The sequence below is a fragment of the Myotis nattereri genome, assembly GCF_964212035.1.
Source record: "Myotis nattereri genome assembly, chromosome: 15".
Classification (NCBI taxonomy): Eukaryota; Metazoa; Chordata; class Mammalia; order Chiroptera; family Vespertilionidae; genus Myotis; species Myotis nattereri.
In genome coordinates, this window is record NC_138090.1 from 24,229,161 (window position 1) to 24,373,339 (window position 144,179).

General features: G+C 41.0%; 2 protein-coding genes across 2 annotated transcripts; one reads left to right on the forward strand and one right to left on the reverse strand.

Moving 5' to 3' along the window:
• Window positions 1-245: 245 nt before the first annotated feature.
• On the forward strand, window positions 246-61,253 carry HSD17B2 (hydroxysteroid 17-beta dehydrogenase 2; the record flags this gene model as incomplete). The annotated part of the gene is made up of 5 exons (XM_081107992.1): window positions 246-612; window positions 36,353-36,561; window positions 43,049-43,234; window positions 51,890-52,027; window positions 60,892-61,253. Exons 1-5 carry the CDS (start codon window positions 344-346, stop codon window positions 61,251-61,253), a joined length of 1,164 nt encoding a protein of 387 aa, XP_080964118.1. The 5' UTR covers window positions 246-343.
• A 28,394-nt stretch (window positions 61,254-89,647) lies between these two features.
• On the reverse strand, window positions 89,648-113,774 carry MPHOSPH6 (M-phase phosphoprotein 6). Its single transcript, XM_081106857.1, has 5 exons — window positions 113,674-113,774; window positions 108,492-108,604; window positions 97,570-97,660; window positions 91,000-91,094; window positions 89,648-90,356 (listed from the first exon to the last, which is right to left on the reverse strand). The coding sequence occupies exons 1-5, from the start codon at window positions 113,722-113,724 to the stop codon at window positions 90,224-90,226; spliced, it is 483 nt and encodes a 160-aa protein (XP_080962983.1). The 5' UTR covers window positions 113,725-113,774; the 3' UTR covers window positions 89,648-90,223.
• Between the last annotated feature and the right edge of the window lie 30,405 nt (window positions 113,775-144,179).

A 144,179-nucleotide genomic window follows, 5' to 3' on the forward strand; every position in this document is an offset into this window, starting at 1 on the left:
GTCAATAATTATCCAACTAGCTCTCTCTCCAGAGATCATTAAAAAAACGAATGCGTGTTTGTTGTGGGTGTGAACGTGTAGATGTCATGCACGCAGTGGGTGTAGGGGGAGCAATCAAATAGCTAGTGCTCTGGCATTTTTATCCAACTGTATGCTGGTTTAAATTACCCACGAGGAAATATGTGTCTGTATGAGTATGATTAATCCAGGCTCATTCAAAATGTGTCAGGGCTTTCCCTCTCCCCCTCCCTTCTTGGCTCTCCGTTCATATAACCCAGGCTGCCTCCAGCCAGCCTTTCTCCACTTGTCCTGAGCGCAAAAAGGTGCAGCAGAGTCTCTAAGAATGAGCACTTTCTCCTCTGAGACCGTGTGGCTCTGCCTGGCTGTCACGGCAGCCCTGGGGGGACTAGTTCTTTGCAAACTCAAGAGTCCAGGACAGGTGGGGGGAAAGGGGGTCTGCCTGGCGGGCCTCTGGGGAGGGGCTTGCCTGTTAAGCCTGTCCCTCTTCTGGAGTTTGATCCTGTTCTCCCTGTCATGCTTCCTCCTGTATATTCATTTCTCTGGCCAAGAATTGTTACCTGTGGACCAAAAGGCTGTGCTAATCACAGGTAAGTGGGTGACACTGCGATTCTCACTCAGGGCAGAATCTGGTACTTGCTTTGCCTTAGAGAGACATTTTCAGATTCGGTTTAAAGATAAAATGCTTGGTGTGGAGTAAATAAAATACATCTCCAAGTGGTTTTTGCTACACTGTTTTTGTTTGCTTTCTTCAGGAGTTATACTTCATAGAGGGTCGGGGAAGGGGAAGTGCATCTAAGCCATGATTTTGTTAATTTCCCAGGATAAATATTAATCAGCAAACCTATGGTATTTCATGTTTCATTGTATCCAGCAAAGTCCCCTAGGTTTCTTTAGGCTTAAACAGAATTTTGCTCTGAGATTAATGTTTGGCTGTGCTCTAGACTTTGGCTTTTATTCCTTAGCTTTGCTGTGTCGTTTTGTTCTTTGTTTATTTTCTTTTGAATACAGGGGTGGGCAAAAGTAAGTTTCCAGTTGCATTGTGACATTCCTTTGAGTTAATAATATTGTAATAATCATAATCTGCCTGTTTTTTTTCCATACAAACAACGGTAAACCTACTTTTGCCCACCCCTGTATAGAATGGACTTACCAAGGCTTGCAACTTTGCAGTTAGATGGGCTGCTGTCAAGAACCTTGTCTCATCTAAACGTTTGTTTTCATACTTGTCATTAGACTGCTAACGTTTCTCAATTGGATTAAGCTGGCAGTGTGTCCAGAAGGCAGTTGCTTGTTAGCTGGGCTGCCAGCTTTTTTCTTCTTTTGTCTTTTCTTTTGCGGCTGCAAGTGTGAGTCCGAATTAAATCCCTGTGGTTTGTAAAACTGGTTTGTTTGGTTGTGAAGTTTGAGTTTGGATAGGGCTTTAAGTGGGATGACCCAGCATTATCCTAACCCAGAAAAAACCCTGCCAAGAATGAACATTAGCTACAGAATCATTTGCTGGGATGTCATCGCCCCACACCCTGTGGCTACACCAGCTGGGGGTGAAGGCAAACACGGGGTGTGGATGGAAGCAAACAGAGCAGCGGTTCTCAACCTGTGGGTTGCGACCCCTTTGGCGGTCGAACGACCCTTTCACAGGGGTCGCCTAAGACCATCCTGCATATCAGATATTTACATTACGATTCATCACAGTAGCAACATTACTGTTATGAAGTAGCAACGAAAATAATTTTATGGTTGGGTCACAACATGAGGAACTGTATTTAAAGGGCCAGAAGGTTGAGAACCACTGAAATAGAGGTTTTTCCCAATTCACAGAGAAATAGACTCTAAAGTGGCTTGTCCATATTGTCTTTTACTTTAATCCAATGAGGAAATTCTCCCTGAACATGAAACGCAAGTTGGCACTTGTTGGAGTTTTGAAGTGTGGCAGAAAACAAGTTTCTTCAAAAACAAAACAAAACAAAAACCCCAGATGATTCAAAGGTAGAAAACTCAGCGGATCAACGGGATGTTTACCTACACAAATGTCCGGTATCACCTGGAATCATGCATCTAGAAGGCTGGCTGCGTTTTCTACATTTTCACTAGCAATCCCTGGATGGGCTGTCCTTCCATTCTGTGCGCAGTAGCAAGTACCCAGGGTCTTCAGAATAATTCCAGGTCGAATTTGTTTGTTGTACTTTTCCACCTGTGTGAACGAAGACAGTAATTAAGCATGTTAAAAAAGTAATAGCAATGCTGTGGCTGACACTAATGGGACGTGACCTCCTGGAGGTCCAGATATTCTGGGGAGATCAGTTTCAGGGAACAGCACTTCTGAGGCGAATAAATAAGAACTCTAAACCTTAGGATACCCTCAGGCAAACTTCAAGGTAACAGAGAAAACAGGAATTCTCTCTGCTTCATTATCTTGTCAGTGTTCTTTACCCTCTACTTTTGCAGATGTAGGCAAGCACAAATGCTCACAAAATGCACAATGAAACGTCCTGACTTGTGTTTAGTGGTTTGGAAAATGACTGATTCAATTAGGCAGCTCAGGCCCAATGACTAATCCCTCAATGAAATGCTTAACAATTAGAAAACGGAGAATTAATAAAGTACATACATTTTAGGGCAGGGGTGGGGAACATTTTTCCTGCCAAGGGCTGTTTGGATATTTATAACATCATTTGTGGGCCATACAAAATTCTCAACTTAAAAATCAGCCTGCTGTATTTCATCAAACATTTAATTAATCATCTCTAATGCCTTGGCAGGGCCAGACCAAATGATTTCTTGGGCTTTATATTGCCCGTGAGCCACCACATTCCCCACCCCTGTTTTAGGGGGATTGAAACATCCCTTTGAAGTGTTTTTGTCATGAGGAGTACCATAGGTTTAATATAATTCTCAAAGTTTCAAGATCTTTATACTAAGTGGAGAAATTTAAAATGAATTCGTTTAGCTAGCTCCAAACTTATTAAAAAATAAGCCATCATAACTTGGAGTACACTTTATTTCAGGATGGCTTACAAATTGGTAAATATTTTAGTGACTGGGAAAAATGTGTCAATGCACATAAATATTGTTTCTTTATTTGATAATTTAAGATTTGGAAATTTCTTTTACAGGGATAATCTGAAATACATAAAAAGGGTAAATGCCAAACTGTCAGATTCACAAAGTTGTCCAGCACAGTCTTATTTGCAACAGAGAAATAGCAAAAGCAATACAAATGGTGACAAATTATAGTATATCCTCTAGATAGAAAAATGGGTACTATTTAAAAATGACAACCACAGGACTGTGTTATACCATGGAAAACTGGGCTGAAGAAAAACATGCAGGAGATCCAGGTGTTTGAGCAAGATTGCAACCATGTCATATGAATTAAAACACACACACACACAACAACCAAACACTGGAAGGAAATAATTTGTAATGGTTGGATTAAGGTACCTGGATGCTTTTTCCCCTAGATATTTTCCCTAAAATTTCTCTAATGTAGTTTAGTACTTAAATAATAATATATATTTTTTTCTTTTAAACAATTTTATTGAATGTATTGGGGTGACATTGGTTAATAAAATTATATAGGTTTCAGGTGTACAATTCTCTAATGCACAACTGTATATTATTTGGTGTTTTCATCACCCCAAGTCAAGAATTCTTCCTCACCATTTATCCCCCCCTTTACTTCTTCTACCTCCCCCCACCTCCCTTTCCCTCTGGTAATCACCATACTATTGTTTGAGTCTATAAGGCAGCAGTTCTCAACCTGTGGGTCGCGACCCCTTTGGGGGTCGAATGACCCTTTCACAGGGGTCGCCTAAGACCATCAGAAAACACATATATAATTATATATTGTTTTTGTGATTAATCACTATGCTTTAATTATGTTCAATTTGTAACAATGAAATTGGGGGTCACCACAACATGAGGAACTATATTAAAGGGTCGCGGCATTAGGAAGGTTGAGAACCACTGCGTATAAGGTGTTTTGGGTTTATTTTTTGCTTAGTCCCTTCATCTTTTTCACCCAGCCCCCCAACCTGCCTCCCCTCTGACGGCTGTCAGTGTATTCTCTGAGTCCGTTTGTATTTTTTTGTTTGTTTATTTTGCTCATTAGATTCCATATATAAGTAAAATCATATGGTATTTGTCTCTCTCTCTGACTAGCTAATTATTTTAAAAGGAATCACATTAAAAAGATAAAGTCCATTTATCTATGGACCCAGTTGTAGGATGATTACGACAAGTTAAAAAAAACCTTTCTTTTCTTTGAGTTCCTTATTTCATTTTTCTAAGATATTCAAAGGTCTTTTGTCTCAGAAACATGTAATTATAGTATAAAGAAGAAATAAGCAAGCACAGCGTGTTTGAACACATATTTGTCTTCAAGATACCTGAAGCTATAGGGGCCATTTAATTTTTAAAATGACTCTAAAATTGGCCGACCAGTGTGGACCAGTAGTTGAGCATTAACCTAGGAACCAGGAGGTCACGGTTTGATTCCTGGTCAGGCCATAAGCCCAGGATGTGAGCTCAATCCCTAGTGTGGGGACTGCAGGAGGCAGCCGATCAGGGATTCTCTCTCATCATGTTTCTCTCTCTCTCCCTCTCCCCTCCACTCTGAAATCAATAAAAATATATTTTAAAGTGAAATAAAATGACTCTAAAATTAATGATGAGCAGGCCCACATGATTGCAATAGCATCTCAGGCACAATACAGTGGAAAAAACTTTGAAGTCTGACAGGCTTGCCTTAGGCTGGGTTCTTCAGGGGCAGCGTTCAAGATGAGGATTTGTGCCGAAACTGGTTTGGCTCAGTGGATGGAGCGTTGGCCTGCGGACTGAAGGGTCCCGGGTTCGATACCAGTCAGGGGCATGTACCTGGGTTGCGGGCATATCCCCAGTGGGAGATGTGCAGGAGGCAGCTGATCGATGTTTCTCTCTCATCGATGTTTCTAGCTCTCCATCTCTCTCCCTTCCTCTCTGTAAAAAATCAATAAAATATATTAAAAAAAAAAAAGATGAGGATTTGTGTTGTGGGGAAGAAACCCCCCTCTACCGCTCATTGTTCTTTTGGCTGGCCTAATGATCAACTCTACAGGAGACAGATTTACAAGAGAAAGTAACCAAATTTACATTGTACATATGGGAACCCCACATACATGGGAGGCTCAGGGACAGAAGCCTAAAATAAAGTATATATGACATTTTGAGCTAAGGATCAGGTAGGGTGCCTTGGAGGCTTCCGAGGGGAGGAGGGTCATTCCAGGACGATAAGTATAGTGGATGTTCAGTAATTAGTAATTTCCCTGTTCTGTGGATAGGACATAAAACATTATTTTTGGTGGCAATTCTTATTATGGGCAAGGCCCCTAATGAAAATTCTTTAAGGGAGAAGTAACAGTTTCTTGTGAGCCTGCGGAATCTTGATTGCCTTCAGCTCAAAATAATTCACGTGCTAAAGTGGGGAAGCATTTTGGGGAAGCCTGTTCTGGCCCCGTATAGCATGAAAGGGGTTTATTGGGAAAGTTTCCAAGAATTATTGGTCCTGGAGTAGGGAAGATGAGCAGGAAGAGGAGGAGGCCACGTGAGGTGCAGCATCAAGGGAAGTCCCCCGAGGGTCACGTGGCTTTATCATTGGGGCAGATCTGGAGGCAGTGGGGTCACTTGGTAGGAGATGCAAAAGACAATTTTGACTTGCCACCCTCAGCCCTTTCGTCCTGGTCCCTTCATTCTTTCTCATCCACGAGTATTAACTTCTGATTTGGCATCTACTGTGAACAGGGCACACACCTGGAGGGCATCGTAGTCCAAGGGGAGAGATTTGGCCATAGCCGAGCCATGGGGTACAGAGGGCACCTCCAGGAGCATTCCCAAAGTGTGGTGAAGCACAAGGGTGGGCACTGCTCCTGTGTGGGGGCTGGGGAAAGCTTGACAAAGGAGGGACCGCCTTAGGAATTAACAAGGGAAAATACGGTCTTTCGGGATAATTGCTCAAGCAACTCCTACGCACACAGCTAGTGCTCATTAAAACTTGTTGAGTTGGATAATTTTTAATTGAAATTTTCAAAACTGGGTGCAATGATGGAGGTTCTTTTTTAAAAAATTAAGTCTTTATTGTTAAAATTATTACATGTCCCCCTTTGTCCCTATTGACCCCTTCTAGCTCACCACCACCCCTCGCCCCAGGCCTTCACCACCCTATTGTCTGTTGTGGGTTATGCATACATGCATACAAATTCTTTGGTTGATCTCTTCCCACCCACACTCCCTCACCTTCCCTCTGAGATTCTGCAATCTGTTCTATGCTTTTATGTCTCTGGATCTATTTTGTTCATCAGTTTATGTTATTCAGTAGATTCCACATGAAGGTCCTTTTTTTCATGTTGCAAACAAAGGGTCCTAGGTGGATGGTGACCTCTGCTGAAACTTATTAGTCTAAATAAGGTTCTTAAATTTAATACTGTTGTCATCAGCTTGGAATTTGGTGTCCTTTGGATTTATTTATGTATTTATTTTGAGAGAGACAGAGACAGAGACAGAGAGAGAGGAAAGGAGGGGGAGAAAACAGAGAGAAACATCGATGTGAGAGAGACACATGGATTAGTTGCTTCCGGCACGCACCCCAAGCCTGCAACTGCAGTATGTGCCCTTGACCGGAATCAAACCTGGCACCTTTCATTCCGAGGGGCTGACACTCTATCCACTGAGCCAAACAGGCTAGGGCTGGTGTACTTTGAATTTTACGTTAGATTATTGAAATGGACGAACATTTACAGTGGGCTATGGGATAAGAGAAATAACATCTCTGTTACATACATTTTATATTTGACTCTCACAACCCTAAGAAGTTGCATACTTGTGAATGAAGAAACTATGTGTCTGCCCAATCAACGTGGCTCAGTGGTTGAGCATCGACCTATAAACCAGGAAGGAGGTCATGGTTCAATTCCTGGTCAGGGCACACACCCAGGTTGCGGGCTCCATCCCCAGTAGGGGGCATGCAGGAGGGCCAATCAATGATTCTCTCTCGTCATTGATGTTTCTCTTTCTCCCCTTTCCTTCCTCTCTTAAATCAATACATATATACTTTTTTTAAAAAAGAAACTATGTGTCTAAAGTCACTGAACTAGTAAGTAGCAGAGATGGAACTAAACCCAGATCAGACCCCTCTGCCACCCAAAGGCATGCTCTTAACCCCTGTAATTATTAGTGTCATAGCCATGGTTACTAGTAGCCTATATAGGTGTCCAGGATATAAAATGTGTCCGTGCAATGGGCAAGTACATGTTGAGCATAGACAGAGTGGAGCAAAAGTAGGTTTACAGTTGTGAGTATGCAACAAAATACAATTTATTCTTTTTTTTTTTAAATAAATCTTTACTGTTCGGATTATTACAGTTGTTCCTCTTCTTCCCACCCCCCCACCACCCCGCATAGCTCCCCTCCACCCGCTTCCCACTCCACCCTCTGCCCTTACCACCCCCCCCACTGTCCTCATCCATAGGAGCACGATTTTTGTCCAGTCTCTTTCTGCACCCCCCACACCCCTTTCCCCGAGAATAGTCAGTCCATTCCCTTTCTATGCCCCTGATTCTATTACATTCACTAGTTTATTCTGTTCATCAGATTATTTATTGACTTGATTTTTAGATTCACTTGTTGATAGATGTGTATTTGTTGTTCATAATTTGTATCTTTACCTTTTTCTTCTTCTTCCTCTTCTTAAAGGATACCTTTCAGCATTTCATATAATACTGGTTTGGCGGTGATGAACTCCTTTAGCTTTTTCTTATCAGTGAAGGTCTTTATCTGACCTTCAATTCTGAATGATAGCTTTGCTGGGCAAAGTAATCTTGGTTGTAGGTTCTTACTATTTATCACTTTGAATATTTCTTGCCACTCCCTTCTGGCCTGCATAGTTTCTGTTGAGAAATCAGCTGACAGTCGTATGAGTACTCCCTTGTAGGTAACTGACTGTTTTTCTCTTGCTGCTTTTAAGATTCTCTTTGTCTTTTGCTCTTGGCATTTTAATTATGATGTGTCTTGGTGTGGTCCTCTTTGGATTCCTTTTGTTTGGGGTTCTCTGCGCTTCCTGGACTTGTAAGACTATTTCTTTCACCAGGTAGGGGAAGTTTTGTCATTATTTCGTCAAATAGGTTTTCAATATCTTGCTCTCTCTCTTCTTCTGGCACCCCCATAATTCGGATGTTGGTATGCTTGAAGCTGTCCCAGAGGCTCCTTACACTATCTTCATATTTTTGGGTTCTTTTTTCTTTTTGTTTTTCCGGTTGGGTATTTTTTGCTTCTTCGTATTTCAAATCTTTGACTTGATTCTTGCGATCCTCTAGTCTGCTGTTGTATCTCTGTATAATATTCTTTATTTCAGTCAGTGTATGCTTAATTTCTAGTTGGTCCTTTTTCATAACCTCGAGGGTCTCGCTAGATTTCTTGAGGGTCTCACTAAATTTATCAGCAGTTTTTAGAAAATTCTTGAAAAACCTTATAACTGTGGTTTTGAACTCTATATCCAGTAGTTTGCTCTCCTCCATTTCTGTCATTTGTGACCTGTTTCTTTGTCTCCACATTTTTTATGCTTCCCTGTGTTGATAGAGTGGCTTTCTGTGCTAGGTGTCCTATAGGGCCCAAAGGCTCAGCCTCCCCAATTACCTGAGGTAGACACTCTTGGTGCACCCCTTTGTGGGCTTTGTGCACAGTCTTGTTGTAGTTAAGCCTTGATTGTTGTAGGTATCACTGGGAGGAATTGACCTTGAGGCCAACTGGCTGTGAGAATCAGCTGTGTCTGCTGTGTCTTCTGTGCTGGAGACACCCTTCTGGGGCAAGACTTGCTTCAGTGGGGCTTTGGTGCTCACTGAGTCTGCCCCCTGAGTGTGTCCCTTATGGATCTAAGGAGTTGTAATCTGGATGGTCCCACTCTGACCACTGGGTACACTGGCTCTTGGATCTCTAAGGAGGTGCTAATTTAGCCTCTGCCTGAAGCTATCCAGCAGGAGCTATGGAGAGATCTTCAGATTCCTCTTCTTTGTTTGGGGTTTAGAGGTGCCCAGATGAGGCCCAGCTGTGAAGCGATGCAAGCTGCTGTGGGGACTTGGGCCTTCTTTTGGAAGTTCTGGGTCTCTCTGACCCAGCTGCAATTTGTTAGGTAATTTTCAGATTGCAAAGGGCCAGGCCTTTCATATGCAAAAGCCTCTGCACTCAGCTTGGGTGGAGCGGGGTCTCAGGGGATCAACAGGGCGGAGCAAGCATCTATGGCTGCTCCTCAGTCCTACCCTAAGAGGCCCCGTGTCTCAGTGTCCCAGTAATTGCTTTCTCTCTCTGAGAGAAAGCTGCCCTCGAGTTCCGACCAATGCCAGACAGTCCAGTTTCTCCCCGTATGAGTCTGGGTCCCCAGAGACTCGCCCGGAACTGGAGTTCAGAGCAGTTGGGAGCTTGAGACTCCCTCCCGATTGAAAAAGACAACCAAGTCCTCAGTTGTCAGCCCTTTCCACGTGCGCCTCCGTACCTCTGCACTTTACTTCCGCACCTCCTCTGAGTTTCAATGTGCTTTTCTCTTTCCTTCTAGTTGTAGATTTTCCACTCAGCGAGCCTTCCTGTGGTTCTGGATGATGTCCGTTTTGTCTTTTAGTTGTATTTTTGAAGTGGTTGTGCGAGGCAGCAATTTCTGGTGTTTACCTATGCTGCCATCTTGGTTTCTCCTACAATTTTTTCTTGAATTATTATGTATTATTACATTATTTTCCATGTAAACAACTGTAGACCTACTTTTGCCCTACCCTGTATTATGTGCATAGATTTTGCTGATACAGAACTTGGCAATTGAATGAGATGCTGGTGAGAGGAGATAAAATGGAAGTGCTGTGGACAGGGGCAGGTAGGGATGACGATCTGAGATATGCCATATGGTGAGTTTCACTTCAGGTTTGATTTTGAGGGCAGTAAGGGGGCAGTGCTGGTGGAAAGTCATGGGCAGGTGGAAATAAAGAAGAAGACATTGGTTAATTTGGAGAAAAAGACTGGAGAAACACAAGCAGCAAAGTGATGGTTAATGTTACAAGGGAAGAGGTTCTTGAAGTATATAATAAATAATCAATACAGTCCATAATAAGCCTATAATCCAGTCCGTCTATCAGAATTTTTTTAAATGAGTACATATCCTCTTTTTTTTTCATTCAGTTTAAGCTTTACCTTAGCTCTTCGCAGAGAATCATAAAAAGGTAATTTTGTTAACCCGGGTAATTTTGTAAAAGTTTGAATGGTGATTTTATCAGGCATTTTAGATGGGGTATTTTTTAAAATTAAATTTATTGGGGTGATATTGGTTATATAGGTTTCAAGTATACATTTCTATGATACATGATCTGTATATCGCATTGTGTGCCTACCACCCAAAGTCAAATCATCTTCCATCACCATATATGTGGTCCCGTTTACCTTTTACTACCCCTCTTCCCACCTTCCTTCTGGTAACTGCCATATTGTTGTCTGTGTCTGTGAGTTTCAGTTTTTTGGTTGGGAAAATTTTCATGGAATGAAGGACGCCCCCTATATATTGTAAACTATTTGAAGGCAGGGACCAGGTCTTTTTTATGACCATGACCTCCTTCATAGGCTCTGAGCACAGTAGTCCCAAAACAGTGTTAACGAATGCGTGAGCCCTGAGTAAATGAACCAAGCCAGTGACGTGTTCTCCCCCATTTTTGGTCACTGGCTGGACAAAACTCGGTCATTGTTCCAATCTGCCCACTTCCTTAGGTACTTATTTCTGCAGGTTCTTTTTGCTAAGGCCACCTATGTAGAAAGGGCAGAGTGACTTGGCTGAGTTGTCCAGGCCCATTGTTCTGCCGTGACTAAATTGTTGGCTTGCTCTGCACAGGGCTTTGTGATGACTTGGTTCTAAGTGTGCTTCTGCTTACCCAGGATGTGGCACAAACAGAACATCCTCTGCTCCCAGCAGGCTGCTGCAACTGCTCTCCCAGGAGTCACTGCACCCTCCTAGCCACCAGAGTGTGACTGCCACCTTGGCACTGCTGACCATATTTTCCTTCCTGACATGGCCTCCTTTACCTTTCAGGAGATTGCATTTCCAAGTGTTTCTCCCACTTCTTTGTCTCTTGATTATCCAGGTTCTTCTTCCTACCCATCCCCAAGGTGGCTCTGTCCTTAGCCCCCTTATCTTGCCACATTCTCTACCATTTAAATCCCTCTGCTCCTGAGGTATCTGCATGAGGACCAGCAGATCTGAAGTTTTGTATACCTGACACTCTTTTGACCACTGACTCATATTTCTGGGATTTCAGGATGAAACTTTAAACTTGGAATTTCTAAGACAAGGTTATCCTTCCTCCTAATCCTTTTTCTTTTCTTAACTTTCCTGGTTCTCACCTGTCCCCCCAATTCTGTCTATTCTATTTCTTTCTCATCCCTCCTTCCACTTCTTTACGCCAGCCACTTGCTACAGGTTCTTTTTATCCCTTACTAATGATTTCTTCATTGGTTGATCTTCTGCTGTCTACCCTCCTGATGCCAGTATTCCCTATCTCTCCCCCCACTCTGGCCCAATTCTCTGTGTTTTCCTTTAGGATATGTTTACATTTCTCACACTCTTGTGCAGCACTCTTGTTTCCAGGTATGGCATCTCCTGCCTCCTGTGTTCAGGTGATGATCAATTTCTAATGCCTCGCCCAGACTTGTTGCCTGCACTCTGGACCACCTACCCACTGCTTCCTGGATGTCCCAGGGTCCACATGTCCCAGACTGCACTCTCTAACTTTCCCTTAAATTCTGCCATCGGCCAGTGCTCTCTACTTTGTTGATGACACTAACACCGTCCACCCCATCTGCCCAAGTCAGAGATGCCACAGCCATCTTTGAATCCTCCTCTCAGTTAGCCCAGATCACAAGCTTGAGAGCACTTGACTCTCTTCTTTCATTGCCTCATCCAACCAGTCATTTATTCATAACTCAGTGACCTTTCCCTACCTTTGAATCTCTCCCCTCCTTCTCCTTTTTTTTTGTTAATCCTCACCCACCCGAGAATATTTTTCCTCACTGATTTTTAGGAAGAGGGGAAGGAGGAAGGGAGGGAGGGAGGGAGGGAGGGAGGGAGGGAGGGAGGGAGAGAGAGAGAGAGAGAGAGAGAGAGAGAGAGAGAGAGAGAGAGAGAGAAACATCAATGTGAGAGAGAAACATCCATTGGTTGCCTCCTGCACCTGTCCCAACCAGGGCAGCGATCGAACCTGCAACCCAGGTACATGTCCTTGACTGCAAATTGAACCACAGACCCTTCTGTGCGTGGGCTGACACTCTAACCACAGAGCAACACCAGCCAGGATTCTCTCCTCCTTTTTATTACCGAAGCTACTCCCTTTGTTCAGAGCTTCCTTATTTCTCATTTGGACTATTATAATAGGGTCTTGGTTGTTACCCTTGACTCTAATTTCTTCATCCTCATTTGGTAGCCAGACAAGTACTTTTCTAAAATATAAAGCTAACCAATCCCACTCCCCTATATGTAAATCCCTACTATAGTTACTCACCCAAATAAAGTCCAAATTTCTTGTGTGCAAAGGTCCTTGACACACAAGAGGTTGTGTTATATACTTCCCTTATATCCCTCAAGTTTCCAGGAAAGTTCTGACACATATTAACTATTCAAAGTTGTACGCTATTCAGGCACTGTACTAAGATATATCACTACCTTTAAGACAGATCATGACCTGCTGAGAAGGTAAAACTTGAGATTTTCAGAAGGGTCCCTGGTACAAGCAAGTTCTAATCTCAAAAACTGATCAAAGATTATCCTGTCTACACCCTCATGGCCGAAGCTTCCATGTCCATTTGTTCATATCAGTATCTAAACCCCATTGAGTTTTTAATCCCCTGTTCATGCTCCTAAGGATGAACCCTTCCTAGATACTGCTCCTTCACCCCATCCCCTGCCTTCCCAATTTTGGGGTTCAATGCTGGACCCTCAGAGTTTGGGATCAGATTAGATCATAGGATGTCAATATATGTATATGTGGTAGGACATGGCATAGGCAGTGGTTTTAAGCAAGGCCACAGACATCAGGCTAATAGATAGATGGTTCAGTTGTACTGAACCAAATGGAGATAAGCTGATGCCTGGGAAGGAGAGTAAACCCAGGTGCCAAAGAGGACAAGATGGGGGCAAGCTAAGCAGGAAGCACGAGGAAGTCTAGTGCAGCGATAGAGTGGAATGGGGAACATCTCTGGCTTGGATGACCCAGGGACCTTTGGGACTTCCATCCCACCCACCATCATCGCAACGTGGCATCTCCTCTTTAACCTAGGAATCACTCTATGCAACACTGGTGCCCCTGGCCCCCTTGCACACTGCCCCACATCATGAGATCCTTCCTCTGTGTTCAGAATTGCCAGCTCCCATGGACCTAGTGCCATAAACAGGGCATTGAGAAGAGATGTATCCACTGAAAAACAATCCTAAAACTCAAGAACAGAAGCCATTAGGAACATTGCGTCGAGTGCCCTTTATGTACAGAGGACTCAAGGTCCAGGGACTGGGCCAGATTCATTTTAATTTGAGGCAGTGCCCAACACTGTCTTAGATCAAACAGAACCCAAATTCCACTTTTCTGGGTCAACTGAAACACTGAAAAGGGATCTGGGTTTCAATTAAACCTATTTCTAAAGATTCATGTCTACTGAGGTGTCGTGGCCTTCAGAGTTAAACCAAACCTGGGCATCAAGAAGGGGATTAGAAACAAAACCAAAACTGTGTTCCTCTCTGGAAACAAAGTTATAACATATGTGCATCTAAGTGCAGGTCTGGCTTCTGTCGTTCAGGGTGGGAAGGAAGGTGCAGGGGTTAAGACCACACAGTAAGGACAATGACTAATCAGGCTACCAGCTCCTGCCTTGCCACTTACTAGCTTTCTAACCTAGGGCAAGTTAATTAACCTGTCGGAGCCTCAGGTTCCTTCTCTGTAAAATGGACATAATCATCATATAGAGCTCACTGGGATCGTTGCCAGGATGGAATGAAATAACACACATAAAGGGCCATCTTAGATGGTACCTTCCATTCCTAGCCAAACAGAGCAGCATGGGGGTGGCAGCCAGAGAGTAAAAAAATGAGGTTGCTTCCAAAGCCCTCAACTCTGGAAAGAGGATATTGAGCATAATTATAATAAATCCTGGAATATGGAGGGGATTACTTCCTCAGAATTCTCCCACCCAACACCCACACCTTTTTCCACTTAAAGTTTGAGAGGAGCTTTGATGATGGGCCTTAAGAAGTTTGTGTTCACACAGAAATAACCAGAAAGTCATCTTAGGGGAACATCGCTGGGACAATGGTGCAGGGGTTGGGGTTTCACTTCATCCTGTTCCTCAGGCAGGGCCTAGCCTCATACAACGGATCTCCCCTGGCCCACTCCACTTGTTACAGGTCAGTTGTGATATTGGGGGGAAAAGTGGTGAGGGGGAAAGAACATCTCCTTCTGCCACTTTGGGGTCTACATAGTCATTGATGAACTTTATTTCAACCCAATGCCTGAATACCCTTTTCAGGATTATCCATTTTATCTAGTGGGTTTTTAAAAATAACACCAATGATGCAAAGCCCACTACCTCTTCAGGGAAATCATTCCACTTTTATACAATGTTAATAGTTATAAATATCTTCCTTATATTGGGCCCAAATAGGCCTCCCTGACAATTATCGATGCATTAATTCTGCCCTTGGAAGTCACCTAACATAAAGAAAGCACTCTTTTGTAAGATGGCCCTTGAAAAATGAAAAGACTGCATCATATAAATTTGCTTTGAACTAAATATTCTCATCCCTCCCATGACCTGGTTTCCAGAATTTTTATCATTCTGCTCAGTGTCCTCTGGATCATTTTTAGTTATGTGACATTCCTTTGAGATGTTGATTCAGATTTAACATTGTGTGCCATCTTGGTCTGAGCAGTACAAACCAGACTGCAATGAATGAGGTGAAATTAAATCTGAAGGCATTGTCAGTACCAAAAGTATGTGGTAACTGATGAAGTAAGAGGCTATTGTCCAAGGGATAAAGAAAAAGTAGAAGCCATGCGTGGCTCAGCTTTCGTTCTAGTTATTTTACAAGCCTAATATGCAAAGCTACTGATTAAAAAGGCAATTTACTTATATAGCAAATCTTCAATGGTTTGGGGTGCCAGTTATGGTTATAGGGGTAGTTATGAGGATAAAATGAAATAAGGCATGCCAAATGCTTAACACTATGCCTGGCTGAATAGTACACAATTGGTGAATGCTGCTGTAAGATATTGGAGAAGACAAAAGACATTACAGTAATCAGAGAGAGTATCATGATGGAAATAATACCAGCTATTTTCTGGGCTGGAACAGGCAGTCCCCATTATGAGCTCTTATTTCTTTGTTCCTGCCAAGTTAAATTAGATCTCTCTTTTTTTACGCTTCTTTCATCACCTTTATCATCCTTTATGAGTATTTGTTTAATGTCTCCTTCCTCTTAAAGCAGTGGTTCATGACTGGGAGCAATTTTGCCTCCCAGGGGACATTTTAGCAATGCCTAAAGATACGTATATACACACACACAGAGGGAGAGAGAGAGAGAGAGAAATATCCATGTGAGAAACATCAATCAGTTGTCTCCCGCATGTACCCTCGGCTGGGAATCAAACCCGCCACCTGGGTATGTGTCCTGACTAGGAACTGAACCAGCCACCCCTCAGTGCACAGGACGATGCTCCAACCAACTGAGCCACACCAGCCAGATATTTTTGGTTGTCCTAACTGGGGCCATAGAAACAGGCTGCTAGCATCTCGTGCACAGAAGCCATGGATGCTGCTAAGCACCCTACAGTGCACAGGATAGCCCCTCAATTAATTACCTCATCTCAAATGTCGTAGTGCTGAGGTTGAGACACCCTGCCCTAGAGTTTGAGCTCCCTACCTCAGGGGCCATATCATTCTCATTGATCATAATATGCCCAAGTGCCAGTTACATGATGGGAGCCCAATAATAATAAAAGGAAGTAGGAATTGAGCTGGATCTTAAAGAATATACAGGTCTGAATGTATTTTTCTTCCACTTTGAGTACACAGAGGCAGAAGATGCTGGGAGTTGTTTGGAAACAAAATTCACAAAGGAGATCGCAAATATTCTATCCCTAAAGGGATGGAAGAGACAGAAGCCCTGGGACTTCCCCAGGAGACTGATATTGTGATAAACAAGTGAGTTTCAGAACAAAAGGTCTGGAACTGCAGGTAATATAAGAACACCCAAGACTAGGAGCAGCTCATTGTTTTGACAGACAGAATTCAGCCAACCCCTGAAAAAGCAGAGACAGAATGTTAAATGAAGAGGAGAGTGCCTTTGGTAATGCACAAAGGTGAGGCTTCTCAGCCCACCATGGGTCGCCATGCACACAGAGGTCCCTACCTTGGGGCAGCACCTGGAGTCTGGTGGCTGTCCATCATCACTGCGCATTAGAATCACCTGAGCGCCTTTCAAAACATATTGATGCTCAGGCGTCCACTCCCAGATCTCAAGTTCACCTGATCTAAGACATGTGACTTGGGTGTTGGTGTTTCGCAGTGGTTCTCAACCTTGGCTGCACATTAGAATCACCTGGGAATCTTTTTAAAATCCTGATTTCTGGGCCTCATCCTCCAGAAATTCTGTTTCTTTGTTACTAATGTTGTGGCCCCACCCCATAACAAAGAAACAGAATTTCCGGAGGATGCGGCCCAGAAATCAGGATTTTAAAAAGATTCCCAGGTGATTCTAACGTGCAGCCAAGGTTGAGAACCACTGCCTTAGCACATGCTGTTCCTTTTACCTGGAATGCTTAAAGAGGGGTGGAGCCCCTTAACAGGACTGGTTTCTCCTTCACCTTCATATCTTAGTCTAAACCAGCGTTTCTCAGTATTGACACCATTAACATTTCAGACCAAAATATTCTTTGTTGTTGGGGCTGTTCTGTGCATTGTCAGGTGTTTAGGAGCAAACAGGGCCTCTACTCACTAAATGCTGACAGCAACCCCCCACCCCCCAGGTGTGATAACCCAGAAATGTCCGACATTGTCAAATGTGCTGTGGCGGCAACATTACGGGACAGTTGAAATACTACTAGTTGAAATACTACCTTCTTGAGCAGATGTTCCCTGGTTTCCAGGCTTTATATCTTCAGCTATTATTGTCAATCTCCTTATCTCATTTGTTACTTTCATAGCATGTTTCTCACCTTGAAATTAAATATACATTTATTTATCTGATAAGTATCTGCGGCCCCTTCCACTCTAGACTACTTGGACTATTTCACTCAGTTCTGACACAGCTGCTGGCATGCAGGATATACTCAATGAACACGTATTGAACAAATACATGCATGCATGGAACTAGGGACTGTGGGGCGTGCAGTACTGTCCTCCAGGGTGAGAAGTGATCTAGCACAGCAGAAAGGGCATGGCCTTTGAAGTCAGTGAGTTCTGGCTTTCTAGCTTTCTGTGGCCTGGGGCAGCTTAATTAACTTCTCAGAGCCTAATTTAGTCACCTGCAACATGGGGGTACTATTCTTGAGTGTGTGATTAGCTGTGTAATCCTCCCTGCTCTCTTCTGTAGCCGTGCCCTTGACACCTGGTGCAGGTCTCCATCAGAGCTCACCCTCACCAAGGACAGGAATCAAAACTGTACCCACAGTGCCTTACTTGGTGCCAATCAGATGCTCAGCCAATGACCTCTGTGCAATGTGACCAGGGGCCAAATTGCCCCTGTCTGGTCAGCTGACCTTGGCTGGTCAGCTGAGATGATTCTTGTGGGGCAGTCCCTGGGAGATAAATGACCAATCCAGGTCCCTCCTTGGTGCATTATGGGACTGGGGAAGCTGTGCTCACCCCTCCCCTTCGCTTGTGGTGAGCCTACGTTCAGGTGGGAATTCTGGCTTCTTGCAGAAAACAGGAAGTGTGCCACAGTCCTCTTACCTCTGTTTCCTCCTCCTTCTCTGGACTTGGCAAATAATAAATTTGATGATGATATTGTCCCAATGTCCCTTAGCCCCAGGGAACCGAGTGTGAGCAAAAATGCTCCCTGCTTCCTCCTTCACCAGAAAAGGGAATCTTCATGACTTCAAAATCGTTCTAACAAAGAGTACTCTACTCCCAGCACCCAGCCCAGGATGGGGCAGAGAGAAGCTGAGTGAGTTAATGAGTGAGGTACTTTGGTTGGAGCTGGTTTCTAAAGATGTTCTAATTCAACTCTGACACTGGGCACAGAGAAAAGGACCTGATGTGCTGTTGCCTCCGGAGAGGAAGCCTCACCTCAGGTTGCTGCTGGGGAACCAACACCAGGCTAGACATGGAGAATGCCTGATGGGCAGGGTATCCCCTTTGGACTATGCAAGGGAGGTTCTAACCCAGACCTCATAATCAGATAGAAGTTCACATTTTGATTTTAATTAATCAGTTGTTCCTGATAATCAAAATGATTCAGATAACAGAGAAGAGTCACCCTGCCCCATTAGGTCAAGATACCATATGCTTGAGTCCCTGTTATATGCCCTGTAAGAGCTCTATCTATGCCCTACCCATGTTTGTCAGTTCCCAAGCTCCTCTTTCTCCAGGTCTGATTTCTAGTGAAGGTGAACTCTTGTCCACCTACTTTTAGTCAAAACAGATAAGAGCCCTCCCCCCACCCTTCTTCTTAGTTACTCACCCTCAACCTTCCCCTCGCCTCTACAAGCTATGCATATAGATCAGCTGAAAGCAGTAAGTTTTCCGGAAAATATTCAGGGTTCTATTATAGCAGAAGCTGTAGATTTTAGACTGCCCTATTCACCTTTGTGTGTTACTTTTCATTGAAATATACTTCTCGTACCGTGAAATTTACCCTTTAAAGCTTACAATTCAGTGGTTTTTAGTAAATTCATAAGGTTATGCAACTGTCACTTTTATCTAATTCCAAATTTTGATCACCCCAAAAAGAAACCTGTAACCATTAGTAGACTGCCCTATTCTGAAAATATCCGTCATTTCTGCCAACTTGACTTCCCAAGTCCAGACATGTTGCTTTTCATCCCCCGCAACCCCATGCCACTTCATCTCTTTGGGGTGTTACCCCTTCTCCTTCCCCATTAGTGTTTTTAGCAGGAGGGAATAGTAAACAGCAGTGTTGTCCAACATCTAATGCGAGCCACATACTAGTAAATAATTTAAATTTTGCTGGTAGTCACTTTAAAAAGTAAAAACAAAACAGGTAAAATTAATTTGACTAATTAATTTAATGCAATATGTCCAAAATGTCATTATTTTGACATATAATCAGTATAAAAGTTATTAGTGAGGCATTTTTCATTGTACTAATTTTTAAAAAAAATATGTTTTTATTGATTTTAGGAAGAAAGAAAGGGAGAGGGAGAGATAGAAATGTCGATGAGAGAGAAACATCAACATTGATCAGCTGCCTCCTACAGGTTCCCCACTGGGAATTGAGCCAGCAACCCAGCATGTGCTGGGACTGGGAATCGAACCCAGCGTCTTGGTGCATGGCTCGACGCTCAGCCATTGAGCTACACCAGCTGGGCTGTATTACCTTTTTGATGATTTGTCCATGATTTGATTTCTCAAGGAAGTCCCTCCCTTCCACCTCAATTTTTTTATCAGAGCACTCATTTTAGTTCCTTACCATAATCCATAATTTTCTATTTATATCACGCATGCACTATCTGTGTCACATACTAGCCTATAAATTTTGTGAGGACAGTGCTATGGACTAAATTGTGCTCCCTCTAGATCAGTGATGGCGAACCTATGACACGCGTGTCAGAGGTGACACGCGAACTCATTTTTTTGGTTGATTTTTCTTTGTTAAACGGCATTTAAATATATAAAATAAATCTCAAAATATAAATCTTTGTTTTACTATGGTTGCAAATATCAAAAAATTTCTATATGTGACACGGCACCAGGGTTAAGTTAGGGTTTTTCAAAATGCTAACATGCCGAGCTCAAAAGGTTCGCCATCACTGCTCTAGGTTAATAGGTTGAAGCCCTAACCCCAAATGTGATGGCATTTGAGACAGGGCTTTTGTGAGATGATTAGGTTTAGATAAGGTCACAGGTGGGGCCTCAGGATGGGATCAATGTCCTTATATGAAGAGATACCAGAGAGCTGTCTCCCTCCCTCTCTCTGCCATGTGAGGACATCATGTAAAGGCCTGCAGTGAGTTCTCCAGCCCTGGCCAGTGATTCTCAATGGCGAGAGTGTTGGCCCATGTACCGAAGGGTTGTGGGTTCAATTCCTGGTCAAGAGCATGTACCTGGGTTTTGGGTTCACTCCCACCCCTTGGCCATGGTGCATGTGGGAGGCAATCAGTCGATGTGTCTCTCTCACATCAATGTTTCTCTCTCTCTCTGCTCCTTCCCTTCCCTCCCTTCTACTCTCTCTGAAAAGCAATGGAAAAAAATATCCTCTGGTGAGCATTAACAACAACAAAAAGATAGCTCTCACCAGAACCCAATAATGCTGGCACCCTGACCTCTGATTTCTGGCCTCCACAACTGTGGGAGAATGGATTTCTGTAATTTAAGCCACTCAGTTTGTAGAATTTTGTTATAGCAGCCTGAACTGAGTCAGATGGGGATCACATCTATCTTCCTCACCAGTGTATCTCAAGTACCTAACACAGTGCCTAACACATAATATGAGCTCAGTAAAACCCCGATGAGTGAATGAATGAGTGAATAATGAATGAATACATAAATACAGATGTCAAAAATTAGCAAAGAGTAGCAATAGCTACTTATATAACTCACCTAGAATATTATACACTGGGAACTGTCCTTTCTGAGGACTGTCATCAAACTGGGACATTGTCCTCCTGGGAATGGCCACAAAATACAGATTTGCTCATAACTATGTCAGGGAACAAATAATGAAACTCAGTCCTCTGGTCTGTGAAATGGGGATAACCATATTGACCCTAGGACCCATTTATTTATTCAACAAATACAGAGTACCTAGTGTACACCAGACAGCGTCCTAGATGCTAGAGATTCAACAGGAAACAAAGCAATGTTTTTGCTCTCATTGAGTTTACATCCTAGTGAGGGAGACAAATATTTAGAAATTAATAGACCAACATGTAATACAATGTTAGGTGGTGGTAGGAACAACGAAGAAAAATACCAAGATATCTTAGGTAAGGTGTATGGTACAATGTCTCTACTATAACATGTGCTCAATAAATGGTAGCCTTTTATATCACTCTCATCCAACTTATGAGTTACCACACAGTATCTAAAGTGATTCTTTTAAAATCTAAGTCAGGCCCTAGCCGGTATGTCTTAGTGGATAGAGTGTCAGCCTGCGGACTGAAGGGTCCCAGGTTCGATTCTTGGCCAGAGCACATGCCCGGGTTGCAGGCTCAATCTCCAGTAGGGGGTGTGCAGGAGGCAGCCAATCCATGATTCTCTCTCATCATAGATGTTCTATCTCTCTCTCCCTCTCCCTTCCTCTCTGAAATCAATAAAAAAATATTTTAAAATAATCTAAGTTCATATCACTGTGTTCAAAATTTCTCTCTCTCCCTCTTGCTCTCTCTCTATATATACTAGTATATATTGATTTTGAGAGGAAGGGAGAGGGAGAGATGAAAACATCAATGATGAGAATCATTGATCAGATGCCTCCTGCCCACCCACTACTGGGGATCAACCCTGCATCGTGGGCATGTGCCCTGACCGGAATCAAACCATGACCTCCTGGTTCATAGGTCAATGCTCAATCACTGAGCCACACCAGCTGGGCTGTGTTCAAACTTTCTTTCTTTTTTTAAAAAAGAAATCTTTATTGTTGAAAGTATTACATATGTCCCCCCTTTGCCCCCATGGACCCCCTTAGACTTTCTAATGATATCTCATTATGCTTAGAATAAAAGGCACAGTCTTCGCTATGGTTTCAAGCAGGGTTTCTCAACCTTGGCACTGTTGACATTGGGACGGAATAGTTCCTTGTTGTGGGGCTGTTCTGTGCATTGTAGGATGTTAAGCAGCAATTTTAGACGCTACACACTAGATGCCAGTAGCACCATGCAACTTGTGACAACCAAAAGTATCTCTATATCTTGTTAGAGGTCTCCTGGGGGACAAAATTTCCCCAGTTGAAAACCACTGGCTTAAAGGCCTCGCATGAACTAACCTTGAATTACTGCTCTGATTTGCCTCCTATTATTCTCTTCCTCACTTACTCTGCTCTGGTCAAAAATGGCCTCCTGGTTCTTCCTCTAACAATTATCTGTCTGAGAGCCTTTGCACCTGCTCTTCTCTTTGCCTGGTGCAAACTTCCCTGGGATAGCTATTCAGCTGCTCCCTGCTCAGGGTTGCCATTCCTGACCTCCATAAAGGATATGGAATCCTCCTCCCCACCATTATTCCATCTCATCACCACTTGACACTATATGCATTTGTTTGTTCTTTGAATGTATCTAATCTCCCTCTATAATGTAAACTCCATGGACAGAGACTTGGATGGTTCTATGTACTGCTATATCACCATGATCTAGAGGAGTGCATAGTATATAGTAGTTCAGTGATGGCGAACCTTTTGAGCTCGGAGTGTCAGCATTTTGAAAAACCCTAACTTAACTCTGGTGCCGTGTCACATATAGAAATTTTTTGATATTTGCAACCATAGTAAAACAAAGACTTATATTTTTGATATTTATTTTATGTATTTAAATGCCATTTAACAAAGAAAAATCAACCAAAAAAATGAGTTCGCGTGTCATAGGTTTGCCATCACTGTAGTAGTTGGTTAATAGATAGCTGTTGAAAGAATGAAAGAATGGATAAATATATGATTATTAGAAGAACGGGCAGGAAGACACAGGAGGCAGGACATGTGTGAGATAAGGAAGAAACCAGCCTGACTGGAATGAAAAGCAGATCCTGAAGTTGGGCGTGGCTGGGTGTGAACAAATTATAGAGGCTGTTGAAACCCAGATAGGGCACTTCATCCATTACCTACCAGACAGGTGAGAGCCAGAGTAGGCTCATGAGTGGGGGAATGACAGTGTAGGGGAGGAGGAGAAATGAGAAGCCTGCGTCTAACTAGAAAACAATGCAGTGGAAACCTGGATCCAATCAGAAAATAACAATGTTTTGTGGTTGAGTGGGATGGTTTCCTCCCTTGTGCCATCTCTTTTTCGTTAGAAGTGTTGGGGCAGGTAGCTTCTAAGGGAGAGAATGCTGTGACTGAACAATGTTCACGATGACATCAGAAGTGTGTGGTGACAGGAGTGTCCAGTGTTTGCCATCACTGTTCAAAGGAGCTAGATCAGATTAACCATCACTAGGCAGTGATTATTCATGAAACAGAAAACAGAGCACTTCTGTAAGTCAGCGCTCTCTTGGATTTCTGGGCAGTACTTTAGTCAAATTTGACAGGTAGCGTCTTGCACCATTGTATGTTAGAAGCAACCGAGTGTTTGGCTATGTGTTGGCAAGAATGACATCCTGTCAGTCAGGAACCACCTTTCCTGTGGAAAAGACTCACGGAGGCATTATTAAGGCACCCTTTTTGTAGATGAAACTACAGATAATAATAGGGAGGAAGAACTAAGCCAAGCCACTTTAGGATAAGGAGACAATTTACATTTCTGGGAGGTTTCCCTGTCTTTGTGTTATGTTAATCTTAAGTAAATTTACTTTTTACATAGCAGTGCCGGTTGTTTTGTGTGTTTTTTTGTAGTTGCTGAACATGTTTTTACAAGTGTTACTTTGCTTGTAAACCTTCCTGTAAAATATATGGTTTAAACTTTAAAAAAAAAATGTCCACTAACAAAACACATGAAAACATGAGTGATCAAAAGAATCCAGCCTCAAAAAAGCACAACTGTATGATTTTATTTATTTAAAGTAAAAATCAGGCACAACTGACCCATCTGTTAGAAGTCAGGCTGGCGATAACCTGTGGATGGGGGTGATTGGAAGGAGGCACAAGGGAGATTTCTGCTGAGCTGATGTTTCTTGGTCTGAGTGCTGGCTGCATGAGTGGATTTACTCTGTGGTGTATACTATAATAAATAAAAAATAATGAAGTTTTCTAGAATGTACATAGCAGACTGATAGTCTCAAAACTATTATTGCCTTAAATAACCATCAGACGAAATATACATTAGTTGTTGATTTACAAAGATTGACTATATTTAGATAGAACTTGGGGAATAGGAAAAAAACACACACCCAAATGTGTCCTTTAGAATCTTATGATTCTAATTACACTTCTCTTGTTCATTGAGTGACAGTGGAAATTTTATATTCTTTGAAACTTTATATTCTTTCACTTGCAAAATGAAAATAAAAAGGTGTACTTGCTTTTATAGGAGCCAACTGAAAGAGCTCCAAATGGCCACAGCTGAAACAATTCGAGCAATAAAATAAAGTAGTATTGGATTATAACCCAAAATATAAAATTAATATTCATGAGTCCATAATGATATAAGCCAATGATTGAATAAATGAATAAACAAGGGAGAAGAGACTGAGTTCCCATGCAGAGGAATTCCAAATAATTTACGTAGATACTCCATTCTAAAGGAGGAGGAGATAACTCCTCACTCAAGTGTGAGCTATGCAGAGATTTCCTTCCAAGGAGTACGGTATGGCAGGGGGAGGGGAGGAGAAGACCTTTACCGCGGAGAAACCTGACAGCATCACTTCATCCAGGTGAAGGGCAACGTCAACAGTCATTAATCATGTTGACAGGATGTAGGACTCTTAATATGTACTCTTAATACAATGTGATGGAAATGACATTTACCTCACCTCTGTGATTTCCTCCCCCAAACACATAGCCCCAGTCTACCTGTCTAATAGTAAGAAAAACATCTGACAAATCCCAACAAAGGGGCGTCCTACAGTATACCTGAACAGTACTCTTTTACCATCAAAGATATCAAAAAAACAAGGAAAATTCCGAGAAACTGTCACAGCTAAGAGAAGCCCAAGGAGACATGATTACCAAATGTAATGTGGTATAGTAACGTGCTTAACAGAAAAAGCATGTTAAGTAGAAAATAAGGAAGACTGAATCAAATATGGAATTTGGTTAATAACTATGTAGCAATCTTGGTTCATTGCTTGTAAGAAATGTAGCATACTAATGTAAAATGTTAATAATGGAAAACTGTATGTGGGCATATGGAAACTATAATTTTTCTGAGAATCTAAAACTATTCTAGAAAATTAAGAATCTATTTTTTTTTTTAAAAAAAGACTCACTTTACCTTGAGACCACTAGCATGAAGTGAAGTATCACATATAATAAGCACCACGCTCTTAAACTTTTGGGACCTACTTCCCTTATATAAGGCAAAGTTTGTTAGCACATACCTACTCCACCCATTTCCACATCAGCTCTGTGTTGACTGTCATGTGCCCTAAGGGAAATGCACATTTTCATGGGAACCAGATCTCAATAGAATGCTGAATGAAATAGTCTTCTGTGTACTCTAGTTTCATAAAGTTTGAGAAACCTTTAATAAGTTAGGTGCATGTAAAAAATGGACAAATGTGATCATTAAAAAAGGATCTGAATTTTATCTGTTTGTGGCCTATCAGTGCAACATTGCCTATATTTTGAGAATTTTAATTTATTTAAAAATTTTATTGAATACCTGTTATAAGTCAAGCATTATGACAGCATAGAAAATATAAGAACAAAACAGTGTTATGCATAAACCATTATATTCAACTAGAAAAATAAGTAAAAAGCAATTTGATCAACAAATACAATACTTTTGGGGTTGAAGAAACAACCAAAAGGCTGAGATAAAGAATAATTAGGTATGAGATTTGGGATGGGGAATGTTGCAGGTTGTGTCCGGCGGGAAACAGATTCTGAGTCAGAGTTGAGCATTCAAGGTGCTTATTAAGGAGTGCCTCGGGGTATGCACCTGTGGAAGGGAGGAAAGGGAACAGGATGGTCAATCCCGTGCGAGCTCTAGGACTGGAATGACCCTTCTGATTTCTTCCCAAGCTGGGCTGGAACAGTCAGACCTTTGTGCTCCTGCATTGATCAATTATTGGATGTGGGCCACATCTGGGGGCGGTGGCTCTCTAAAGCTGAGACAATCCCTGAAGGAGCTGACTTCTGAAAGATGTCTGCTGACAGCACTCCTGGCATATGGGGCAAATCCTTCCTTGAAAAGTGTCTGGGTGGTACATCACAGCAATGGCCACCACGGGAAACCGGGACTTCTACTTTAAATACAATAGTCAGGAAGGTCTCTCTGAGGTGGTGACATGAGAATGAGCTGGGAAGGCAAAGAAAAGATGAAGTATTTATATGTGCAAAGGTCCTGAGGGAGGAACGAATTTAGTACCGATACCTCGGATGTGAACCATGTGGCACATTCTAGGCGCCAAATTAGTTTTCTTTTTCCTTCCTGAGGTCTGTCTTTTCTAGGTTCCTGATAACTGCATGTTTCCTCAAACTGCTGTATGTTTCCAGTGGTGTGCTGGAGTTGTGTTGTACAGGCTCTACAGAGTGAATTGTTGAATATGCAGGAATTTTTGAAGCTGATTATTAAACCACTGAAACCGTAAAAGTTGTCTTAGCTCAAAGTGCTATAAGCTGAACAGCTTCTAAATAGTAAATGTCCACTTCTGGTGAGAGCCCTTCCAGGTTGCTTAATGCCAATTTCTCCTTGTATCCTCAGGACAGAAAGAGAGAAGACCTCTATGGCCACTGAAGGCCACTAATCCCATTTATGAGGCCCCACCCTCATGATCCAATCACCTCCTGAAGGTCCCAGTTCCTAATGCGATCACCTCAGGATTAGGGTTTCAACTTAAGAATTTTGGGCATTTGCACTGCTTCTAGGCCTTTTCAGGGGACAGAGCTAGGGAATATGTGATGTTTAGGAGGAAAATAAGTCATGAGTTCATATTGATACCTTGAATTCAAATTCAAGATGACAGGACTTTTACTTCTTCAACTTTAGACTTGTACCTCTTTTCCTTTAGGCTGAAAAATCTTGGTCCCCAATGTTGTTAACATATGCTTTATTCTCGATATACATATGACAGTTCAAAATAATATTTACAACAATAATATTTTTTGTTGTTGTTAATCCTTACCCGAGGATATTTTTTCCATTGATTTTTAGTGAGAGTAGAAGGGATGGGGAGAGACAGAGAGAGAAACATTGATGTAAGAGAGACACATTGATTGGTTCTCTCCCACACATGTCCTGTCTGAGTTATGTGTCCTTGACCAGAATCAACCCCACGACCCTTCAGTCCTCGGACCAAAGCTCTAACCACTGAGCAAAGCAGGCGAGGGCTACAACAACAATAGTATTACTAATAAGGCTAATGAATGCAGTTTAAATTTTGTCACTCTTCACAATTTTAGCTAATAAATGCAGGATAAATTGTAGAAGTATAAAAATTATTATTTTTGAATCTTGAATGAAATATGAATGGAGGCAACAATCATGTCATTAATGTAGGTTAAATCTCGTGTGAAACATTGATGGAGCACGTTATATTTAATAGCTGATCGATTGACATCACTAAAGTGGAACATGACTCAGCCTTATATCTCCTGGCATCGTGCAACAGGAGGCACCCAGCGCTGCCTACCAGGTTTCCTTGAGATAAAGAGAGAACCTAAATCTAACTAAGCCTCTAGATCCAACTTTACTGGCAATAAAGAGGACAGAGGAGCAAGTTGGCAGCCCAAGGAAGCCATTTGCCAAATTCAGGATGTGGGATAATCTGAAGGACAAATGCCTTAGCATCTTCAACCAATAAGTGGCATAAAAAGGGAGAGGATAGACTTTTATGCAATAAATGAGTCTTAAGAGACATGGAAACCAAATGTGAGGTATAAAACTTGTTTATACCTTGAGTCAAACTAACTGTAAGAAGACATTTCTGAAATAAATTGGGAAATTTGAATGCCTCCTCGGTATTAAATGACATTAAAGAAGAATTATTCATCTTGTCAGGTTTATAATGACAATATAGTTGGCTTAAAAAGTCCTTATTTCTTATTGGTGTATACTGGCATATTTACAGATTTATAAATAACATACAGTTAACTGTGGGATTTGCTTTAAAATAAAAAGAAAAAGAAAAAGTGTGTGTGGAGGAAATAGAAGAAAAAAATGTTGATAATTCTTGTAGATGGAAGATGGGTACATATAAAGTCCTCTGTTCTTTTGTGGAAAATTGTTTTTAAAATATTAAAATGGCCCTGGCTGGTGAGGAGTGGTTAGAGCAGTGGTTCTCAACCTTCCTAATGCCGCGACCCTTTAATACAGTTCCTCATGTTGTGGTGACCCCCAACCATAAAATTATTTTCGTTGCTACTTCATAACTGTAATTTTGGTAGTTATGAATTGTAATGTAAATATCTGATATGCAGGATATATTTTCTTTTTTTAAAAAAATATATTTTATTGATTTTTTACAGAGAGGAAGGGAGAGAGATAGAGAGTTAGAAACATCAATGAGAGAGAAACATCGATCAGCTGCCTCCTGCACATCTCCTACTGGGGATATGCCCGCAACCCAGGTACATGCCCTTGACCGGAATCGAACCTGGGAACCTTTCAGTCCGCAGGCCGACGCTCTATCCACTGAGCCAAACCGGTTTCGGCATGGATATATTTTCATTGTTACAAATTGAACATAATTAAAGCATAGTGATTAATCACAAAAACAATATGTAATTATATATGTGTTTTCCTATGGTCTGAGGTGACCCCTGTGAAAGGGTCATTCGACCCCCAAAGGGGTCTCGACCCACAGGTTGAGAACCACTCGGTTAGAGTATCAGCCTGCATATTGACGGATCAAAGGCATGGATTCCCAGTCAAAGGCACGTATCTGGATTGGCGGTTTGAACCTCAGCACCAAAGTGCATTCAAGAGGCAACCTTATCGACGTGTTTCTCACACATCAATGTTTCTCTCTTTCTCTCCTTCTCCCCCTTCCCTTCCACTCTCTCTAAAAAAAATCAATGGACAAAATATGCTTGGATGAGGACTAACAACAACAACAAAAAGTTACAATGGTGAGGAATGGCAAAAGGAATATGAGAGAGCATTCTAGGTAGAAAATTTGAGTGCCCAAAGATGTGGGTAAGGAAGCATGAAAGAAACTTCAGGTATTGTGATGAGTGGCCTTCAGGAGACAAGCAGTAGGACAGTGGGAGATACATCTGGCAATGGAGATTAGAATCTGATCATGCAGCCTTTGATACCAGACTTCAGAACTTGAAGTTTCATCTATGGTCAATGAAAAGCTCTGAGGCTGTGGAACAGAGAAAAAGTAGACTTTGAAAGACCCTTGAGATGCAGAATGAGGCATCGTGGACCAGGTAGATGGCAGGGTAGGGCCAGCAGCTCAGGGAAGGGGAACAGTGAGTCCAGGAGATCAGTGTAGTGCAAGGTGATGAGAAACATGGTGGTGCCTGGACTATGAGACTTTCATTTAATCAGCTGAACAATTTGTCATTGGACAAGAATTTACTGAGCAACTACCCAGAACTGTTTTAGGCACAGGGGATAGACATTAAGCTAGACAACCCAATAAAGTCCATGCCCTGTTGGAAATGACCTAGTTCCTACTCTTTCCTGCTCATATTCTTCTCCATGGAGTGTTCACTAAAGGATGGAATTTGAGTGCTCTGTAAAGAAATGATGGCCCTTAGTTCTTAGAATTTTTCTATTTATAACATTCTTCACTATTATGATGTTTTTAAAATATCTGTTTTTCCCATAGACCAGGGTTCCTCAACCTCAGCACTATTGCCATTTGGAATGGGATGATTTTTTGTGGTGGGGGCTCCCCTGTACACTGTAGGGCAGGGGTCCTCAAACTACGGCCCGCGGGCCACATGCAAATACAAATATTGTATTTGTTCCCGTTTTGTTTTTTACTTCAAAATAAGATATGTGCGATGTGCATAGGAATTTGTTCATAGTTTTTTTTTAAACTATAAGATATGTGCGATGTGCATAGGAATTTGTTCATAGTTTTTTTTTAAACTATAGTCCAGCCCTCCAATGGTCTGAGGGACAGTGAACTGGCCCCCTGTTTAAAAATTTTGAGGACCCCTGCTGTAGGGTGTTTGGCAACGTCCCTGTTATCTACACTTTAGATGCCAATAACACTCTCAGAGTTGTGACAACCAAAAATATCTCCAAACATTGCCAAATATCCTGTGGGGCAAAGTCACCCCTGGTTAGATCCTTGTCTTAGATCAGTGTCTCTCAACCCTGGCCACACAATGAAATCACCTAGAGAGCTTTGAAAACTGCTGCCAATACTTGGCTCCATCCAGACAAACCAAACAAGACTCTGAGGGCAGGTTTTGGCACTGGTGATATTTCTGGGACCTAACACAGTGATCCCTGAATGAACGAACGAATACATGAATGGATGAATAAATGAATGAATAAATGAATGTGAAGAGAGACAGGAAGAAGTCTCAGTAGTTAAAAGTGGCATTAGGGAAAGCCAGAGCACCACCTTTTCTTATGGTCATGGATACCAACTATTGGATAGACTCTTACCATTTTGTTTCTTTTTGAGGGGATGGGCATTTAATAGATTTTTAAAAAGTATTCTAAGTATCTGCAAAGACACCCATAGAGGAAATGGGGCTGAGTCTCTTAAGTTCTGCCCAAAGGGAGGTTTCTGAATACTTAACTCAACTCTGTCTAATGACCTCTTGGCTGAGGATTTGTGAAATTCTGGCTTTCTCAGCTGACTGCACATCCTCCCCAACAGCATTGATTTTGGGATGTTAGTATTGAGAGTCTTGCCTGTTTCTTACCTGGAATACTTTCAACAGATGTAATATGTAATTTTGGATAATTATGATGTCATTTTCTGCTACCTTTGAGAATGCATATCCCCAATTTGTTGGCAATCCGATGGCAGGCTGAGTTGAGGTGAGCTGACTTGCAATGTCATGAGGTCCAGAAAAGGAGATATAGAGCTAGATGTCAAATCTTGGGATGGAGGGTGTGGGTACTGAATCGAGGTGAGGACTGGGAGAGAAGGTGTTGGAAGGAGATATGCCATTTAAGAGACTAAGGAATTACAGGAGGAAGCAATTGAAGGCAATTGGTGATGAATTGTGCTTGAGCTGGGTGGTAGCAGGTGGAATTCAGGAGAGTCATCAGGAATGGACTGTGGTCTGGGAATCCAGCCATTGTTCAAACCCAGTGGGGCTGCTTTGATTGGTTGCTTACTTTGCAGCACGGCTAGGAGTTCTTTCGCTGTGCACCACTAAGAACAAATCCATTCATTTCATTCCATTTCATTCTGGAAGAGCAGTTGCAATAAGTTTGTGCTGTTTCATAAATGATGGGAGTCCATCCTCTATGAAGGGAACTGGCACCAGTGATGGGGACCCTTCTCCAGCAGAGAGCTCCCATCCTTGGTGTCCCCAGTTTGTCCATCTCCTTTCCATCTGCTCAGGTGCTCAAAGAGACAGTGAATCTCCTTTCCATCTGCTCAGGTGCTCAAAGAGACAGTGAATCATAGCAGCAACAAACATGCTTTAGAAAGAGCAAATCTGGTTTTAAGAGCTGATCCTAGAACATCCCATCTATGAATCTTTGAACAAGTATTTAATATCTCAGTATCTCAGTTGCCTATCTTAATTTAGTAATAACAGTAGTATTGGAGAAAGATTCATAAAGGTTATATTCCAGGAAAAAGTATTGATTTCTATTTAAAAATTGACAAGAAAGATCTAGCTAGCTATTTTCCAGGATCTCACTACAATAGTTACTGTCCTTTTAGATTGCCATGGGGTGTTGGTGGTACACTTGTCAAGGACTTGTTCTTCCTGAATTAGGAGCTTAAGGTTGTACACTTAAGCCTTGTACAACCGTCGGAGAAGTCTTAAGTGTGCTAGAGTTTTATATTATCTATCTACCATCTATAACAGTGGTTCTCAACCTTCCTAATGCCGCGACCCTTTAATACAGTTCCTCATGTTGTGGTGACCCCCAATTTCATTGTTACAAATTGAACATAATTAAAGCATAGTGATTAATCACAAAAACAATATGTAATTATATATGTGTTTTCTAATGATCTTAGGCGACCCCTGTGAAAGGGTCGTTCGACCCCCAAAGGGGTCGTGACCCACAGGTTGAGAACCGCTGATCTATAATAATAAAAGCATAATATGCAAATCAACCAAATGGCCGAACAGCGGAACGACTGTCCGGACAACCTTCTGGATGAAGCTGGGGCTGCCTCAAGGGCTGAGGCAGTCATGGCTGTGAAGGCCTACTCTTGCATGAATTTTGTGCATCGGGCCTCTAGTCTATATATAGAAAAGCCTAAGTGACCAAACGACCAGTCGACTGGTCACTGTGATGTGCACTGACCACTAGGGGGCAAATGCTCAATGCTGGAGCTGCCTCTTGGTGGTCAGTGCACTCCCACAGTAGAATGCCGCTCAGCTGACTGACGGGTACCAGACGCAGGGCTCATGGCTGGCCGCTGCAGCCCTGAGATAGCAGTGAAGCAGCAGCAGGCGCAGCGGGGTCAAGATGAGCAGGAGCGGCAAGCGGGAGCAGCAGGCAGCGTTGGACTGCCAGTTTTCGCCCTATCCCCACAGGCTATGTAGAGGGACCCTGCCAGTGCACAAATCCGTGCATTGGGCCTCTAGTTTTATCATAACTTAATCTATTTTATAGAGAACAGGTGGTGTCAACCGGAGAGTGACAATTCTGATGGATTGCTTCAGTCTTAAATAAGGGAGAGGAAAGTCCTTTTCTCCTTAGTTTTCTACAGCTTTCCAGGTAAACAACTTTTGAGCCAGGGGACATGTGCAAATGGGAAAGTATGTCAAGGGTCTTGGGCTCAAAGGCTACAGGGGTGGGGCAGATCATATTAGTGAGGAGTGCTGGCAATGAAATTGTGGGTGCAAACAATGGAGCATGAGTTTTATTCTAAGAGAATGGCCTATGTAAGGGGCAGCCATTGGGATCCTCAGCTTCGGCTCATGGATTCTTTGTAGGAATGTAGGCCTAGAGTTGGCCCATCTCCTGGTTAATCAAGAAAAAGAAATGACCTGGATTTTCAGGTGAAATCACCCCATTTGAAGTACTTAAATTTTACAATGTACACGGTGTGGGTCACGCAAAACACATATTCAGACTATGTCCTCTTATTAATACATAGTAGGTCCTCAATTTGTATTTGTCCACTCCACTATCTGAAGTGAAATTCCACTATGAGAAAGGGCCTGGGTACCTCAGAAGATGCCCACCTGCTGTGAAGATCTGCTTTAAGCTGCTATTGGTTGATGACCGCGTTCCCAAAGTGAAGACGTAGAGGAATTTAGGGACAGGGTCTGGGAAAGAGGGGATCACTGGCAGAAAGAGCCGTGGTCCTGGGCTAGTCCATCACTGTACTTAGAACAGCTGTGATGACCTTCTGAGATACAAACTGAACTGAAACCCTTCTGATTGCAGGAACTAGAAGTAACCAATGAAAGAATGTTTAGAAAGTTAAATAAAAACCTAATAAATACCTGGGTAGCAACTGCCATGTACAAGGCCCTGTTATTTTAATATATCAAATCATTGCATTCTCTGACAACCATACGAGGCAGATCCTAGGATCACTCTACTTTAAAGATTAAGAAACTGAGATACGGAGAGGCTTACTGATGGTCCAAAGTCACACAATTGGTAAATGGCAGAGTCAGGATTTGAACTCAGGTGTCTTGGCTCCAGAATCCAGGCTCTCACCATTTCTTTCTACTGCATTTTAATGAGGAGAATTTTATGGTTTTGAGGACTATGTGGAACCTGCAAAATTGGTTTATATAATATTAGCTTAAAAATTAGTTGTCAAAGAACAGAGTATAAAAAAAGAATAGAAGAAAAACATGAAAATTATAAAAAGTTATACTAGATTGGTGAGCTTGTGGATAATTTCTTCTTCTATTTATCTCATTGCCGATCATACAGTTTATTTTATTTTTTTTAAAAATATATATTTTATTGATTTTCCACAGAGAAGAAGGAAGAGGGATAGAGAGCCAGAAACATCGATGAGAGAGAAACATCGATCAGCTGCCTCCTGCACACTCCCCACTGGGGATGTGCCCGCAGCCAAGGTACATGCCCCTTGACCGGAATCAAACCTGGGACCCTTAAGTCTGCAGGCCGATGCTCTATCCACTGAGCCAAACTGGCTAGGGCTTATTTATTTATTTATTTTTTACTTACATGATGTTTTAATAATGACTAGACCATTTATAGGTTTGCATTTCCCCGCCCCTCCCCCATCTCTTTTTCTGAATGTAGCTTCCAGCTTGTGTCCAAAATTGCACATACAATCTTATTTTTGCAGGGTGGGTGTGTTTCATTCAAGGGACCTAGCCCTGAAGCACTCCTGAGCTCTAATTATTCACAACTCACCTAATTAAATATTTGACCCAGCAAATGAGGAGACATATTTCTGTTCACCAGCTAATACGGCACCCTGATGTGGCAACGGCATAAATCCACTTACGATTAACCCACCAGCTTTGAAACTATACAATTATTAAGTCTTTTGAATTAAAGTGATCGACGTTGTTTCCATTTTGCACATAATTTAAATTCACTCCACACTACTTTAAATTCACTCCAATCTTGCATGAATGAGACTCTAGTCCTAATTGCTTACTCCAAGTTGATGGATTTCCAGGCCACCAGAGAGAGAATGATCTCAAAAGCTATAGCTTAAAACCAACCCCAGCATTTCCCCTATCAGGCATCCAACTCAGCAGTTTGCTGAACATTTACTTTGAGTCAGATACTTTCAACACCAGTGAACTAGGACTCTCTCTGTTCTTACAGAACTCACATTTCAGTGCCCTCTTAAATGCTTATGTAGTCAACACATACCTTTTATTGACCACCTTCTATGCGAAGCCTTGTGCTCAGGAAGAAGGGAATAGTTCATGCCTGAAATGTTTATATCTCAAACCCTGCCTGGAAGCCAACCTCTGCCATGTCCCAACTGAATGACTTAATTCTCCGGTGTCTCAGTTTCCTCCCAGTTCAGAAGATTCCATGAGTTAATACGTGTGAGTCTGGCTGGAAGCTGGGGAGCATTCAGTTGGTATGATTAGGCATGATTATTTTCAGAGGCTACTACATATTGAATAACTCTGATGAAACACTTTGCCTTTTCACAGAGGCGCCAGCCTTGTTTTTGGATTTCTGGAATGCACAAGGGTTATCCTATCAGGCAGGGAGTGGCTCCCCAGCCACATACTTTGCCAAGGCCCTCTGACCCTGCACAAACTCACAGCCTTACGACACCAGGGCTAGCACAGCCTTATCTCTAACACTGTAAATCAGAAATCATGTCTGGGTTAGAGCAACTATACTGATAACAGCCACACGTGACATGTTGGACCTTGTGCAAAAATACCCTTTGTCTTGTTGACTTTCAAGCTCAGCCCATGAGGGAGACACTATTATAACCCCACTTCCCAGATGAGGATGTGGAGGTTCCAAAGGGCTATATATAACATTTCCCAAGGCTCGGACATGGAAGAGGCAGAATCAAGGAGTCTGAATCTTAATCCAGATGTTTAGCTAACTGTTGGTTGAGGCAAAATCCCCATCAACCAATATTGTGCATGTAAAGGCCTGAAAATCAGGAAGGATGGCATAGTTTTGTTAAAAAAAAAGAAAGAAAGAAAAAAAAAAGACCTATACAGTAATTACTTGAAACAGGCACTGTTAAGCACATCACAAATATTAACTGATGTAGGTACCATTATTAAGCCCATTTTACAGATGAGGAAGTTAGTCATAGAAAGGTAAAATAACCTGACCGAGGTTGTACAGGTAGGGATGGGAGGGGCCAAGCTCACACTCAGGCCTCTATGCTATCCTTCCTCATTGGTAAGGACAAGCAAATGGAGCAGATGGCCTCCTGTCAACTTTGGCTTTATTAATTCACTTTCAAATAAAAAACAAAACCAGATCTAGTAAAGAGAGGCTTTGTTCCCTCCTAAGTTCTTTTGCCACCAGCTTCTCCTGGTCATCCTCCCATCAGCTTTTCTCCTATCCCAAATTCTCCCTCATTTCCTTTTTTATATACAGAAAAAAAATTCTCTCTTTCGGTTTCTCTGCCCATTTCCCGCTCAGAAAAAGAAAATTCCTCAAGACCCGCTCTGTCCAGAGAATATGGACCATCACAAATAACATGTGGTGTGTTTCCTTATTAAATATTTTCTCCGGAGCCACTTTGTCTTGCTTTGACCCCTTGCAGGTAGTGATTCTGGGATTGGTCATGCTTTATCCAAGTATCTGGACCAGCTGGGCTTCACTGTGTTTGCTGGAGTTCTGAATGAAAATGGATCAGGGGCAGAGGAACTGCGAAGAACCTGCTCCACGCGCTTCTCTGTGATCCAGCTGGATGTCACCGACTCGCAGCAGATAAAAGACGCCTACAGCAAAGTGGTGCAGAAGGTGCAGAACAGAGGTACTGCCTTTAGCCACCCATGCCCTGCATTGCCCTCCACCTCCTGGCAAATGCCCAACACGGGTTCCAGCCTCTAATTACTGCTGCCCTCTAGTCCATTCTGGCTGCTGACCCCATCTGAAGACACCACTACAGAGCACCTGCCACGTGCGGGGGCCTCTCGCAGACATGCGGACGTTAGCATAGGAATGAGTCAGGCATGGTCTGTCTTCAAGTACTTACAGAATTCTTTATCCTGGTTCCTCCAACATCTGCTCAGTCACTCTCCCATCAATCACCGCCTCCCACCCCTTCCTCAGTTCTCTCCTTACACCAATATTAACATGTATTAGGTTTTTTAAAAGCTTCGTAATCACGGTCCTTCCTTAGCCACTCCCCTTTCTTGATCCCTTCGTTCATGGCCAAGCTCTTTGGAACTCTGCTGCCCTGGTCTGGCCAAGCTAGTCAGCATTATTCTGAACTCCAAGTTCTTAACTACCCTGCAGTGTTTAAATGTGGCGATTACCCTCCCCTGCCTTGGCTTTGGTGTCACCAGACTTCTACTGCCCTCGTAGTTTGCTGATCATTCTTTCTGCTTCTATCTGAGCCTTTTCTTCTACCCCTTAACCCTGTCCATAAATGTGAATGTTACTGAGGATCTATCCCAAACTTCCCACTCCACATTTTTTGGGCTAGACTGTTGTTTCCCCACACCAGGACTTTGCACCGGGGAGTGTTCGAAAATATTCAAGTTTGGTCCCAGGTTGGGCTACATATGTTGGGGGGCCCGGTGCAAAATGAAAGTTATATGAGGCCCTTTTAGATTAAAAAAACGATTAAAACTTTAAGATGGTCCCAGCAGGGAATTCAACCAAGCGTGAGGCCTTCTGAGGCACCGGTCTAACACTCCGGATACCCACCCAGCCTGGGAACCCCTCCCCAACCAACCACATCAGTATCTACCTACAAAAACTCAGCTAATCCTTCAGCCACGAGGCTGGCAATGTTGCTATCCTTTTACTGGGAATGTCAGCTGTAAAGAAGATCTAGGTGGGGTCCTAGGTATCAGTCTATCTTAAAGCTCCCCAGGTGATGCTACTATTCTGCCTGAGTTGAGAAACACTGAGATTTAAGCAACTGTGATTTAAGTAACTTCCAAATCTGTATTGTCAACCTAGCCCTCTTTTCAATGTCCAAAACTACATGTATATAAAATTACCTATCAGACACCCCTACTTGATTTGTCAAAATCTGACCTCTGCTGCCAGTCTGCAAATCAGTTTACCTCTGCACCCCTTGGCTCAGGTGTTAGCATTCAAGCCAACAACCTGGGTGTTGGCTACCTGTGATTCCTGCATCCTATTGGTCTGGAGCCCTGTCAATTATACCTCCTAGATCTTTATCATCCTAGACCTTCCTACCATCTCTAGGCAGCTATGGCTTAGCAAAGGCCCTCATCTCCCACCTGGGCTCCCACAATGACCCCCTTTACCTTTCCCATTATTTTCCAAATGGACGGTAATCTTTATAATGTGCACATCTTATGTCATCTATTCCCTAAAAACCCCTTGACATACAGGGTTTTCATGTCTTGGGTTCCTCCCATGAGCCAGCTCTGTGGTAGGTGTTTTCTATGTCTCATTACATAGTTCAGTGGTTCTCCAAATAAAATCTAAATACCTTAACATGTATTTGAAGGCCTTTCAGGATAGTGGCCCCTGCCAAACTCTTAATTCTGAATGGTTTCCAGACTAGAATGTGCTAGTTTGTATCTTTGCATATTCTGCTTCCTCTTGCCAAAATTCTCTGCTGGCCTCCACTTCCTTTGTCTAAGGCTCTTGCCTTTATCCAAGTGCAGACTCTACTTCCACAGAAGACCTGGCTCAAATATAATATCTCTTGCATGACCTTTCTGGTAATCCAGGCTACATCATTCACTTCCTCTTCTGGACACTCATTATACTTTGCAGACATTCATATCACTGCATTATTTTAAGTATCTATCCATCTACCAATCCTCACCACTAGGTTCCTTGAGAGCTAGAACCATGTTTTCATTAGGATTCTTTGAGATGCAAGTGACACAACCCAATTCAAAGTTGCTGAAGCAGCCCTGACTGGTTTGGCTCAGTGGATAGAGCATCAACCTGCAGACTGAAGGGTCCCAGGTTTGATTCCAGTCAAGGGCACATGCCTGGGTTATGGGCTCAATCCCCAGTAGGGGACGTGCAGGAGGCAGCCAATCAATGATTCTCATCTGTTTCTATCTCTCTCCCTCTTCCTTCCTCTCTGAAATCAATAAAAATATTTTTAAAAATTGCTGAAGCATAAAGGGAATGTATTTGCTTATGTGATTGAGAAGACCAGTTGGCTTCAGGCATGTCTGGATCCAGGAACTTAAGCAATGTCATCAGGATCTAGTCTCTTAGCTTTGCTTTCTTCTGTGTTGGTTTTAATATAGGGCTTTCTATGGAAGCCTCAAACACTTCCTGCTTATATTCTCTTCACAGCACAAAGAGAGTAATGTTATCTGTCTCATTTGTTATGTGAAGTAATCTATAATAATAAAAGTGTAACATGCTAATTAGACTTGACCGCTGAACAACCTTCTGGACGACCTTCTGGACTAAGCCAGGGCTGTGAGGGCCAAGCCCCTTGCACGAATTTCATGCATCAGGCCCCTGGTAGTTATTACAAAGACAGCACTTAGAAGAGTCCCTGACATGAGGAGAGCATTCAGTTAGGGGTCTTAGTTTCCATTCATTCACTATTAAGGGCAGTCCCAGTCATATAGTAAATATTCAATAAACATCTAAGAAATGAGAGGATGAGAGAAAAATAGATTGTTGGTTATCAGGAATCCATTTTCAGCAAGCTTAGCAATGTGCTATCATTTTATAGAAAGGTACCTTTTCCTGCCCTGGTCTTTTGCTATCTTACCAGGTTGAGTTTGTTCCTCTCATGAGTTGGATTTCATGATGTCTTATTCAAGGAGATATTCAATACAGAGGCCTCTAATGAGGCCAGAGGAGCAGTACTGACCACATTGAACAATAAAGTAGGGAGAAATACCATGCCAGTGTCCAGGGATGAAGGCGTGTGGTGAGTGCGTTTTACCAGGTATGAGCCCCTGGTGTTTGGGAGCCAGCATTCTAGAGGGCAATCCTCTTCTGAGACAGAACTACCAATACACCGTTGCCTGTTCTCCTTGAGGTCTCTCTCAAATTCAGCCTCTCAAATCAAAGAGAATGAGGAGCAGTGAAACAGGAGAGTTTAAAATCAGAAAGAAGGATGTTTGCTAAAGAGCCCTTTGGAACCTATAGATAAACCAGGAAACTGCTGCTCCTGGACGAGGGCCAGCAGCTGTGCTGTGTTCCTACACAACATATTATTGACTTAGTGTTAGCATATGGTTAATTATTAATGAATATTAGGTATTTTAAAGCCCTATAGGTATAAAGGGCATAATGGCCAGCTTAGAATTCTATGACAGGAGTTGTCAAACTATGGCTCTACCTGTTTGTTTGGTTTTTTGTTGTTGTTGTTTTGTTTAGCATTTTATTTAAAAATAATTGTAGATTCACAGGAAGTTGCAAAAAACAAAAAAAAAATACAGGGGGATACCAAGCACCTTCTGCCAAGCCTCTCTCAGTAGCAACATCTTGCATAACTATAGTACAACAGCAAAATTAGGAAATTGGCATTAATATAATCCATAGAGTTTATTCAGATTCCATACATGCAAGAGTGTGTGTGTGTGTGTGTGTGTGTGTGTAGTTCTGCAATATCATAATGTGTAGGCTTGTGCTAAAATCACCACAATCAAGATACAGAACTGTTTCATCAATACCAGGCTCTCTCATGCTAAACCCTTTTAGAGTCACAGTCTCATCCTTAATCCCTGACAATAACTCATCTGTTTTCTATCTCTTTAACTTTGTCATTTAAAGTCTATTATGTAGCTCTGCCACCTGTTTTTGTATAGTCTGTGAGCTAAGGATTTTTTTTTAACATTTATAAATAGTTAAAAGAAATCAGAAGAATTTTTTCGACACAAATTATATGGAATTCAAATGTCGATGTCTATACATCATTTTATTGGCACCCAACCATGCCCACTCATTTACATATAATCTGGTTTTCCTCACTTGATAATGGCAGAGTTGAGACAGTAGGACCTGTAACACTAAAATATTTACTATCTAGCCTTTTATATAAAAAGTTTGCCAAGCCCTGTTCAAGGGCATTCTCAAGCTGAGTCTGCATGTTGACTGGTTAAAGGTGTGCCACAAGCTGAGTGAATTAAAACCCTCACTGAGGGAGGGGATGCTAGTGGAGGCATTCTCATCACCCCTCACCATCCTAATAGCTGTTGAGCTCTTACTACATGCCAGGCACCCTCTCTCTGGATTTTCCTAACATGATGATGTGTGAAATGTCACCAACTCAAGTGTGCAGACATGTAACTTTATTTCCTATAACTCAACTCAATTTCTATTTTGAGCCATCTTTCTGACATGTGGCAAAAAGCATTTCTGTCATTTTCAACTTCATCTCATTTCCCTGGGGTAGTAGCACCTACATTCCTGGGGATGGGACATTTCATCTTGGATTGTCAATTCTTCATGTTGGCCCCCGTGGAGATGTCCAATGCTCCATCCAGTCCTCGTGTACCAACTTCCTAGATGCTAGGCTTGGTGCCTCCTGCCATTTCTGCACTCTGCCAGCATTGAGGCTCATTCGTGTCCTGTACATAACGCAGGTTCTCTCACTTGAGCATGCTGCAGGATCGCCTGGAAGGCAGGCTGTATCAGATTCAACAATTTCTGATTGGCAGTTTCTGATCCAGCAGGTCTGAGGTGGGGTTCCAGAATGGCATGTCTACAAATGCCCAGTTGATAAGATGCTGCTGATGCTGGACCACACCTTGAGAACCACTGTTCTAAAGCATGCTAAGGCTTAGGGGAACTCATAGAGATTCTGTTTCAGGTCCATCAAGCTAAACATACGTTAGGTCCTGCCACCTCTTTTTCTCTCAGATAAAGAGGACCCAGACCACTCACCTCTGCTTCAGATCCCTCATCCCCCAAAACATCTGGAGTTTTTCAGTTACCTCTCTCCTACTATTTATGGCAATGGTTCCCAAGCTTGTGTACTGGAATCACCTGGGGAAAAATGTTAACTACTATTTAAAAGGTCCTCTCTCTCCCTCATCCAAGAGTCCTGTTCTAGTTGGTTGGGATGCGGCCTGGGCACTGGGGCTTTAAAAAGCCTCCCAGGTGAGCCTAATGTGCAGTGAAGGTTGAAAACCACTAGTTGTGGACAGTGGTTCTCCAAGTGGTCCAGGACAGCATCAGCGTTGCCTGGGAACTTGTTGGAAATGCAGATTCTCAGGTCTCCAGACATCCCAAATCAGATTCTCTAGAGGGGTGGACCAGCAATATATTTGAATAAGCCCTTCTAGTGATTCTTTTTCTTTTCTTCTTGTTTCCTTGTGTGTGTGTGTGTGTGTGTGTGTGTGTGTGTGTGTGTGTGTTGTTAATCCTCACTGGAGGATATTTTCTCCATTGATTTTCAGAGAGAGTGGAAGGGAAGGGAAGAGATAGAGAAAGAATCAATGTAAGAGAGACACATTGATTGGTTGCCTCCCATACTAGCCCTGGGTTGGGGCCAGGGGTCGAGCCTGCAACTGAGGTACATGCCCTTGACCGGACTTGAACCTGAGACACTTCAGTCTGAGGGCTGATGCTCTATCCTCCAGTGGTCAGCAAACTGCGGCTCGGCAAACCACGGCTCGCAAGCCACATGCAGCTCTTTGGCCCCTTCAGTGTGGCTCTTCACAAAATACTGACTTCTGCGCATGGGCCACGAAGTTTCAATCACACTGTATGTGCGCACCCGCACATGGTGTTTTGTGGAAGAGCCACACTCAAGGGGCCAAAGAGCTGCATGTGGCTCGAGAGCTGCGGTTTGCCAACCATGGCACTAAGCCAAACCAGCTAGGCCTAGGGCCTTCTGGTGATTCTTATCAAGGGAATCAGGCTGGTTGGGGAAAATAGGGCTCAGGGTCTTTGCAGTCTTCTTAGCTCTTGGCACTTGTTCTCTAGTTTCCCTGTTTCCTGGGACGAGGAGATCTTCTTGTCTAAGGAAAAGGGCAGACAGGCTCCTATGCCACCCTGCATTGTACTAAAGATACCATACTGTCTCTACACATTCCTTGGAGGGAGAAGCATGAGGTAGACTCTTATCGAGCTGCATGGATGTAGGGAAGTGCTCTGAAGCAAAAGAAAATGCCTCCAAAAATATTGCTTGATATTTCACAAATTTACTCCCCACATAACCCCTCAGGGCAGGTGGTTGTAGGTATTGAAAGAGACTGAGTTTGGAGAGTGTCAGTGATCTGTCCTTAATCTCAAAGAGGCCCTTTTGACTCTAGAACTTACAGTGTTAAAAATTGTCCTGCTCTCTAGTCTTGCCCAACCTCAGTGCTATTTCTTTCTGTTCTCAGGACTGTGGGCTGTGGTCAACAATGCTGGGATCCTTGGCTTACCCGCTGATGGGGAGCTCATTCCTATGATCCACTACAAACGATGCATGGACGTGAACTTCTTCGGGGCTGTGGAAGTCACGAAGGCATTTTTGCCTCTTCTTAGGAAATCCAAGGGGAGGCTGGTGAACATCAGCAGCATGGCAGGTGAGTTGGCCTTTTCCCACAAGGCTGTGCAGTGGAAGACGTGGCTCGCTGCATTCTTTGTGGGCTAACAAGAAAGCAGGACATGCTCATGCAGGGCTGGGTCATGATCAGTCAAACTGTATGTTTACTGTTGACCTTAAAACAATGAAACCTTTATCTCCTTTAAAACCTTTTTATGTACAAGCTCTAACGTACCTTCTAACTCATCTATTCATTAATAGGAATTTAAGGTTGTTGCATATTTTCACATTGGCATAGCCAATGCACAAACTTCCTAGGTCTGAACAGAAAATTCTGCATACAGTTAATGTCAGCAGTACAGGTAACCTACTTTCAATCCTCCCTGAACTCAGCATCCTCTTTTGTTCCCTGTAAGATGAGTAGGCAAATGTCTTCATTCTCTTGGTACTTCAGAGTACCATTCTCAGTTGGCCGCCTACTATTGTTTTCCATAAGATCATTCTCTTCATTTTGAAATCTCCCATACAATTGGGTCAGAGTGAGACATTTGATGACTCATTTCTCTCCATGTCCAAGAACAGATAGTCCACAACTTGAATCAACTTTAATAATCTCACGTCATAAACAATGCCCTTTGTGTCAGATCACGTAAGTGTGATAAAAGATGTTATCTAGGAGTGCTTGGAAGGCCTGGGGCAGAGTGAGTCCCTGTATGGAAGCCCATGATGGATATCAAGGTCAGTTCCACAGTTGTTTTATTTACTTTTATTTTTATTTTTGGAGGATGGGGTGGGGATAGAAGGCATGGAGAAAGCACAGATGCACCATCAACCAAAGTGTATTACTTTACTACTGTTGCTATGACAGATAACCACAAATTTAATGGCTAACTAATACAAATTTCTCTTACAGTTCTGAAGGTGAGAGGTCTCACTGGGCTAGAATCAAGGTGTCAGCAGGGCTGCATTCCTTCTGGAGTCTCTAAGGGAGAATCAATTACATTGACTTTTCTAGCTTCTAGAAGCCTCCTGCATTTCTTGGCTCATGGCCCCTTCCTCCATCTTCCAGTTACTCCTTGACTCTGACACTCCCGCCTCAGTCTTATAAGAATTGGGGCAGGGAAGAAACGTTGCTTCTTTAAATTCTTTTCTGAAAAGTCAACCACATTATGAATATATCCTTCTCTCCCACATTTCCCATTCCTACAGGAAGGACCTTGAAACAGAAAGAGAGAGAGGTCATGTAACTATACAGTTAGAATCAGTTTCAAAAGGGAGAGGAAGCCAGCCGAGCAAAGTGGAGAGAAACTGTCCAGGTTGTGAACCTATCTTTACCACTGACACCTGAGTGACCTAGGACAAAGTCCTGAACGCCTGAGCTGCAGCTTCCTCATTTTACCATGGGGCTAATAATTGCTTCTTCTTAGGGTTATGGTGAGATGAGATGAAATGACAGGTGTTTAAGCATCAGCCATACCTGGCATGTAGTGAATTAGAGATCCAAAAGCCATCCACCATGACAATGGGGAAGAGGCTGGCTATGTGTGCATCTGTGGCTTTTTATCCTGCCAGCTGCTGCATCACCACCCCTAACAGTGACAATGAGTTGCTGTTCATCCTGCTGTTCCCTGTTACACATTAGCCCTAACAACTTACTACTTTTAGATTTGACCATGCCTTCTCTGGTAGAATTTTATATCTTATAATCATGTTTACCATCCTTACCACATAAATAAATAGCTCTTTGACCCAAATCCTGGCAAAGCAGTTAGCTAAATATTTAACCAAGGAAGAAAGGAATTGAGAGGTAATTGTTAGACTGATTGTACAAAGGGCACTTGAAAAATCTTTATGTTTGAGAGGTCTAAAAGCTTTTTCTGGCCCCAGCCAGTTTGGCTTGGTGGATAGAGTGTCAGCCTGTGGACTGAAGGGTCCAGGGTTTGATTCTGATCAAGGGCATGTGCTTTAATTGCAGACTCCTCCCCGGCAGGGCCATAATCAGGGCACATGCAGGAGGCAACCAATCAATGAGTTTCTCTCACATGGATGTTTCTCTCTGTCTTTCCCTCTCTCTTACACTGTCTCTGAAATCAATGGAAAAATATCATCGGGTAAGGATTTAAAAAGAAAAATAATAAATAAAATAAAATAAAAGCTTTTTCTGGCCTGTTTGCTTCTTAAGAAGTTGCAGAGTAAAACTTGTGTATGTACATGCAGTTGTAAGCTGGACTTGAACAAGAATGTTTGAAAACAAGCCTTATAAAACAATTTGGGCCTCAGGGCTTTTGAGCCAGTTGTGGTTTGAATTCTGCTCCTCTATTATTAGCTGGATGATCTAGGGTAGGTCACCTCATTTGTTTATGTATCCATTTTATTACCTATTAATGAGTGTGACCCAGCACCTGAGTTTAGGAGTCTAGGGCAGTGTTTTACAACCTCAGCATTATTGATTTTGGGAGAGGCTAATTTTCCCCGGGGAAAGGCCATATGATGCATTGTAGGATGTGGTAACCCACTAGATCAGCGGTTCTCAACCTGTGAGTCACGACCCCTTTGGGGGTCGAATGACCCTTTCACAGGGGTCGCCTAAGACCATCGGAAAACACATATATAATTACATATTGTTTTGTGATTAATCACTATGCTTTAATTATGTTCAATTTGTAACAATGAAATTGGGGGTCACCACAACATGAGGAACTGTATTAAAGGGTTGTGGCATTAAGAAGGTTGAGAACCACTGCACTAGATGTAAGTAGCACCCACCCTCAGCACTGACAAATCTTCAGAGATTGCCACACTGGTAGGAAGGGATCATGAAAAATCACCCCCAGTTGAGAACCTCTGATCTTGGCTGTAGATATAAATGCATTGTGGATTCTGAGTGCTTACTTAGCACATTTACTGGTTAAAATGTATGAAAGTTACACCAAAATAAATAGCCTTAGAGATTGTTACACGTCTGTGTATTATAGGTATCTGGCAGAGTTCATGGTTCCAGCTTTGAGCCTGGTCTTAGTGCAGAGAAGTTGATTGTGGGGTCATTCGTGGATGTTTTCTTGCTGAGCTGGCTGCTTTAAGGAAATCACTGATCTGGCAAATCATTCAGCCAGTCCCTCAGCTGCTCGGTGATGTGAGAGGAAGCCAAAGCTGAGAGTTGCTTTGCTGAAACTCTCATACAAAAGCCAGGGCTAGTGTAGGGCAAGAGGAAGAGAGAACAAAATTGAGTAAACTACCTCTGCGCTAAATTGTATTAGACACTTGCGGTCCCAAAGTCACTTAATCCCAAGGTTTGCAGGATGCAGGTATTAATTCCTTTTCTATTTCAAGTACACTCTAGTCTGGGATTACCCAGCGGGTAAATGCTGGAGTCAGGATTGGAACCTTGTCTATTTGTTTTACTATAAGTTCTGTGTTCCTCTCACTTTTCCAGACTATCAAACAAGGACATACCAGGTAAACGGGGCAAAAAAATCACAGACCCTAACTTTTAGTGCTTAAAGAATGATTAGGAGGTGTTAGCAATATAGGGTTGCCTGTCTCTTACATCAAAGCTTCTCAAATACGAATGTGTGTAGTGATCACCTGGGGATCTTTGTTAAAATGAAGATTTTGACTGGTAGGTCTGAAGAGGGTAGGGCTAAGATTCTACATTTCTATGGAGCGTCCCCCAAAAATGTATACGCACACTTTGAATAATTATAAAGGCAGTGTTTATTAAAATAACATTTCATTTTCAAAATTGAGCTATCAGCTGTTCAAGTGTGTATACATTTTTGGGGACACTCTGTATAATAGTTCCTAAGTAAATGCTACTGTCCATAGGCAGCTTTTGCATTAGAATCACCAGGAGGGCTACTTAAAAACAGGAAATCAAAACTACAATGAGGTCACATTTCACACCCACTAGAATGGCTATAATTAAAAAAACAGAACATTGCCCTGGAGGGGTGGCTCAGTTGGTTGGAGCACTGCCCAGTGCATCAAAAGGTCGGAGGTTCAATTCCTGGTCAGGGCCCATATGGGAGGTAACTGATCGATGTTTCTGTTTCTCTCTCTCTCTCTTCCCTTCCCTCCCTTTCTAAAAACTAAAAAAATCAATGGAAAAAATATCCTTGCCCCAACCGGTTTGGCTCAGTGGATAGAGCGTCGGCCTGCGGACTGAAGGATCCCAGGTTCGATTCCAGTCAAGGGCATGTACCTGGGTTGCGGGCACATCCCCACTGGGGGGTGTGCAGGAGGCAGCTGATCAATGTCTCTCTCTCATTGATGTTTCTAGCTCTCTATCTCTCTCCCTTCCTCTCTGTAAAAAATCAATAAAAACATATTTAAAAAAATATCCTCGAGTGAGGATTAACAACAACAAATCGCACAGAACTATAAACACAGACACAAATGAGCACAGAGATAAATGGCGAAAACTCAGTAAGCTCTGGGCGTTGTACCAATGCCAGTCGCATGGCTTTGACATCACACGATAGTTATGCAAGACACTATCATTAGAGGAAGCTGGGTCAGGGGTAAATAGGACTATCAGGTACATTCTCTTTGCAAATTCCTGTGAATCTGTAATTATTTCCAAACAAAAAGTTAAAAAAAATACTCCCTTTCAGACATGCTTGAGGAGGGAGAACGACCTAGCTCCCAGGTAGATCTTTGGATGTACAAAGGTCATGAGGTGTCCTAACATTTTGGTAAATAAAACTAAAAATTTGCATTGAAGTTTGGCATGGGAGGCCAAAAAAATGAAAACCTGGCTTATTTGAAATTTTAAAAGATAAGATAAGCCTCCCTGGACAAGCTGAGAGTAAGAAGCGAGGGGAATTCCTTGACAAGTGGAATAAGGGAAACTGAGCCAAAATAATTAGACAAGGCCAAACAATTTGAGCAATTTACAGCCAGCTAATCAATCACAAGGTTTTATCTTCCCTAACCAAGGACACTTAGGAGCAAATGGTTTACACTTTCCAGACTGTCCCAAGGCAGACCGGCCATGGTCCCAGTCCCTTTTCAATAATGTTCTTTACAAACAAAACTAACCAGAAAATAACCCTCGTTCCTTTATACACTTGTCTCGATGAATCAACATATTGAAGGACACATCAGAAAAGCTAATGAATATTCGGTTAAGACCGTCTCCTGAGGGGTAGGTGGAAGCGGAAGAGGGAATAGAGGGGATAAATGGTGATGGGAAAGAAAATTAAGAAGAAAAAAAGACCCTCTCATGAGACCTCCCCTAGGATTCCAGTCACCAAGGTAAGATAATAAAGCCTCAAGACAAAGGATCCACAGTGTGCTCTTGCTAGAGCATGCCCATGCCTTGTATCTTTGCTTTTTTTCTCCTAAACTCTAAGGAACCCCACAAGACTTGCAACCAGGGGAGCAGTTGGCAGTAGCAGCTCAACCCAGGCTTACCTCTGAACCTTTTCTCTGACTTTCTCTCTCGTGTTGCTTCTTCTACCTTAAGCCCTGCCTTTGTTTCACTGTCTCCAGCTTTAATAAATATACTTTCAAAAATCACCTGGAATGGTATTCTTTCCTGCATAGTCAATAACCCACACACTACTGTAGGCCCTAGGCAGACCTGCTCCTGGCCTAGGCCCATCTGGTAATGGGGTCTGGTAACAATGCTAGAGCTTTAGAAACATCGGCCAAGGCTGCAAACAAATTTATTTTTTAATCCTCACCTGAGGACACGCATAGAGAGAGGAATGGAGGAAGGGAGACAGGGAGGGAGAGAGCGAGCTAGCCAGCTGGGGATTAAACCCAAAACCCAGGTATGTGCCTTAACCAGGAATTGAACTGGCAATCTTCTGGTGTGTGGAATGAGGCCCAACCAACTGAGCCACACCAGCAGGGCCAGATGTGTTTTTTACAAATTTAAAGCAAGACTCTCTGCCAGCAAAAAATATGACCCATTTTACTGAAATACTTGCTTTATTGTGGGGTTCTGGAATCAAACCCACAATATCGCTGAGATATGCCTGTATTTTTCCCAAAAGGAAATTATATGAGCCAGACCAAAGTTTTAATAATAATGTAAGAAAAATAATGATAACTAACATTCATTATTCTAAGTTTTTCTACTTCAATGCCTATGCTCTTCCCCACCCCAACCCCACATTTTATTGAGGTATTATTCACATGTAACACTGTATTAAAGTGTACAACATAATTATTTGATATATGCATATATTATAAAATGATTACCACAATTAGATTAGCTAGCAACCATCACTTCACACAATTATAAATTTTTTTCTTGTGATGAGAACATTTTAAACTTTATTTTCAGCACCCATTAAGTATACAATACAGTATTAACTATGGTTACCATGCAGTACAGCAGGCCCTTGAATAATGTTGTTCCATTCAACTAGTTTCATTATAATGGTGATAAGATGCTGTAGGGACTTAACTCATGTTCATGTCAATTAGCCTATAGTAAAATTAGTTTTATTATACCTCTTTTCTTTAAAGTTGCAGACCTTTCAATGATGTTAGTAAGGACATACTGTATATTACATCCCCAAATTTTATGTATGTTATAACTGGAAGTTTATACCTCTTGACCACCTTCACCCATTTTGCCCACCTCCCACTACCCACCTCTGAAAACCATCAATTTGTTCTCTGTATCTATGAGTTTGTTTTTTTTAGATTCCACATATGAGTGAGGTCATATAGTATTTGTCTTTCTCTGTCTGACTTATGTAACTTAGTATAATGTACTCAAAACCCTCAAGGTTCATTCATGTTGTTGCAAATGACAGGATTTCCTTTTTGTTTAATGACTACATAATATTCCTTTGCATATATTAAACCACATTTTCTTTATCCACTTATCTGTTGATGAATACTTTGGTTGTTTCCATGTCTTGGCTATTGTAAATAATGCTGCAATGAAGATGGGGGTACAGACACTATGCTCTTTTTTTTTTTATTGAGATCATTGTACATTTACTGAAGTTGTAAGGAAGAGTATAAGAGATCTCATGTACCATTTACCCAGGTTCCTCTAATGCAGTGGTTCTCAACCTGTGGGTCGCGACCCCTTTGGCGGTTGAATGACCCTTTCACAGGGGTTGCCTAAGACCATCCTGCATATCAGATATTTACATTACGATTCATAACAGTAGCAACATTACAGTTATGAAGTAGCAACGAAAATAATTTTATGGTTGGGTCACAACATGAGGAACTGTATTTAAAGGGCCAGAAGGTTGAGAACCACTGCCTAATGGTAAAATTTTGCAAAATTATCTATATAATAAAAGCCTAAGTGACCACTATGGCGGAACCACCAGACAACTGGTCACTGTGATGCACACTGACCACCAGGGGGCAGACACTCAATGCAGGAGCTGCCCCCTGGTGGTCAGTGCGCTCAGCCAGAAGCCGGGCTCACAGCTGGCAAGTACAGCGGTAGTGGAAGGAGCCTCTCCCGCCTCCACAGCAGCACTAAGGAGCAGCGAGCTGAGTGGGAAGGAGCAGCGAGCAGGTGGGCGGTAAGGAGTGAGGGTTCCCGGACTATGAGAGGGATGTCTGACTGCTGGCTTAGGCAGGGCGCAGGCCAGGTTGAGGAACCGCGCCCCCCCCCCCCAACACCTCCAGGGCATGAATTTCATGCACTGGGCCTCTAGTAGTGCAATATTATAACCAGCATATCTGCCAATTTTATTCATTTTTTTCCCAGTTTTACTTATATTCATGTGTATATTTGGTTTCATACATTTTACCATCTCATATTTTAAAGTGCATTGTGTGAATTTTTTCAGATTAAGGCTAGATAGTTTAATTCAAAGTATGGTTTCATTAAGTGACTGGGAATGGCCAATGTCTTTAGGAAGACTGCCATTTAAGAAACCAGGTCACAGTCATTGCACTCATGCTTTCCCTATATGAAGAAATGAGTTCAGTGTTTTGTGGGGGCCCAGGAAGGAGCTGAAAGCCTATTTAGAAACAAGAGTTTGTTCTACCAACTACAGACTTAAGGGAATGACTTAAGTATCCCTTAATAAATGATCCTTAATAAGTGTTAGATATGGACATGTGACATATTTTGTAGTCTCAAATGCTCCTGCTGAAAACTAACTTTTGGATAGAGGTAGGATTCAGGCAAGACAGCTCAGGGATAGGAAGATGTTCTTCCATGGATAAAGTATGTCCAACTGAAAGAAATCACTTGCAAAATTCTAAAGCTAAGAGAACAAAGACAAGCACATGTGCAAAACTAGTCTTGTTTGGTTTGGTGAGAACCACCAAGGCTGGGAAAACTGGTGAAACTGGGAAGCATGGAAAGGTCAGATCCTCCTCCCAACCCTAGCTAGCTGTGTAAATGTCCTAAGGATTACAGGCAGAGCAAAATACCCATGAAGTCATCTCTGGCATTTGCTGAAAATGTCTATGGTCTCTTGAAGCAAGATGGTTGCTTTAAAAAAAAATTAAAATTGAGATATAATTGATATACAATAAACTGCTCATATTTAAAGTACACAATTTGATAAATTTAGACATATGTATGTACTCAGGAAACCATCACCACACAATCAAGATAGTGAGCACGTCCATCATCCCCCAAAACTTCCTTCTTCCCCTTTCTACTCCCTCCCCGGTCCCATGGCAGATAATACTTAGTGGATCATAAAATGAAAACATCAGCCTTGATTATTTTTTTCTTCCATTATTTCCATAGGAGGGGTTCCACTGTTCAAGATGGCGGCCTATGGCTCATCCAAGGCAGCTCTGACCATGTTTTCGGCAGTCATGAGACAAGAGCTTTCCAAATGGGAAGTGAAAGTCTCTAACATCCAGCCTGGAGGCTTTAAAACAGGTAGGTATCTGAGCCTAAGAGACCTACAGTGTTCATCCTGGGAAGGATGCCAAAGGTCCTCTGTTCTGCTCAGACTGAATGCCTCAGAAGTCACCTAAAGAGGGGCTGGGATGGATGGGCCTCTTTTAAGAATAGAGGGGCAAGTGCTAGGTTCTTTTTTCCAATCTATGGTTGCTCCCCTGCATTCTTCCACAAAGGAATTACGTTTTGATGTCATGTATTTTATAAACACCACCTCCTCCCCTCTGACCCACTTGTTTTCTACCCTGGGAGGAGATGGCCATCCTCCCCTATCTCCTTCCAGAATTTCTGAACTCTGGGCAGATGCAGACCACCCCCATGGCTCAGTGCTTAGTTCTGAGGCATCAAACATTTAATCTTTAAAAAGCCCGTCTAGCCGAACCGGTTTGGCTCAGTGGATAGAGCGTCGGCCTGCAGACTCAAGGGTCCCGGGTTCGATTCCGGTCAGGGGCATGTACCCTGGTTGCGGGCACATCCCCAGTGGGGGACGTGCAGGAGGCAGCTGATCGATCTCTCTAATCCATGTTTCTAACTCTCTATCCCTCTCCCTTCTTCTCTGTAAAAAATCAATAAAATATATTAAAAAAAAAGCCCATCTAATAAAAGACCATAAAATGGGAAGGATTGTTAACTTACTAAAGAACAAACCCAGAGGTTTTAATGTTAACCAGGAGGATCATGACTGAGTGAAAGGCCTCTTTTGGGAGGGAGATGGGAGAGAAAGAAGCCTGGGCCACCCACGGTGAAAGAGTAGATCAGGGCTGTATGAATGTAGGAAAGATAAGGATTGAAAGGATTTTCCACGCTGGGGACTCCCTGGGTGGAGAGGAGAAATGAATGGGTCAAAGCTAATGCCAAATGTGACAGACTGAGAGACTGGTATAGAAGACATGACACCAAGAGAAGAAAGTTGACTGACAGCAAGTGTAAGGGGTAAATGATGAAATTTGACTTTGAACCTGACAGGAGGGATGAGGGTTTGGTGACACAGACAAAGGAAACTTCCAACACAGAGAGAAAGCCTCCAGTTAAGCTACAGTTTCAAGGATTCCCCGAAATTGTTATGGCTAACATTTTGGGGGAGCTGTTCTCAGAAAGTAGGCACGTTCTACATATTCTTTCCTGATGTTGTTGATCTTACTCATTTTTTAATTGATACATATATCATACACACATAGTTTAACAATCTACACTAATAAAAGAGAAACATGGTAATGGCGTACAACCACTACCCTTTTCATTGGCTAATCAGCGAGATATGCAAATTAACTGTCAGCCAAGATGGCGGCCGGCAGCCAGGCAGCTTGAAACTAACATGAGTCTTGCTTGCCTCAGTGACGGAGGAAACCAACGTTCCCCGCCTGCGGCTGCAGGCCTCTAAGCAGGCAGTTTAAGAAACATTGTAACAAATACCGCCGGACTTCAGCCAGCAGATTCACAACATTGTAAGCAAAGGCCAGAAACCTACTTTCAGCAGCAGAGGCCTAAGAGCTGGAGCCAAGCCTCAAGGTAAAGCTGGCCCAGAATAAAAAAAGAAAAAAGAAAAAAAGAAGCGGTTGGGAACTTCAGTCACTCCCAGCCTGAAAACAGCCCTCAGCCCCTCACCCAGACTGGCCAGGCACCCCAGTGGGGACCCCCACCCTGATCCAGGACACCCTTCAGGGCAAACCAGCCGGCCCCACCCATGCACCAGGCCTCTACCCTATATAGTAAAAGGGTAATATGCCTCCCGGCACTGGGATCAGCATGACAGGGGGCAGCGCCCAAACTCCCTGATGGCCCTGCGGCTCTGTGTGTGACAGGGGGCGGGGCCCCAACCCCCTGAGCAGCCCTGCTCTGTGCCTGATAGGGGGGAACTCCCCCCCCCCCACGGGCCCTGCTCTGTGTGTGATGGGGTAGAGCCATAACCTCCCCATCGGCCCTGCCCTGAGTGTGAGAGTGGCAGCGCCCCAACCTCCTGATCGGCCCTGCTCTGTGGGTGATAGAAGGTGGTGCCCCAACCCCCCCCTGCCCACCCTCAGGCCCTGCTCTGTGTGTGATGGGGTAGAGCCATAACCTCCCCATTGGCCCTGCCCTGAGTGTGAGAGTGGCGGCGCCCCAACCCCCTGATCGGCACTGCTCTGTGGGTGACAGAGGGTGGTGCCCCAACCCCCGATGGGCCCTGCTCTGTGTGTGACAGGGGCAGCTCCCCAACCCCGATTGGCCCTGCTCTGTGCGTGAGAGGGGGTGGCGCCGCAACCTCCCCATTGACCCTGCCTTGAGTGTGACAGGGGGTGGTGCCCCAACCCCCCAATTGGCCCTACCCTGAGCGTGACTGAGGGTGGCATCACAACCTCCCAATCTGCCCTGCTCTGTACAAGACGAGGCGGCGCCCCAACTCCCCAATCAGCCCTGCTCTGAGCCTGACCAGGGGCTGCACCTAGGGATTGGGCCTGCCCTCTGCCACCCGGGAGCAGGCCTAAGCCAGCAGGTCGTTATCTCCCGAGGGGTCCCAGACTGCGAGAGGGCACAGGCCGGGCTGAGGGACCCCACCCCCACCCCTGAGTGCACAAATTTTTGTGCACCGGGCCTCTGGTTAATTATAAAAACTCATGTCCTTAACATCCAGATAAAAAAATAAAACATTTCCAGCCCCCAGAAGCTCCTATATGATCCTCTCCAGTCATAGCCTTCTCCCATTCCCAAAACATGCCCACTCTCTTACTTTTTGTAATTTTTTTGTTGTTTTTCTTTACAATGATATATCCATACATGCATCCCCAAACAACAACATTTGGCTATACTCATTCCGGAACTTTGAAAGGAATCAGCATGTTTATATTCTGTTGTGTCTGGCTTCTTTCACTCAATGTTGTTTCCACAATTCATCTAAGTTGTGTGTAGCTGTGGTTCATTCATTTTCATTGCTATATAGTATCCTGTGAATATGCCACAATTTTTCTATAGTTGATGGGATATTTGGTTCACTTTGGACAATTATGAAGAATTCTTCCATGAACCTTCTGTCACATGTACTGTGGTGTATGTGTACATGATTTTTTCCTACGACACATGCCCAGGAGTGGAATGACCAGATCACAGAGTTTAATTATCTCCATCTTTACTGGCTAATACCAAACTGTTTTCTAAAATATTGTTTCAATTTATAGCCTCACCCTTCCCATATAAGTCTTGTATGTCTTAGTCTGCATCACAGTTCTGAGGGACAGGTTTAATTGACCTAATTCTCCAGGTGAGGACACTGAATTGAGGTGGGTAATATATGGGTGTGTGGCACACCATGAAGGTGGGGAACTTGAAACCAGATCCTTAGGTGTAGTGCTGGAATCTTTCTTTCCTACTGGACTGCCCTCAGTTTAAAGCTGATATTTGATGGGTTCTCTGAAGGCAGGAGGCTAGACAATGGAGGGCTGAGGACTCAAGGTGAAGAATAATGCCTGAAGGAGGGGACAGGGCAAGAATAAGAATCTTAGGGACACAAGGAGCTTCTGAAGACATTCAAGGAGACACACCAATTTTTTTTTAGTGTCCTGCATTAAAAACAGCTAAAACATATTGCATGCTTAGCCGGTTTTAAGCAGTTGGCATGCACAGTTTCACTTAATTCTATGAAGCAAGCATTGTAATGATCACATTTTATAGGGAGAAAACTGAGACTCAGAGAATTTAAGGAATTTCCCAAGCCACAGAGCTGATATGAGGCGATATGAGGCAGAGATGGGTTTTGGATCCAGATAGTTTTAACCATTTCATTGTGTGTAGCCCAAAGTGGCAGGGGATGGGTGAGTGGGTGTCAAAAGTGGCAGATGAAGATTGATAAAGGGCTGGTGGCTTTGACACCAATAAAGAGAGCTTTGGGGAATCAAAATAGAGTACCCACAAGAGTGGTTAGAAAGCCCATGAGGTATTTAAAAAGAAAGTAGAAAGGGAAAGGAATTCCCTACCAGTGGTTCTCAACCTTCTGGCCCTTTAAATACAGTTCCTCATGTTGTGACCCAACCATAAAATTATTTTCGTTGCTACTTCATAACTGTAATGTTGCTACTGTTATGAACGGTAATGTAAATATCTGATATGCAGGATGGTCTTAGGTGATTCCTGTGAAAGGGTCGTTCGACCGCCAAAGGGGTCGCGACCCACAGGTTGAGAACCGCTGCCCTAGCCGTGAAAGCAGAGACTGGGGGGAGGTAGTTGGAGGAACAACAGTTCACACAAACATGTTTTTCATGACTCAGAAACCTCCAGAATAATTGTCAGGGTAATCATTTCTTTAAATACTGTGTGTGCCTTCATAAAAAGAAATGAGCAATTGAAACTCCGTTTACATTCCCATGAGTGCAATCGGATTTCACTGGCTTACATTTCAGAGTGAGGCTCCGCACACAGTCCTGAGACTGGGGAGTCCACCAAGCTTGAAAACAAAGGCTCCTGCCCACAGCAATCCCCGGCAATCACATACTTTGCAGGAGGGAGCATGGATTGCTGCACTCTTTCTGGAAAAACACCTAGCAGTAGCCATTAAAATTCAAAATGCATGTGCCTTCTGACCGGGGACCACACTTTGGGGACCGTAATCTACAGAAGTAAATGCTGAAATACAAAAGGATATAATATGCAAGGCCATTTATGGCAGAGCAGCCTAAAATGGTGAAACCTAGGAAGGGCTTTGATAGAGATGTGGAAAATTTTGCTGCTCTGGTTTCAATCTAGAGCCATTGATCAGAAAGCAGATTTGTGATTTATTACTAAGCAAAAGCAAGCACACAAACATGAAAACAAATTCCTTTTTGTTTTTTGTTTATTCCTGGTAAAACAGAATTCACTCAAAGCCTTTTACATTTATCCTGGAGGCCCGATGCACGAAATTCATGCACAAGGGGGGCGGTCCTTCAGCTCGGCCTGCACCCTCTCCAATCCGGGACCCCTACACCTTTTTGTTATCTAGCTAACCTCTTCACATTTAAAAAAATTAACTGAAATACCACCTACTCTAGGAAATCCTCTTTGAACAAATCTCTTTACAATCTGTATTAAGTATTTTCATAGTATACCATTCTTTTTCTTTAGCAGCAATTTAGAGTGGATGCAATCTGCCTCTCATTCTTGCCTCTGAACTCGCTCTTGTAATAGCGAAGCTTATCCAATGTACATTTGCCCTTCAAGAGCTTATATTTCGTTCAGTTTCTAGTTGGCTCCCTGCTTTTTTTTAAAGCAATAAATTTGGGTTGTGATAGTAAACCTCACTTGTAATCAAGCCTGTAGGTCTCCATATCTGAATATTTCTATAATACCTATCATTTTAGCATAGCAGAGATGGTGTTCATTTATAGAAAATAACAATAAATGTCACCTGATCATTTGATCTTCTAGTAATATTTTATAGCAAGATGTATTATTCTAATAATTTAACTATTACAAAACTGGGCATACAGATATAAATCACATTGAACAATAAAGAATGCCTCAAATATCAAAGCATAGTACACTTAGGGCCTCCCGTGTTCTGTGCCTCAAATATCATAGCATAGTACACAGTTCACATGGAACTCAGCTTCCTTTAAAATAGGAAAGGATGCCATACTCATGAAGCAGCTACTTCCACACATACGTTTTTTAATGTAATTCATAGCACATACTCTTTGTACTAATTGTTGGAAAATCACCCTAGCAATTGCCTCTGTCCCTCTCTGTATTGTTGCCTTACATTCTGATGTCATTACTGCGCTTTCATCATCCACTCGCTCTAATAAGATTGTGAATTATGCCGAAACCGGTTTGGCTCAGTGGATAGAGCGTTGGCCTGCGGACTGAAAGGTCCCAGGTTCGATTCCGGTCAAGGGCATGTACCTGGGTTGCGGGCATATCCCCAGTAGGAGATGTGCAGGAGGCAGCTGATCGATGTTTCTCTCTCATCGATGTTTCTAACTCTCTCTCTCTCTCCCTTCCTCTCTGTAAAAAACCAATAAAATATATTTAAAAAAAAAAGATTGTGAATTACTTAAGGGCAGAGATCATGACTGGAGCTTGTGTTTCTCTGTCATGGTGCCTAGATAAATACTCAAATGCCATCCAGTCCAAATGACTGTGATGAGAGAGGCCCACTGGATCAGTTGCTGGAGACTCTGGTTTTTATTTAAGGGGCCTCACTCGTTCTGTGCCTTTACAGAGGGGTGAGTAGGGGCTGAGGGAATTTGGGGAAACCCAGACAGAATTCTCCTCCTGCAAGATTTTGCTAAGCTGGCGCCCGGGACCACTGGGTATCTGTCCAATTAAAACCCGGACACACAGCAATAACAAAGGCACTGGTCTCCTAGGCGAATGGGTAATGTGTGGGGATCAAACCCCAGCCTGCAGGAACTCGCCCGCCGCCGCCCCCCCCCCCCCCCCCCCCCCCCGTCAGGGGAGACTTCTGGGGACTCGGGAAACTACACTCAACCAAAAAATCAGAGAAGCACAGAGGATGATTCAAAAACACAAAAGATAACTCTGGCGATTCCTTCAATCTCTGGGGTAAAAACAAACCAAAACAAAACCCTGATTGTACACACACGCGGGCGGGGAACATCGCTCCAGGGAAAAGCGGTTCAGACTCAGGCCTGAGGGCTGCGGGTAGAGACCCGAGGCCGCACCACCTGCTCAGGTTCTGCTCAGGTTCTGCGCTGGGCTGACGGGAGCGGCCTGGAGCTGGGCGGCCGCGGGGGCCGCACACAGAGGCCGCGGGGACTGCGCTGCTCCGGGCCGTGCCTCCAGCAGGGCCCTTTCTCCCTACGCAGCGAACATGGCGGAGCGCTCCAGGGCTCCGGGGCCGCCCGAGGCCAGCGCCCTTGCCCGCCCTCTCCTCCCGCCGACCACCGCAGGCCCGCGGCCTCCCTCCAGGCCGCCCGCCTGCCCCCTTCTCCTCGCTGGCAGGGCGGCCCCTCACTTACCGGCAGCCGGCGAGGGCCCGGCTCCTGCAGGTCCCCGAACAGGTCCATGGCGGAGGCTGGTCAGCCGAGAGGCTTCTTCGCCGGCGGTCCGGGCCGCACCTGGAGCAGAGCCCTTTCTTCCTAAGCAGCGAACATGGCGGAGCGCTCCAGGGCTCCGGGGATGCAGTGCCCAGGCCGCCCGGGCGCGAGGCAAGCACGCTTGCCTGCCCTCTCCTCCCGCCGAACCTCAGGTGCAGCGACCTCCAGGCCGCCACCAGCTCGCCCGCCTGCCCCTTCTCCTGGCTGGCAGGGCGGCCCCTCAGGCACAGGCAGCCAGCGAGCGCTCTGCTCCCGCAGGTCCCGGGACAGGTCCATGGTGGAGGCTTCGCCCAGGACCGAAGGCAGCTTCTCCTGGGCCGGCCACAGCAGCAGGCACCAGGGCCCGGCTTTGTCAGGAAGGACGTCCGGATGGTCACCCAGAATGCGTCCGGTCTAATTAGCATACTACCCTTTTATTAGTATAGAAGATGTTTGTATGAACAAGGGGGAAATGTAGAAAGATACACAAAAACTATAGGTTGCCTCAGGAGATTAACTTTACAAGCATATATATCAACCTCCTTACCCAAGGCTATTTTTTCCATTGATCCTTAGGGAGAGAAAGAGAAACATCACCATGAGAGAGACACATCAATTGGTTGCCTCCCACATGAGCCCCGACAGGGGCCAGGGATCAAACCTGCTACTGAGGTACCTGCCCTTGGCCAGGAATTGAACCTGCAACCCTTAAGTCCACGGGCCAATGCTCCAACCACTGAGTCAAACTGGCCAGAGCTATATACATATTTTATATGTAACACATATTATAGTGTGTACATTATATATTTTTTATTTTTTTAAAAAAATCCTCACCTGAGGATATTTTTTCCTTTGATTTCTAGAGATAATGGAAGAGAGGATAAAAGAGAGGGAGGAGGAGGGGGAGGGAGAAACAAATTGATTGGTTGCCTCCCCAATGGGTCCCTGCCAGGGCTGGGGAACCTGCAATAGAGGTAATTGCCCTTGACTGGGAATCGAACCTGAGACTGTTTGATGTACAGGCTGATGCTCTAACCACTTAGCTAACTGACCAGGTCTGTACATTATAGTGTATGTTGTATATAATAGTCATGAAAAGGTACGTACTGAACTATTTGTGACAGCACAATTTCTAAGCGCTTCAAATTGAAAACAGCTCAGATATCCATCACAATATAATGGATATAAGCAATTTATGGCATGTATATACAATGGAAAATTATGCAGCTATGAGAATGACCACATAGTATCATGGATGAACCTCTCCTTATGTAATTGATTCCACTTATATAATGTCCAAAGCCAGGCACTCTATTCTGTTCATTGGGACAGTGGCTCCTGGGAAGAGGGCTGAGAGTGGGGGCTTGAGGATGGTTTGTCCTTTTCTCTTTTTTATTAATATATTTTTATTTATTTCAGAGAGAGAAAGAGAGAGGGAGAGAGAGATTGAAACATCAATGATGAGAGAGAATCATTGATTGGCTGCATCCTACATGCCTCCTACTGGGGATCGAGCCCGAAACCCAGGCATGTGCCCTTGACTGGAATTGGACATGGGACTCTTCAGTCTGCAGGCTGACGCTCTATCCATTGAGCCAAACCAGATAGGGTGGTTTGTCCTTTACTTGATCTGGTTGCTGGTTATACAGGCTATTCAGTTTGTGAAAACCCTGTCATCTGTGCAGTTTTCTGTAAAAAATATATATAATAAATATTATAAAGTACATATTTGAAAGGTGTTTGGGAATGCTGGTCCTTATCAACAGAAGCCAATTCACAAGGGCCCGCTTCCCGTTAGGGGTCGGCCATACCTGTTCTGGCCCTACAGCATCTGAGCCTCCCTTTCCTCTGGCATCTCAGATATCACAGGCACGAGCGAAATGCGAGACAAGCTGGAGAAAGACCTCCTGGACCACCTCACCCCTGACGTGCAGGAGGAGTACGGCCAGGACTATATCCTTGCGCAAAAGAATGTTTTCAACGCAGTCTCTACTTACGTCAGCTCTGACCTGTCCCCTGTGCTCCGGGACATCCAGCACGCCATCTCTGCTAAGAGCCCCTTCACCTTCTACACGCCGGGGTCAGGGGCTTACTTGTGGTTATGCTTTGTTTCTTTTAGCCCCACTGGCATATTTGATTATTTTAACAAAAAATTGAATTACTTTAATAATGGTACACCTAGAATACTAAGCATGCCTAACTGGAAGAATAAGGCCATGTAGGCAAATACGTGAAAAATGTTGTCATCTTGGAGTGAATGAGAAGCCAGAGTTTCCCATTAAAGTTGTGGTTTCCTATCTTGCATTTCCTGTGAACTCTGTTGGGTGAATGGGACCAATGTACTGGTGAGAAGGCTGGAGGGTAGAAATGACCACCATGAAGAGTACTGATTGAGTGCCAACTCTGCACCAGATACATTCCAGGTATTCTCTCATCTAGTTCTCATCAGAGAACCGAGGTAGGTATCTTCACCCCTACGTAATGGGTAAGAAAATTAAGGATCAGGAAGGTTAAGTTCCTAGTTCATTGTCACACAGCTATCAAAAGGCAGAGCTAGAATTGAAATCCAGATTGGACTACACTGTCTGCCAGGAGAGAAGGAAGTGAAGACAGATGATGATTTTTTTTAAAAAGGGGGCGGTGTGAGGTGCGGCTACAGGGTTAAGCCTCAGACTGACCTGTTGGCAAAGTCACAAACAAGTCCCAGGTTAGAGGTCACAGTCCTCTTAGCATAATTAGGCTTGACCTTATGATGCTAGCTAGATCTTATCTGGGAAGCTAATTGGCTGAGGGAGGTGCAGGAAGTGGCCCAAACAAGTGAAGCTCACAAGAACAGTGTAACTATGGTCAAAACAAGTGAAGCTCACAAGAACAGTGTAACTATGGTAACCACTACCTTGTTTACCTCTGACTGTAAAATAAAGGCTCAGCTTGCCTCTGGATCTTGCTCTGTGGCCTCAGACAGGCATCTGATGCCCAAACAGGCCAAACACGATTCCCCTAGGTAAGCCCCCCTCCCCATTGAGAACTCCCACACTCAAGACAGATAGGACTCCGCCAGGGTGCTGCAGACCCCCCTATAGAGGATAAGTAGGGTAAGAAAGTGGATAGTACAGAATTTAGATTGAGAAGATGTGCCATACTGAGTCTAAAGGAAAAAGACTGTATTGATCTTTTAACACATATGCTTGCTAGCAGAGGAGTTAAGGTTACTCCCAGTCAGACGGAATGTTTTATACAAGAAGTATGTCCATGCTTTTCTGAGGAAGGAAAGGTGCTGGAAAGGTAAATGTAGAGGCATGGGAGAAGGTTGGCCCAAGGAGCCTTATCCTTAACCCTACTGTAGCCTTTCCACCCCGGGAAAGTGCAGGACTGGCAAGCTCTCCCTGAGGTGATAGATCAGGACTCAGGTAATAGCGGAAAGTGCCAATCCTACTCTTAAAATGGATATAAGAGAGCATTTGGGGTTTATTTAAATTATCCAGGTAATCCAGAATAATTTCCCCATCTTAAAATCTTTAATTTAATCGCATCAGCAAAATCCCTTTTACTGTGTGAGCCAATACCTTTTCTTTAAACTATTTTAAATTGGGCTTCAATCTTTTGCAATAGAATTAATTCCTGACAAATACACACTCTAGGGGAGGGTTCAATGAAGAATAAAGAATAAAATAAATGCTTGACAGAAAAAAAAAAATTGGCAAGATAGCAATGTCCTAGGTGAGAAAGTAAGAGACCAAAGGAAAAAAGGATATTAAGGTGGGAAGGTGGGTGATATTATTATTCATTAACCCTCTTTTATAGAAAAGCATTTTTTTTTTCAATTGCAATTTCTTTGGGGACTTTATCTCCAAAGCCTATAAGCATGGCTCTTCTGAAACAAGGTGAAACAAAATCCTTAATGAGCTCAGGGTGGAAACCAAATATTTCAGCTGATCTCTGGCAATTCTAGATTCTTGGAATCATGCTTGGCGAGAATAACAGTGTATAGTACACTGCATCTAGCATGATAGAATACTTAGTCTTGGATCATCAAAAAACTTCTACCGTATTGCAAAACATGGAAATGACTAAAGAGAAAATCCCAGCCATGAAAAACAGGAAGATCAACAAGCAAATTGAAGGCTTTTATCCTAAGCTATTTGTTCTTCTCAGGTTATTCTATCTGTATGAGGGTGTTCTGGTCAGCAGGTAATTGCCCAGGGGATTTTACCACAGAGATATTTTTGTTTAGCTTCACTTTCTGTTCTTCCTCCTATTTTGACAATAGGTAATTATTCACTGCTGGATGTAATGGAACCTCTGTCTTTGGCATTGCCCTGTGCTCTCTCTCCTGACCAACCAAGATGAACTGACTCTACATAGAGAAGGTATTAACTCGAAACGTGCCATTTTTTTATTGGTATGATTTTTAGGCAAGACAAATATTTGTGCAAGAAATTGTCATTGAGGAACACAAAACTCACACTTTTATCTCGAGTACCCATGGTGAATAGCAAAACAGAAATGAAAAATCAGAAGAGGAGTAGGCCAATACTTGGTACTGGCATTGGTAATGCTGGATTTGGTAGGCAGGTTTGGGGGGCTGTGTTCAGTATCCACTTACCTTCCTATGTGGAAGTCATTCCCCAGAGTGTGAGAGATCTTGGTGGAAAGCAGTGCTTTTCCTCTAACTACAGAAGCCAGAGGTCTAAATCCTGCCTGTTTCAGTATCTTAGCCTCTAGAATTTGGGCATCACAAACAAATGTATGACCTTCCTAGGATATGGAATGTCAACTAAAGGATATGAAGAGTACTGGTGGCAGTCTCCCATGAATAGAATAGTAGTTGTTGTATTTCCTCTTTCTTAGAGACACTTGGTCCCAACAACCCAATTTTTCAAGCCTGATCTTGTAGCCTTGTCTTGATTATGTGAATCATGTATCCTATATAATAAAGAGTTAATATGCTAATCACACCAGATGGCAGAATGACCTTCTGGAACGACTTTCTGGAACAACCAGTGGAGGGGGGCGGGGCAGGGCCTGGGCCATGAGGCAGCAGGGGCTGCGAAGGCCAAGCCCCTTGCATGAATTTCGTGCATCGGGCCTCTAATATATATATTATATATATATATATTCAAATAACTCACATTTTGTTCAAAGACAGCCAGAACTCAGTTTCTGTTACTTGCAACCACAACATTCTAATTTATATCATCATCATTACCACAACACACAAACCCTCTCCCGAAACACATCCCCACATATTCATGGGTCCTTAGTGTAAATGGCTCCAAGAAGGATGCACCCTCTACAGAGAGGGATGCTGTGTACATTTCCCCTGTGCACCATCCCAGTAGCTCTCTCCTCCTCTTTGCTCTAAGACTCTGCCCCACCTATAGGGACACAGTAGGATGGGGTCCCAGGCAGGCCCTGGATGTCCATCTCTTCTTTTTGGTTTCTACTGAAAAACTTCTTCATAATCCCAGATCCTGAAGTGGCCTCCCCCAGAGTGAAGGCTGTGGGCTATCCTCCAAGGGATGAGACTAAGATTTGACCTGGACAGATTAAGAGAAATGAAAGAGAAAAAGTCATGTAAGGAAACACTTTTCAGAGAGGCCTATAAAAAGAACTGGGTGGACTCTACTAGTCTCTTCCTGCTTTAAGACCAAAGGATTGCTCTTCCCTCCCCCTGCATAGTGTTTTGTTTTGTGTTTGGAATTCTGGCTAATACTGCTCCAAAAATGTCACACTCCTGGTGGCAGAGCAGCAAGGTGGTATAATACGGGCATTTTGGAATTACACAGTGTTATGAACTGAATGTGTCCCCCAAAATTCATGTTGAAATTTTAACCCTCAGTGTGATGGTATTAGGAGGTGGCGCCTTCAGGAAGTGATTAGGTCATGAGAGTGGAGCCCTTGTGATGAGATTAGAGCCCCTACAAGAAGCAAAAGGAGAGAGAGGCCGAAACCGGTTTGGCTCAGTGGATAGAGTGTCGGCCTGCGGACTGAAAGGTCCCAGGTTCGATTCCGGTCAAAGGCATATACCTGGGTTGCGGGCACTTCCCCAGTGGGAAATGTGCAGGAGGCAGCTGATCGATGTTTCTCTCTCATCGATGTTTCTAACTCTCTATCTCTCTCCCTTCCTCTCTGTAAAAAAAATCAATAAAATATATTTAAAAAAAAAAAAAAAAGGAGAGAGAGAATGCTTTTCTCTCTGCCATGTGAGGATACAAGAAGATGGCCACCTGCAAACCAGGAAACAGCCCCTCACCAGACACCAGATATGCCAGGACCTTGATCTTGGACTTCCAAAACTCAAGCTCTGTGAGAAATAAATGTTTGTTGTTTAAACCATACAGTCTAAAGCATTTTGTTATTCCAGCTAGAACTGACTAAGATGTGTAACCTTGGGTTCAAATCCTGAATCTGCTGTTCAACAATTGCATCTTAAGGGTTTTTTTTCCTTTCTACTCTAAAAACACGTGCAGTGGTCATGCTAATCTCATAAAGTTGTGAGGACAAGATGGGATAGTAATGCAAAGAGTTTAGTAATAATGCCTGGCATTGAACCAGGGGCCCAAATATGTAGGAATGATCATTGTTTTCTTTTTCTTTGTATCTGAGCACATTTTCTGTGGAAACGAAGTCACTTTGGTATGTCCTTTCTAGGTTGAGGTCCAATGGTGGGAAGGCAAACATGGCCCTAAATCTTTGCAGCCAGGACTTACAGAACACTCTGACCCAAATGGGGACTACCACTGCTGATTGCCTAATGCCCTCCCTCCTATGAGAGCACAGGGAGTCTTTCACGGGCAAACAATAAACTTTGTACCTCTTACTTTTCCTGATAATGATTTCTATTGCCTTTTATTTAATCTAACAATAATTTATGGCATCCTATGTGCTGCCAGAAACTCTGCTGAGCAATTTACTTGGATTAACCAATTCAAGCCTTACAGCAACCTCATGCATAGGTACTATCATCATCTCCATTTTAATTTTTGTTTTATTAAAAATATTTTTAAAATTTATTTTAGGGAGAGAGAGAAAGAGTAACATCAATTTGTTGTTCTACTTGTTTGTGCATTCATTGGTTGATTCTTTTATGTGCCCTGACCAAGGGATCAAACCTGCAGTCTTGGCGTATCGGGGACAATGCTCTAACCAACTGAGCTGCCTGGCCCGGGCTCATCATCTCCACTTTTAGATTAGAAATCAGGCTTAGCAGTTGACTTACCCAAAGTTGCATAGCTAGTAGGTAGTAGAACAAAGTTATTTTTTTTATTGGGTTCAAATATACATAACATCAAATTTACTATTTTGCCCATTTTTAAGGGTATAAATCAGTAGCATTAAGTACATTCACAAAGTTGTACAACCACCACCACTCTCCATTTCCAGAACTTTTCCATCATCCCAAGAATTGAGCTTTTTAGGCTGAGTTTAACTTCTAATTCATGAAAGGAGCAATTGTGCAGTGGTTAAGAGCATGAATTCTTCCAGAGTTCAAATCTCAGTTCTGCCATTGATGAGCTATGAGAGCTGGAGAAGTTATTTATGCCTAGTGCCTCAGCACCTTTGTCTGTAAATGGAGAAGATGGTAATTAATGGTGCCTCTTTCCTAGAGTGGTTATCATATTAAATAACTTACACTATATTAAGTACTTAGAACTCACCTGGTAAGTAGTAGGCACACAATAAGCATTGGTTATTATTGTTCCATACTGGTAATTATAGGGTGCTGTAGGAATGATGGGACAGGAGCTAGAACAGGGCATTAGGGAAGATATTGGGATGTGGAGCGGGTTTGGGACTACATAACATTTTATTCAAGCTGATTTCTTTGAGCTGGACTTGAAGCGATATATCTCTTCTTTACATAATGTTGGTGGGATTTCATTAGATCACTACAGTTTCCTCTGGTGTTGAAAGGCAACATGACCTCTGTCATCACTAGAGACCTGGGTGGCCCCAGCAGGCTACTGATAACACATATGAACATCTCTACTGACAGAGCTGGCTCCTGGTTGATGAAGAGCCTGGGACGAGCTGCAGAATGTAAGCCTGTGTAGACAACATCCTCAAACCCCTCTCGTCCTCTGGACTCCAGGCCAGGAACCTAACACACATGACTTTCACTTCACTTACCTCTCCTTTCACATGTCAAGGAATAATTTTCAGAAGATATTGAAATCGCATGCAAATACACAGTGAGCATGCACCAAGGTTTTCTTTAACTCATTGAGATGGCAAAGCTGGCTTCAGAGAGGATATAGAAACTGATTTGGAAAATATAGTGCTCTTATAATAAAAGAATGCTAAAATTAGGTACAGAACTGGTCAAGGTTCTACAAAGCAATACTCTATATTCTTTGGGTCTATATTCTCTACTGATCAGAATTGATAAAAATCATTTGAACCCTATACATTTTCTCCAAATTAATATCTACTGGGTCCCTAGTTAATATATAAGTTGTAAGTTGAACAAAGTCCCATTTCCTTAGAGTTAAGTAATCCTGAGGTAGTCTTTTAGACAGTGCTCTGGATTGATACTAAAAAGACTACAGGCATTTTTTTGCCTTATTTCCAAGTTTTAGATGATGTTTTCATAAGAAAAACCAAGGTACAAATTTCTAAGCAATCAGAAATCTTTTTCTATCAAACCTAGAAAAGGCCTCAGATGATTTTTCTGCACTGTGCTCCACATAGCCAATGCCAATTAATGAGAACTGATGCAAGGGTGAAAAGTGATTAGTCATCCAGCCCTCGATGATGACCATGGCTTGGTTTAGAAGTTCTAGACCAGTGGTTCTCAACCTTTCTAATGCCGCGACCCTTTAATACAGTTCCTCATGTTGTGGTGACCCCCAACCATAAAATTATTTTCGTTGCTACTTCATAACTGTAATGTTGCTACTGTTATGAATCGTCATGTAAATATCTGATATGCAGGATGTATTTTCATTGTTACAAATTGAACATAATTAAAGCATAGTGATTAATCACAGAAACAATATGTAATTATATATGTGTTTTCCGATGGTCTTAGGCGACCCCTGTGAAAGGGTTGTTCGACCCCCAAAGGGGTCATGACCCACAGGTTGAGAACCGCTGTTCTAGGCAGCTTCTCCCATGACTGGCTGAGGCTATTGCAATGACTCAGCCAAAGCTTTGGCTTAGACATGAGGAAAGACATCTCTCATGGAAGGAAAGTAAAAGGCCAAAGAAAGTGGGAAGAAAAGCTCTATTTTTCATTCTAGGTGGATGTTCGCTTGTTTTTCCCAAGTCAGGATTGGACAGAGCCCTTGAGCTTACTCCAGTGGGTTGTTTTGATGGTATTGGATGTAGAGAGTTGTATGTTAAATGGGTGAGGAGCTTGCAAGGGGATGAGAGATTTGTTCTTAGTTATGTTGGGTGCTTTTAGTGACCTTATATGGTCCCTCCATCCAGTACATGGACCTGTTGTAATCAAGAGAAACTGGAAGATTAGAACCCAGGAGTAGAAGCAATCATCTTCCATTCATTTCCAGGCATCCATTATGTGCCAAGCTTTATCAAAGTCTTTTGGAAGCCATCAGAGGATCTCTCCCTTAGAAGGACCATGGGGCCTGGCCTTGTGGTATACTACTCCATACAAGTTTCTTACGTGAGCTATACTAAGCCCTATGTGCCTCTGCACATAAAGGCATGTCTATCTGTAGTGAGAGAGAAGACATAGGCAGTGTGCCAATGTCCTTTGTTGAATGTTATTTCTCATAATTACACAGCTTTCAGACTGTCAACAGAATTTCCTCCTTGAAAATTACACTAGACATTTATATTTCTATGCAAAATTGGGGAAAAGATAGCTCACCAATATTTCCTATAAGGTAAAAGAACGCTAATTCATTGTCATCACGGGTCTTCATTTCTGTCCTATGTGAAATGATAAGAAGGGACAGAACATTTTCCCTGTCAGGACAGCTGTGAATAGACAATTGAGGAAAAGCATAAGGAAAGCACAAGAAGGCAGAGGCTATCAACTGAGCAGGTAACACCTGGCATTGCAATTTGTATGCAGCAGAAGGAAAGTAGGATATGTGACATCTCTGTGTCTTGGTGTCCTGTGACTTCTGCTTCATTGCTACATAAGAGTGAAATGAGTTACTGTGTAGTGGCGGGAATATTCCAAGCCTTACCTCAGACTTCTGAGGTTCAGTCTCTACGAAGGCATTACAAGAGAGTGTCAACAAGAGAAACACCCCAATATTGAAGGAAACAAGACAAAAAAGATATACCATGCAAGTACAAGCCAAACATAAGTTGGTATAGCAACAAACTAGAGTTTAAGAGAGGAAGCAATTCATATATTACATATCCTGCACACCTGGACTGGAGCCCGAATGTTTCTGCCCTATGATTCCTGGCCACTGTGCCTTCTCTGATCTGCTCTGAAGGTATAAATGCTAAGCCAGGTCATGGCTGGCCACTTTGCCCGCCCAGCCACACTGTTCAAAGGAGCCATATTTCAACACCAAACCTCAGGTTTTCTCTTTCATTTCTCCAACTCTCTCCCACTCAACAGGTTTTTGCACCAGACATGGTGCTAGATATTAGGGGTACATAAGGGGGACAAAACCAATGGATCACTGCTCTCCTGGGAATTGACAGCATAATGGGGAAGATTAACATGCATCAACTAACTAAATAAAGTTGTTTTATATAAACATGATCAGTGCTATTAAGTTTGAGTGTACAGAGAGCTCTTTATATTAGTACACCTATCCAAGGGGTTCCTGATGTTAGCTGTTTCATTAGGGCTCCAACTACTAAGCCAACCAGCAGTGGTTCTTCTAAAACAGCGGTTCTCAACCTGTGGGTCGCGACCCCTTTGGTGGTCAAACGACCCTTTCACAGAGGTTGCCTAAGACCATCCTGCATATCAGATATTTACATTATGATTCATAATAGTAGCAACATTAAAGTTATGAAGTAGCAACGAAAATAATTTTATGGTTCGGTCACAACATGAGGAACTGTATTTAAAGGGCCAGAAGGTTGAGAACCACTGTTCTAAAAGAACCCAGTAAGGGAAGAAACCCTTATGACCTGGCGGTGTAAGAAGGTGAATAACTGCTTGACATTCCAGGGTGTTCAACTGACTCTAACTCTTCCTAGACTATTCAGAAGCAACTTCAATCCCCATCTAATATGTATAAGAATGCATGGTTCTCCCTGGCCTGATCAGAAAGTCAGCCCCAATGTAGGGGCGCAGCACGCAGGTCCACAGGCCCTGGATCACAAGAGGAGCTTGTGTTTTGGTCTGAGCTGACAAACTGCAGAATTTGTTTGATCTGGTCATTGGGTGTTTTTTTTTTTTCTTCTTCTTTTTAAATCTGTTTGTTTTTGTTAATCTTCACCTGAGGATATTTTTTCATTGATTTTTATTTTAATTTTATTTTTTAAATATATTTTTATTGATTTCAGAGAGGAAGGGTGAGGGAGAGAGAGATAGAAACATCAATGATGAGAGAGAATCATTGATCAGCTACTTCATGCTACTGGGGATCGAGCCTGCAACCCAGGCATGTGCCCTTGACCGGAATTGAACCCAGGCTCCTTCAGCCTGCAGGGTGAAGCTCTATCCACTGAGCAAAACCAGCTAGGGCTTTCCATTGATTTTTAGAGAGTAGAAGGGAAAAGGAGATACACAGAGAGAGAAACATCAATTGCTTGCCTCCTGGACATGTCCCAACCAGGGCCAGAGATTGAGCCTGCAACTGAGGTATGTGCCCTTAACCAGAATCGAACCCAGGACCCTTCAGTCTGCAGGCCGCTGCTCTATCCACTGAGCCAAACCGACTAGAGCTGGTCATTAGTTTTGAAACACCTGGGCACAGGCCAGGTGGCATAGACCTGAGAGGGAGTGAGGGCATCTCTGGTCCACGCTGAATGAATGGATGCAACTTGCCGGGTAGGGCTATGGATGATTCTCATAAAACATTTAGCTCACTGATCATTGATAATTGGCCTCATTGAAAATTGGCTCATGTCTTTAAGCTGCCTTTTTTTCAGACCTACTCAGAGAAGCCTGTAAAACAAGGCCACTCTGCCTTTGCCTTCCAGGACCTCAAAGTCCTGAATGCTGTAGGAATTCTGAATCCACCCAAAGCCACTATCCCTTCCTGTCTTCCCCAGGCTAAGCTTTTTCCCCTGCTGGCTGGTGTGGCTCAGTGGTTGAGCATCAATCTATGAACCAGGAGGTCACAGTTTGATTCCTGGTCTGGGCACATACCTGGGTTGTGGGCTCAGTCCCTAGTGTGGGGCATGCAGGAGGCAGCCGATCAATGATTCTCTCTCATCATTGATGTTTTTATCTCTCTCTCCCTCTCCCTTCCTGTCTGAAGTCAATAAAAATGTATTTAAAAAATTATTGACTATATAGGTATGGGTCTATTTTTGGACAGTCTTGTATTCCATGTATCTATCTGTCTATGCTATGTCAATGCCATATGCTTCTTGTTTATTTCTCTTTTTCTGTCTCTTATTGGATTACTTAAGTTTATTTGTTTGTTTTACTTCCTAGTTTTAACTTGACCATATTCTATTTCAATTCCTTTGATGGTTACTCAAATTTTTAATATGTGCACTTAATGTTATATTTTAAGTAATATTATCTACATAAATTTGAATAAGATGAGGACTTTAGCATAATTTAACTTCCCAAAAAATGCTCCCTTCCCATCTTCCATGTTCTTTTTTCTTGTATTATTTTAAAACCTGACAGACTATTTATAATAAATGAATATTTAAAATTTCTAAGTAACTACACAATGTACAATCAATTCATGTTTAGATTTTCCAACCAATTTTTGCTGATTTCTGACCTCACTAATTCTCATCTTATGACACAATATTGTCTTTGTTTTTCTAAGTTCATTCATTAGTACTTCTTTCTAGGAGCAATAACTCTTGATCTCTAGGTTTGTGCAAACAAATTTCAATCTAAAATCTTATACTCAAATGAACTATTTATCATCAAGTGTGATTCCATTTCTAAACATGGTTCAAGATCTAGTTTTCAAAAGATTTATCTTGTCTAGAGTCACACATGCACCACATAGGTTTTGGATTTTTTTAAGACTTTTTTTTTAATAGAAGCTTTAGGTTCACAGCAAAATTGAGAGGAGAGTATAGAGATTTCCCATATACCCTTTGTCCCCATAAGTACACAACCTACCCAGCTATTAACATTCCACACCATGGCAATAGGTTTGGTACAATTGATGAACTTACATTGGCACATCACCCAAAGTCCACAGGTTACTTTAGTGTTCACTCTCGGTTTTATATATTCTATGGGTTTGGACAAATGTATAATGCCATCATTGCAGGTCATACAGAGTATTTTCACTGCCCTAGAAATCCCCTGTGTTCCATCTAGTCTTCCTTCTTCCCCAGCCCCCTGCCCCACAACCCCTGGGAACCACTCATCTATTTACTGTCTCCATAGTGTTATTTTTTCCAGAATGTCATAGAATTGGGCTCACATAATATGTAGCCTTTTCAGACTGGCTTCTTTCACTTAGTGATATGCATTTAGGTTTCTTCCATGTCTTTTCAAAGCGTGATAGCTCATTTGATTTAGTGCTGAATAATATTCCACTGTCTGAATGTACCACAGTTTATCCATTCACCTACTGAAGAACATCCTGCTTGCTTCCAAGTTTTGGCAATTATGAATAAAGCTGCTGTAAACATCCATGTGCAGGATTTTATGTGAACATAAGTTTTCAACTCCTTTGGGTAAATATTAAGGAGTGTGGTTGGTGGATCACATGATAAAAGTATGTTTAATCTCATAAGAAACTGCCAAAGTGGCTGTACCATTTATGTTTCCAGGCCACAGTTTTGATTTCTGTGTATTACTGTGACTGAGTTCCCCTGGTGGCTGCTGGGACATTTTGTTTCTTGTTTTTAGCTTTGGCTATATGTTTTTAAACTTGGGGAGTAGTCTGCATCTGTGTTAGTCCTCCATCTTGAGCGGACACATTTAGAGTCAGGAACAGCACTACCCAGGTTGCAAAAACAACACATGTATAAACCTACTGTGGTGAAAGGTTTGGAGAGAAGGCCCTGTGATCGTAGTGTCTTAAGGAATTGGGTGAGCTCATAAGGTAAGATGCAAAGTCAAGTCCAAATCACATGGGACCAGGATAAGAATTTGGAGTTTATTCTCAGTAAAAGGGAAAACCATACAAACATTTTAAATGAAGTGACATGATCAATTTTCAGATTTGCAAAGTAGTTTGGCATTTAATGCTGGCTTTCTCATTCTCTGTACTTATCTGGCTTCTGAGAGGCCCTGATTTTACTTTCATATACATATGTCTGTTTCCACAGCCTCACGCATTTACATTTTGAGAATGCTTCCCACATCTCTATATATAAAAGCCTAAGTGATTGGCTGACTGGCTGACTGGCCAGTGGCTATGATGAGCACTGACCACCAGGGGGCAGATGCTCAATGCAGAAGCTGCCAAGCTTCGGTGACTTGGCAGCTGGGGTTTTCAGGTAACATACCTAGAATCAAAGAGGAGGAAGCCCGATTCCAGGATGCGTCACCCAAGAACTGCCCTCTCGTAATCCAGGACCCCTCAGGGGATGTCAAAAAGCCGGTTTTGGCCCAATCCCCACAGGCCAGGCCAAAGGACCCCACTTGTGCACGAATCCATGCACCGGGCCTCTAGTTATAAATAAAAGTTTCCAACAGTAGTCTGAAGAAAAGAAGAAATCTTGTCAATGCACTGGCTTAACCATAGGTTATAAATTGCATGACTCATAGAAAACAAAAATATAATTTTCTTTAGATTTAGCTATGTTTTGTTAAATTAAAATATATTAAGTAATTATTAAACAAATGCATTGCAAGAAAAAGAGGGAGATGGAGTAGGAAACCTATAAATTAAAAGGGATTTAAATATCAACCAATCACAATGTAGAGATCTTATTTGGATCTCAATTAAATCCACAAACTGTAAAATAAATATGAAATTTGTTAGATAATTGGAAAAAAATTTAACAATGATTGAATATTTCATGATTTAAGAAATTGTTAATTACTTTACATGTGGTAATAGTTATTTAAAAAAAAACCTTATCTTTTAGACATATACACTAAAATATTCCAGATCAAGTGTTATGATATATGGGATTTGATTAAAAATAATATAAAGTGAGGCAAATGGGTGAAAGTACAAATGTAACAATATGGCTATAAATAAATAATTGATGGAGGATGGAAAATGGTTACATAGGAATTTCTAATACTATTCTATCTACTTTTGTATAGGTTTGAAATTTTTCACATTAAAAATCTTTGAAAGAAATTAAAGCAATTTGTAAGTTTTAAACATTCAGAAAGAAAATTTAATAAATACAAACTTTCCATATAAAATGTCTGTCATTCTTCTCCTTTCCAATAAGTCTTTTCTTGATTTTATGTATTAACTATCCATCTATCCATCCATCCATCCATGATTCTATCTATCATCTATCTATCTATCTATCTATCTATCTATCTATCTATCTATCATCTATCTTTTATCTGCCTGTCTATCTATTCTTACATTATCAATAAACATTGTTTAAATGCGTGGATCCAAGTTGCTATCTAATTTGAGTTCCCCAGAAGCATGATTTGAGGATCCATGTGCAAGCAGATTATTGTGGAGGTGCAGGAAGAACTTGGAGGATAATAAAGAGAAAGGAAAGCCACCAAGAAGCTGCCTTATTCAGCAAGTCAGCACTGAGGGCAACTGGAGCTAAATTTCTGCAAAATTCTGCGAAATAATATCACACAACTCCAAATTGTCACTCCTGAGTGGTGATGGGGTGTTTTGATATCCATTCTGATCACTGATTGGTTGAGAGCTGCTGCTTCCAGAAGAAGTTAAGTCCCTGGCACTTCCAGTGTGCTGTGCCCAGTCAGAATGCTCACCCACAAATTTGGAAAGATGCTTTGGCATAGAGATGTAGTTGGGAGTTGGCCTTACTGACTGGTAAGACTTAAGGGAAATGGGCAGGGCACCAATAGCATGTACTATAATATGCCCTTTACACTACTCAGATTACCTGTCAGTACTTCTTCAAGGCGGCGACCAGGCACAATGTCAAAAATGAAAACTTATAATAGTAGGATTAGTGAGACAAGTTAGAGACCCTGCTGCTGCACTGGGGTCTGATTATTCAGTGAATATACATTATTTCTCTTTTCTCACACCAATTCTAGATTCCCCTTTACTTGGCAGCACTTCTGGTTGTCTAGGTTGATTATCCAGTGAAGTAACGCAGAGCTTCATCTCTGAACATTGTGAGACTCTTGTTACCAAGCCCTTGTTAGGCAGTGGTTCATGCAAGATACCATTTATTATTTTCCCTGGACATGGAGGTACCAGGAGGAGCCCCAGCGAATTCCCAGAGTACCATACACACTCCTCCCTGCTCTTGTTATGTAGCAGCAGCCTTATCTTCTCATGGCATTATCCATGTGGATTTCTCAGGCTGGTACAGTAACTCTTCCCTTTGCCTTCTGCTCCAGAGGCAGGATGAGCTTGAAAAGATCAGCAGCTGTAACTCTAGGTTTAGTGGAAACTTACTGTGATCCCTAGTAGAAGTCTTCTACCTGGGAACCAGAACTTCTAGACCAAGAAAGCCGAAAGTTGAAGGACAGGAAGCACACATTTTCCAAGTGGGTCTTTAGAAGTAGGGGGCCCACTTCTTTGACATCTTCATTCCTGGATCCATGAGCATTCATTTCTGTAAAAGCCAAGCCTGAGATGGGATTCCTGTGCAAGTGATTTATTTAGGGATGCTCACAAGGGAAACCTGTAGGAGAGTGAAGAAATAAGGATAGGGCAGGGAAAGAGTCTAGACAAAGACAGGTTTTAGTAAACATAAATAGATCAATTCTGCAGGTTCAAAGGGGCCAGGGGCACCATTGCATGTCCTCCTTTCTTTGTTTTTCAGTTTATTCTTTTTAAAAAATATTTTTGTATTGTTTTTTACAGAGAGGAAGGGAGAGGGATAGAGAGTTAGAAACATCAATGAGAGAGAAACATCAATCAGCTGCCTCTTGCGCAACCCCTATCGGGGATTGAGCCCACAACCAAGGTACATGCCTTTTACTGGAATCAAACCCGGATCCTTTAGTCCACAGGCTGACACTCTATCCATAGAGCCAAACCAGTTAGGGTCCAGTTTATTCATTACCAAGAAAATAAAGAGTGAGCTAGGCTACATTAGTTTCCTTGAACTAAGAGTGATTTAGCATAAATCAAGTCTAAATAAAGACAGCATAAATTCTAACATTGTAAGTCGAAAATCAGCGTGTTCTCAAGTACATCTGTTAGGGGCAGAAATATACTATTGGGGACCAGCTACAATTTGAAGACATATTAATCATGTTCTGTTAACCATGATGGTCCTGTTCTGATTAGAGAAAGTGTATTCTAACCTGCCTGAGAGTTGTAGGCCCTGGGACATGGGAGCTAACATTGGAATGCAGCCCATCCTCCTTCTGAGAATTGCCTATCATTACGGAAAGATTTACAACCTTGTGGCATCTAGTCCTGGAGGCAACTGCTCTTTACACCCTCAGCCCCTATCTTACCTGTATTTTGGCGCCCAGGGCACTCCCCCACAGCCCGCATGACTTGTAACCGGTAATGATTATCCCATGCCCACTTTCCCATACCTGGAATTCCTACTTTCCCATATCATCTTGTCTGTCTACCCAGTGCAAGCAGCTGGCTTATGGTGGGCTGCAGAGCAGATTTTTGTGGATGACCTACTGCTCCCTCATAATACTGGCATTATTGGAATAAACTCTCATATATGATTCAACCCTGTCTCTGCTTAATTGGCTGACGTGACAGGCAGCCCAGATCCCTTAGCTGTCCGGTTGCACACCCAGATGTCCCCTTTCCGCTCCCTCCTGATCAGGGCCCAACTTTGTTATAGGAGATTTACTGAGGTGGTGAGTCAAGCTTATCTATGTTATTCTCAGGTCCGGGGTCCAGTTTCCAGAACAACCTGATGTTCTTTTCAAGACAAAATCCATAGGATCTTGAAGCAGCCTAGTTGGAGTAGTTAGGAGCATAGAGACCCTGTGAGCTCATTTCTCAGTTCTGCTACTCTCCCAGACAACAAACTGCCCCAAACCTTAGAGCATACAACCTCATAGTAGTTCTTGTGATTCTGTGGGTCAGAGAGAGAATAGAAGGAATTGGACCTCTTTGTTTCTCTTGATGGCTCCCTCTTCCCTTTCCTCCTTTTTCTCCCCTTATTTACTCCTTTCCTCCCCTCCGCTTCTTTCCCTCCCTTATTCTCTCCCTGTCTTCCTTTACCTTTCTTCCTGCTTTCCTCCCTACATTTTCCTTTCTTCATTTTTTGTTTATTTTTCAGCAATAAAATAGAGTAAACTAGACTACATTAGATTCTTTGAACTGAGAATAATTTCTTTCTGATTATTGCTTCCTTTTGTATTTGAAACCACTGGAATCTATTTAATGTTTTTAAAAAAACAGACCTCTGGATCTCTGATTATTTATGAGAATTTAAAAAGACTTCTATACTTTGTTTAATGTGAAAGTTTTACACATGGGCTCAACAAGTAACCATTTCATGGGTGATTTCAGAGCCATTCACAATTCCTACAGCAAACAAAGTAACAATGCCCTTTGAAACTTAAAAAAAATAAAAGGCAATAGTGATTCTTTTTTTGTAAGCAAAATCAAACATTCATACAGTAGACTTGAAGTCTACTGATAAAAACATTATGGATGTCAATTTGGTAACATCATTCAAAAGCTTTATAAAAATAAGCACATTCCTTTTCTAGGAATTCCACTGACGAATGTGATATGTTTGTACAAGGATGCTATTGAAAAACTTCGTATATATGTTCTAGGGCCATAGCTTTCTGCTGAGCTGTCACATTCGGCAGGCCTCTTTGTGTGATATACTTGAAGGCACTAGTGTTACAAGCCACCCACATTCTCTCCATCATCCCATCCTCAGTCTAGAAGTTCCTAGAGAATTATGTGGCAATGTTTTCTGCCCTGAATGGTCTGGGAAATATCCAACAAATCTTTCTTTTCCTTTCCTTTTATTTCCTTTTATTTTCAAACTTATTAAAAGGCAATGTTTGGGAAACTACTTGACCCTGAAATATTATATACTTGTACCCAGAAATATTATATATTGAAATATCTGTGACTGAGTGAATTGTATTTACCTTATTGGCTTCAAAGATATACTTTTAATTCTAAGAGTTCCTGGGTCACTAAATAAATCAATGTTAGGTTATGTCTGAAATGTATCTATCCTCATCTATGTCTGTTTTTATCATATCTAATGAAATTATAATATTTTGGTAAACTATATACCAAAATATCATGCACCTTTGATAAAAATATTTCAATTAGTAAAGATCTTATGACTAAAAAAAATGAGACTTCAGCTCAGCTGGTGCAGCTCAGTGGTTGAGCGTCAATCTATGAACCAGGAGGTCACAGTTTAATCCGTGGTCAGGGCACATGCCCAGATTGTGGGCTCAATCCCCAGTGTGGGGTGTGCAGGAGGCAGCCGATCAATGATTCTCTCTCATCATTGATGTTTTTATCTCTCTCTCCTCTCTCTTCCTCTCTGAAATCAATAAAAATATATTCAAAAAATAAAAATGAAAAAAGAAATTTCAGCTTTGGCCAGTGTTATTCAGTGGTTAGAAAGTTGGCTCACACACTGAAGTGTCAGGGTTCAAATCCCGATCAAGGGCACATACCTGGTTGCAGGTTCAATCCCTTGTTCCAGTCAGGTCATGTGCGAGAGGCAAATGATCAATGTGTCTCTCTTCTCTCTTCTCTCTTCTCTCATCTCTCTTCTCTCTTCTCTCTCTCCCCATCCCCCTTTTTCCTCCCTGCTTCCTTTGCTAAAAATCAATGGAAAAAATATCTTCCAGTGAGGATTACGGGGAAAAAAAAAAAGACTTCATGTTTTCCTCAATTTTGCTCTCCAGCTGCGATGTATAAAACTTGGAAATCATTCAATTTCTGATTTCCAAGTTGCTGTCTGCCAGTCAGTGGATGGCTGGAGGGTGTTTTTCAAGCCCTCTGTTATCGCCACTGTTAACACCCAGGTGTTTCTGCCTCTACCACCAGGACAGAAGTTTTCAGTCTTACTTTTAACCACATAGGTTTCTGATTTCTGTGCTGGAGACCATTGGTGCTCAGGTCACACTAGAAGCAACCTCAGACTTGTAAATTTGGCAACTTTGGATGATAATTTCTAAAAACCCTAGAATCGACTTCTCCAGAATCAAGGGGAAAAGGCCGTACTCTATTGGTGAACTCCTCTTTGGATATCCTCCACAACGCAAACACAATCCTGGGCAGTAATGGTGTAGCAACCAACCCAAGATTCTGGGATGATTTTTTCCCCCCTTGAAATTTCTTTCTGAAAAGACTTGTTCTCTGGTTTATTCCTCATTGCTGATGTATCCTGGCTATTTCAGAAGAAATGTCTGTAAGACTGAATATAAAGCAAGGATGTTCACTCTCACCACTCGCATTTAACCTTGAACTGGAAGTCCTAACAAGTGTTAATATGGCAAGAGAAGGAAAGACAGATTGATTGGAAATGGTTATGTGGGTGCTTTGTTTTGGCCTCCCCAGGGAATGAGTGCAGGGAACCCTGGAGGGGGTTGTGATGGGGGTGCAGGCGTTGTCAGCCAGGATGCCTGGATTTGGTTGGAATCTCAGCCCTGATCCCCATGTAGGCGGGGACGGAGCACACCTCAAACACAAGGCCAAGAGTAAAGCCATCTGAGATGCATGCAGATTTTAAAATGACCATTTCCTGTTTGACAAAACAAACATTTTTATCAGACAGACTTCAGGAAGCAAAGTTCAACAAATCTTGGCTTTGGCAACATTCAGAAGATACAATGATTCTTAACTCAGGGGCGTAGATGTGCAGGAGCTTATAAGGGATTTTTGTTTGTCAGAAGGGGACATGGGTTGCAAAGCACGGCAGGTCTGGCCCTGACAAGGTGGGGAGGGTGATTCTGGGCGCCCTCAGGGAAAGGGGAACATGTCCTGTGACTGTTTTGCCAAACCAGGTCTGTTTAGGGCAAAAGTTGCCAACAGAGGTCTGCAGGCTTGGCTCTATCCAGTGTTTGAGACATCTAGAATTATTTGCCAACATTTAAAACAGCGGAAAATTGCACTTTTTTAGATTTGCAGTTTCTTTCAAAAACTCACCTGAGTCTGTTCTGCCCCCTGGTGAAGCTACATACAGGTTGCTTCTCTCTGCTTTGCCACACTCCCTACCACTCCCTTGGGACTCTCCCTGGCCTGCTGAGTTGGCTAATCCCAGTTTCAGGGCAGCCTTCATGTAGTTTGGTTTCTGCTTCCCTGAAACAGCCAAAGCCTTTCACCCCAGAGCCACCTGCTCCTCCTTCCTAGCCACCCTTCCAAGGCAACTTTCCCTCTTATCTCTCATCTAGTTATGGATCTTCAAATTCAAGCACAAACATGCATTTTGACTCCCTGAGAAGCTCCCGTTGAAATCCTTCGCCATCACCTCTGCTGACCAAGGTTATCATTGTGCATAATGCTTTGTACTTGTTCCCTGGTGGGCTGTCCAGCCTCTCTTAATTTTAAAATTAGATTCAAGATTTAATTTTAAAAAAATCAAAGAGCACCACAGAACAAGTTACATGAAAACACACGTCTTCCATTTGCATTATATGGGAAAAAACACAACAACAAAAAAATAGCTGACATCAGAATGATGGACAATACCAGGTGCTGATAAGGATGAGGAGCTAACAGAACTCTTGAAGCATAGTAACCTCCATCTTGTATAAAACTGCTGTTTGAATTCTTTGCTATTATTAGATAGTCCCTTGTTCTGTAAATGCTGTCATTTTTAGACAGTCTCTTATTCTATGAAATAACTATTTTAGTTTGAATAATAGAAAAAGATAAAAACTTAACTGTCTGACCTTGCAAGCTAGCCATCTAACGTAATGGACTAATGCTGATAATAATTCCCATATTCTTATGCCAAATGTTTGTTCCTATGTATCAAAGATTACAAACTGTCTGTAACAATAACTCACACAGAGCCCTTTGTAAAATCTGCAAAGAAGCTCGAAAGGTATAAATACGAAAAACTTCCTGTATGTGGGGCTCAGAGATTTGGAAGAGACACCTCCCTCTGGGCCGCGAGCAATAAACGACTCCTAATTAATTGGCTTATTAAGGCGTCCTGTATCTTGCTCACTGATTTACTCGTATGTTGAAGATGGGAGTGTAAAATGGTCTCTCCCTTTGGAAAAACAGTTTGTTTCTTATAAAAAGAAGCACACACCATAGGATCCAGCAATTGCACTTCTGGGTATTAACCCAAGATAAGTGAAAATGTATTTTCACAAACACTTACACACAAATATTCACAACACCTTTATTTATAATAGAATAAATTTGGAGATAGCCACAGACTACCAACAGATGAATGAATTAAAAAAACATTTGGTATATTCAAAACATTATATTGTGCAAAAGAACCTGGGGACAAAATATAACACTGTAAGATGCCATTTATATTAAATTGTAGAACAGGCCAAACTAGTGTAATGCGATTGCCTTAGACGGGTTGGGATTGAGTGTAGAGAGGTAGGAGGGAATTTCTAGGATAGATGGATTCCAGGTCTGGATTGTAGTAATGGTTACCCAGGTGAATACATTTGTCAAAATTCAAACTGTAGACTTCAAATGGGTGCGTTTTATCACATGTAAATTATACCTCAATACTGACTAACAACAATTCATTTTCCAGTGGACAGCGTTAAAATAAAAGAAGCCTATGTGGTGAAGATTTGGTCCCAACCTTTTATTTACTTATTTATTTACTAGAGGCTGGATGCATAAAATTCGTGCAAGGGGCTTGGTAACCGCCCCTCTCCTATTACAACCCCCCACCCCCCCCCTTCTGTGGCTTTGTCCAGAAGGTTATCTGGAAGGATGTCCAGTCTAATTAGCATATTATGCTTTTATTATTATAGAAATTGGTCAAGGCTCAAACCCACAACCTGGGTAAGTGCCCTGAAGGAATCGAACCCCTGACCCTTTATTGCACGAGGGTGATGTTCCAACTAACTAAACCACACTGGCCAGGGCGGTCCTGACCTTTTAAAGGGGTTACTTTTTAAACCTTCAATTTGAAGCTAATCTCTTCTTTGGCCCCTTTTCAGGGAAGTTAAGTGAAAAAAGAGTTTTCCATTTTTCCTCCCCTATGCCTTTCTCTTTTTAAAAATGTAAGTATTTATTCTTCATCACGGAAGTGAAGAGTGAGCTTATATTAGAATTTTCATATTGAGTTGATTTAATATGAATTATAAATTTTGGAACAAGATGGTACTAATTCTAACACTTTATGTATTAAAGCCAGTCAGCTTGCAATGTGCATAATTCACATTCCTGAGAGCGCTTTTCTTAGCTTCCTCACACTTTTGAACTCAGTGGCATGTATTTAGCGGCCTTGTTTTTTTTTGTTCTCTCTCCATTTTTGAGAAGTAAACTTAGAGAGTCTTCAGGTATTTCTTTGTTTTGTTCCTCTCTCCCAGGTATACTAGGAAACATTGGAAACATCCAATTCCTGACTTGAAAATTGCTAACTGCCAATCCATGGGAGCTGGAGGGTGTTTTGAAACCCTCTCTCATCATCCAGCTGTCTCTGCTGCAATGTGAGCAGTTTCAGCTTCCCTTTCTTTTAACCATCGAGACTTCTGACCCAGTGGTTTCCTGCTCAATTCCCGCTGAAGGCTGTAACGGCTTCGCCACTTTTGCTACAGATGGTAGAAGCAACCCCAATTGTACATTTGGCCATTTGGATAATAATTTCTAAAAATCCAGATGCCAATATTCCTGAATTCAAAGGGATAGAGGCCATAATCTGTTGAATAAATCTCCTGAATGGGGTACTAATATTGTACCCCATTACTAGTTCAGTGTAAGGATGGGCTAACCACCAAACAAGCATTCTGGGATTATTTTCTACCCTGGAAATTTCTCCCCAGCAATATCTGCACTGTAGTTTATCTCATATAGCCGATTTCTCTGGCTAATTCAGAGAAACCTTTCCCCCTTCCAAACTGTGTCATCCAATTTACAGGGGACCCACAGGGGCTCAAAAAGAGCTTCTCAAACTCACTATTAGCCAGAAAAATGCAAATGAAAGAAACATGGAGATGCCACAATTTGTATGCGTAGGATTGACAAATGTTTCAAGTTGGTGTTTCACTTATATTTTGCTGCATAATAAACATCCCCAAACTCAATGACAGTGCCCTTAAGATTCTTGGACTCTTATATTACAAAGAGGGTATAGAGGATCTCTTATAACAAAGATGTCTTTCTGACATCTCAAAATAGGAAAATGATTTTAGAGCTGCATCTCAGACTTGGAGGATTTACCTTGAAATCTGAGACCAAATTTTATTGGTAACTTTTCAGACTTGATCTTTGCATTTTTTTTTTTTACTTTGAGAACTCTTTGCTTGCCATAAAGACCATGCTGGGCCCTCACAATTCTGCTACAAAACAAAATTGTTCTTTCAGTAGTATGTCTCTATATCTGGTTTGTATTTTACCATAGACAGCCAGAAGAAGTCATTTGTCTCTTTTAATGTTCTGCTTGGATAGTTTCCAGACAGTTTTACCAGATACAGCAGGTCCTGAGGTAATTTCCTGGAAGAACTAGCCTTAAATGCTTTGCATCTTCCATTTGACAAAAGAGAGTAGAATTGGGTGCCTGGATTAAATCAGAAGGAAGAAGTACACCCCAGACTAAGAATTTCATAATTCTGACTTCCTGGAGAAAATACTAATATTGTACTCCTTACTCTTGAGCTTTGAACAACTGAAGATTTTGAGTTTGTGAATACATGCTCACAGATAGAATTATCTTGGGAAATAGTGAAGTATGCCAACTCTTTAAGGAGTCCAATATTTATTAAACAAATTCACAGAATAGTCACAAAAAACATTTATGTGAGGTTGGGTAAATAGGAAAATAATTTTCATTTTATTCATTATTATTTTAAGCATCTTTTTATAGTGCTCTAAATGAGGAACTTGGGTTGGAACCAGACCAAAAAAAAAAAAAAAAGACTGAGGCATAATCCTCGCTTTCATATTGGATATTTTATAGAATATGACCTAAAAATTTGTGATGAGTGAGCACTCATCAAATAATTGTTTTCCCAATGTTTTTTGTTACCATAGATTTGCGTGTATAATCTTTCTTAATATGGGATCATTAATATTGAGAATATCCTATTTATAATGTTAACCATTTGTCAAAAAGTGATTGCTAATGTGAATTTAATTCATTTCATCTATTAGAAGCCAATCTATAAAAAAGGCATATTTAAAAATGTCAGGCAATACAATATGATTTTGAAAGATTCTGTTTGGAACATATTAGGATCTTATGGACCTAGGCTATTTTATTCCTGTTTCCCAATTCTAATCTTTTGCTTCTCTCTACAGTGTGATATAAGAGAAAGGGCATGTGACTTGAGGTCAGTGAATCTGGGTTCATTCAGATCCTGGCTCCATCACTTAACAGCTGTGTGACATTAGGCAAGTTATTGAATGACTGTGTGCCTCAGTTTCTTCGTGGGTAAATAGAATACTTTACACCTCCAGCCCATAATTCAGTGCCTGGCCGAGTCAAATGAATAATGTCAGCAATCTTCCCAGTACATGGCTGACATTTAATGATAGATCTCCTTGGCCCTGGCCTGGTAGCTCAGTTGGTTAGAGCATCCTCTCAATATACCAAGGTTGTGGGTTCAATCCCCCATCAGTGTACATATAAGAATCAACCAATGAATACATAAATAAGTGGAACAACAAATCAGTGTTTCTCTCTCTCCTAAACGAAAACAAAAACAAAACAAAAAGACAGATGTCCTTCACATATCACAGTAGTTACTCTTTTGGGGAATTATCTAGCAGAGCAGCTGCTTCCACCTTGCTTTATTTTCCTCCAGCTAACATCTTAGTCCCATCTTTATCAGCTCCCTTCTTGAATAAATACCTGATGGAATCTCTGAGGGTTAAGTGTAGGTTTGTGCTGCACACTCCTGATCTAGGTTTTCAGTTACTGCTGACTCCAGAATCTGGTCTATAATTTGAACTGCAGACTTGATCCTATGTTATCCTCCTTTTTGACTGTGACATCCCCTTTAAGTCAAATGAGAATCCAAGATGGGAACAGAGAAGTGTCAGGGTCAAGGATGGAATCCATTTGACACGGGTGTTGTATGAGGGAGGAGACTCTGGGACAATGATCAGGGCAGAGGTCAGAGAAAGGGACGTGGGTGTGAGAGCCTGCTGTGAGTGGGAGAGAAGTCACTGGAAATCATGGCCTGCCAATATTTGTCAGATTGTCATCTTCATTATCTGATGGTCTTGTTTGATCCTGTTGCAATTTTGCAATAGCATAGGATTGCCCCTGCTAATCATGAGAAGGCAGGGTTTTCTCACACCCAATGCTGATGGAAGAGATTTTAGCAAGCGATACCGTCCAGAATAAATATACTGTACAGAGAACAGCGTGACTATACAAACAAGTCCAGAGCTCCTGCTGTAAAATGAATATCTGAAACCCAGGACATATTTTTTTCTTGGGGCAACTGAAAATACAGCTTCAGACAGAAAACAAGCAAAATATGTTGAGGAAACTCTAGGATATAAAATTGAGGTGTTGGTTTGGAAAGTGGTATCCTTTCTGTGCAAATGATTTCTTTGTCCAAACAGAGCTAAACAGGGTACATTTATGGATTAATGATTTCATGATTATTAAAATTAAAATGAGAACTTACGTGTAGTGAGATGCTTATAGTTTACAAGCACTTACAGAACCACCAAATACTTTATTAATAAAGTACTCATGTAAGGATATTCCTACAGGAAGAAGGCATGTCAGGCCAGACTCCTTTAGAAGCTCCAACATACCTTGGACTAAATGACATGGCACCTGTGTGTTCTCTGAGGCCGGGATTGGGAAAATGTGTTTCATTTGACAACACATTTCATTAGGCAACTGTTTCAGGGGAAATGGATATCTTCATAAAATACATATTACAAAGTGAAAGTTCTCTAGGGATTTTCTTGAGACTACTATTATAGCTACATCTTCTCTTTGATAAAGTTAATCAACTTATATGAATTGTAGCGAATTGTTAAGTGAAATGATGATTATCTTTTGAATTGAATTCTATATCCATTAGTCAATGGTATTGGCTAAGTTTTCCTCCCCAAGATCTGGAATAACAAAAGTTTTCAGTTGCCTGATTTGGTGGCATTGTTCCCGGGGCACTAAATGCTGAAGTGTCTGCCTCCAGCACAGACAACTCTGCCAATGGCTAGAGCCACAAACATCCCTAATCCCACTGGTGGCACTTCTTAAATTGAGTGCTTATTTCCACAGAATCATGATCAAACAGTTGTACTTTATAGTATGATTAGAAATAAACTTAAGTACTGAGAGACTGAATATACAAATGGACAATGGTTAGGCTATCTATAAAAATAGAACTTTGACCCATAACCTGCAGCAACCTGCCCAAGAAACCAACCCCTTATCTAAACTCCAGCCTTGCAGAAAGCCAGATGGTGTATCTCTAGTGACAATCTACGATGCTAAACAATAACTTCTGTAACAATCAGCTCCAAAAGATAAAGATTAATAACTGATAAGTTCCCTAATTTTTGTCCCCATTTCTAACTTAGGACCAACCAGAAAGTCAAATATGCCTATCTAACCAATCATTTAGCATATCCTGCTTCTATTAGCCACCTACAGCTTCGTCATGCCAACAGCCTCCAATCAAGGCAAACCTGAAGCCTTCCCTTTTCTTTCCCTCACAATAAGGCTTTCCCATTCCTCTGCCTGATTTTAAATCTGCCAATGATGGTGGCTGAGTCCCCTGCTCTGTAGCATGCACTGAATATTCTTTTTTTTTTTTTCATTTGGTTAGTCTTTATTTCCACAGTACTGTGTTTTTTATTTTTTTAATATATTTTTGATTTCAGAGAGGGAGAGGGAGAGATAGAAACATAAATGATAAGAATCATTGATCGCTGCCTCCTGCATGCCCTCTACTGGGGATTGAGCCCACAACCTGGGCATGTGCCTTGACCAACCGTGACCTCCTGGTTCATAGGTTGATGCTCAACAGCTTAGCCTCGCCCGTTGGGCAGCACTGGGGTTCACATAGGCTTTGTAGGCTAGGTGATTTCCAAACCATCTATCATTCATTCATTCACTGAAGAAACATTTACTAAAAGCATTAATATGGGTCACATTCCTTGCTAGGTACAGGAGCAAATAAAAAAGATACAGTCTCTACCTCAGAGAACAGTAGTAGCTTGACAACTAAGGAGATGAACATGAATGAAACAACAACCAAGTCAATGGATGTTATTGTGCTGGGGCAGTGTTTTCCAAATGTGGTAAACTAACTACAGGTCACATGAGAACACTTCCAGGCAGTTGTAAGTGGTTGAACATTTTTACTTTAATAGCTGTAAACTTGAATGCAGATTAAAAAAGGAAGTATTTCAAGACTATTAAACCCAGGATTTCACAGCTTTGGAAAAAATCTAGTCAGGAGATAAAAGCCACCCTTATTTCAAAAGAGGAAATTCAATGTAAAGAATTGTTAATTGGGTATTAAAGATCTAAAAAAAGGAAAAAGAACATTTAAGGTATCATGCAGGAAGCTGTCACTCTTAGGAAAGGGGCTGAAATTGCTCAACTTTAGAAGCCCGAAGACACCCTAGAGTTGAAGCTCAACACCCCTGGTAAGATTAACACGTGTCTGAGTTGAATGGAGGTATCCTATGGGCCAGAGTACTGGGCAGAAATCTAAGCGCTGAGTAGTTGGTATCAATGACAGTAACTGAAACACCAGCCTCCGCTGGAGGGAAGAGGTGTTTAGGGGAAAGCAGAGGAAGAAGCAGACAGAAAGGATTATGCTCCTCCTTCCTCCTCTAGATTTGTCATCTCCCTCTGGGCTTCCATTGGTCCATCCAATAAGAAGCCAGCCAGCTGGCAAAGGAGAAATGGGGTTTGCTGAGTCCCAGACCAGCACCAAAAGCTATATAGAAGGGTGAGCTTGAGTCTGAGAAACAAGTTAATGTCTACTATAGTCTGTCTCCTTGGGCTTTTCTACATCCACATGCATGCACTTCTAAACATGATTAAACTTCCTACAAGAAAAACAACTCTTTATTAGCAAAGTTAACCCTCTAAATCCCATATATGGTAAGAGAAGTGAGAAAAAATTAGTACACACACAGCAAGGAAGAAAATATGCATTAACTGCTCAGTAACTTATAATTAATTCATCACAAGGCTGTAGTTAATAATCTTCATTCTCCCTCTTCATATTCATTTTCCTCTCCCCTCAGCCAGGATCTGTTGGGTTTATACCTCATAAGGTAACCCAAGACTTCATTGTCTAAAGGGTCTACATCATTCATGCCTCTGAGTTGGTTATTTTCCATTCAAGTTTGTCAGTGGACATTGAAGTGCTACAAGATGCCCCTGGGTTCCACATGTCATTCTCCGTCACCCACCATGTAGAAACAGCGCAAATGCCCTTGTTCTCCTATACCAGCCAGGAGAGGAAACGCCTTTGCCTACTGGTTTAGTGGCAAAATGACCAGATGGTTTCAATTTCTGTATGAATACTCGTGTTCCCTGGTGGGAGCACTCCTCCCTTGCAAACTCAGACCTCCAGAACTCAACACTGAGGAGATAGGAAGCAAAACATTTGTGAATGTGTTCCTGGGAGGAACAGTGAGAGGCACCACTTTCTCTACCTCTGCTTAATTCCAGACCATTTATTCTAATGAGATCAACAGCCCCATTAAGTGGTCACTGATTCAAAGCATGGAATTTGTAAGATGGAGTTTTGTGTCCCACTTTGGGCCATAACTGAGTCTTAAGTAGACCATTCCACCATTCTATTATACCTGCTTCTCCTGTATGTGGGGTATGGGCAAAGAGCAGTGAATTCCAGAGGCACAAACCCATTGCCCCACTAATTTTTTATGAAATGGGTTCGGTTATCAAAAGTAATGCTGTGCAGAACAAGGGTGAATAAGACATTCCATAAATTAATGGATTGTGGTGCTGGCAAAGCAGCGAGAACTTCTGGCTTCTGCCCCAGCATGTAGAGAGCTGGAAGGTTTATTGCTAGGAACAAAATGAAATGAAGTCCTAGGTACATATCTCCAGGCAGACAGAGACACACACATACATACACTAAATTCCACGGGCTTCTCTACTTACTACTGAGAATAAGGTTCAGACTAGGAGATAATCTGAGGGGTGGCAAATTCTACTGAGCTATACTATAAAAAATTGATGGTTTTGACTCATAGAAGTAAATTTCTACAGTTCAATCTAATTATACCACCATCTTCTAAATGAGTGGCTCTTTTTTTAAAGTTCCAATACTGAATTTAATTAAAATTATTATTTGAAAGTATAAGATAACAGAAAAATATATGAAAACAGATGTTTATTACAGAACATTATTTTTTCTTATTAATGAAAAGCTTTAAACAAAACCGCTTAATTCCACAAACTGACTGATTTGGTCGCATGCAAATATTTTAGGCTAGAGAGGCATGCTTGTTCTTGATGAATTTACGTAGAATAAATTCTCACGACATTTGATTGCAAAATGTATGAAATGACTTAACATTAATAATTTAAAGTAAAATGCAAACACAAGGACAATTTAAACACTATTATTAAGTTATGTATCAATTTAAGGTCAGCAATTGAAAAGATGTATTTAAAAATAATCTGGGGTAAAAAAAATTTTAGGAAGCAAACATTGCCTTTGTACATTTGAAGATCAAGGGCTAAAAATCCACTCTTGATGAATACCATATTAAGCAAAGGATGTATAACATCCATCATACATCTGTTTCAAAAACAGCATGTTTCCAAAATTATACATTTCTTTACAAATAAACATTACAATATTAATAACTATAGAGAAACCAATGAAATCAGTTCCAAAATATGTTAACTCTCACAAGGCATCTCTGAGCCATATCTTAAGGCATACATTTTAATCTTGGGGCTTTAAGAACATCTTCTTTGCTTTAATTGGTTTTATGTCTCCATTTTCATCTTCTTCATAATTGGCACGGTCTCTTTTCTTGGCAAACTTTTTTCCAATTGTCCCCACCAAGGTCTCATATCTGTTAAGATGATAAATAGCACAAATTTAATTCCAAATAAAAAAGGCAGGAATCAAGTTTTATTAAGAATGCAACAAAGGCCTGGCAGGTGTGGGTCACAGTGGTTGAGTGTCGACCCTTGAACCAAGAGGCCATTGGATTGATTCCTGGTCAGGGCACAAGCATGGGTTGCAGGCTCTATCCCCAGTAGGGGGAGGGGTGTAGGAGGCAGCCAATCAGTGTTTTTCTGTCATTATTGATGTTTCTATTTCTCTATCTCTCTCCTTTCCTCTCTCTAAATATCAATAAAAAAAGAAAATAAAATGCAACAAAGAATAAGAAAAATCAAAACTATGATTAAAATAAGCCACCTGATTTAAAAACGTATAAACTTCTCTAAGAATGATTAAATTCTCCCCTATTTTTTCTTTTTGTATTATCCTAAGTAAATTGAGATGTATATTCAAATATGCATTGGAAACAGCACTGGAAATGAGCCCTCAACTGCCAGCCTGTGACAGTATGAATCCACCTCAGGTCATGTCAGAGAAAGTAGAAACAGTCATTTTCCTGCTGGGGAAGGCCATGGGGTAAGAGAAGTACACATGTGAGAGCCAGTGAATGTTGGGCACAGGTCACAAAGTTGTCCCAAGGTAATGGTTACCTTCTAGCCATTTCTTCATCTGACACATCAAGCTCCACTGTTTCATCTTCAACTTCTTCTGCTTTGTTCTTAGCATTCATCTGAAGCATTAATTTCTGAAAAATACACCAACATGGCCAACAGGGCTGAAAAAGGCTTGTGAAAGGAACTGGTGTCCAATGTATTTGAAGGTAGAGAAGCAGAGGTCAGACTATACAGGACTAACAAAAATTCATAAGCAGTTTTCTGTACTACTTTATTCCATGCTGTACTAACACAAGTCTGCTCTGAATTAAAAACAGCAAGAGAAAGCCCCACTAGATTAGACTTGTCAATTAAATTGTATTTTAGATCATAAATCTTATTATTAGTTACTCATATCTATAGCAGACACACTGCTACACCAATGTGTGGTGGTTAAAAAAATTGGGAGAGATATCTCAGCTGCGGAGGTCCCACCTGATGAGCAAAGTGCCCCAGCCTCACACCAGTCCTGCCAGCCCCAGGGTTCCAGTGCTGGGAAAAGTAATCCTCATAACTTCTGGCTGTAAAAACCAGGGGAAATTGTGGCTGATGACACAAGAGGCCACTAGAGTTCCAGGTGTTCTTCTTAAAGGGCCCTCACATGGACTTACTCAGACTCACTTGCCCTGAGCTCCAGCTCTGGGGCAGCAACTTGAAAAGTTCCAGGGACATACAGGGAGAAAATGAATGTCTGGCATCAGCGTAAGAGCTTTCTCCCAGACCGGAGTGCTGGCAGAGGCCACTGTTCCTTTGCTGAGCCCTCCCCTCAACAAAGCTGGCAAATGGGCACAGCATCTGAGTCTTCATCAACCTGGCTAAAACACTGTTCTCTCGGCCTCATCCAACTTGTGGGCCCACACAAGCCATTTCCAGCAGCTTTTCCATACAAATAGCCTATCTTGGCTCATGCTGTGGACTTTCCTAAAATCTCTCAAACAAGCAGCATCTGTATTTCTTGCTAAGCAGCCCCAGGCCCAGCACTAGTAGCAGCCAGCCTAGGTTCGAAGCTTGGCCCCTCCTGGGCTCCTCCAAGCCCACACATGTAGCAGCCATCTGCAAATTGTTCTGTAGTTCATGCTGTGGTCCAAGGCAGGGCACAGACAGTTGCTAGCCTTGGTCTGTACTTCCCGAGAGGCCCCAGAGCCAGCACACCCACCCGACAGCTTTCAGACCATGCCAGTTTACAACCCAACCACCTCCATGAGTAACACACTCAAGAGGCGAACTCAGTGGGCACCAGAGACCTGCTGAAGCAAGACCTGCTTTGTGGGATCAATCCCTATATAGCAGATCCTCCATGCTGGTCTCAGCCAGTCCTCGAAGATGACTGACCTGGGGATAAATTCCTACCATTGACATGCCAATAGCAGTCAATGTTCAACTACAACAGGGTTCACATAGCCCACACAGGGGGCACAGTTGGAGTGCCCAGCTCAGGTGATTGGGGAGGCTACACCATTGGGCCCTAGAGGACGACACCCACTACATAAGGCTATCAAGACTGGGAGATGTAGCAGATCTACCTAATACACAGAAACAAACACAGGGATACAGATACAATTAGGAGACAAAGAACCATGTCCCAAATAAAAGAACAGAACAAAACTCCAGAAACAGAACTACACAAAATGGAGTCAAGCAATTTACCAGATGCAGAGTTTAAAACACTGGTTATAAGGATAATCAATGAACTTTGGGGAAGAGTAGATGAACTTAGTGACAACTTCAACGAAGAGATAGGACACATAAAAATGGAGAAAGAAAACAAAAAATAACAAGTCAGAAATGAAGAGTACAATAACTGAAATGAAGAATGCATTATAGGGAATCAATAGTAGAGTAGATAAAGTAGAGGATCAAATCAGCTATTTGGAAGGTAAGGAAGCAGAAAACAGACATCAGAACAGCAAAAAGAATACAAAAAAATGAGGATAGTATAAGGAGCCTCAGGGATAACTTGAAATGTACCAACATTCACATCATGGGGGTGCCAGAAGGAGAAGCAAGCAAAGAATTGAAAACCTATTTGAAAAAAATAATGACAGAAAACTTCCCTCACCTGGTGTCAAACATACAAGTCCAGGAAGCATGGGGAGTCCCAAACAATATGAACCCAAAGAGGCCCAGACCAAGACACACCATAATTAAAATGTCAAAGGTTAAAGACAAAGAGAGAATCTTAAAAGCAGCAAGAGAAAAGCAGTTAGTTACCTACAAGAAAGCTCCCATAAGACTGTCAGCTGATTTCTCAACAGAAGCTGTGCAGGCCAGAAGGGACTGCCACAAAATATTCAAAGTGATGAAAACCAAGGACCTACAACCAAAACTACTCTACCCAGAAAAGCTATCATTTAGAATTAAAGGACAGGTAAAGAGCTTCCTAGACAAAAGCTAAAAAAGTTCATCACTACCAAAACAGTATTATAAGAAAAAGAAGACAAAAGATAAAAATATAAATAAAATGGCAATAAATACTACATATCTATCAATAATTACACTAAATGCAAATGGTTTAAATGCTCCAATCAAAAGATATAAGGTGGCTGAATGAATAAGAAAACAAGACTGTTACATATGCTGTCTATAAGAGATTAACTTCAGACCAAAAGACACACACAAACTAAAAGGGATAGAAAAAGATAGTTTATGAAAATGGAAACAAACAAAAAATCTGGAGAAGCAATACTTATACCAGCAAAATAGACTTTAAAACAAAGGTTATAATAAGAGACAAAGGAAGACCCAGCAATTCCACTTCTGGGTATTTATATGAAGAAACTGAAAACACTAAATTGAAAAGACATATATATCCATGTTCACTGCAGCATTATTTACAACTAGGGGCCCAGTGCACAAATTTGTGCACCTTGAAAGGAACTGTGGGCTGCGAGGCTGAGGTGGGGCACAGAGGTGGGTCTCGGCCCATCCTTTGCGTCCCCACCCAGCCCCTTCCATTGCAGCCCCCTGTCCCCTGGCAGTCCCGCTCCAGCCGCCACTGCTTCCACACACTGATGGTGCAAGCAGTGGTGTGAGTGGGGCCAGAGCCAGTAGTGGGTGCGAGTGGTGGCTGCCGGCCCTCGATTGCCCCTCAGGAGCAAGGGGAGATGGAGAAGCCCTGAGGGGCGATCAGGGCCGGCAGCTGCCACTCGCACCCACTGACGGCGCCAAGCAATTGGGGGCGGCGCCGGTAGCGGGCGGTGGCTTCAGTGTCAGCAGTAGGTGTGAGAGGGGCTGGTGCCGGCAGCAGGTGCAAGTGCTGGGAGGGACCGTGGCGTGTGAGAACAAAGAATTTTCAGTAACCAGCAGAGGCATGACCCAATGACAGCGACAGGAGTCCTGCTTTGGTCTGGCGACCCTGCTCACCTGCTCTACCATCCCGCCATAGGTGATGTCCACCATGTTCCACACTCTGCTGCCTACTGCTGACACCCACCATGTTCCGCCCGCACCCCCTGATGGTCAGCGCACATTATAGTGACTGGCTGTTTGGTTGTTCTGCCATTTGGTCTATTTGCATATTAGGGTTTTATATATATAAATAGCCAAGATATGGCAGCAACCTAAGTGTCCATCAATAGATGAATGGATAAAGAAGTGGTGCATATATATAATGGAATATGACTGAACCATAAAAAATAGAATAAAACCTTGCCATCTATAAAAACATAGATGGACCTAGAGACAGAAAGACAAAAATAAAGTCAGATAGAAAAACAAATGTCAGATGACTTCACTTATATGTGGAATCTAAAACACAAAATAAACTAACAAGCATAACAGAAATAGATGCATAGATGTAGAAAACATTCTGACCACTGGCAGATGGGAGGGTGGTTGGGGAGATAGGTGAAGAGATTAAGGACAAATTGGTAGTTACAGAATAATCATGGGGATGTAAAATACTGCATAGGGAATGTAGTCAATAATCCTATATAATAAAACCCTAATATGCAAATTGTCCCCTTGACCAGGAGTTTGACCGATTGCTATGATGTGCGCTGACCATCATGTGGCAGCGTGGAACATGGCAGGCATCAGTGATGTGGCGCTGGCAGCGGGTGGCAGTGGAGGCGCTGCCGGCCCCAATGGGCCCCAACAAGAGCGGGACCATGGCAGGATGGTAGAGCAGGTGAGCGGGTGATGCCAGGCCAAGGTGGGTGGGAGCAGGGCCCAATCGCCCCGCTGATCGTCCTGCAAACGATGACCAGTGGTGGCGGCAGGGGGTGGGGCCACCACCTGGCTCCCAGGCACTGAGGAAGCTGGGTGGGGCCCGGGGGGGGGGGGCGGGGGGAAGCCAGGTGCTGCCCAGGGCCCAGAGGTCAGCTGGGATCTTCCCTTCCATGCCAAATGCTCACACTTTGATCACCGGCCAGGCCTAGGGATCACATCTGAGCACAAATTTTGTGCACTGGGCCTCTAGTATTCTAATAACTATGTATGGTGTCAGATGGTTACTAGATTTATTGAGGTGATCACTTCATAGTTATATAAATATCTAATCATGGGGGTGGACACGTGAAACTAATATAATATTGTATGTCAATTGTAATTAAAAAATTAAAATTAAAATTAAAACAGACACACTGCTAACACATTCTAGTGAGTAGGGGAAAGAAAAAGTAACCTTTCAGATTTCCTCTAAAATTCCCACCTTTGAGCCAAATGTAAGAAGTATTTATAGTCAAGAGTAATTTTAAATGCTTTTTTTAAAAAATGGTGGTGGTGGTTGTGGGGCAGCAAATCGCTGGATGGAAGAACTGGATAGTGGGCCTTGGTATAATGGGGAGGACCTGCCTCACCTCCAAACACGAGGGTGGATAATGTATCCCCTATGATGTTCATGTGTCATGGGCCTCTCTCCATCTTTTTATCTCACATTAACCATTACTTGACAGTTACCCTCTGACAAATTTTATTTTTACTGTATAATACTTTCTTTATAGCAAAGGTAGAACAGACGAGAAACTAGTCTCAATTAGCTTTTCCAACATTTAAAGGACTAAACATAAAATAATTTTGGGAATACAAACTCTGTGACGGCATACACTTGGGTTCCCTGCTGCATTTCCAGTGCTTCTAGAGGGCTGATGCACCACAGGCACAGAATAAATATGTACTGACAAAATAAACTCTATGCCAGGTGTTACTAGAAACACATACAATATTAAACATGTGTTCTAAATACATCCTGCATAAAATGAAGTGCTCTCAAGTTGGTATCATTCTTTTCATAAACGAGTATATCAAACTTTTCTCACATTTTATGACAGCTCAGATGTACAAACCAAACAGTTTAAAACTTTCCCCCAGAGAGAATGTACCCAATGGTACAGAGTCCCATTAAATTCTGAGGCCCGAATCAACTCCTTTTCCCACATACCAGACATACTTTGGAATGCCTGTCCACCCACAGCCCCAGTCTTTGAGTATAACACACACATTATCTGCTTTTCCCGCTCCTTTGTTCCACTGCCCATTTTCTTTTCCCAATCTAAAGCTGTAAGCAGGCCAAAGCAAGGAAAGCATATAGTAAAAACAAACACTTATATTGTTGATTTTGTATAAAATAAATTTAACAGCTTAATTATCATACCCTTTAAAAAGGAAGAGGAGGGGGGAGAAAATGAAACTAGAATCTTTAAAAACAAACTTTGGCAATTAACTTGGTTAGCTATGGTTGTCTACAGGCATCTTTAGGGAAGTGGTTTTCAACCAGGGAGACTCTGCTCACCAGGGGACCTCTGGCAATGTCTGGAGACATTTTTGGTTGTTACAACTGGTGTGTGTGTGTACACTACTGGCATCTAGGGAGTAGAAAATACAGACCAGGGATGCTGTTAAACATCCTACAATGCACAGGACAGTCCCCACCACAAAGAACAATCTGGCTCAATATATCATACAGTGCCAGGGCTGAGAAACCCTGGCTTTAAGTGTCATAAAACTAAAGCTTTATATCACAGACCTCCATTTGGTTGGTCAAGTATCTGATAGGATGGCTTTTAATATACAACCAGAATTCTGATATTTGTTAAGTGAAGGCCTGTGCTACTTTAAAAACCTGAGGCAGGAAAATTCAAATGAACAGAGCAGTTATAAGGCGACTATTTTACTTTTCAAACCAACTGACCAAAGGATTCTTTTAAAAATCTATTTACAAGTTTGGATCAAAACCTGTCCATTAAAAAGTCAATTTACTCAATTTTTAAGTAACACTTTTTTTCCAATAGCAAAGATTCATTTATAGATGCCAGAGAATAATTTTTAATAATAGCATCATATGAATAAAATCCTGATGTTACTATAAAGACCCGAGCTGAAATTCTAGCACTTACAGTGGCACTGTTAAGAACTTATACTGCTATATTAAATTATCTACTCAATTCCACCATAAAACTAGACTGCAATGCTTGCAATTTCTTTAAATAGCTATGGCAGTATTTCAAGATTTGTTATTTTCCATATAATAAAGAGAAATGGTACCTGGTGGGGAAAAACCTAAAACCAATTACTAGCAGAAAGAATTCAATTGGAAAAATTTTAAATTTAAAGTAATTATATTAATACCTCAACCTCAGGATTAAATCCTCTGAATGACATTCTTCCATAGAGAAGATCTTCACATAACAAGAAACTCTGCTCTTCTATTATGAAACTCCTAAATGGGAAAATAAACCTGTATTAATAGCATGTCTACTTATAACAAAGCAAAGCAAATATAAGTCAAGATTTCAAGTGAAAAATCAATCTTACAGTTCTCAGTAGAATCAAGTAAAAATACAATAAGATTTCTAATCTAGGGTTAGAAATAAAAACTGATTAATGTGTCCGGCAAACACATTAGGAGGCAGGAACTGCTGGCTGGAGTCATAGCCTCTTTTGAACACTACATTTGATTTACATAAATGCACAAGGTAGAGACCTATTATAATAAACATGGATTTTCCATATTTAAAGCAAAATATCCTTGATGTTTACACCACTCACCTAGTTCTTATTAAATACTGTGAAATCAGAGTCCTGGGCAGTTTTAAAAGAGTTTATTAGTCAGAACTCTTAGCTACAAAAATGACTAACGTTGGATGATTTAAGCATAGAAGGAATTTACTGTAAAAATACTGGGTATCTCACAGAATCACTGGGAAAGCTGGATGAGAACTAGAAAATGGGCAGAAACAAGGGTAGATAGGTAGTCGACCTAAAACCAAAATCATGCTACAAAACTACCCTAATGAAAATGATGCTGCTGCTCAGAGGGCTAAATAGTACTGGACACTACAGAGGGCCCCAGGCAGGCCACTGCCCTGGTAACAGGGTGCAGGTGTGGATGTGTCAGTCTCCAAAATGTATTCTCCTGAGTCACCAGTTCATGATTCCAATCCTAGGTGAGCATATATCTGACTATAGTTCTGATGTCCACTATAAAGCATGCTAGTAAAACAAATACCTGGCCTTTATGGCTTCTTTGGTGGAAAGTCAGCCCTGCTTCTTGTTAACATTCATTCATTCATTCACTCAATTGGCAAACACTTATTACACCAAATTGTGTGTCACGCAGTTCTAGAAGCTGGGGAGATAGCCATGAAGAAGAGAGCCTCTGCTCTCATGGACGTTACATTCTAGAGTGGTGCCAGATAATAAAGGATTAATATTATATACTGGATAAAAAGGGAGCAGGTTATTCCACTCCTGAACATAAGGGAGTAATTAGTACCTAACTGGCCCTCCTACTGCAGGCAACTTTAAAATGGGACAAAATAGGAAACAGTGAACAAGTCAAAGCACAGGGATGTGATGCATGAGAAAAGAAAACCAAATGAAATGAGCTCCACGAATGTCCATCTTCTGACTGGAGGAATCTCTAAGAGCACCCAGTCTCAATGCACTGAAGAGACAATTTAAAAGTTTGGGTTCCAGAGGTGGCTAAAATTCATGGGTCAAGACACCAAAGCAAGGGAGATACACAAAGGAATTCAGGACCTACATATTGGGTCGCCTTGAATCTTTGGCTGAATACCAGGCTGCACATGCGCAGGGTGAGTCCACAGTGTCAAGGGAAAAATGACGATTTCCAGGAGAACAATTACCTGTGCATTAGTTTCCTAGGGCTGCTGTAACAAATTAATTGGTGGGTTAAAGCAACAGGAATTTATGCTCTTATAATGCTGGGAGTCTGAAATCAATTTCATTGGACCAAAATCAAGGTGTCAGCAGGGCTGCCCTCCCTCTAGAGCAGGGGTGGGGAACTTTTTTTCTGACAAGGGCCATTTGGATATTTATAACATTACTAGAGGCCTGGTGCACAAATTCGTGCATGGGTGGTGTCTGGCCCGCCTGCCCCAATCAGGCTGGGCTGGGCCAGCTGTGGGGATGGACCCATGGGCGGTTGGAGGGCTGGCTCCAACCCCAATTGGGGTGGGGAGGGCGAGGCTGGCCAGGGGGAGGGGCTGCGGGCAGTAGGCCAGCTGGCCCTGCCCCCTGGTCAAACTCGCAGTCGAGGGGACAATTTGCATATTAGCCTTTTATTATATAAGAGTCATGGGCCATACACAATTATCAACCTAAAAGTCAGCCTGCTATATTTGGTCAAACATTTAATTAACTCACTCCTAACATCTTGGCAGGGCCAGACCAAATGATTTCGTGAGCCTTATATGGCCTTGGCTGGACATACCCCATCCCATCCCTGTTCTAAAGGGAGGGAGAAAGGAACTCATTCCTTGCCTCTCCAGCTTATGTTGGCATCCAGTATTCATTGACTTGTGATTGCATCACTTCACTCGGTGCCTCCATGGTCACAACGTCTTCTCCTCTGTGTGTATGAAATCTCTCTGTCTCCCTTTTATAAGGATATAATTAATTGCATTTAGGTCTCACCGAGATAATCCACAATAATCTCCCCATCTAAAGATCTTTTAACTTAATCACATTAGTAAAGTCAATTTGGGGATATAAGGTAATACAGGTTCCAGGGATGAAGGCCTGGATATTATTTGAGGGACCATTTTTCAGTTTACCACACCTGGGAAAGAAAATTTACCCTGGAATTGTATGTTGAACAAATATGAGACTTTGCACAGAGGATGGAAATGTTTGACTTCTGTACCAAAAATGAAGAGACCAAGTTGAATACCCTGTGACAATGAATAGAAAGGTCACACCTTAGAGTACTGCTAAGCTAGCCCTAGAGTAAAGGCTATAAAACCTACTCTAACAAAAACAGGGATCAAGCTGGTCAGTATGTAAATTAACTGCATAATGTAACAAATTTCAACCCTTTATTAAGGATGGGTACTCAGCAATATAACATAATATATTGCCCACAATTAAAATTTACTAGAGCCCTGGCTGGGTGGCTCATTTGGTTGGAGCACTGTCCCATACACCAAAAGGCTGTGGGTCTGATTCCCAGTTGGGGCTCATATGGGAGGCAACTTACTGATGTTTCTCTCTAACATCAATCAATCTTCCCCCCACCCCAGCCCTTCCTCTCTTTAAAAATGAATGAAAAAAAATATCGTCGAGTGAGGATTTAAAAAAAGAGCACTAGACATGTAAGGAAGCAGAAAAATTTGACCCATTAACAGAAAACAAGTCAATAAAAAAAGAAAAATGATAGAAAACATTAAAATAGGTATTATAAATATGGTCAAGAATTTAAAGGGAAATATGAATGGAAGGAAGATACAAATAATGTGAATTAAAAAATGGAAATGAAAACATTACCAAATAGAAATTTTAGAGAAAAAAAAACTAAAGTGAAAAATCAGGATAGTCTTATATCTATTAAAGAAAATGAATTCATATTAAAAAATATTCTCAAAGAGAAAACTCCAGGTCCAGATGGCTTCATTGGTGAATTTTATCAAACATTTAAGGGAGAAATAATACCAATTTTACACAAACTAAGAAATGAAAAGAGGAGGGACACTTCTGAAGTTATGCTACTGCCCAAGCTAGAGGTATTATAAGAAGTCTATATCCCAATACCCTCTATGAATATTGATACAAAAATCACTATTAAAATATTAGTAAATTAAAATAAATACTTATTATGAATAAATACCAAGTGGGATTTGTTTCATAAATATAAGGTTGCTTTGACATTCAAAAATCAATATAATCCCCCAGAAGAAAAATCATATAATTATCTCATCAAAAATGTTTTCATAAAAGTTAACATTACTTATAAAAATCCTTAGTAAGCTAGGGAAGGAAAATATCTCACACTGATAAAGGGCATCTATGAGAACACACAGTACTTCATATTTAAAAGTAAATATATTAATGTTTTCCCCCTAGGAGCAGAAACAATGCAAGGATGTCCATTCTTATAATTATTCTGGAGGTCCTAACCAATGAAATAAAGAAAATAAAAGGTATACTTTTCTTTGTTTTGGTCAGTGACAAAAATGCATATGCAAATAATCTTAAGAAATCTTCAAAAAACACCTACTAGAGTTAGTGAGTCAATTTAGCATAGTTATAGAATACAAAGTCAACATATAACCATCAATTTCTACATACATAAAATACATAATTTTTAGGAAAAGGCCATCATAGAATTTAAAAATTTGAAATATGCAGAGGTATACTTATATAGAATCCCTACACAAAAAAACTATAAACCACTGCTGACAGAAATTAAATAATAGCTAAATATATGGATATATCATATTTATGGATTGGAAGACAATTATGTTATGATATCAAGTCTCCCCAAATTGATCTATAAAGTCAGTGCAATGCCATTCAATATCTTACTTTTTTGGGGTAAGGAGATGATGGGGGAAAAATTTACAAGGTGATTCTAATATTTATATAGGAAGGCAGAAGATGTAGGCTAGCAAAACAATCTTGAAATAGAATAAAATAAAAGTGAAAATTTACACTATCTGATATCAAGACTCACTGCGATCCATAGTAATCAAGCTAATATAATATCTATCAACGCACAGGCTACGGTCCAGAAATAGACCCATACTAACATAGCATATTGCTTTTTGACTAGAGCATCGAAACAATGAAATGAATAAAGTATTTTTAATAAATGGTACTGGGATCACTGGTTATCTAAAGAAAAAAAAAAAAAAAAAGAACCTTGAATCCTACCTCACACCATATACATAAAATCAGAGACAGAGCATAGATAAAATTTACAAAAATTCTAGAGGAAAACACAGAGACTGAATATATTTGCAATCTTGGTACAGGCAAAGAGTCACTAAACAGGAGAAAGAATTAACTATAAAAGGAAAAAAATTAATGAAACAAAATTAATAAAAACTGTTCATCAAAACACAATAAGAAGAAAATAAATAGGCACACCACAGACTAGGAGAAAATAGTCACAATATATATGTATATCTGGGAAAGAATTTGAATTTAGAATATAAAGAACTCCTATCTGTACAAAAGTATGTAAATTCTACCTTAAAAAGAAAAAGCCCTATGTAAACATCAAACTCTAGTTAAGGGATAAAATGTACTTATGCCTGCTACTTACTGTGAAATACATAAAAAATAAAATAGGTTGACAGATATATAGAGGAGTAGAAAAATATGTAATACAGAATGTTAGAAAAAAATGACAAAAACCACCTTTAAAAAAAAATGGATGAAAAATTTGAATAGGAACTTCACAAAGGTAGATATGGAAATGGCCAATAAGCATACAAGCATTCTTTAACATTATTCATCACCAGAAAAATGCAATTTAAAAACCATGAGATATTACTAGAATGCTAAAATAGATAAAATTAAAAAGATAATACAAAATATTGAAAGGGTGTGAACAACTAGAACTCCTATACTACCTTAGTGAAAGTGAAAAATGGTACAATCACTTTGAAGACTGATCTGAAAGCTTCTCCTATGTTACATATATGCCAACCATATGACCCAGCATATCCACCTTTAAAACCGAGAGACACAAAAATAGAATTCTATCCAATTCATCCAAATTCTTTTTATCTAAAAATTTGTGTTTGGTTGGTTTATAAGGGACGTGGTCTGGGTAGGCCTCTTGGATGGAATGGTATTTGAGCAAAGTTCAAAAGAGAGTGAGAAACAAGATATGAGGATACCAGGGGGAAAATATCAGGACTAGTTAAAAGTAAAGGCCCTGAAAGGAGAATGTAAGTGGCCTTCCTGAGAAACTATAAGGAAGCCTCTATGACCTGGGAAGAGTGAGAGAAGGTAAAAAATGGTAGGAGGTCAAAATGTCTTGGTTGAAATACATAAAGGAAGTCCACCCTCATAACACTAGGATGTTCCCTGATAATACTAAGACGTTATTTGCCCTTTTTACTAGGTTGATATTTGCACAGTGTGCAAAAGCTATTAGGGGTAAAATCACATCTTATTATGAGTTAAAGTAGTGATACCAGACTGTACTAAATTAGCAGCATTACACTGTCTACCACTAACTTTCACATTAAAAAAAAAAAAAAAGCCAATAATTATGTCCTAGATCAGTGACCAGCAAAACGCGGCTCGCGAGCCACATGCGGCTCTTTGGCCCTTGAGCGTGGCTCTTCCACAAAATACCACGTGCGGGCGGGAATGTATAGTGCAATTGAAACTTCGTGACCCATGCACAGAAGTTGGTTTTCGGCCTGGGCGAGTCTATTTTGAAGAAGTGTGTTAGAAGAAGTGGGGGGTTTCGGTCTGTTGGGCGATGGGAGACGCGGCGCAGGGTACGCAGCGCGGGGAGGTGCACGCCCAATTCATGCATGAGTTGAGTGAGCCAGCCAGTCAGCAGTCTCATGTGCAGTGGTTAGTGCTAGTTGTGTCCACAAATCGCCAGCGGGTGACAAAAGTACCTACTTGAAGCATAAAGTTACCTGTATTTTTCCAGTCAGCTGCAAATCCTACATGTATTTTTGTCATCAATTTAAGAATTGTAATTCTTTTGTGTTGGTGGCTTTATTATTATAAAAATGAAACATTTTTTTAGGTGCCCTGTTTGAGATGGCTACAAAGAAGAAGCAAAGAAAAACGGTAGACGAAAACCGTGAATTTAACGTTGAATTTAAAGTTGAATGTACCTACCTATATAGTTTAAGTTTAAAATATTTGGCTCTCAAAAGAAATTTCAATCGTTGTACTGTTGATATTTGGCTCTGTTGACTGAGTTTGCCGACCACTGTCCAAATGAAGCACTAAAAATTTATTAATTTTTATTGATCTCAGTCCTTGATTACACTTTTTACAAGTATTCTCTACACAAAATGGGAAGCATTCATAAGATACTTCTGATTAGTGAAGTATGACTGTCTTGAGAAAATACAATTGTGTGACTGAGTTGTGAGTTAACTAGCTACTTTTTTCTTGACACACCATAACTGTAGTTATTCAAACTTGGGTACTTAGCAGATATTTTCTTGAACATAAAATAAAGTAAATCTGTCACTTCAAGGGAAACAACTGACAATACTTATTGCCAATAATAAAATTCAAGCTTTAAAGCAAAAATTAGAATTTTGAATAGCTTGTATATGTCATTTTGGGCTTGACAGGTTCCCAATAATTAAAGCCTTTTCCAATGAAACCCACAGTAATATTAATGAAGTAATTTTTGATACTGTACAATGAAATGAGTTATTTGGAAAACCTATATAACTCATTAAGCTAATATATTCCAAATGAGAAATGCATGATGTTATGAAATTATGCACTGACAAAAGATCTATTAAAATTGTAAGATAGACCAATGATTATGATAAAGATGTTTTCAGGTTCCTCACTGCAGTTAACATCTAAGAAACTACTACTTATTGAGTTTTGGAGTAGTATCAAAGAATTATCTGAAAAAGGTATCATAAGCACAAACAACACCCCTCTATCCTCAACTACATCATCAAGTGTGGGGGTGGACTTTCTTTATGTACTTCAATCAAAACAACATCCAATAACAAGCTGAATGCAGGAGTTAGAAGAATCCAGCTGTCTTCTATAATGCTGGACATTAAAGAGATTTGCAAAAATGTAAAACAATGCCATTTTTCTCCCTAATATTTTTTTTGTCTTGGAAAAGTTCTTTTGCATGCAAAAATGTGTTATTTACGTTAACATGTAATGCATTTGTTTCTTAAATAAATATTTTTAAAATGTTTTAATTTCTTATATAAATATCAACATGAAGAGTATCAGTGCTCTTCACTAATGATTTTCTTTTCTTTCTCTTCTAGTTGTCTTGACCTGTCTTTAAGAAGCTTTTTATGGGTTCTAAATTATTTTTTAAAAATGTAAATAATTCTTGAGTCCAAAACACTGAGAACCCACTGTTCTTTAGGTTCCTTCCCTATAGTCCAGTTAGCACCTCACTTCCAGCAGGACCGCCTCTCCCTGAGGGAATCTAAATTCAGGCACACATTCTCCTGATCTTGGATCTCTAGCCTCTAAAACTGTAAGAAATAAATTTCTGTTGTGTATAAGCTACCCAGTCTGTAGTATTTTGTTATAGTAGCTCAAATGAACTGAGACATTTACCTCCTAGGAAAGAAATCTAAAGGTCATTTTTCTGGGAATAATATACTGTGTTGGGGCAGGGGATACTGAAAACAAGATGGAAATCCTCCTGGGTTATCTGGGATACTTTGTGCAAGTATAGTCAAGGCATAAAATGAAATTATAGCTCCTTACTAGTCAGTAAAGGTCCTTTTCTACACTCCCTGCTTCTAAATCAGGGGTGGGCAAACTTTTTGACTAGAGGGCCACAATGGGTTCTTAAACTGGACCGGAGGGCCGGAACAAAAGCATGGATGGAGTGTTTGTGTGAACTAATATAAATTCAAAGTAAACATCATTACATAAAAGGGTACGGTCTTTTTTTTTCAATCGTTTTATTCATTTCAAATGGGCCGGATCCGGCCCGGGGGGCCATAGTTTGCCCACGGCTGTTCTAAATCCATACCATCACTGGCATTACCTTCCCCTACGTCCTTAACATCTTCCTTCCTCTGATAAGCAATAATAAAAAAAGAAGCAAGTACACAGAAAAGTAAGCAGAGAAAACAAAGTAGCTTTCTCCAATCCCTCCCGGTGGGACATACTTTTTTTTATCTTTGGAGAGGAGTATCTAACCTTCTAAAAGATCCAGAGACAATCAGCCAAATGAACAAGGGAATGTAACATGTTAAAAACAAAGAATTATAAGGTACAAAAAGGAAAAACATAAATATGCCTGAAGATAATAAGCAGTATCTTTAGTTCTTTCAAAGTTTAAGTAAAACCATCTTAGTACAGAGCTTATTAAGGTAAGACAAGCATTAAGAAGAAATGATAAGTAGCTTCCAGAAAAATTTACATAAATTAATGGATAATGTGGATCCATCACTCCTTCATTCAAAATTATTTATCAATCACCAAACAAGCTAACAGTGGAAGAACAATGGTCTACTAGTGTGTTATCTCAGCTTTAGCAATGACTAGCTGGGTGACACTGAGAAAGTTCTTTTCTCTTAAGCTTCAGTTTCCTCAACTATAAAATGGATAAAATATAATAGCCAGCTCTCAAGTTTGCTATAAGAATTAAATAATTAAAAGATGTGGTGGACATAAGACATTGGGGGATAGGGGAGGCTAGGGGACTGTCTAGGGCGGGGGCATAAAATGGACACATATGTAATACCCTTTGTAATACTTTAAGCAATAAATTAAAAAAAAATATTAAAACAAAAGAAAAGAAAATATCACAGGAAAGCAGGAGTAAGGGAAAAAGTGAAGTGATACAAAATAGAAGCAAGACTGAACCGAGGATGCTACTCTGCTACCTAGTGCTACTGATCAGTCTCACACAGTGAGAAACCACGTGAACAACTGCATCTGCAGACAGCCTGTTCAGGAAGAGAAGAAAACAAGAATTTATTCCCAGCTTTCAATTTCCATTGGTCAAAAGTTCTCCCCATTGTAAGTTAAGTCCTTCTACTTGCTTGGTGTACCAGAATTAGTTACTCAGTAGTACACAGGGGTTGTTTTTCAAGCAGTGAGGATTCCTCTGACTCAGAAGTTGTGGCTTCAGCATGGATGGAACTGGAGAGCATAATGCTAAGTAAAATAAGCCAGTCAGTGAAAGATAAATACCACATGATCTCACTCATTTATGGATAATGAAGAACATTATAAACTGTTGGAACAAAAATAGACAGAGGCAAAGAAGCATCGAACAGACTGTCAAACTACAGCGGGAAGGTAGGGGAGGGTTGGGGTGCGTAAGAGATCAACCGAAGGAATTGTATGCGTGCATATAAGTACAACCAATAGATGCAAGACACTGGCAGGGGGTGGGGGTGGGGGAGGTGAGAGCAAGTGCTGAGGGGTTAGGGGAGGCCAGGAGGAGGTCAATAGGGGAAAAAAAGGAGACATATGTACTACTATTTGTAATACCTTAAACAATAAAATAAAAAATAAATAAAAAAGAAGTTGTGGCTTTGCCCAGAAAAAAAAAAAAAAAAAAAAAGATGTGTATGGCTCAATGGTTACAGCACCACTGAGCGAATACTGAAGGGTCTCAGGCTTGATTCCCGATCAAGGGCATGTACTTGGGTTGCAGGTTCAATACCCAGCCCAGGGTCTCTCTCACATCGGGGTTTTTATCTTTTTCTCTCTCACCCTCCCTCCCTCCCTCTCTTTCTAAAAATCAATGGGAAAAATAGCCTCCGGTGAGGATTAAAAAAACCCCCCACAAATCCACAAAAATACAAAACAAAACAGAAAAAAGAGACGTAAGTGCTGTTCCTAGCACACATTACAGACTCAATGAATGTTAGCTAAGATAATTGGTATTAATAGCAAAATATTTTTTAAAAGCCCAGACAGTGTGGTTCAGTGGTTGAGCATTGATCTATGAACCAGGAGGTCACAGTTCAATTCCTGGTCAGGACTCATACCCGAGTTGCAGGCTCATCAAACTTCAGGAAGGGGTGTGCAGGAGGCAGGTGATTCATGATTCTCTCTCATCATTGATGTTTCTATCTTTCTCTCTCCCTTCCTCTCTCTGAAATACATAAAAACGTATTTTCTTAAAAAAGAGAAAAGAAATAAAAATGTCTTGACCTATGTTTCAGAAGCTCATTCTAATGAAAAATTCTGTTAAAATGAAATAAAACTAGAGAGCCCAGGAGTACACACCTAATCTTTGGAACTTAATATGTAGCAAGTACATTACAGAATCTCATAAAAGGTCCCCAGTTACTACCAGAGATATGGGCTAGAATCCTTCATGCAATGCCAAAAAAAAAAAAAAAAAAAAAAAAAAAAAGGGATAATATTATAAGTGATAGCCAAGGGTCAGTCAAAATGTATAAAAATTCACGTAGACCTCTTATAGGTTTAACAATTTTAGAAAAGTACTTATAAGGCTATTTCAAGAAACTGAATTGATGCTATTTCATGGGCTTTGTGTCACTGAAATGATGAGTTACATTTATAGAGATTTCACTCTGATTGCACAAAGTGCCATTAATGTAATTTCTAATAAAACTTACTCTTTCTCTTTAAGTTCTGGTAAATCCAAGTACCAATGCTCTTCACTAATGATTTTCTTTTCTTCCTCTTCTAGTTGTTTCTTAGTTTCTGAGTCCAGTCCCCTTTGCATGAACTGTCAAATCAAAACAAAATCAGTGCCAGCAACTAATGTTCCCAATTTAGAGTTAAAAAAACCTCAAATAACTTTATTCTTTCACTTGCTCTTCCCCATTTCTCCAGAAATCCCACCTCATGATTGAGGACTCCATAAAGCCTGCTCTTCACTTGTATCTATCCTTTGAAATGCTGATCAACTATATGGCTGCTCTTTATTTTACAACTAGAGGCCCAGTGCACAGATTCATGCACTGGTGGGGTCCCTTGGTATGGCCTGTGGGGATCAAGCTGAAACTGGCAGTCCAACGCTGCTAGTTGCTCCTGCTCATCCTGGACCCACTGTGCCTGCCGCCACTGCCACTTGGTAGGCTCACTGCCGCTTCACTGCAGTCTCCAGGCTGCGGTGGCCAGCCGTGAGACATGCGAATAGCACCCCTTGGTCAGCTGATGGCGCTCCTGCTGTGGGAGCGCACTGACCACCAGGGAGCAGCTCCTGCCTTGAGCGTCTGCCACTTGGTGGTCAGTGCGCACCATAGCGACCAGTCGACCAGTTGCTTAGGCTTTTATATGTATAGATAGAAGATAGATCTGTATAAGCTCAACTCAAAATAGGCCAGTAGAGAAAACAGCAATCCTGCTCTAGTCTCTCCCTAGCACAAACAATAGCGCTATTTCCAGGGGATAGGCAAACCAAGAAGTTAATCACTGCAAAATGATGAAATATTAATAACAGGAAAAATAAATTTAGAAATCATCCAGCAGTTAGGTCTAGGATTACACTGGTTTCCATTTACCCCTATTTCTTTCCTTTATCCAGGCTCTATTTCCTTCCTTTATCCTATATTGTGCTTCCCTCAACTCCAGCTCTTTCAAAATCATAAACATTTTTAGGCATAAGGGCTTTACCAATGACTACTAAATGAAATGACTTGAAAAACATTCACAAATAAATATAAGGATAACAGCAAATTCTGATGAGGATATGAGGAAATTACCTCCTCTGTGAAAAATAGCTACATAGTTCCTTATCCAATTAAACATGAATTTACCATATTACCCAGCAATTGTCTTCTTGGACATTTATCCCAGAGAAATAAAAACTTAGTTTACTCAAAAAACTTACACATAAATAATCACAGCAGCTCTATTTGTACTAGCCAAGAACTGTAAACAATCAAAATACTCTTCAATAGGTGAATGGCTAAAATGAACCATAGAACATCCACAGCATGGAATTCTACTTAGCAATAAAAAGGAAGGAACTATTCAGAACACTCAACAACTTAACTGGGTCTCAAGTGAATTATGCTGAGTGAAAAAGGCCAATCTCAAAGATTATGATTCCATTTATATAACATCCTTGAAATAACAAAATTATAATAATGAATAATAGATTAATGATGGCCAGGGATTACGGATGACACAAAGGTGATGATGGAAAAGCTTTGTATTTTGAATGTGATGGCAGTTAGATAAATCTACATACAATAAATTGTATGGAAAGTTCACACACACACACACACACACACACAATCAAGTGCAAGTAAAATGGTGAAATCTGGGTAAACTGTGTGGATTGTAACACCATCAATGTCCTGGTTTTGCACTGTTCATTCATCTGTCCTGATCCTTTTACTTGTGCTTATATCCTCATTCCAAGAAAGAACCGGCAGTTTCAGGAAAGCAAACCCTGTACTTCCCAGTTCTTCTGCCTTTGCTATTCAACATTATGCTTCTATCTTCTGCCTGGCAAAATACTTACTCGTGAAGGTCCAGAGCACGTGTCCTTTGATAAACATTTCTTGCTTCTAATACAGCTTTATAAACACTGGCTTATTGTTCATTAGAGGCCCGGTGTGGTCCCTGGGCCTGGCCTGCACCCTCTCGCAATCTGGGACCCTTTGGGGGATGTTGGACTGCTGGCTTTGGCCCGATCCCCATAGGCCAGGCCGAGGGACCCCACTGGTGCACAAATCCATGCACCGGACCTCTAGTATACATATAAGATCTTGGTTAATCTCTTCCTCCCTGCCCTCGGAGATTCATCAGTCTGTTTCATGTTTCCATGCTTGTGTGTTGAGCATCTGCCCCCTGGTGGTCAATGGGCATCATAGCTACCAGTCAAATGGTTGCTTAGACTTTTATATACAGTGGGGCCTTCACTTACGAGTGTCCTGACTAACGAGTTTTTTGAGATACAAGCCGTCTCTCGGCCGATTGTTTGCTTTGAGTTGCAAGCTAAAATTCAGGTTACAAGCCAGCTTCAGATACCCCACCGCTAGTTGGCGCAGCGAACATCACAGTGAACGCCACAACATCAGCCCAGCATCACGTGTCTCACTCGTTCACTTCTTGATTTGACATATGAGTAATTTGAGTTATGAGCTCTGTCACGGAACGAATTAAACTTGTAAGTCAAGGCCCCACTGTATATAGATAGATGTCTCCCAAAAGACTAAGATTGTGAATGCAGACCACATCTCTTGTTCATTTTGCATTATTGGTACGTAGGCTGCAACTGGTACACAGAAAAGAGTTCAATAAAGGTTTTCTGAATGGAACTGATTCTAGACTTGTCTAATTTTTCCAGATTTCCTTTCTTGGCTGGTTCTCTTTAAACATAGATGCCTTATCCCATTACTCATATTCTTCATGGTAAAACTCACAAATCCGGTCCAACTGCCCTTTTACCTCCCATTTTTAAGTAGATATTCTTTATGGTATAGAAATAGCCATATTCATATGTACCAAAATACACACACACACACACACATTTTTCTATACATATGGAAAGGATAAAAAACCCTGTGACTATGAATGAAGCAACTCCAGACTTAGGCAGCAGTTCAATTCTTCTTTCTCCACAGCACCTAAGAACATACTCTAAAGCTACTGATTTAGTTTTACTCACAACAAGGGCTTGGAACAGGTATCACAAAATATAGTCCTTAGGCTAAACTTCTGTTTTTGTAAAGTTTTACTGGAGCAAAGCCATACTTATTTGGTTCTGAGGTACAAGGGCCAAGTTGGTTAGACAGACTGGCCCACAAACTTCAAGTATTTACCTATTCCTTTACAGAAAAAGTTCACTAACTCCTGTCTTGAGTCCAAAAGAGTTATCACAAATAAGTACCTTCTCTGTATTTCCATCATACTCACAGACCTTCCACCTACATCCTTCACTTTCTACTTCCCATTAGGATCGACCTCCAGCCCCCAATAGATGACCCAAGTCAGACTTCAAGTACACTGGAAAATAAATGAGTCTATATTAAATCCTCTACCCTGTCATTCTTGCTCTATATTTAGCTCTTGATGAACAGCTACATTGAATACAATAACCTCAGGCAGCTGCTTCAGTCCTTCTCATAAGATATTCCACTCTATCTGTATATATAGTGTCTTCTGCTATCCTGCCAGTGAGTTCTTTCTTAACAATGACAGAAGTTGTGAACCCAAATAGAGAACCTCTTCTTTGCTTCCAATGTCTAGTTGAGTCTCTCTCAATCACTCAGGTAAGGGGTAAATGATTTTTTAGAGTTAATTTCTTCATTCCTAACTTCCAAGTCAGATCTTTGGTCTGGTCCTTAATTACCCAGCACATCTTCATTTGACTTATTCCGAGAGTTAAACAACTTCTAAAATCTTTTCAGTGCTTGCTTTGTCAATCCGTTCCACTTCCTTGAAATCTACATGATTTCAAATCATAAACCAAGAGAAAACTCTGTTCAGTAAAGATTCAAATTTTGCTAATATGCATGGAAGAAATGCTTTAGAAACTATAAATTATGCTGACTTACCCTTCACTTTCAATCACCCTATTCATCCCTAGTTACACCCTAGCTCAACTCAAGTCACATTTTGCACATGCAATATTTACTCTTCAATCTTTCAGAACGTTATTTACGCCTTGCTTCCTCTTCCTGAAAATTGTGCACCCCTCTAAACATAACATTTAACAGTTTACATCTGTAAGTGTTCAGCAACCAGTAGTAATTGATAGCAAATGGGGTCTAGGGACAGAATTCTGAGTTTGAGTCTTGTCCACACTGTTTATTAGCAGTAAGTAACTCTGGGCAAGTTACTTCTCCGTTTCAGTTGTCTCCACTGTTAGAGAGGGATACTAACCCACCTCACGGGATTATGTGGAATTACTGGGTTCCTATATACAAAGCACTTAGAACAGTGTCTGGCACACAGCAAGAACTAAAATGTTTGCTATTATTTAAGTCTTAAGGATTGGTTGTTTCCCGTTTTAATTCCTGTATTCATTTTAACTACCCTTGTTTTTGTCCATTTTGATCTTATTTTCTTAAATCTGAAATATAAAAGTAAATTTTGCTTGACATAACTCACTTTCACCTCAACTGTTATAATTCCATAGCACCACCACTGCAACACTCACCCAGATGACCAGAACTTCTGGGTGGTCTTTCTGACCGCAATTTTGGTCCCCGTTGGGCCTTTCTTTCACTAAATATTACCCACAGGACAGAGTAAGAGGCACAGCTAATGATACTGTTCCCCGAACTCAACAGCTTCCCAATGCTCACAAGATAAATAAATATCCTTAACCTGGTCTAACATTCCCTGCTGTGACCTGACTACTTTTTCAGGCCCATTTATGCTACTTGCCTTCCAGACATACAGAATTATCTTCAGTTCTTCACACTCAGCATAGAATTTTTGGGGTTTGCCTCTCAGCCTTCTGAACGCTCTCTTGCCTCAGTTTGTGTTGCTATGCCCCTACCCTCCCACCTACCCTTCGGTCTCTACTAAAGCACCGCTCCCCGCAGAAGCCCGAAGTTCCTGGCCGGCGCTGCGGGCATCACTGCTCTTACTACGCTGTGTCCACTTTTACGTCTCTGTCTCTCCTATTCGACAGCTGGCTTTAGGAGAAGGAAGACCAGCCGGATTTCTAATCCAGTTCCCAGGGCCTAACACACAGCAGGCGCTAAGTGAATGAATGAATGCGAGAGCTGGAGGCCCTCTGGGGCCCCTGTACGCCCTCTGTCCCGGCCTCGGCCAGGCCAGGAGGCCCCGGTGGCCCTGCCCTTCCATCCTGGCTCCCCCGGCGCCCCGTACCTTCATGCGCAGCAAATTCTTGGACAACTTAGTTTTACGCTCAGACGCCATGCTGGCTCCCGCCGGGGTCCGGATCTCCGCTACGCAGCCCACCGCGCATGCGCATTGCGACGCACACAGCGGCGGCGTCTTACGTAGCGTGCACCGCCCCGCCCCGTGGCCCCGCCCCTGTTTCTCGCGCCAGAACACTCCCGGGCTCTTCGCGTCCGCCTCGGGGGAGAGCTTACCTGTGGAGGAAACTCAGGGTAAGGGCGCGACCGCCCACGCAGGGTCGAGTCTCTCAACAACGGGAGGGAGACCCAAAGAGGCCGAAGCCGGAGGAGGCCCGAGCTCTGGTCCCTCGGGGGCTTCGGCCGGCCCCTCAGACCCCGCGCCCGGCCGAGCCGCAGGTCTGGCGGTGGCGAGTGCCGTCCCGCCTCACAGGCCCGGTGCTGCCGCGCGTCGCTGACTCAGTTGTCCTGGTGAGACCTTTGAGACTGTTGCCAAACCATCCCGCACGGACCGTTTCTTTCACATGTTTCTAACGTGGATGGCGGGCTTCCTATGTCCTGCATCGCTTTACGCGTAATAGTTCATTTTATATTCACGACACCCCGTGGAGGTGGTACTGTCCTTGTCCCCGCGTTGCATTTGAGTAAGTTGAGGAATAGAGAGGTTCCTTAACTGGACCGAAGTCAGACTGAGGGAGGTGGGTGTAAACCCGGGCAGCCTGGCTTTCAGAAATGCAATAGGAAACAGTGTTAAATTCACGTGTTAACTGTTGTGTATCCTTGAACCTAAATGCTATTTCCGTTAAAAAGAAAAGCAGGAGATAGTAAAGACATATGAGGAAAGAAGGCCTTATTTTAATCCAAAGAATTGAAACGATAATAGCTTCAACGGTCTGTACCCCCTAAAGACCGTGTGCGATAGGCCAAAGTCTTGTGCTGCGTAGCATACGTGCCTTATGTTATTTAATCTTCAGAAGAACTCTGAGGAAGGAATTGTTGGCATACAGTTGGGGAACTTGAGGCCCACAGAGGTTAAGTGACTTGCCAGAGATCTCCCGGTTAGTAAGTGTTAGAGCTGAGATTCAGAAAGCTTCATAAAAATGTGACCCCTCCTGGGCAGGTTTTCTCAGTGGATTAAATAAAGTTATTATACTGTGGTAAGTGGTTATAAAATTCATTGGCCCATGAGTTTATTAGTCCAGCGTCACAAGACACTGGGCTGATATCTGTGCTACAATAGTTTGAGAAAAACACATAATCTCCTTTTCCTGGAACTGGCATTCTGGTGCGTGCCATGGAAGAAAAAAAAGTGAGGTGATAGAGGGACTTTTAGGGTTAATTTAAATAAGGTGGTTTGGGATGGTTTTTGCCAGATGTTAGTGCTCAGGCTTGAAAGTTTAGTAAAACCTGTTGTATGAAAAATTGGAAGTAGAATATTCTAGAAAGAGGGAATAGCAACACTAAAGACCCTGAAATGAGAACAAGAGTTGTCAGTTTATCAAGTGGGAACAATAAAGGTAAGAGGGTTAAAATGTGTTCCTCCAAAGTTCATTAGAATTCCGACTCAGAATATGACTGCATTTGGAAATAGGGCCTTTAAAGTGGTGATAAGTTAAAATGAGACCTTTACGGTAGGTCCTAATTCAATCTGACTGGTGTCTTTATATGAAGAGGAAATTTGGACACACAGGGTGACACCAGGAATGCACATGCGTGGAGGAATGGCCATGTGAGGACACAGGAAGAAGGCAGCCTTCTGAAAGCCAAGGAGAGGCCTCAGGAGAAACTAAACCTGCCTATACCTTGATCTTGAACGTCCAGCCTCCAGAACTGTGAAAAAAATAAAGTTTTGTTGTTTAAGCTACCCAGTCTGTACCATTTTGTTATGGAAGCCCTAGCAAACTAATATACCACATAATTTGCTACAGATTGTAATTGGAATGAATGCCCTATCAGAAAAGTATGGAGTTCATAAGGGGGTATAGCAAATGTACCTAAACCCTTTTGGCCTGGAAAAGGGAAGGACATGTAAGTTTTGACCTGAAAGGGAAGGAGTTAGGCTGGGAAAGGCCTTTTAATCATTTAGTTCTGTGCTACCATCACTCCATGCATCCACGGAACTCTTCATCTTGTAAAATGGAAACTGCACCAATTAAACAATAATTCTCCATCCCCTCCTCCGCTACAATCACTACTCTAGTTTCTCTATGATTTGACTTCTGTTTAGGATTTGGAAAGAAGTTCAGTGGGATCAGAGGTGAAGTGACTCCATCTGACAACTGCTTCCAGGAAACAGCTGACTTTGAACTAGATTTTGAAGGATAAGCTCCTGTCTTGTCAATGTAAGAGGAAAATAATTCCTGACAGAAATAAGAGTATGTACCAGCTAAGGATGCTAGAAACTCCACATTTTCTCTACGGACCTCTGTTGTTTCCAGTCTACTTACACAATGGATTCTGATTTGCTTTCTGGAAGCATAGACTTCATTATGTACTCTTCTACTCCAAAATGTACAGTAACCTTATCTGAGGTATGAAGGTCAAATTCTTCAACCTGCCACTCAAAATTCTACATTTTTATTTGACAGTGGAACTATTTATAATTAAAGCTAATCTTCAAAATCTCTTCCCACCCATCTAAATATAATAAATGAGAAGTTATTTTTAACTGTAAATTAAACTCCCTGACAGGGAAGATAACTCTGATCTCTATATCACTAAATTTTAGGATACAGAGGATAGATCTCAAACTCAATAATGTGTTAACCTGTTTTAGTTCCACAGGCAAGGAAACATTATTTTTGGGGAGAGATATTTCTATAGGTCTTCATATAATTCTGAATCTTTTCATAATGACATTTGTTAGAAGTGTGAAAACCTCTAATTCCTTCCAAATACTAGATCTATCAAGAAAAGGGCTCCTGAGTCTCTTCACTCTTACTAGTATAGCCAATTATACGGGGTAGAGCAAAAGTAGATTTATAATTGTGAGTTGCAAAAGTTTACTCTTGTATTATTATTAGTTAATTACATTTTCCCCACCATATGCACCTGATTACAGTAGTCATATGTTGCTACCAAGCACTTGAAATGTGGCCAACGTAACTGAGGAACTGAATGTATAATTTTAGTTAAATTTAAAACCTTAGCAATGTAAAGTATTTTCCTCTTATATACATTTTATTATTTTGGAAGGACTACATTTTACTTAAAACTGAAAATTTAACGTTTGAGTTGAGAAGGGCTATAAGTGTAAAATACATATCACATTTCAAAGATTTGGAACAAAAATAAAATTTAAAAATATATATTTTTAAAATATATTTTTATTGATTTCAGAGAGGAAGGGAGGAAGGGAGTGGGGGGGGGGGAGAGAGAAACATTAATGATGAGAGAGAATCATTGATTGGCTGCCTCCTGCACACCCCCTATTAGGGATTGGGCCCACAACCCAGGGCATGTGCCCTTGATCGGAGTCAAATGCTGGACCTTTCAGTCCCTAGGCTGACACGGTATCCACTGAGCCAAAATGGCTAGGGCGAAGTAAAATATCTTAATTTTTTTATATTGAGTACATGTTATAGTTTGTGTGTATTGGCTTAAATAAAACCTAGAATTAAAATTAATTCCACCATCGTGGCCAGCATGGCTCAGTGGTTGAGCATTGACCTATGGAACTGGAGGTCACAGTTTCATTCCTGGTCTGGATATGCCTTGGTTGCAGGCTCTATCCCCAGTGTGAGGCGTGTAGGAGGCAGCCAGTCAATGATTCTCTTTCATCATTGATGCTTTATTTCTCTCTCCCTTCCTCCCTGAAATCAATAAAAATATATTTAAAAAATTAATTCAATCAGTTTGTATTTTTTAATGAGGCTGCTAGAAAATTTAAAATTACATATCTGTCTTGCATTTCCCTCCCTTCGTCCCTCCTTCCACTACCATTTGTATAAGTTTCTGTTATTTTGTTTGTCAAATACCAGAAATTGATAAAGAGTTATTAAACATAATGGAGATTTGTTAGAAGGATGCTGGGTAGTTTATGGAAGTAATGCTGGTCTGAGAATAAAGCCAAGTTAATAGGACAGAAACTAGAGTAGCCCAAGAATCTAGGAAGCAGGAATTTAGTGCCACTGCAAGAATGAAGAACACCAACTGATTTCTCTGTTTTTGGGACATTCTACTGAAGTTTTCAAAATCTAGAAGAGAGTCTCATAGAGCGTTAGTTAAGAGAGGACAAGGTCTGATTTATAGTCTCTGTAGGAGTATACAAAATAAGAGAAGGTAATTTTTTAAAGAGAAATTGGCTATAAGAGGTAATCCTTATAGCCAAAACAGCAATGCCAAGGACAAATATCTAAGGCAGGAAAGTAGAACATTATGTTGACATAGCCCTGAAGGACAAATGGTAGAATGTCAGTTGAAAAACTCATATCCAACATCCAGTCTACCCTTTCTCATAAAAATGTTCTCCCTCCTCCTGATCCCTATTTCATTTATTTTTTTAAAAAAATATTTTTATTGATTTCAAAGAGAGAAATAGAAACATCAGTGATGAGAGGGAATCATTGATTAGCTGCCTCCTGCACGCCCCACACTGGGGATTGAACCCACAACCTGGGCATGAGCCCTGACTAGTTCAACCACTGAGTCATGCTGGTCAGGCTCCCCTATTTTCATTTAATAAACAAGTATTTATTGGTTGCCTGTTATGTGTAAATTGGGACTCTAGGTCAATTAGCTTAAAAATCTAGTGTAATACATCCCTTCTGCTCGTACTTTTAGTTACTCATCAACTATTTGTTTGTAGTTATCTTGTGGCTATCTTAAATTGAGCATTAGTGCTGGGAAGTGGCCTTTATAGAACGTCCAGGTAATTCCTGAACATCAGTCAGTGGCTATGACCAGAGGAAATTACAACACTTAAAAAAAATTTCTGATTTCTGGATGATTTTGAGGGTCAGCCACAATTAGAAAACTACTGAGCTAGATGACTCTCCTAATTATATAGTATACCAAATTATATCAACTCAGAATTCATATTTATTGTGTCCCATTCATTCATTCTTTTCCATTGTCATGAGCCTATTCCTGAATTTAAATATGTATTTTATTGATTTTTTACAGAGAGGAAGGGAGAGAGATAGAGAGTTAGAAACATCGATGAGAGAGAAACATCGACCAGCTGCCTCCTGCACATCCCCCACTGGGGATATGCCCGCAACCCAGGTACATGCCCTTGACTGGAATCGAACCCGGGACCCCTCAGTCCGCAGGCCGACGCTCTATCCACTGAGCCAAACCGGTCTCGGCCTATTCCTGAATTTAATGGCTAAATCTTACTATTTTATGACTGTCTGACTTCCATAGACTCCTATTTTTTATGTCTCTTGCCTTTTTCATTCTTTAACACATATTTTTGATAATCTCATGTTCCTAATCCTTAATAGGTATCGGGGAAACTACTCCTCCCCACCCTCCCTGTATGTCACAGACAAGGATATAGCTCCTAATCTGATTTGAGAAGATTGGAGAGCCTTCCTTGGGGAAGTGACATCTAAACAGAGTTGGCAAGATACTTAAGAGTATTCCAGACCAAAAAGGGAAAGGGGCAGGAGGAATGAAGGAGTGTTTCAGTCAGATGGAAAGGAGTTTGAATAATGCCTATTGTGTAAGTGAAAAATTTGGAGAGGCAAGGTAGGGCCAGATCTTAAAGTTGGTAAGATTTTGAAAATTTCTGTGAAACTATTGAACTGCATTGAGTAGAAAATGACATCATTTAACAATTGTACAATTAGAATTGTATCTTCTTTGAGATCACTTTGGCTGAAAGTGAAATAGGGAAATGGAGGAAGGAAAAACAAAACAAAGCAGGGAGAAAGTCATAAATCAGAGGGCTGGAAGAGACTAAACAGTCTTCTCTTTCCTACCACAAGTTCTTACTCATAAAAAAGAAGAGGTCAGGTTATAGAAGTCAAAGCTAGTGGTAAAAAGGGGGGCTGTGGGACTTTGAACCAAGCCAAATTAGTGGCTCTTCCTGTTGTATATTCTTCTACTACTCTAAGAATACGAGTCACACCAGTATAAAAAGAAAAAGCTAATTATTTAAAAAAAAATTTTTTATTGACTTTTTTTTTAGAGAAAGAGGAAGGATGAGGGAGTGAGAGAGAAACATCAGTGTGAGAGTAGAACATCAATCAGTTGCTGCCTCCTGCATGCCCCCTACCAGAGATCTACCCGAAACCTTGTGGTGCACTGGACTATGCCTAACCAACTGAGCCACTCTGGCCAGGTCCCATTATTTTCTCAATAAGACAGTTAATTGTTACTCTTCTGTTATTTATAATTTATAGTAAGTTTTGCAGACATCAAAATGCTTTTGCCTTTTGGAGAAATTTTTCCTGTTATAACTTTAAAATAGTATCAAAAACCTGCTCTAAATAACGACTTGTTTGCTGTGAATATACTGAAAAATCAATGGATGCAATCAGCCCTCTTGCCAGGGGGTATAGGTTGATTGAGAGTGAATTCTTAATTCTGATGCTGGTTCTGAGTCCTTGTCTGCTGTTCTGGCCATACTTGGAAATTTCTGGTCTAGAGGGCATGGACAATCCAGGACAGGGATTTTCATGACAAAAGTGAACAACTATAGGAAAGAAATGAAGTTCTCTTTTTGAATCCCTGTAAGGTATAAAACAAGGCAACTAGTAATGATGTTTTGTGATAAAAAGGAAAAGAATCTAATTAGATTCCTTTGATTAAAAATGATTAACTTTTCCAATCATTGCAACCAATACAAAAATATAGAAATGTATGAAGTAGAAAATGAAAGTCTCACCTACTTCATTCCAACTCCCATTCCTCAGAGGACAACCTCTGAAATCCTTTGGCTTTAAAAGTGCTAAAAGAATACTCTTTGAATAAACTTTATATCTGTTGTTGTTTTAAGAAAGGTAACTTTCTAACAGTAAAAAGGCATTGCAAAGCGTGATAATTTCTTTTCTTAAACATTCCTACAGGTGTTTTTTTGTTTTATTGTTTTTCTGTATTTCATGAGATTTGTCCATGACTTACTACCAAGATTGGGTGGCAGCCTAAATTGCAATCCCTTAAGAAGTTAACTTATTGTTGGCATTGGGTTCTGTGAAATTCATCTTAAAAATTACAACTTTGCATAGAAGTTTTTAAATGAAGTGTTGAATAAATGTTTCCTCTTGTTTCTAACAAGAATGAGAGAGAGAGAGAGAGAGAGAGAGAGAGAGAGAGAGAGAGAGAGAGAGAGAGAGAGAAGAGAGCCACTGAACCCTTTTAACACTGTAAGGATCAAATGAAATAATGTATGTAAAAATACTTTACCAAATGTATAAAACTGTGCAGATATGAAAGAATGGTTATTATTACAGCATGGTTGCAGGTTGCTTTTATAGCCACTTTTATCAGCATGGTGGCTTTTTAAAATGGAGTAGTCTATGTGAATTAATATACCCCCAGATCTGCAAAAACAATTGCACATCTGTATTTTCTTTAAACCCACTTAAATCCAAATCTAAGATCTCATCATACTTCTGGGATGGCAGGAATTAAATCTAAATATTTATTAGTGTTCTCTTGTCCCAAATGTTGTGCCAAGATTCAGGATTCTAAATGGTACAAAGCATAAGTGAAGGTCCCTCTAGTCATTGATCATTGGATCTCACTGGATAATATGGAGATGGCCTTTGTAGAGCCAGGTTGATCCTTTTATATTCTGCTCCTCCAAACTTCTAGTCCATGCTTGCTCTTCAGGAATCTTTGAAAGGATTGGGGCCAAGTGTCTAACCTCTTCAGGTGCACCGCACAGACTGTCCCTTGTCTTGCTAGATTCTGTGTCTCATAAGATTTTCTGAATTCTGACCTCTTCCCAATATTGAGAAAATGTTTCTTCTTCCCTTGTGCTGCCCTAAAAGGTACTCTACCTTTCCCATTTGCCTCCAGTCCACATGGACATTGCTCTTTAGTAAGTACAGATTTTAACAAGAGTCAGGAAGACCTATAGAATCCAAGCAGCTTCTGCTCAATGTCCTATAGAATATTAGAATATTGGCTGCCTTATTGGAACTATTGAGGAGTGCATAGAGCAAAACAAAGACTAAAGACAAAATATTATTCTGCTCCAGTAGCATAACAAAAGCCTTTTCTTAGCTTCAGCAAGGCAGAGTTTTGGTGAGTGTACCCCAGATTGTGTGTGTCCTTTTTTCTGGTTGAACAGAGCACATACTCTTGATTTCTTGACAGTACATAGGCTAAAAACTTTTTCTTTTATCATCCAGCTACAATAATTCTAATATAAGAAAACAAGGAAAACACTTCTTCATTAACTCTAAAAAGCAACAGTTATAATAGTTTATAATTTATAGTGGCTGATGAATACCTCCTATAATATTAGTGAACATTGCTTCTCCAGGCTGGTTCTTTTATTTGGACTTTTATGACAACATTCAAACTGCAAGGGAGCCAAGGTTTTTGTTTGTTTGTGCTGCCTAGGGGATAGGTGTTAGGAATGATAGTGTCGTTGATTAAATTATCTAATCAGAAATTAATTGCTGTAATTTAAATGTATAGCTGTTTGATATTTAGTAGATAAATTTTAAGACTAGAAAACTTAAATTTTTTTATTACAGAAAATTTCAAAAATAGAGGATATTTTAAGTATCACCCATATATTCATCAACCAGCTTAATTATCAACTTATGGTGAATCTTATTTATGTCCCCTCTCTTCCTACATTTTTCTTCTCTCCATCCCTCTTCCAATATTTTGAAGCCAGTCATAGTCATCATATAATTTATTTGTATTTCAGTAGATAACTCTAAATGGTAAGGAGTTAAAAAAAACATAATCACAATACTTTCATCACATTTAAAAGTGAAACAATGAGCCCTGACCAGTTTGGCTCAGTGGATAGAGTGTCAGTCTGCAGACTGAAGGGTCCTGGGTTTGATTCGATCAAGGGCATCTACCTCTGTTGCAAGATCGATCCCAGCCCTGCTTGGGGGCATGTGAGTGGCAACCAGTTGATGTGTCTCTCTCACATCGATGTTTCTCTTCTCCTCCCTTCCATCCTCTCTAAAAATCAAAATATCCTCAGGTGAGGATTAACAACAACAAGAGTTAAACAATGAAAGAACACTTTATGTCCTTATTTTTATCCTTTAACTTATTTGTCTTTTTATTTAAAGTTTAACAATAAATGTATGCCAATTGTATAAATCTACATATACTAACACAAACTGAAAGATATCCGGGATATGTTGTTAAGTGAAAGAGCAAGTTATATAATAATTTTTATAACATGGCTCAATTTCTATTTTAAAAATAGAAATTGTAGTATTATAAATAACTACGTCTATATTTGTTTAAACATGCAAAAGGATTAGAAACATATATCCCAAAACAAGAACAGTTGTTACTTTTAAAGTAAGAATAATCATACAGTGGGGCCTTGACTTACGAGTTTAATTCGTTCCATGACGGAGCTCGTAACTCAAATTACTCGCATGTCAAATCTTAAAGTGAACGAGTGAGACACGTGATGCTGGGCTGATGTTATGGTGTTCACTGTGACGTTTGCTGCGCTAACTAGCAGTGGGGTATCTGAAGCTGGCTCGTAACCCGAATTTTAGCTCGCAACTCAAAGCAAAAAATTGGCCAAGAGACGGCTCCTTTCTCGAAAAACTCGTTAGTCAAGACACTCGTAAGTCAAGGCCCCACTGTAGTTGGTAATGGGGATGGGGAAAGGACTATGACTTTTGATCTATTACTCAGTATTTTTTATTTAAAAATATATACATATTTGGAATTAAATTTTCAAAAAAGAATTCATGAAAGGAAGAACTTAAATAAATTATGTCAATATGTGAAAGGAAGGACATTCTCAGTTGGATAATATTATTCCTCTGTTAGAGTAGCGGCTAGCATGCATAGAGTGCTGGCTATGTATGTGCCAGGCACTTTGACAAGTGCTCTCAATCAGATTACTTATTTCTTACCATAACCCTTTGAGGTAGGTATTCACCTTTTACAGGAGAAGAAGCATGATCTAGAGTAGATAGATTGCCAGAGGTTTGGAAGAAGCTGACCAGGCTTGGAACAGGTGCTGAGACTCCTGTGCCCAGGCTTTAATCGCTTCACTGATGATTTCACTTCCCTTGGTTCTGAAGATCTCACTGTTACAGAATGAATTTTGTTATTTCAGTTCATATTTGCTTGACTCTGCTGTTAATTCCATATTACACTTAACTATTTTACTTTACTATAAACTCAATGGGATAGGCAAGATAGAGTAGTAATTTTTCTCATTTTCCCCTAGAAATCTGACTGGAGTAAAAAACTAAGGGGAGAAATAACTTCTGAAGAACTTCATGTTTTTCTGATTTGAGAAATATTTAAAAATAGGTAGATGGTTCTTGTTATTAGGGGCTTTCTTTATAGTTCTCCAATTATCTAACCATACTTTCTTGGTGCAAAATGTCATGAAGGTCTTAATTTATCCCATAAATATAGGACAGCAAAATTACAAGTATATGGAATACATTTGAAATTGTAGATATAAACAAACTATAACTAACTTTTAAAAAAAGTTGTTATGGATTAGTTCTTGTATACTGTAGCAAATTTATATGTACTTTTTAAGATCATTTTTTAGTTCAGGAGTAACAAATTTAATTTATTATTTAACATTAAAAAGAATGCAATGGGAAAGCAAATTAGTCTATAAAACAGCATACCTACATATATAATATCTATAAATACTATAATATGATGCATACATTTATTTATTCAATTTATTGTGTTGACATTGGTTAATAAAAATATATAGGTTTCAGGTGCACAATTCTCCAATACATTATGTAGACATTGTATTGTGTGCTCACCACCCCAAGTCAAGTTTCCTTCCATTACTGTTTATCCCCCCTACATTCTCTTCTACCTCCCCCTCAGCCTCTTTTCCCCTTTCCCTCTGATAGTCACCATACTGTTGTTTGTGTGTATGAGCTTGTGTGTGTGTGTTAACCCTTTCATCCAGCCCCACATAAATTATTTTTTATTTAAAACATTATTATATTTGTTAACTACTGGAGATAATTGAGATATTACTGTGTACCTAAAGGAAAACTGTGTCTAAGCCAAAGAAAAATCAGTCCTTACAAAAATTTGCTGAAATTATTCAAGTGATTATTGAAGAAGATGAGTGGTTTGAAGTTTTCTATCCTTTGTACTCCTTTGCTCTAGCTATCCCATCAGGGGGTCATAGGAGATTTACAGATTGGCCTGAGAAAATACTGCTGATGAGACAGTCTTCCAGAACTTAGACCACTTATGACAGTGAAAAAGTACAAGTTACAAACTACTTTATAGACCACAGGAAGATACTGTCCAATTCTTATATTATTAAAATAAGAAACTTAGATGATTTAGATTTAAAATTTTGCCCTTCAGACAAGCTGAATGGTAGGTCACTCTAATGGGTACTTCACAGAGTTGGAGAAATACATTTAATATTAATTCTTATGCAAATGTATAGCTCTTGCCTTTCTACATGCATCCAGGGCCAGCAGAGGGAGCCACAAGCTGTGGATCACTGATAGCTCCAAATAGGTTGCCCAGGGCCAGTCACAGACAGTGTATGACATTGGCCTACATCAGAGACCCTTAGAAGAGGCCTCAAACCAAACACAGTGGCCAGCTTCAGACAACAGAACAAGATCCAATAAGCTTCACAAGCAGTATATCCACAGGGAAATATCGCAGGCACCAAACCCTGGTGAGGTGAATTCCGCTTCGTGTGAACAGCACCTGCATAGCATCTTGCATCCCGAGGGTTGATCCCATGCATGAATGAGCTAATAGCAACAAGATTTAATTACAATAGGAGGGCCCTCATAATGTGTACAAGGGATAGTCCTAGAGCACCCAGCTCAGACGGTCAGAGAGACTACACCTCTGCGTTCCACTGGTCCCCTAGTACATAAGGTCACCCCATCAAGACTGGGATCATAGCAGATCTATTGCATACTTAGAAACAAACACAAAGAAACAGCCAAAAATGAGGAGACAAAGAAACAGGCCTAAAATGAAAGAACAAGAGAATTATCCAGAAGAATAGCTAAATGGAATGGAGGTAAGCAAGTTATCAGATATAGAGTTCAGATTAATGATTATAAGGATGCTCAACAACATGAAAAAAGACATAGAATTCATAAAAAGGAACAGTCAGAAATGAAGAATGCCATATCTAAAATAAGGAATACATTGGAAGGAATAAACAGTCGGCTCAATGAAGCAGGTTTGGAAGACACGATAGAAAAAACACTCCCAATCAGAGCAGCAAAAAGAAAAAAGATATTTAAAAAAATAAGATGGTTTAAGAGACCTTTGGGACAACATGACATAACAACATCTGCGTCATAGGGGTACCAGATGAGAATAGAGCAAGGGATAGAAAACCTATTTAAAGAAATAATGACCAAAAACTTCCCTAACCTGGTGAAGAAAAAGGAGATACAAGTTCAGGAAGCTCAGAGAGTCCCAAACGAGATGGGCCCAAAGAGACACATCCTAATTAAAATGTTAAAAGTTAAAGACAAAGAGAGAATCTTAAAAGCCACAAGAAAAAGGTAGTCAGTTACAATCAAGGGAGTTCCCATAAGATTGTGAGTTGATTTCTCAACAGAAACATTTCAGACCAGAAGGGATTGAAATATTCAAAGTGATGGAAAGCAAGGACCTACAACCAAGGCTACTTTGCCTAGTAAGGCTATCATTTAAAATTGAAGGAGAAATAAAGAGGTTCCAGGCAAAAAAAGCTAAAGGAGTTTGTTACCACAAAACCAGTATTACAAGAAATGTTAAAGGGCTTGCTAGAAGGAGGAGGAGAGGAGGAGAAGAATAAAAAGAAGTCAGAGGAGAGAAACCAAACAATTCCATTTACCATTGCAACAAAAAAATTAAGATACTTAGAAATAAACTTAACCAAGGAGGTAAAAGACTTGTTCTCAGAAAACCACAGGACATTGAAAAAGTAGATAAAAGAAGATACAAACAAGTAGAAGAATATACAGTGTTCATGGATTGGTAGAATTAACATCATTATTATGTCCATATTACCCAAAGCAATATACAGATTCAATACAATTCATATTACTAGTAAAATGTCAACAGCATATTTCACAGATCTAGAACAAATACTCTAAAAATTTATATGGAACCAAAAAAGACCACAAATAGCCGCAGTAATGTTGAGAAAGAAGATCAAAGTTGGAGGGATCACAATGCCAGATATTAAGCTATACTATAAGGCTGCTGTATCAGAATAGTCTGGTACTGGCACAAGAACAATCATATAGATCAATGGAACAGAACAGAGATCCCAGAAATTAACCCAAGCCATTGTGCTCAATTAATATTTGACAAAGGAGGCAAGAGCATACAATAGTGTCAAGACAGTCTCTTCAATAAATGGTGTTGGAAAAATTGGACAAATACATGAAAAAATAAATGAAACTAGACCACCAACTTACACCATACACAAGAATAAACTCAAAAATGGATAAAAGACTTAAATATAAGCTGTGAAACCATAAAAATCCTAGAAGAAATCATAGGCAGCGAAATCTCAGACATCTCTGAGAAAGATGAACGAAAGAACTTGTGTACATATATGCATAACTCATGCACACAGACAATAGGGTGGTGAAGGCCTGGGGCAAGGGTCGTGGGAGGGCTAGAAAAGAGTCAGTGAGGGGAAAAAGAGGACATATGTTATACTTTCAACAATAAAGATTTAAAAAAAATCATAGGAACATAAAGAAATGGGACATAATTAAAAATAAAATGGCAATAAGTATGTACCTATCCATAACCAATTTAAATATAAATGGCTTAAATACTCTAATCAAAAGACATAAGATAGCTATATAGGATAAGACCCATGTATATGCTATCTTTAAGTGACCAACCTCACAACAAAAGATATACACAGATTAAAAGTAAAGGGGTGGGGAAAGATATTTCAGGCAAATGGAAAGAAAAAGGAAGCTTGGGTAGCAATACTTATATCTGACAAAATAGACTTTAAAACCAAGGCAAGAGACAAAGAAGGACACTACATAGTGATAAGGGGAGCAATCCAACAAGAGGATAATTCCCTGTATGCACCCAACATAAGAGCACTAACATATGTAAAGTGAATCTTGATGGACATAAAGTGAGAAATTGACAGAAATATGTCATAGTAGAGGATTTTAACACCCCATTGACATTAATGGATAGATCTTCCAGACAGAAAATCAATAAGTAGATGGTGGCCTTAAATGGTACACTAGATCAAATGGTTTTAATTGATATATTTAGACCAGTGATGGCAAACCTATGACACGCGAACTCATTTTTTTGGTTGATTTTTCTTTGTTAAATGGCATTTAAATATATAAAATAAATATAAAAAATATAAGTCTTTGTTTTACTATGGTTGCAAATATCAAAAAATTTCTATATGTGACACAGCACCAGAGTTAAGTTAGGGTTTTTTAAAATGCTGACACGCCGAGCTCAAAAGGTTCGCCATCACTGATTTAGACCTTTTCACCCCAAAGATTCAAAGGCCATGGAATGTTTATAGCAGAATTCCTCAAACTTTTTAAACAGGGGGCCAGTTCACTGTCCCTCAGACATTCCACACGTGCACACTGCGGGCTCGGAATGAGTTGGCTGCTAAGCAGGACAGGGAGCGGTGGCAAAAACACCCGGCGGGCCGGATAAATGTTTTCGGCGGGCCGCATGTGGCCCGTGGGCCGTAGTTTGAGGACCCCTGGATAGGATAGAACATAAAACAAGTCTCAACAACTTTAAGAAGATTGTTATATCAAGCATCTTCTACCATAATGCTATGAATCTTGAAATCAATCACAAGTGGAAAACTGGAAAACACACAAAGACATGGAGGCTAAATAACATTGCTAAGCAATGAATAGGCTAACAATGAGATCAGGGAAGAGATAAAAAAAGATACCTTGAAACAAATGAAAAAACACAGCAACCCAAAATCTGTGGGACACAGGGAAAGCAGTCCTAAGAAGGAGATTCATAGCATTACAGGCCTATCTCAAGAAAGAAGAAAAAGCTCAAATAAATAATCTAACTTTACACTTAAAGGAAATTGAAAAAGAATAACAAAGCCCAGAGTGAGTAGAAGTAAGGAAATATTAAAGATCAGAGCAGAAATAAATGAAATAGAGTCTAAAAAACCCCACAATACAAAAGGTCATTGAAACCAAGAGCTGATTCTTTGAAAAGATAAACAAGGTTGACAAGCCTTTAATCAGACTCATCAAGAAAAAAGAGGACCCAAATAAATAAAATTAGAAACGAAAGAGAAGAAGTAACAATGTGACACCAAAGAAATACAAAGGATTGTAAGAAAATATTATGAACAACTATATGCCAACATATTGAACAATCTGCATGAAATGGACAAATTCTTAGAAACATACAATGCTTCAAAACTAAGGAAGAATCAGAGAATGTGAATAGACAGATTACAAGTGAAATTGAAGCAATAATAATAATAAAAAAAACTCCCAACAAACAAAAGTCCTGGACTGGATGGCTTTACAGGTGAATTTTACCAAGCATTCAAAGAAGAAATAACACCTATCCTTCTCAAAATATTCTAAAAATTTCAAGAAGAGGGAAGACTCCCAAGCTCATTTTTTTAAGGCTAGCTTTATCCTCATTCTAAAACCAGATAAGACACGACAAAGAAAATTATAGACCAATATCCCTGATGAACATAGATGCTAAAATACTCAGCAAAATATTAGTATACCCATTCCAGCAATACATTAAAAAGATCATACACCATGATCAAGTGGGATTTATTCTGGAAATGCAAGGTTGGTACAATCTCTGCAAAACAATAATCATGATATACCTACTTCATAAACAAAATGAATAAAATTTACATGATTGTATCGATAGATGCAGAAAAAGCATATGATAAAATCCAGCACCCATTTATGATACTTTCAGCAGAGTGGGAATCGAGGGAACATACTTCAATGTAATAAAGGCCATATATGACAAAACACAGCCAACATCATACTCAGTGGACAAACTACAAGCATTCCCTCTAAGATCGGAAAAAACAGGGATGTCCACTTTTACCACTCTTATTCAACATGGTACTGGAAGTCCTAGCTACAGCAGTCAGACAAGATGAAATAAAAGGCATCCTAACTGGAAAGGAAGAAGTAAACTCATTATTTGCAGATGACATGATACTGTATATAGAGAACCCTAAAGACTCCACCAAAAAAACTATTAGAACTGATAAATGAATTCAGTAAAGTAACAGGATACAAAATAAATATCCAGGAATCAGTTGCATGTTTATATACCAATAATGAACTATTAGAAAGGGAAACTAAAAAACAATCCTATTCACAATTGCTTCAAAAAGAATAAAATACCTAGGAATAAATTTAACCAAGGATGTAAAAGAACTATACACAGATAATCATAAGACACTGGAGAAATAAATTAAAGAAGATACAAATAAGTGGAAGCATATGCCATGTTCATAAATAGGAAGAATTAATAACATTAAAATATCCATACTACCCAAAGCAATCTATAGATTCAATGCCATTCGTATTGATACCAATGGTGTATTTTACAGAACTAGAACAAATATTAAAAAAATTTATATGGAACCACAAAAGATCCAAAATAGCTACAGTGATCTTGAGAAAGAAGAACATGGAGGAATCGTGCTACCTGACATGAAACTATACTACAAAGCCACAGTAATAAAAACAGCATGGTACTGGCATAAAAACAGAACATATAAATCAACGAAACAGACTACAGAGCCCAGAAATAAACCCACACCTTTATAGTCAATGTTTGACAAAGGAGCAAAAATATACAATGGGATACAGATAGTTTATTTAATAATACTGTTGAGGAAATTTGACACATTTTATGCAAAATAATGAAATTGGACCACCTTCTTACACTGCACACAAGAATAAACTCAAAATGGATTAAAGACATAAATGTTAGACTTGAAACCATAAAAATCCTATAAGAAAAACAGTAAAATATCAGATATTTCTCATAGCAATATTTTTTCTGGTATAACTCCTTGGGCAAGGGAAACAAAAGAAAAATAAACACATGGGACTTTTATCAAACTAAAACATTTCTGCACAGCAAAGAAAACTGTCAAAAAAACGAAAAGACAACACACTGAATGGGAGAACATATTCACCAATGATACATCTGGTAAGCAGTCAATATCCAACATTTATAAAGACTTATAAAATTCAATACTAAAACCCTAAACAATCTAATTAAAAAATAGGCAAAGGACCTGAATAGACGCACAGATGGCTAATAGACCTATAAAAAGATGCTCAACATCATTAATCATCAGAGAAATGAAATTAAAACCACAATGAGATATCATCTCACCCCTTTCAGAATGGCTATCATCAGTAAATCCACAAACAACAGTGTTGGCAAGGATGTAGAGAAAATCCTCATGCACTGTTGGCAATGCAGCCATTGTGGAAAGCAGTATGGACTTTCCTCAAAAAAATAAAAAATGGGACTGCCTATGACCCAGTGATTCCACTTCTGGGAATTTATCCAAAGAAACTGGAACACTAATTCAAAAGAATATATGCACCCCAGTGTTCATTGCAGTGTTATTTAAAATTACCAAGATTTGGAAATTTGGAAGCAGCCCAAGTGTCCATCCATAGATGAGTGGATAAAACAGCTATGGTACATTTACACAATGGAATACTACTGGGCCACAAAATGAAAGAAAGTTTTACATTTTGGGACAGCATGATGGACCTGGAGAACATTATTCTAAGTAAAATAAGCCAGTCAGAGAATGACAAGTACCATATGATTTCGTACATATGTGGAATTTAATGAACAAACTGAACTAACAAGCAAAGTAGAGACAGACTCATAGATAGAGAGCAGGTAGACAGCTCTGGTGGGTGGGCATTGGGAAGGGGTGGAGGGATTGAGCAAAAAAGGAAAAAAAAAGAGAAAGAACTCATGGACATAGACAACAGTTTGATGATTAATGTGGGTGGGAAACCTGGTGGGTAGAAATGGAGGAAGGTTTATGGGGGGATAAAAAAATGTATAGGTCTACTCTGTATCTCTGAGTCTGGATACCCCAAAGAGGATATTTTGAGGAATTATAAATACAATTATGTTTGGTGAGATTAAAATAATTCAATTCTAACTTCTTTAGAAGGCCCAGACAAAGAAGCTCCTTTTTGCTCTGAAGAGGGAAGAATTTTTCACTTCCTAATATCAGGAAATGTTGTAGCTTGCTTTGGAAGGTCTTGTGTCAATTCAGAAGCCATACTGCAGGAAACTCGGTTCTGTAGCTTCCCCTTTAGGTAGGTCTCACACCAGTATACAGGACAATTAATGAATTAAACAGGTCTGATAAATTGCAACCTTATTCCACCAAGATGTATTTTTCCTGTGACTTGTACATCATGGTTGACTTTAGTTATTTCTTTCTCTAGATCAGTGATTTTTAACTCTTTTAGATCTTATGGCTCACATAAACCAATTACTGAAATTCTGCAGCACACACAAAAATATATTTTTTTTGCCAATCTGACCGAAAAAAGGTATGCTATTAGAATTAGAATGCATATCACCTACCTTTCAATTGATTGCTTTATAGTTGCACCACATTGTCTATCCTGATATCCCTTAAACACAGTAAAATATTTCAATAGCATTACTTCTCATTAGAATTGATTAAATACTTCAGAAAAGAACACATTTAACAAGTATTATCTTAATCATTTTTGCAAGTGAGAGATGGTCGTGCAATAAATGCTTAATTTGGAATGAAATAAAAAAATTAAATGTATGTGTGAGTTTATTCAGGTAGTACATTATATAATAAATTACTTTTTAATACAGCCACAATTCTTAATTTGCATAAACAATTGATCACTTTAGTGGCTCATTAGATAAATTAAGCCCAACTAACCAATACAAACTTATTATAAATGCACATCTGGAATGTGATAATGTTACTGGAACTCATTGGAACTGAAGTTTCCAGTAAAGGGAACCCTTGATTTTTCAATAAAGAAGGGAATACCTATTATGGGTTCATGTAGATGATATGGATTTAGCAATGATTTGTTCTTCAATTATAATCACTTATTGCCTTTTAAAGAGAGATTTATGTCTTTGTAGCTCTCTATGAAGACATGTTGCTATAGCAACAATGGCTAATCTTAGATATATGATACTGTCCACCAGTTAAATTGCTAATGTCAGCTCTATGCATTGAGCCATGTGAGTGACTTAAGCTCTATTTCTATTCTTATTAGGTATATGTGGCAGACACTTAGGTTTCCTATTCCATTGTCATTATCACTAGCCTTTTCTCTTGCTAGTAGAACCCTAATTTTTCTCAAATATTGGGTGGCCATCCATGTACTTTACAGGAAGTTGGGGTTCCCCTCAGCCTTGAGTGGAGGCAAATCTTGAATAGTCTAAACCAGTGGTCGGCAAACTCATTAGTCAACAGAGTCAAATATCAACAGTACAATGATTGAAATTTCTTTTGAGAGCCAAATTTTTTAAACTTAAACTATATAGGTAGGTACATTGTTATTAACTTAATTAGGGTACTCCTAAGGCTTAGGAAGAGCCACACTCAAGGGGCCAAAGAGCTGCATGTGGCTCACGAGTCACAGTTTGCCGACCACTGGTCTAAACCAGACATTGTAATTATGCTTGATTTAGCGTTGGGTATGTGACACTATTTTGGCCAATGGGAAGTGAGAGAGTCTTTGGGAGTAAGGTGCTTCTGGGAAACATTTTTGTCTTGATTTTTGTCATCTTTGTATGGTGCCTGAAATTGCAGAAGCCATCTTAGGACCTTAAGGAGGACCAGCCTCAGAGGACAAGCCAACATGTTTACATTGGTAGAGTGCACAGATAGAAAGGACTGAGTCCTTCTTGATGTCAGTGAATTACCAAGTGAACTTACCCTAGACCTCTTGTTTTGTGATATAATAAAAACATTATGTAAGCCAATTTTACTTGGCCTTCCCCTATTTTCAGTATGTTGATACAATATAAAAGCATGCAATTATAATTCAGGTTTCTTTGTACTTTTTTATTGTAGTTGCCAGAATGAGCTCAAGTCTGAAATTGCTCAGTAGGACCAGGCATGGGCCTCTTCTCTTGTGGTTCCACTTGCCAATGGCCACTATCTTCGTAATTGTAAGTATTTAAACTTACATTAAGCAGTGATATTTATACCTTAAATTAGTACTTTAGATATAATCATGTAACTATTAAATTATAAAATTATTAATCATTTAGGGTCTGTTTTTGTTGCAGTTTCTTTTTCCTCTCGTAAGCTCCTTGGGTACCATCATTCTGGGGCACAGTACACTTAAGGGGGCCAACCTGAATGGGGAATTACCTCAGCCAGTACAAAGAATGCTGTAGACCAAGCATAATCAAACTCAAAGGCTAACACAGGCCAAATAAACAAGGTTCAAGTTTATGTGGGCTGCAAAAAAACAAAATCTTCAATTTTTATAGAAATGTAAGTTTATTTCAATAGAGACATGCTGAATACAAAGGGCTGAAATAAATGAGTAATCATTAATATAAAATAATAGGACATTTGCATAAAAATTAATATTTTTTTCTTGAACATTAACTTACCAGGCACTGAATAACTGCACAAATTAATAAACATAACACAAATAAACCTATTTTTCTTGTTTTCCAAAAGCAAAATATTTCCTGTTGCGCACACCAAACAAGTGAGTCCAAGACTAATGACGTGGCAGTTGGCTGCTCAAATATTCGCTGCTAGTATTAGTGGAGAGAAATGGTGTGCTTTCGCGTAAGGCATGTAAGGAAAATGAGTGCAACATGATTATAGTAATCAGTCATTATTGAAGGTTGTACTTCGTTATTAATAATTATGTATAACAGGATATTGTAAAAATTAAGTTACGAAATTTTTATTAAAACTTTTCTTACATACCATTATATTGGCTGGGCCACAAAAATATTTGTTGTGGGCTGCATGTGGCCCGTGGGCCACCAGTTTGACATGCTTGCTGTAGACCAGTGATGGCGAACCTATGACACGCGAACTCATTTTTTTGGTTGATTTTTCTTTGTTAAATGGCATTTAAATATATAAAATAAATATCAAAAATATAAATCTTTGTTTTACTATGGTTGCCAATATCAAAAAATTTCTATATGTGACACGGCACCAGAGTTAAGTTAGGGTTTTTCAAAATGCTGACACGCCGAGCTTAAAAGGTTAGCCATCACTGCTGTAGACCATTTGTTACATTAGCACAGCCATCTCCTTTGAGCTGACGTACTGTTTTCCTAACAAAAATGCTTAATTTTGGTATCTTAAAATTAACTTTTCTCCTTTTTTTAAAGTCATGAGCATAGAATCATGCAATAGCAATTGTAGATTAGGAAGACTGAACATATCTGACTTGGAATTAGTGTTGTGATAAATGAAACAAAAAGTTAAATTGACATATTTAAGATATATTTAATCTTTCTGCTGGATGATCACTAGACATAGATATTGATTGATTCATGTAAATCTCCAAGGTTACAGTTTATAAGAGCCTTATAAAATAAATGATATTGGATAATGATCAAGTCTATAGGGTTGTTTTACAACCTTTAGAAAATCTTCATTAATTTTTTTCACTCCCGAATAATTTGCTCCATTTTGGCTGCCAATCCTTTACACATCCTAACCATGCATAATTACTGACTGAATAGTATTCCCCATTACTATGTGAATAACTCTTGTGGTTTCATCAAGAGATTTGTCATCAGACCAATTACGGTCCAGACCATCAGATCTTAGTTAAGGGTGACACTGTGCCGTCAGGTATTTCTGTCAGTCATTTGGCAAAACAAACTGTCAGTGAACTGAACAGATAGGGCTTCTTCAAAGAGACCCTTAGAAAAGTCCCTATGTGAGGCCTGAGCAGTTGGGTATTGCTATATAGTGATTTCTTCTTCTCTTGGTAATAGAGAGACTAATAGATTGTGATCATTGTTTTTAGCCAAAGCACAAAACCCTATTTTCTTTTTTTGGTAGACAGGCTACTATATATTTACATTGGGAAAGAAGACAAGAAATATATGTACATAAAGCTTAAGAAATGCTTATTTAATGCCTGTTAATTTAGAACGCCTGCCTGCCAGCACATTTTAGTAGGTATGTCTATAGAGAGATATTGGGAAGAAACTTGTTTACTGTTCCATATAAGGCAAAACAGGTGTCACTGACTATTACTATGGGCTTTTAATTTTTGCCCATAGCCAAGTAATACCGTTTTCTGAACTCTGCCTGCTTGCTGGGAAACCTTCCTCCAACTCAGTCCCTGCAGAAACTCTCACCTTTCTGTAGGGATGGCACTCCTTTCCACTCTCCATTTCACTTCCTAATTGAGCAATACCAGTTTTGAATGATAAACATTCTTCCCCTTAGGCATAATGCTGGAAACAGTATGAATAATACTGAGCTACTGTTTGGCATTGCATTTGATAGGAAATAAAAAGTGTGTGAGGTTCTTCTATGAATCTCTATCTTCTGGCACCCTGTAATTTTCTCCACATTATGATACAAAGAATTGAAGTATAGTTTATGCAGGAGATCAGAGGCATCCCAGATTTTTGAGAATCCTGTGACAGGACATAAAAGTTGCATCCATGAGGTCCACAGTCTCAGATTAGTGCCGGATCACTAGCTCCTTTGGAGAGTAAGAATATGGATATTTGTGGGGGCCAAGAGTTTTATGTCGCTATAGGAGGGAGGCTGGACTCTATAAACTTGACTGCTTTGATGCATTTACACAATAGTCTTTTGAAAATGTTAGTATGACTCATGTGTATTAAAGAGTGCTAACAAAACTGGTGTGTGTGTGTGTGTGTGTGTGTGTGTGTGTGTGTGTGTGTGAGAGAGAGAGAGAGAGAGAGAGAGAGAGAGAGAGAGAGAAATATCCCAGGGCAAAGCTGTCAAATTCTGTATTTAACTTGAGTAAGGTAGGTGAATTTCCAATGTAGTGACACATACAGCCCCATCTAATTATATAATCTATTATATAACCTAATTATATAATAGATTATATTTGTTTTCACATTTCAGAGTATTCTGACACATTTTACAAGTGTTTTTATTCAGTGTCTGCCATATATTGTAATCTGTTTGCATGAATGAATCTTCTGTAGTCATATTCTTTTGTATTCTTGCACATGACACACACTGTGAACTGTAGGGATTCAGCAAATCCTGATAACGTAGAGTTTTAACTAGTAGATAAGATAGTTCTTTAAAGGTTACAAAAAACTTTAGCAACTAACAGCAGGAGCAGTTTTAAAGCTTTTTTCTTAAGGAATACATTTAGGGAAGGATATAAACATTTCAGTTGTCTTGGTATTTTTTATATGATTTCCATTTCTTCTTTTTTTAAAATCCTCAGCTGAGGAGAGGATATATTTATTGACTTTAAGAGAGAGGAAGGAAGGGAAAGAGAGAAGATGGGAAGGGAGGCATGGAGGGAGGGAGGGAGGGAGGGAGGGAGGGAGAGAGAGAGAGAGAAAGAGAGAGAGAGAGAGAGAAGGAGAGAGAGAGAGAGAGAGAGAGAGAGAGAGAGAGAGAAGGAGAGAGAGAGAGAGAGAGAGAGAGAGAGAGAGAGACAGAGAGAGAGAGAGAGAGACAGAGAGAGAGACAGAAAGAGACAGAGAGATACATCGATGTGAGAGAGAAACATTGATTGGTTGCCTCCAATATGCACCCCGACTGGGGATTGAACCTGCAACCTAGGTATGTGCCCTGTTCAGTAATTGAACCAGAAACCTTTTGGTGTAAGAAATGATGCTCCAACTAACTGAGCCACCTGGCTAGGGTGATTTCCACTTCTTAAAGAAGTAATGATAGACATAATTTAAGCACTTTCACTACTGTCATCATCTGATCTATTCAACATATAATTTGTTCAGTATGCACTTTTTCAAGGTACATTCCTGTTGACCATACTTATTTCCTAATTATTTATTTTTTAGCATATTTTCATTGTTAATTCAAATACCAGTTTTCCTGCCCAGTCAAGTTAGATATAAAGTACTGGAGGGAGGATGGGTCTTTGGGGGTGTCAAGACTTCTCTTTCCCCTTGGCTCATTTGATCCTCTATCTCTAGAGTGCACACACTTGACTTAAAATTACCATTTAATGACAACCATGAGGTCCATAGTCTCAGAGATAATGCAGGGATAAGGCTGCAGCTGAAGGAAGAAGCAAAAATGGATAGGTCTGCTGTGGTTAATGAAGATCACAGATGGAAATACTTTTTTTCCTGTGGATTTACTGGGGTTTTAGAATTGGTGCTATTAATCTATCCTAAAACAGAAACATTGCTAATATGTAATATAGAGTATCAGTGGAATAGAAAACAAACCTTTAACTAAGTCTGATTATTTTTGAAGTTGGAAAATGTTGCCAGCCTGTTTTTGATGTAATTGAAAAATGTTTAGAAGCTTTCCTGAAGATTTGATTAATATATCAAAATCAAAAAAGGCAATTTTGAGTCTAATTTTGTTTGTTTACTGTGTAATACAGGATTGTTGGCTTTGAAATTCTGCCATGCAGGGTGAAAAATGACTGTCAGTGTGAAACAAAGTGGTCTATTGAAAAGAACATTGTGTTTATTAGGGGACAGCTGATATCAGCCCAATGAATGATATCTGGAATTACAGTATCTTAATAAGTCTGATTGGTTCCTATGGGCAAAGGAAATAGTCCAGATTTGGCCAAGAATGGTGGTGGTAGTGTCTTGTGACCCACCCATCGCTTGGTGTAAGAACCATAAGGTGAGGAGTTGATGGGGAGGCACTCTGGTTTAGGCTGGAAGAACCAGGATAGTTTGTAACCTTGATAAGTTGCATAAACTGGAACATCCTGACAGGGGTGGAGGTGAGGTCATGAGGGAAATTTTGGTATAGCTTCTGTCAGAGGGTCTGGAATTTATTATGCTTTAAGAAGCTTTTCTAAGAGCTTCCTAATTTTCTAAATTCCAATGAGCTGAAATAGGTAGTTATAGTTTGGTACTCAGCCTTTGGAGGAAGAGACCATAGTTCAAGAAAACTTACTGTGCTAGAAAAAAATAAACGAGTGAAATTTAAACAAGTTTCTATTTATTTTGTTAAAACATGATTACTCAAAGAGAGAAAAATGCCTGCCCTACAGTAATTTTACATTATCCTTTTTTCAGGAGAGTCCCAATTTCAAAAAATTTTCCCATTATTTTAATCATTGACATCTTCCAGAAACTCAGTATTTTAATAGCTAGCTAGACTGTCTTTAAACCCAGTAGCAATACACAAATCTGTAATAGGACCACAGATTTGATTTAGAGTTTGGAAAATAAGGTCACTGTATATAGAAGGAGGTTGATTGAAAAACAACAACACAAAATCAATCTAATTTTCCACTCCTTTATCCTGCTCCACTATGCCAATGGTAGGGCCTCAGTTCCCCTGCCAGGAACTGGAACTCCTTGGATATCGGGCATTAGAAGATGGAGAAGACATGAGAAGTCGTGGGTATATAAGAGGGTCTTTATTGTAGTCCAAGTAGCCATTGCTAATAAGGCAATCCACAAAACAGTGCTTGCTAACACAGTAGAAACACAAAGCAGCCCTTGCTAATACAGTAGCAAACACAGGAGCCTTTACTAACAAGCAGCCTTGCATAACATCAGCCTCTCACTGGCTGGTAAGTAACACTCTTTATACTAACTTAGACAAAAGAGGTTTCGTGCCAAATAGTGACCTCAGTCTTTTGGGTTATAGAAGAGCACGCCTGCACAGTGTATAGCTTGCAATGTCCTTGCTTTTGCACCTGCGTGTAGCAAATTAGCTTTGAACACCCTGATTAGGATTCCCATGCTCAGAGTGGCCTTGAACATCTGGTGTCCACTGACTGATTAGGGTTCCTGCAGGTAGATATTAAAGTGTCTGTGCAGGTTGCCATGCAGCCTCTACTTGAGTATCTCCCCTGATAGATTGGGAGGTCATAGCTCAAAAGGATCTTAATTAGTAAACTTTGTATCTTTAGCTGTGCCTATTTCCTATAGCAGTGATGGTGAACCTATGACACATGTGTCAGAGGTGACACGTGAACTCATTTTTTTGGTTGATTTTTCTTTGTTAAATGGCATTTAAATATATAAAATAAATATCAAAAATATAAGTCTTTGTTTTACTATGGTTGCAAATATCAAAAATTTTCTATATGTGACATGGCACCAGAGTTAAGTTAGGGTTTTTCAAAATGCTAACACGCTGAGCTCAAAAGGTTCACCATCACTGTCCTATAGTCTCACTCATGAGGAGCAACACAGAATGTCCTCTTGTTTTGTTGTGATGGTCCTTCAGATATGCAAATGGTTATTTTACCCCCCTGAGTCTCTTTTCTCTCAGGCCAACCTTCACCAGGCCCTTTAATCATCCTATCTAATAAAAGAGAAACATGGTAATTAGCGTACGACCGCTACCCTTCCCATTGGCTAATCAGGGCAATATGCAAATTAACTGACAGCCAAGATGCCGGCTGGCAGCCAGGCAGCTTAAAGCGAACATGAGGCTTGCTTGCTTCAGTGACGGAGGACTCCAACGTTCCCCGCCTGCCACTGCAGGCCTCTGAGCTGCAACTCTAAGCAACTATGTTACAAATATAGAAGCTAAACAAAACCCCAGAAACCTGCTTTAGTCCGTCGGGCTTCAGCCAGCAGGATCGCAACATTGTTTCAAATACAGAAGGTAAACAAAGGCCAGAAACCTGCTTTCAGCAGCGGAGGCCTAAGAGCTGGAGCCAAGCCTCAAAGCTAAAGCTGACCCAGAATAAAAAAGAAAAAGAAAAATAGGAGCGGTTGGGAGCTTCAGTCACCCGCCAGCCTGAAAATAGCCCTCAGCCCCTCACCCAGACTGGCCAGGCACCCCAGTGGGGACCCCCACCCTGATCCAGGACACCCTTCAGGACAAACCAGCCGGCTCCCACCCGTGCACCAGGCCTCTATCCTATATAGTAAAAGGGTAATATGCCTCCCAGCACCGGGATCAGCGGAACCGCGAGGCCTCCTGGCACCGGGATCAGTGTGACGGGGCAGCGCCCAAAGCCCCTGAACGCCCTGCGGCTCTGTGTGTGACAGGGGGCGGGGCCACAACCTCCCTATCTGCCCTGCTCTGTTCGTGACAGGGGAAGGCGCCCCAATCCCCTGATCAGCCCTGCTCTGTGCCTGATAGGGGGAGCTCCCCAACCCCATGATCACCCTGTGGCTCTGTGTGTGACAGGGTGCGGCGCCCCAACGCCCTGATCGGCCCTGCTCTGTGTGTGATGGGGTAGAGCCATAACCTCCCCATCGGCCGTGCCCTGAGTGTGAGAGTGGCGGCACCCCAACCCCCTGATAGGCCCTGCTCTGTGGATGATAGAGGGTGGTGCCCCAACCCCCACCCCACGGGCCCTGCTCTGTGTGTGATGGGGTAGAGCCATAACCTCCCCATTGGCCCTGCCCTGAGTGTGACAGTGGCAGCACCCCAACCCCCTGATCGGCCCTGCTTTGTGGGTGATAGATGGCGGCACTCCAACCCCCTGATCCGCCCTGCGCTGTGTGTGACAGGGGGCGGTGCCCCAACTCCCTATCGGCCCTACTCTGTGAGTGACAGGGGGGAGCTCCTCATCCCCTTGATGGGCCCTGCTCTGTGTGTGACAGGGTACAGAGCCCCAACCCCCCTGATGGGCCCTGCTCTGTGCGTGACAGGGGGCAGCGCCCCAACCCCCTGATTGGCCCTTCTCTGTGCGTGGCAGGGTACGGAGCCCCAACCCCCCTGATGGGCCCTGCTCTGTGCGTGACAGGGGGCAGCGCCCCAACCCCCTGATTGGCCCTGTTCTGTGCGTGACAGGGGGTGGCGCCGCAACCTCCCCATCGACCCTGCCTTGAGTGTGACAGGGGGCGGTGCCCCAACCCCCCAATCGGCCCTACCCTGAGCATGACTGAGGGTGGCATCGCAACCTCCCAGTCCGCCCTGCTCTCTGCGTGACAGGGGACGGCGCCCCAACTCCCCAATTGGCCCTGCTCTGAGCCCGACCACGGACTGCACCTAGGGATTGGGCCTGCCCTCTGCCACCTGGGAGCAGGCCTAAGGCAGTAGGGCGTTATCTCCCGAGGGGTCCCAGACTGCGAGAGGGCACAGGCCGGGCTGAGGGACCCCCCACGGCCCCCCCGAGTGCACAAATTTTTGTGCACCGGGTCTCTAGTCTATATATATAAAACCCTAATATGCTAGGTGTCCAACCATTGACCGGTCGCTGTGACATGCACTGACCACCAGGGGGAAGACGCTCAATGCAGGAGCTGCTGAGCTGCAGTGACATTGCAGCAGCGGTTCTCAAGTGACGCACCCCGAAAGCAGAGAGGAATGAGCCCGATTCCTTGCGGGCTGCATAGTTCCACCTTCGGCCGTGGGTTATGTTGTTGCTGGGGCATTGTTGGCCCTGAATCTGGTTTACTGCACACTTGCATTTGCATTCCACACCCTATATGACAAAAACTTTGCAGAGTACCCTCTCACACTCAGGGACTTCTCGGGAGATGTCGGAGAGCTGGTTTTAGCCTGGTCCCTGCAAGTCAGGCCCAGGGACCCCAACTGTCAAAGGGACCCTGCTCATTCTGAAGAAGCCCTTTGAGTTATAGCACCACCCCAGGTGCGGCAGGCCGCGGAGAGTCCGCGGGAGGTTGGCTCCAGGGCTTGTTCGGCCTGTCTGGCCCAGTCCCCCCATCACCACACACCACCTTCTAATTAATTTCCTTTTAATGTGCATGGATCTGTGCACTGGGACACTAGTTTTGTTCATAACAAGATTTTCACCATTCTAGAGTTCTTGACACTCTATTTTGGTTGTGGTTTTCCTGGTCTAGCTTCTTCAGAATAGGGTTGGATCCCCCCTTCTTTTCAAAGTCTCTCATAATATAATTCAATATTGTTTTAGTTAATTTAACAGCACATCTTAATGTTGGGTCATACTGAACTTGTTGGTCAATTGGTGCCATGTGGCCTATTTAAATAAATGACTGTTTCTCCCTCTCCACCTGCCATATAGTTGTGAATTTAATTCTTAAAATTGACATATGGCACTTCACTTTTATACTTACTATATATGTTTTTGAATTCTGACCTGCCATTCAAATCTGTCAAACTCTTATATATAAAATCTTGATTTTTTCATCTAATGTACTGGCTTTTCTGTCAGCAGGAGCTTTAAGTAGGTTTTCCATAAGTGCTATAAGTGTTATCACAGTATTGTAAAAAACCCCCCAAAACCAAAAACACCTGCATTTTGCAGTGAGACAGACATTATTTGTGTGTGTGTGTGTGTGTTTTTAAAAGAAATTTTGTATGAAATCTTCAGTTTTCTTTTAAATATAATTTTATTGATTTTAGAGAGGGAAGAGAGAGATAGAACCATCAATGATATGAGGGGGTCGAGTCTACAACCGGAGCATTTGCCCTTGACTGGAATTGAACCTGGGACCCTTCAGTCCATAGGCCGATGCTCTATCCACTGAGCCTAACCAGCTAGGGCCAGATCTTGTTTTTTCATTCCAGCTTCATGTACCCACTATCTGATGTTGGCATGTTATTTAAACTCCCAAGCCCAGCTTGCTCATAATGAAAATGAAAATGATAATAATTTCTTCCTTTTAGGTTTGTTCTGAGCATTAACAATAATATAAGTGCCTATTGCATAGTAGGGGATGGTGGTGGTAATAATAATAATAATAATAATAATAAATGTTTTATTGACATGGACTCAGAATAAATTCTCTTATTTTATTTCTCCTTATCTGGGTCAGAGTTAATACTTTGGATAGGGCCAAGGACAGAGTCATGTAGTCTTTAGTGACCATTCTCCAGGTTGACATACATTAATTAGACAAATATTTTTGAGCAATAAATATTTATTGAGCACAACTATGTTTTAGTACTATTCTAGTGATTAGGGTCATAGTGGTAAAAGATAGCAAAGTCTCTGCCCTCATGCAGTAGACATTCAAATGTGCAGGGTTACTGAATTGTATAGCATAGTGATATCATTCACATAAAATTTGTTGGCTCTGAAAGAGGAGACATACATACAGACAGGCAGAGAGACAGAGAGGTAGACATATACATCTCATAGTGCATATAATGCAAAATCAGATAGTGGAAAGGGCTAGAATATATAATATCAGATATTATATGATACTAGAGTCCTGGTGCACGAAATTTGTGAACTCAGGGTGGGTGGGTCCCTCATCCCAGCCTGTACCCTCTGGCAGTCTGGGATACCTCAAAGGATGTCTGACCCG

What these genes read in the sequence shown, in the direction of transcription:
- MPHOSPH6 (XM_081106857.1), bottom strand. Translation starts at nt 113,724, where the DNA reads ATGGCGTCTGAGCGTAAAACTAAGTTGTCCAAGAATTTGCTGCGCATG. An exon ending in AGAATTTGCTGCGCATGAAG is followed by an intron (nt 108,605 to 113,673) that starts GTACGGGGCGCC and finishes TTGATTTGACAG; the next exon opens with TTCATGCAAAGGGGACTGGA. An exon ending in GATTTAATCCTGAGGTTGAG is followed by an intron (nt 91,095 to 97,569) that starts GTATTAATATAA and finishes TGTATTTTTCAG; the next exon opens with AAATTAATGCTTCAGATGAA.